The 118,017-nt window shown below is 37.9% G+C and overlaps 8 protein-coding genes across 18 annotated transcripts; 5 read left to right on the forward strand and 3 right to left on the reverse strand.

Annotated features, from left to right (window-relative positions):
* Positions 1–25: 25 nt before the first annotated feature.
* Positions 26–3,928, reverse strand: LOC114522223. Its single transcript, XM_028542860.1, has 5 exons — positions 3,911–3,928; positions 2,977–3,289; positions 2,173–2,359; positions 1,711–1,846; positions 26–918 (listed from the first exon to the last, which is right to left on the reverse strand). Exons 2-5 carry the CDS (start codon positions 3,284–3,286, stop codon positions 403–405), a joined length of 1,149 nt encoding a protein of 382 aa, XP_028398661.1. The 5' UTR covers positions 3,287–3,289; positions 3,911–3,928; the 3' UTR covers positions 26–402.
* Positions 3,929–7,833: 3,905 nt separating this feature from the next.
* Positions 7,834–17,211, forward strand: LOC114522123 (ras-related protein Rab-38-like). 9 transcript variants are annotated; one of them, XR_003686869.1, is made up of 13 exons: positions 7,834–7,904; positions 8,000–8,116; positions 9,041–9,045; positions 9,152–9,179; positions 9,500–9,596; positions 10,291–10,347; positions 11,326–11,358; positions 11,434–11,461; positions 11,664–11,738; positions 11,908–11,981; positions 12,075–12,109; positions 12,221–13,287; positions 13,588–13,701. XR_003686869.1 is itself a non-coding variant. In XM_028542754.1 (11 exons), exons 1-11 carry the CDS (start codon positions 13,227–13,229, stop codon positions 16,630–16,632), a joined length of 654 nt encoding a protein of 217 aa, XP_028398555.1. In that variant the 5' UTR covers positions 12,416–13,226; the 3' UTR covers positions 16,633–17,208. The 9 variants fall into 9 exon arrangements, 2 of the variants coding, with proteins under 2 accessions (XP_028398555.1, XP_028398556.1); XR_003686870.1 differs by adding an exon at positions 14,087–14,166 and having other exon boundaries at positions 7,847–8,116; positions 13,588–13,592; XR_003686872.1 differs by lacking the exon at positions 9,041–9,045 and having other exon boundaries at positions 13,588–13,702.
* A 536-nt stretch (positions 17,212–17,747) lies between these two features.
* On the reverse strand, positions 17,748–21,382 carry LOC114522121 (UV-stimulated scaffold protein A-like). Its single transcript, XM_028542751.1, has 4 exons — positions 19,607–21,382; positions 19,220–19,431; positions 18,764–19,083; positions 17,748–18,485 (listed from the first exon to the last, which is right to left on the reverse strand). The coding sequence occupies exons 1-4, from the start codon at positions 20,850–20,852 to the stop codon at positions 18,116–18,118; spliced, it is 2,148 nt and encodes a 715-aa protein (XP_028398552.1). The 5' UTR covers positions 20,853–21,382; the 3' UTR covers positions 17,748–18,115.
* On the forward strand, positions 18,399–70,147 carry LOC114522119 (protein TALPID3-like). Of its 2 annotated transcripts, XM_028542749.1 has the most exons (36): positions 18,399–18,493; positions 19,056–19,129; positions 19,848–19,921; positions 20,279–20,373; positions 21,369–21,781; positions 22,980–23,422; positions 23,518–23,587; positions 24,188–24,257; positions 24,441–24,603; positions 24,803–24,991; positions 25,471–25,762; positions 26,499–26,720; positions 27,162–27,249; positions 59,250–59,343; positions 59,443–59,499; positions 59,898–59,969; positions 60,070–60,139; positions 60,336–60,492; positions 60,597–60,669; positions 60,802–60,990; positions 61,231–61,433; positions 61,657–61,889; positions 62,317–62,486; positions 62,636–62,725; positions 62,823–62,924; positions 63,148–63,338; positions 63,607–63,734; positions 63,843–64,006; positions 64,342–64,586; positions 64,679–64,900; positions 65,057–65,258; positions 65,440–65,560; positions 65,763–65,902; positions 66,067–66,226; positions 66,467–66,663; positions 67,092–70,147. In XM_028542749.1, exons 5-36 carry the CDS (start codon positions 21,388–21,390, stop codon positions 67,515–67,517), a joined length of 5,637 nt encoding a protein of 1,878 aa, XP_028398550.1. In that variant the 5' UTR covers positions 18,399–18,493; positions 19,056–19,129; positions 19,848–19,921; positions 20,279–20,373; positions 21,369–21,387; the 3' UTR covers positions 67,518–70,147. The 2 variants fall into 2 exon arrangements, with proteins under 2 accessions (XP_028398550.1, XP_028398551.1); XM_028542750.1 differs by lacking the exons at positions 18,399–18,493; positions 19,056–19,129 and having other exon boundaries at positions 19,833–19,921.
* Positions 41,800–45,169, forward strand: LOC114522122 (interferon regulatory factor 2-binding protein-like B). The gene is made up of 2 exons (XM_028542752.1): positions 41,800–42,289; positions 42,368–45,169. The coding sequence occupies exon 2, from the start codon at positions 42,430–42,432 to the stop codon at positions 44,113–44,115; it is 1,686 nt and encodes a 561-aa protein (XP_028398553.1). The 5' UTR covers positions 41,800–42,289; positions 42,368–42,429; the 3' UTR covers positions 44,116–45,169.
* A 229-nt stretch (positions 70,148–70,376) lies between the features above and the next one.
* LOC114522124 (microtubule-associated proteins 1A/1B light chain 3A-like) lies at positions 70,377–78,102 on the forward strand. 2 transcript variants are annotated; one of them, XM_028542757.1, is made up of 4 exons: positions 70,377–71,752; positions 71,833–71,888; positions 72,253–72,359; positions 75,717–75,977. In XM_028542757.1, the coding sequence occupies exons 1-4, from the start codon at positions 71,635–71,637 to the stop codon at positions 75,745–75,747; spliced, it is 312 nt and encodes a 103-aa protein (XP_028398558.1). In that variant the 5' UTR covers positions 70,377–71,634; the 3' UTR covers positions 75,748–75,977. The 2 variants fall into 2 exon arrangements, with proteins under 2 accessions (XP_028398558.1, XP_028398557.1); XM_028542756.1 differs by lacking the exon at positions 75,717–75,977 and adding an exon at positions 77,260–78,102 and having other exon boundaries at positions 70,387–71,752.
* Positions 78,103–82,150: 4,048 nt separating this feature from the next.
* On the forward strand, positions 82,151–93,268 carry LOC114522337. Its single transcript, XM_028543005.1, has 8 exons — positions 82,151–82,490; positions 90,093–90,245; positions 90,574–90,630; positions 90,801–90,873; positions 91,539–91,588; positions 91,667–91,739; positions 91,999–92,048; positions 92,289–93,268. Exons 1-8 carry the CDS (start codon positions 82,337–82,339, stop codon positions 92,378–92,380), a joined length of 702 nt encoding a protein of 233 aa, XP_028398806.1. The 5' UTR covers positions 82,151–82,336; the 3' UTR covers positions 92,381–93,268.
* Positions 93,269–109,188: 15,920 nt separating this feature from the next.
* Positions 109,189–110,198, reverse strand: LOC114522375 (alpha-1A adrenergic receptor-like). The gene is made up of 2 exons (XM_028543046.1): positions 109,363–110,198; positions 109,189–109,217 (listed from the first exon to the last, which is right to left on the reverse strand). Exons 1-2 carry the CDS (start codon positions 110,186–110,188, stop codon positions 109,189–109,191), a joined length of 855 nt encoding a protein of 284 aa, XP_028398847.1. The 5' UTR covers positions 110,189–110,198.
* Positions 110,199–118,017: the final 7,819 nt, after the last annotated feature.

Genomic DNA, 118,017 nt, shown 5'->3' on the forward strand with positions numbered 1-118,017 from the left:
CATTTTTGACGAGGAAATATATACGTATTTATCATATAATAATAACATAGCTAGATTGATTCCAATGTAGAAGTTTCAATTACACCAAAGAAGATTGCAAATATGTATGTACATGCATTATTTGTTTTGTGGTAGTGAATGCTGATGTGCCCATGGTGTGAAACAACCAGCTCGTCTAAGATTATAACTTGACATAATTAGGAGGAAGAGTACAACATAGTGACATCTTCATTTCAATTCCAATTCCATGGATTATGTTTCATATCTTTTTCATTTCAAAATGCCGGTATTGGATTTTTCCTGTGAGCTTGAGTGAGAGCTAAACAGAAAAACCTACATGCACCCATTTGTCCGGAATTATAGATAGTATAATCATGGATACATTCATTGACACGACTTTGATCACCTAACCAAAATATATCCTGTCGTCTTTTTACTCGTGCCCCCATTCACGCAACGAGCATCGTAACCACACCTGTTATTCCCATCTTGTCCACAGCTTGTGCCTTTCCCGCCAAAACCGAGCCTAGAATTGTAATCCCCATCTACCCCACACGTTTTCGTTGCAATGATCCCTATACGAACACCGGTACCCCCACGCTGCGTGTTTATCCCCTGCATCCGACAGTTTGGCTGCAGGGCAGCACCAGAGGGTATCAGCTTCTTCCATTGGGTAACAGCCATGGTTGTCTGGTGATATGTATTACTTGATACAAGATCGAAGAGTGATGAGCTTGTCAAGCTGAGCGTCGTCCATCCTTTTTGGTTATTGTACTTCATACCAAGGCATATTTGAGTGAAAGGGGTGGTATGATAGGTTGATAGTTTGGTCTCTGAGTTGTCGTCTAACACGTTGCCTTTATCTGATTGATATTCTTGTTTGTTAGTCCAGTAACTCGCATCGTATGCAAAGGTTTGCTATATAAAGAGGCAAAATTAATAATTGTTAAACAAAATAATGTTATAAAACCGTCGATTTCAAGTCCAATCTGAATCTTGTAACATCCCCCCTTCCGCACAAATCGAATGAGAAGACTTGTTAGAAAACCTCACATCTCCAAATTATCTTGAGGTGCACAATCATGCGCTCTGCCTGCAGCAATACCCTTCGTCCGCATGTGATTTCAATCATCAGCCAGTAGATGTGTTCAATTTGTGATAAATTTATAGACCAAAAAAGGAAAAAACACTTCGAGTAAAATTTATATTTTAACAGAAAACCAAAACGTTTTGCGAACGAACACAAAGGAGCCCGCGATTAATATACAACAGTACTTTATGTTAATGCCAATATTAATAATGTTAATGTTACTATTGAGTGCTATTGTCCCGAACGACATACCCAACCCCCTCCGCCCTACCCTCGATGTTTTGAGGAAAATTGGTCTCATTGTTTGTGGGTTGCTACACCCACCCGTTCTTAGTGAAATCGATTGAAAAAGCTCCGGCAAGTTGCTAAACTAAAAAATACTGATTCTGAAAAAAAAAGTTTTGTATGATAATAAAACACTGTCAAATGAAATATTAATAATATTCTTGATAATATAATATTAATAATATTGCACTGATGAAGGCCGGGTTAACGGACCGAAAGCTTTGCAGCAATATATACTTACGCGGTGTACCTACAAGATTAATTACTTAAATTAAATATTGATAATTAAACAGGAAACCACAAAAAACGTAAACAGGTTTTCCGACAATAAGTACCTTCTGACCATCAATTCTCATCACCAAAGTCCACCCTCCGCCCCCACAACCCGTGAGTGCCCCTGTCATATCGCAAAAAACCTGAGCTTCTTTATTTGTTCCTGGAAATACTGTATGCTGGCCATCCGAAGATCCTCTGTAAGAAAAGTTGTAACCTCAGTTTTGCAATCAATTTGCATTGGTTGTTGGAATTGACGTTAAGGTCTAGGAGATAAAATTTGTTCGCAAAAATCGATATTCCAATCTATAGACGTCCATGCTTCCATTTGTTTCACGGCCCATACTGACATTATTTTCAAAACAAGCAGAAATATTTTGTCTGAAATATTTTGACGGGTGGGTCGGGACGGACGAAAGGGTTCAAATTGGACGGCCCAGAAACAAATATTCCGTGCTTGGATAGTGAATGTAACTTCTTTCTTAAAAGAGAGTATCTTTCATAATGAGGGGTAAACTACTCACGGATTGTCCTGGAAAATCTTCTTGCAGGCAACCGCTGGCGTAGTATGTGCTGTAGCGGAAGACGTCATTGGATAAGGTACGGTGGACGAAGCTTGAATTAACACAATGGACGACGGTATCAAGGTGAGTACATGCGCAGTTGGTGTTGGTGTTACTGTAACAACTTCGTGAGTTTTACTGGCCCCTTCTGGGAAAAAAAAATTATAATGCATTGGACTGATTATTTACTAGTATACGATGTACGACGCGTTTGAAAATTCAAAGTTTTCAAAAAGACTCCGGAATAGATGTCACTGAGGTGCCACTATGCGACAGAGATGGTCTTTTTAGAGTCTTTTACAGTTCCCCGTTTGTTAGACCATGTTACACGTGCAATTTTCCTTGCAACTTGCAATGCAATTCTATTTTAAAGAGATGTTAATTAGTGAAGAGTCTTTAAAATGTAAGTGTTAGAAGCGCCATGGAGCGTAATAAAGACAAAAGATTGCGGAAGTTGCCAAATTTACATTTCTCAAAAGGAGAATTGCATTGCAAGTTTCAAGAAAAATTGCACCGTGTAACATGGCCTTTAGTTTTTAGCTAAAAAATCTCCTCAGGTACTTGCGCATGATCGGTGATCTCAATAAACGAGTACGGTCCCTTTTTGTCTCGGCACCGCGCGGGATAATCACCCCCCCCTCCCTTATATGTTATAGCTACATACTGTTGACTGAGTTTGAAGCGAGCTAGAACCGCTTGGAACAAATTGAACTAGGATGTAAGGAGAGAAACTTATCTACCTTCAAGAAACAAAATAATATTTACCTTCGACTGCCAGTGAGAAGTAATATACTGCTGATTCGTCATTTATGATTTGCCCCGAACCAACTTTAGTTGCATTGAAAAGCTCGCAAATGAATTTGCCAGTGTCTGATATGAAGTTGGTCGCCTGACACCATTCAGTTTTCATGCATTTCATTGCACACATAATCGGACTCTCCACCTTGATACGTTCCACATATGAACTTTTAAGTCTGCGACCTCGGAGCAACGAAAAATACCTCGAACTGCATTTATGGCTTTCCGTCAGTCTCAGTGTGAACAAAACGCACCATGTAATAATAAAGATTTTCATAGTCTGAAATAGAAATATTTTTTTCGTGAATCATCAATTTTCCACGAAGATATATTTTTCGTATAGTGTCTGTCACGTTTATATACAAAGTACAACATACTGAACAAAATAGTTGCTAGTTTTCTTCAGTATATACAAAACATGCAGTCGGACCATATATGTTAAGTGAAAATTGTAAAAAGCCAGAGAGTTTGACTCTGTTAACCCTCCTGTATCCCCTTCAAAGGAAACTGCATTGCACCGGGCAATATGACTTGTCTAAGGCTTGATTTAACGTTTTACCAAGAGGCAAGCCAAGCTGTCAAACATTTATACCAGGAGACAAGCCAAACGTTAAAATGAAAAGATTGAGTAATCATTATATATAGCTAGCGCTAGAAATAGAATTTGTCAGTGCAACCCCTCTCGATCAATTGGGTATTTTGCAAAATATATTGACCCTTTAATCGCTTCGAAGCCAATGATATATAGAAACAGGCTATAAAATTACGTATATTGTTAATTTTTCGGACTTTTTCCTTATTTAAAGATGAAAACATTACTCCATGATTAAGTAAATACGATGTATATACAGATCAGGATAAACTCGTGAAGATTTGTTTTTATACCTCTGTACATGCTTACCTTTTCTATAAAATGAATTCAGTATATATATATATATATATATATATATATATATATATATATATATATATATATATATATATATATATATATATGTATATACTATATCAATCTCCTTAATGTAGTTCCTATTGCCCAGCAATGTAACATGTATAGGTTGTCTAGTATCTAAAATTAATCTGTGGACTTTTGAACAATTTCATTTATAAATATATAACGTCAGAGCTTTACCTGAAAATCAGTCTGACCCCACTCCGTTTGCAACCCAAATAAGTTCTGCATGCAGTTATACAGCAAAATATTATAATCTTCCACAGTGTTCCACTGATTAAAATCTCAACAAATTTATCAAATTTCTGTCGTAATTTTAATTAAAAATCAAAACATTGACGACTTTATTAAAAATTTTCATCAAATCTGCGACAGCTTCCAGAGAGGAGCACGTATATTAATATACAAGTATACGTCTATACATGATTGTTTCATATATTTATTTCGTGTGCAGGTGGTTTACAATATGTTATTTAATCATGATTTTTTAAGCAAAGTGTAATCCATACGCGAACTAGATGCCATTCCATGCAATAATGAGGTCGTGGATGAATTATATTAAAGCCAGAACAATTGACAGAGTGGGAATTTTTGGTTTAAACTGGCATCCATCTGCAAATGCATGTAGTCTGTAGTCCACTATAAACAAAGTCATGCCATGCATTTTCACTTCTATGAAGAATTTCCTGTTAATTATGGACGCCAAATTTATATTATTCATTTTATCATCGTTTTACCGACTGTAACTCTGTATTTAGTAGGATCAGACTGATATTGTAACGGGAATGGTGCCCCAAATAAACTGCAATAAGATTCTCAGTCAGGCAGGAGTAGAACCCCACTTCGGTGACCTTGCGGAGTTGCCTTCGTCAGGAATGTGCGAAAACATGGCTTGTGACACTAGGTGAAAATCACTTGTATAATGACGTGCCGATGGTGCGTATTTTCAACATTTACGAAACGTTAGACTAATTTTAGACCTCTCCCACGAAAAATAATCCTTGTATTTTCACCCTAAGGAAGAGCACAGCCCGCAAAGGCGTATAGCTATAGGTTCGATTCCGTCCTGTGACATTTTTATCTTAACGTTTATCTTTTTCAACATCACAACGTTTATCTTCTCACAATTGTTGTAGTCAGATTCTTCGTTCTCCTGACTGACAATATATGCGTATACATGCAGCTACGATGTAATTCATTTAAAAAACCATGGAAGTGCATGCAGAAACAAACAATTCATGCACTTATTGCTTCACAGCATGCATGATATTCGTGAAGCTTCTCTTCATTAAATCGTAAAGATTCTTGATCACATGGGACGTCGTTCAATATGAAAGGTAGTATTAAGTTCTGATTGAAATCTAATATATTTTGATTAATTGTTTCGAATTTTCCACTCGACATGAGCGCAATATATGAGGCCAAGGTTTGTGCTCGCACGAACGCAATAACAATAATGTACAAATCTCCAAGAGATCTGAATCAATCATTCATTCAACAATTAAACTAAAGTGTGTAGAATATTTACATGGTAAAACCTTCGTACAACCAGCCCCAGGCTGTTAGAGCTATACATTGGTCTCTGACCGACAAATTTTATCATCGCCATGCATATCTTGTCTAAGATGTGTTCTTTAATAAGCGAAGTAAAAATACATTTTATATAGACATACACGCGTAAAAACGCTCAGGTTGATGCAAGTTGATATAAACAGGATGGAGCAATGTTGTGCTGCCAACATTGTTCAGGGTTGTTATCAATATTCAAACAATATTGTTACACCCGATTCAGTTTCAACAATATTGTTCAATATTGATAACAACTCTGAACAATGTGGGCAGCACAACATTGCTCCATCCTGTTTATATCAACTTGCATCAACCTGAGCGTTTTTAGGCGTGTAGAGGGATTTGTAATTTTATCAGAAAAAACTGAATTAAAATTTTCAGATACCCATTTTCGAAAACCAATAATTTATGGCCGTATCTATAATTGAACTTATCTTCTGGCAATGAGAAATATTTTGTGCTCAGGTATATATATTAAGCTCTTTTAATCTCTTTGGTAAATTACATACATTTTGGCAGCAGGAAATGATTTAGCACTTCCCATGAGGCTCAAATTTGTGAAACAAGTAAACTGATTAGAAATATTGGATTCATGTCGGCAAATCTAATGACTTCATGGCAATAAAAATTTTGCATACAGGTAGATATTTTTCTAAAAACACCCGAACGATTGACCTACAGGCTTCAACGAAGAAACATTTGTTAAAAAGCTTCTTTTAGAAACCAAACTGACCATCGACCATCTGAATAACAGTGAAATAAATAATATGCTTATATTATATATAATTGAAATAGTCGAAAAATTGCTTTTTGTTCTATTACGACTGAATATATCGTTATAAGTATTTGTTTTTGAGAATCTTGCCCAGTGTTCATGTTATTTTTATATTTGAAAATATGCGATATGGTTTAATGGTTCGTTTTTTTTAAGAATATGAGAAAGAGAATACAGAAAACGTCTAAAATACGTCACGAGCATGCTCGGCGTATATTTCAAACTCATAACGGTTTTAGATTATGAATAATTTAACTGGGTTTATCACAAGCTGACCCACCTTCAGGACGGTAGTCTTGTTAAATCCCCAAGAACATTTTCACGGTTGCTTTTTCTGGAAATTACCAGAAGAGTTGCTGAGATTATCAGCTGTCATTACCTTTTTAAGTCCAGTTTGATGAAGGAATCAAACACTCGAAAAAGTAATTTATGGATTACTGATTATCTATACGTGGCCGAAAACGCAGCATGACCAGCACCAGCTCCACAATCGTTGACAAATTAAAGCGTTAAATAAATTCGTATTTGACTGACTACAATGGCATATTACACTTTCCAACAGAGCACCTGATACAATAGGTATAATTATCAGTGAGATATTTTTCGCTAGCGTTTCGTCGCGGTGAAAAAATTCTATCATCGACTAATTTGACTAAAGAATACGTTAGCTTATACGCTCCTTTATTTTTTTACCACTTGAATCAGTTAATCAAAGAAAGCAGTTTGTTGACGGACATGTGTGATACCGCGATCTTGTTTTGCGATGCCTGTGCGCGTTTCATTCCACTGGTCTTTGTAAAAGCCTGTAGTTTGGGCTTATTTCTAGTTACTATATATAGTGGTTGGTTATAATCGCTAAATCTGGTCCGCAATCAGCATGAAGCCGTAGAGTGATCAGGAAGTAAAGCTGCTTTCACGTGAGTGTCACGCGCGCATGCACGGTTTAAAGTTATATTCGTCGTCTCGATATACACTGATATGTAACAACTAATATACAACTATAGGATGAAATGATATTGCCCAGGTGGTGCTGACGGACAATGCGTTTGATCGGCAAGGGCAAATCATTACCATCGATCCGATGATCAGTAAATTTACGAGAAGTGTCACAGTGTGGAGTTTGTTTACTTGCGCATGCTCCGTACTGCGGGGGAGGATGATTTAGAGAAATGAATACCAAATTATTTATCCTCTATTGATCAGGTTAGGTTTAAGAAAATGGCCCGAATTATAATTGAGAGTATAAACACGCGACACACTATCCAGACGAATTATGTAGACGAATATGCCAAATGAAACAGAATCGTGCGTTTAGAAAGTGCACGGGAATTGGGATATTACTTATGTGCACAAAGGCAGATTTTATGATGAATTTTTGGGAGTTCGTCCCTTATACTAACAGACCAATGAGAGCACTGGACTCTTGGTGAGATAATTGGTGGGGTGGATATTCATATATTCATGTTGATATACCGTGCAAAGGAAACCAGTCTCGTGATCAATCTAGATGAATCTATGAAAATTTCAAGCCTCATACGAAATTATCACGATAGGTAATCCCTGTCGGAGTAATTAAGTCGGACTCTTTCGATTTCACCGGTATAGCATTAGCAACATTGTCATCATCAACATTCCAAGAAATCCGCATTGTAACGTGACATAAATCTAATAGATTTATTTTACAAAATACCTAGAAGTGTCGGTCTTGTGATGCGTTTGTTAAGTGTCATGTCAGCACAAAATGTCCCACGATTTTGACGATGTACAAGAGTACAACTTTAAAGTTTTGGTCGTCGGCGAAGTATCAGTGGGTGAGTGCTCATTTGGACATGTAGCATTGAATGTAATCAACTTACTTTAGTTGCATTGTGGGCTAGTTTTGTGTTGCTATTCCGATAAATGTGTCTTTGCACTCATTGATTTCCTGGTGAGCCACACTCAAGAAAATTAAGACACAGAATATAAACAGAAAGCAAATTTCCCGTACAAAATATGCGGTGGTCTTTCGTTGTGCCAAACAATTGTAATCAGTGCGAGTGGCCTCGAAAGAGCATCTCCTGCGTATGGTCTCATGGCCATAGAGTCAGAGCTGAATCAGCTGATTGCTTCCGATTTTAATCGAGATTATGATTTATTGTTTGATTATGACTTATTGTATGACAGCTATTAACAGTCAGAAAATCCAAAGTTTGTAAAATGTAGAATGTTTATGTTTGAAGTTGTGTTATGATGTTGACAGTTGTTCTCATTTTAATCAATATCTACTTGATTCGTTGACTATTCGATAATAAGAATGGATATTCTGGTGATAAATGGCTGATTATTGGCTAAATGAACGTCTTGCTGCGTTAGGACTAAGTTAAATCTAATGTAAATAAAATTATTCAAATCACGCAATGATTTAAGAACAATGAATTGGGTCTCAACCATTTTGGTCTATAAATCTTGTCCGTATTTCGAATTGTGTTGGGTCAAAAATCACTTTTTGTTAGTGTAAACAAACGCTTGTTTACATTTTTAACATCTATTTTTTTCCCCAAGTACAATGTACTGTAAGTGTCTGCATACCCATTGCTTTTCCGTGCTTCTAATCAGCTTCTCATATGAACTATTTATGTCCAAACTTTTTTGTAAATGAGTAACTTCCTGTAACATAATCTACTATACAAAAAATTCTGCAATCCTATCATCCTCAGTATGTATTAGATTTTTAATTTTACCTATTTTAATTTTAGGAAAGGTAAGCTAAATGATGGTTATGTAACTGTGGGATATGACAATGAATCCAACACACACTCTCATTGCAAACACTTAACAACATTATATTTTTGTTTTCAAACAAGTAGACGTCAATAATTCATCGATATACAGATGGTAGGTGGACATGCAGTTATATACAACATATGTTGGTCTTGCATTGACCATGCATGTATTAAATTGACTAATTTTGAAGTAAAATTATTTGGCATTTACTGGCAAATATATAGGTTTAATTATTATAACCAATTAAATACAACTAACAGCTTTCTTGATTAGTAGCTGTAGATATTTTTCTCTATTTGAAGTTTGTGGAATAATTTCATTAGGGAATAGTAAATACCATTTAAATTCAAATTGATTTATTTTATTGTGATAAGATTGAATTTTTTTATCTTTTCCTTTTTATTATTTTTACTCCTGCATTTTATTTTCAGGACAGTTTTTGACATCTTACAAGCCTACATTAGGGGCAGATTTTGCAGTAAAAATCGTCGATTGGGACTCGAAATCAAAAATACGCCTTCAACTGTGGTATGCAAGCTTCGTTTTAACCAAAATTAACTAATATTTTCAATAAAAACAGTGGTTTTATATAATCTTTGATCAAAATCCTATATAGATCTATATAATTATAAATAGCAGAATATATTCACCAATATTATATCAGCTTGCTGTTGATTATAGCCAGATGCAGCATAGTCTGTATTGATTAGTGTTTCACTCTGTGAATTATTGATTAATTGGGTAACAATACATATGACTGTTGTTATAACTATTAGTGATACAAGGCTAATTCTGCAATTACCATCTGCACTATTACCAGATGACTTTTGTTGAACTAGTGACTTAATTGTAGTGTGGGTTACCATATAGATCATTTAGTTAATTACCCTGCCCAGCGCTAGAAAAATTTAATAGTTCAGGAACATATTGATATATAGTTGTTCTCAGGGCTATAGCTGGACCACTTAATGGGGTGGGGGGGGGGGTGTATATTCATATATTAATGTTTATCGACCGTAGGAACAATAGCGTACATACAAAATAAATCAGTCGGGCATAAGATGAATTTATGTATATACACCCCCCCCCCAATTTAAGCTTCTAGCTATGGCTGTGGGTGTTCCCTTTACCAGTCACTGACTTGTTTGATGTGAGTTGTCATTGTCAGGAGGAAGTGATACAAAATAATTATTTTACAAAATCTACTTTGACCCATATCTAGGGATGTGGCTGGCAACGAACAGTATGGTCACATGACCAGAGTCTATTACAAATATGCGTTAGTATTTATTTGAATATATTAATTGTCCTTCTGTGTGTCTATTAGTTCATGATTCACAATGGAAGTAACACATTGTAGTACAAAATAGTACAAAGCAACCAACCATAATTCAAGTAGTTTATTTACTACATGTGATGTTTATTTAGAGATATGTTTGGCAATATTTTTTTGCGAACAAAACTGAAGAAGACAATCAAAATTTAATTTTTATATCTTTTGGTAGTATTAAGTAATTTATTTGATACGCTTATATAGAAAAGACATATTATTATTTTAACATATTAATATTTTTCTATGCTTTTTTGCCTATTTACATAATAGTTTTGAAAAGGTTCCTAATCCGTGTCCGTTACCCTATCGACAAATCATTAAATTGTATTACAATTACAAACAAAAAGAATTACACAATGTCAACGCTCACAAAGTCAACTCAAAGGATTTTAAATCCTTTGACTTTGTTTTTTTTGTAATTCTTTTTGTAAAAAAAGAATTACACAACGTTCAATTTGACTTTGTGAACGTTGTGTAATTCTTTTTGTTTGTATTGTTATGTAATAGTAATACAATTTAACGATTTGACCCCATAGCCATGCCCATAGGGTATAAACGCCTAACAGGCACGGATTAGGAACCTTTTGAAAACTAAAAGGCTTTTACGCGTATTTGTTTCTTTTCTGACATTCGTAATGCTTTGAATACAACTTTTGACAGTCGAAAATGTCGGAAAACGGTGGGAAATTAGTTCTTTTGGTTAGTTTTAACTTTTAAACTCACCATACTAAAATGACGTCGACGCCATCTTGAAAATAAATTGCCGCCAAAATGCCGAAGGAAAATTTCTGTGAAAAATCGTTTTTCCAATCGCAACTCGTGAACGATATTTTTTACTAGCGAAGGAGTCCTTCGTTCGGTCACATTGCAGAAGCTAGAATTACTTGAAAAGCAAAACTAAATGACTTCTTTTATTGCAAATAGGATGGCAGCGTTCATCGTCTATGATTTATCCAGGTAATTTTTCCGACTGCAAAAGGAGTTTTATATTTTGACAAGGGTTAGTAAGTGTTGTCTTTTTCACATTAACAGGCCAGAAACTTGGACTTCCGTGCTAAAGGTCTGTTATTTTTTTACTAAAGTGATTAATTCTTCAAATTCAAGTGTCTTCCCCTACGAATAGAGGATTTAGAGGTTTTAGTTACCACTATTCTTAAATAAAAGAATTAAGCATCTGTCCGATTTATCATCATCCCATCTCATTTGATCAGCTTTTCGTACCCGGCGTTCCATATGATATTACTAATTGTCTTTGCGTATAGTGGTACAATGATTTGACCAAGAATGTTGTCACAGAAGATGAAAAACCCATTCCTGTTATTCTCTTAGGCAACAAAGTAAGTTACTAAACGTCACTACAAGAGGCTATGTATTGTGAAGTTAGCAAGTTAGAATGTTTGGGCCTTCGGCAGGAGTGAGCCACATTGAGACTTAACATGTATGGTCGTGTGAGGAGTGGAGGCATGATTGGTCCAGTTGGTAACTTGTTTGCCTATTTTGTTCTAGTGCGATGTGAATGGAGTCGGTTATGATGAATCTTATTTGACCGAATTTTGCGACGAGCATGGCCTAGATGGATGGTACGTGACTGCAATTGCTGAATTCATATCGTACTTAACCAATAGCAAATATACTCTTTCTAAGCTAACTCTTTCATTTTATTTCTATTGAAGGTTTCCGGTTTCCGCCAAGACGAAAAAAAATTTAGGTAAGTGCGAAAGTTTTGGTTTCTTTTATAAACTTAAAAGTGAAAACCTGATTTAACTAGTGTATAGCATGTTCAGTCACTTTTTAAAATCTGATCTTTCTATTAATTCAGATGAAGCAGTGAACCTCATGATTTCATTGATCCTTTCGAAACGACCACAAAAGGATCACATACGTCCTGGAACTCCATGGTACAGAGCGCAGAGTCCAACCCCAGATGCCCCCCTGGCGGTTCTCCCAGATTCAGGCAAAGGAACTACAGATAGGCTAGGGAGTACCGTCAAACAAAAACATACCAAATGCTGTTGATGTGATGATGGCTTGGAATCGCTGTAATCGTAATATAATTAATGCAACTGACGAAGCCAGCGAGATTCAATGATTCACAAAAGTTTAAATTTCTTGACCCATCTATAAAATCCAGTCTATTCTGACATTATAATTGGTTTTAACCAGCGCAAAAATTAAGTCGTACTGTAGTCTTAACGCAATCCACGGGCAAATTTGAAAAAACTGATGTCAGATTTCATCTGAGACAATATTTATCTGACCCATTCAAATTTCCGGGAAGAATGATATAATAGTTAGTTTAAATCGTTGTATAAATGAAGTTCAAAGTTTTTATGGTTTACGTACAACCGTTGGGAAATATATATCTATATATGATATATAGGTATGCTGGGAAATTTTACTGGAAAAAATACTGGAAAGTTTTCAATTTCAATTTCAATTTGTAAGGGTCCAAAGACGGGTCCATAATTCAGCAATGTCAATAATATAAACTAAAAAAGTTTTCAGTATTTTCAGTCAAGCAATTAATTTAGAGTTTAAGGGTTTATGTAAGGAGCAAAAGCATTCCCAAAATGCTAAATACATATGTTTAACACTAAACTTAATGACATTGAGGCCTAGTTCATACGTCGCATTTTGGTCGCGTCGAAATTCGAATGCATTCAAACATAGATAATGAGATGGTAAAGAAGCTAAATGAGGTTTACCATCTCATTAATATCTATTGTTTGAATTGCATTCGACGCGACCAAAATGCGACGTAACTAGGCCTGACTGTTGTCATGCTTCTGTCTTGTGATTTGTATTGAATATCATGTCGCAACAATATGTTGGATGATGTAAAGGAATACAGCTTCAAAGTTTTGGTCGTCGGTGATGTATCAGTAGGTTTGTGTTTAATTGTAAATGTTGTTTAACATTTAAGTCCGTGCTTGAGGCTATATCCGCGGACTGTAATGTTTTGATTTTGTCCGCACAGACCGCACTGTGACATTTACATTTGTTTACATTATACAATGATCAACGCTCAATATTTGACACTGTCTGGAGTAATACCTGATACCCGTTTATTCCAATTTATATCACCAGACACTATTTTTATTAGAATGCAGAATAAAGATAGGACTATATACACATATAGATAAAGCAATATGCAGCGAGTTTCGTTAAATTGTATTTTTTTTACAGGAAAGGTAAGATCAAAACGAATCAATAGGGAATCATGTTGAAGAATTCAAGATTGGCTTTCAATTTGTTCAAAAATCACCCAGAATAAACTCAGCAACGTTATTTATTTTATTTCATGTCGCATACAGACTTCGATTATTCGTCGATATACGCAAGGTGGATATATACAAAGTTCATATTGACCCGTTTATGTATTACATGTTTGCATATCGATCAGCTTCCGGTTTTTAGTAATCGCTGAGCCCGTGAGCGGGTAGCCTACGTCATAGACTATACTCGTTCCTCGTAGAACGAGTATAGTCTATGACGTAGGCTAGTGAGCGGGTAGTTGAACTCGTATGCGATATTAATGAATTTCCAATAAAATTAAAACCCTGATTGATGTTAACTTGCATGCATGGAAAGAGCAAATAAATTTGCTTTATGGGGCAAAAGTAGTGTTTAACAGAATGACCTTAGAGCCTTATCGACAAAACTGATATATTCTTTCATTTTGTAGGCCGATTTATTTCAGGTTACCGACCGACCTTGGGGGCTGATTTTGCATTGAGAGTGATCGATTGGGATTCTAAATCAAAAATACATCTTCAACTTTGGTAGGGACCAATGTTTTGAGACACAACAAACTCTCATGAAAGCTAGAAGTCAGTTGTTTGAAAAGTGCATATCCATCTAAGGATGCACGATCCATTCACCTTTCGAACAACCAAGCCCGGCTGATTAGCCGATGTCCTGCGAATCGAAGAACAAGCCTTTCTAGCTCAGCGCACCAGTCTCAGTCTCAGATTGAATATTTGAGTATAATCATTTCTGGATTGCCGTTGCGGCAAAATGATTATGTCAAACTCAAGGGAAAAAAATGAAGTGTTATCCAAGCACTAACCCAGTAATTCTACACTGCCAGACGAAAATCTGAAATCATACTTGACGTGGAGCTCAGCAGGGGAAGGGGTTTTCCCCTCCAATAATTCTCCTATAATAAAAAATTCTGTAAGACATTTTCAACAGCAGCTGGTGAACTTGATTGCATTTTCGGGTTCAAATCTAAAGGTTCTGGAATCTTCTAGTCCAGGCTCTGTCGATCAATCCCCCCCCACCCGCTTACTTTCTTATATGTTCTACTTTTAAAATCTCATGTATATCTTGAAACTATTTGGATTCATATCTGCAGGGATGTCGCTGGTCACGAGAGGTATGGCCACATGACCAGAGTGTATTATAAATATGCGTAAGTATATCTGACTTCTGACAATCCGTCTTACTTAGTAAGATCAATTGCTATATCATATTGCTATTGCAAGCTTGCAAGTGTTGCATGAAAAATTGGACCTTGTAACAGGATCTTTAATTCTTCAATTTTGTTTTTTTCCCAGTATGGCAGCATTCATTGTTTACGACTTGTCCAGGTGAGACCCTGTCTGTTCGCTTCCAAGTTTATTTTATTCTTTCTGTTTTACATTTGTCGATTATAAAAATGCTTCATCGGAGAAAATAACTTGTTTTATGTTTGTTTTTGTGCGAAATAAAGGCCCGACACTTGGAGTGCTGTTCTAAAGGTAGTTCTGATTTTTTTTGTATTTCAAAGAGGATCCATTGAATGTATCTAATGCCTGTTTTCCACTTCATCCGTATTGCAGCGAATTGTATCGTATTTCTTCGTTTCAAAGTCGTTAGCTTTTATTTTTTACCTGCACGAGGACCAACTGAAAAATAAAAATGATATTTATCAGGGAGAATTTTCATGCGCGGTATAACGTTGTTTCGTTTTCCAGTGGCGCAATAATTTAATGGAGAACATTGTAACTGAAGATGAAGAACCAATACCGATAGTTTTGTTAGCAAATAAGGTATTACATATATTTTTACCACCTTAGACATTGCATGTCAAATTTTGTACGTTCACAGCAACAGGTATATGATCCATCGCCCTCTTATTTGCTGCTCTGGTTTAAAAAATGAAAGTAAGCAACACAAAGATTACATTCATGACCCAACGTTTCGACCCTCCACAGTGTAGTGTCTTCTTTAAGAATGATCTAATGTTGAAAGACAGCGACACTTTAAACACAATAGACTGTAGCCCCATTTACACTACACTCGATTTATTGGCACGGCACGGCTAAAATGGGTACCCGTGCCCAATTTTACTAGTGCTCAGGGTACCAAACCGCGCGACTATGGTTGAATATACCGAAATATGGTACACTCGACTATGGTCGAATGTACCGAAAAATGGTATACGCGACTATGGTCGAATATACCGAAATATGGTACACTCGACTATGGTCGAATGTACCGAAAAATGGTATACGCGACTATGGTTGAATATACCGAAATACGGTATACTCTACTACGAATATATACCGGAAAACGGTATACTCAAGCATGATCGAATATAGCGAAATATGGTATATTGAGTTCTTGCTTGTCATTCATCCTACAAAATTATTTTGGGACTTTTTTTTTCAGTGCGACATGAATGGTGTGGGTTATGATAAAAATGGTTTGAATTTATTTTGCAACGAGCACGGTTTTAAAGGATGGTAATAGATGTATATTATGCATAATATACGTAACAAAATTTTGAACTTTAAATTTTCCGTCGTGACTATTAAGACCAGAATTCCCAGCAGGCGTCACGGCTTGAACGAGATTATGCATAAGGTCTCTTCTACATTCACTATATGTGGTCTATTATAAGTTTATGGTACATTTTATTAATTAATTAATTTTTTTAACTTGTCCAATCAACTAAAGAATTGCTTTTATTTCAAGGTTACCAGTCTCAGCAAAAACGAACAAAAATATAGGTAAGGTGTTATTTGATGAACACGACATATTTCAAGTTGTAAGGGAGTACATATTGTTTAATTAATCATTTCAGATGCAGCAATAAATCTTTGTTTGTCGGCAATTCTTTCAAAACGACCTGATAGTGAAGCCATTAGGCCTGGAACACCATGGTACAGAGCTGAAAGTCCTGGAAACGTTTCACCTGTCCAAGTCGTCCCAGTCCATGAGGAGAGTCGTAATAAGTGCTGCTGAAAAGATCACAATAAGCATCGGGAATCATGGAAATTGTTTCTTAGATTTTCCTTGGAAGTATGTATAGGTAGCCCAGTGCCATTCGCTATTGTCTAACATTCAAATTTTCCAAATAACAAAAATTGAACTTTTAGCTTATCACAAATTCCATCATTGATGCAATATCACAAATTCATTTCATTCTTAGGGAATTATGTTTTTAAATTATGCAGGAAACATAACTCTCTCTAAAGCAAAAATACATCCTTTGAACATGGGACACCATCAGCCATCATCTTTGATTAGTGGTCTGAGAGCTGGCTGCTTTTGTGCAATTCTTGTGAATTTAATCTATTTTATCTATTTCAGATTAATATTTCAAGCAGATAATGTTATAAAATACTTAGAATTTCATACAATGTATTTATTTTTAAAATTTAGTTGTAAATAATTGGTTTCTCAACATGATAGGAATTTTTTCATAAATATCTTGAAATTAGAATACAGTCCACCAGGATATAATTTTTTCTAAATGTCTTTTAAATGAAAGGCTGGATGTCAGTTTTCAAGTTCTCTTCTCAATGAAATTGATCCAGGATGGACATTTGCTTAATAATAAAATAATATCATATCTTCTGGTGAAAATGGTGCCTTATTTTTGTCCTGGGGATAGAAGGCCTTCACTTTGAATTTGTTGTTGTTCCTGCAGTCGTAAGGTAAGCCTTTGAGTCATCTTGAGATATTTTTCAGCACAATTCATGACACAGCTGTTCTGAAATAATAGAAACCCACCCAGAATTGAAATAACTTTCCCAAACCTTACCCAACCCTAGCTTTTCATTATTTTTTAACCCTGTCATTCCCAAAGAATTCTCACTGTCTGTCACCAAACAGAAACCACAAACGTACCTCGTTAGTCGATATAGTCCTATTTGTGAAATCTTGTATACAATCCATAAAGCAAAGTTCTGATAATTTGTTATACGACTGTAGGAACGATTGTATCTGTAAATTAAGAGTGATATTGAGAAGCAATGCAACGCTCTGCACCAAATTTTACGGTTTTGATGGAGCAAGGAAGTTTTTAAATGGCCATTAAATACCTGTTTCATGTCCTGGTCCTGATTCTGGGCCATTTTTTGTACGCTATTAAAATTGTACCTCTACTGCGTGAAAAAACCAAACGAGTGTTTATCAGTTATTTAGCATCTACAATGTTTCAGTTCTTTTTAATAATATAGTAAAGAAAGTAAACTGATTTGTGTTTATTCACTAAAGTTGTAAAATTTTTAATTTCGCCGCCATATTGGTTTAGCAAACTAGACACCAGTACTTTAGCCGTGCGCGATGGTCAGTGAACTGTAATAAACTGACCATCACTTTTAACACAGTTATTTTCATTTCACTGGTAATGGTCCGTTTCTAAAACTGTATTGAAAAGAAGTTCTATTACTTCTATAGTTTTAAAATATATTTATTTCACAAAGAACTTTCGTTCCATAATTCAAGGCTTCAAAGCATAGTTCCAATTATTCCCAAATTTTTCATCAATCAGGCTTTTTTTTACTCTGTCCGACTCCTCAGCGGCGCGTTTAAGAGCTTCCTTATTAAGTACAATTTTCTCCAAGCGAGCTCGACTCGTGTTCGAATTCTTTTTCAAATCCGTTAGGCCTGTATGCTTCCGCTTTTTCCCTTTTTTATCCTTTTTACTTCCAAGATCCATTCCGGTCGCAAGTTCTATATCTCTCGTTACGTCATCGAGTTCACTGCTTCTCAACTGTACTGGATTGTCACTAACGCTGGCGTCACCTTCGCCTTCGGGCCGTCCCATCACATCACGAGGGATGATTTTACCATGGAATGGACATTTGAATCTGAAACAGTAAGTTTTGGGCAAATGACTTAAAGCCATTTAGGTTAGAGACTAGAGAGCTAGATAATGACATATAGAAATAACAGGCATGTCTACTATTTTTCTATGGGTAATTCTAGATATGTGTTTATGTTAAAGAGGTGCCCATGTTAAATATAGCCGACCTGAGGCCACCTAGTTTTTATGAGGCTTATCATCACATTATCTCTTCAGTGTTTTTAATGCATTTCAAGCGACCGAAATGCAACGTAACCTGGCTTACGTGAGATCGTTTCATACCTATCCTTTCTGGGGCAAAGTTTCCCGCTGGGTAACGGAGCCCGACAAGCCCACTTGATTTGCTGAAATTCGCCAGCAAAGGGGATACTTCGGGATTTCATAGATTCCTTTATATCCCCCGGGCAATGATCATCGTTGTCGTCGTTCGGACGAGTCCAATAACAGTGCAACGACTTTAGGTTGCTCACTGAGGGGGCCTCGTCTTCTTTTCTTTCCCAATTATACAAGTCCATCCCAAATGGAACAACCGGGGCCTTTTTTAGTAATTTTGTGCGTTTTTCGTTTGTGTCAGAATCCCTTTTCTGAGATGAAGGACTGCCCTAGCAAAACACATCACAAGGATGGCATAAAATTTTTTGAAAACAAGTGAGTATGAACCTAGTCCAGTAAAGGGTAGTGTGTATTTTGCCAATATTTGAATAGCAAATGGCAAAGAATTATCATAAATTGACTCACAACTTCACTAGTGACATTTTTATTTTCCATGCCATTTGGTCTAGTGATTGTTGAAGTGGAAATGCATTGTGTTGCCTTTCGTTTTCCACCAGTTTTTTTCTCATGTTTCTCTAAGAGAACTGCTATGGCAGTTGCTCTTGAACTGGGGTCTCCCAGGTTTGACTGGATTCCATGTGGATTCCATGTGATTGCATTGGTTGTATGAGCACCACCTAAAATTCAGGAAGTTTGAGGGCTAAAAGATTGTCTTCAGAGACAGCTGGTGAGAGGGCTGGGCAAAGGGGCACATTGCAATGATTTCAAATGTGCCTGATGGGGCCTATATGTATACGTAAGTTGAGGACATCAGGGTCAGCAATAGTTCACAGTGATGGATAAATTTTAGACCTTTGTTAGGTTTTGAAGCATAGGCAGGTTCTAATCCATATTCATTCCAACAGCTTTCTGGTACATGTTCCAGTCCTTCTTTCTCAGGGACATCAATGAAATCATCTTCTGCAGTTCCATCATTTTTACTTTCAACACATTTGTCAGTATTCCCCTGAGCACCCAAATCCTTCAAACTTTTATTTGATATAATTCTCAATTTGTCAAACTTATATTTCAGTTCTAATAATGAATTTTTCAGGTCAATTGCTTGAACAAGGTTCTCATGATGACCACTATGTTTGGTTAGGACTTCAAGCCATTTCTGTGTGAGAGGTAAATACTTGTCAACAACCTGTTTATTGAGTTCTTGTAATGTTCCAAGCACATCCATATTGTCTTCTGTTTTGATTATTTCAATTGATGTCTCAAGTGTAATATCAAGTTGGTATGACCTTGAAATTTGACCATGGTCATTCAAATTATCATAGCTCAGTGCACATTGTATTTTGTTCACTGAACTGTGAGTTATGCCTGAACTTGTGCTAGGGATATCACTATCGGATAGTTCAGAAGTTTGACCTCCAGAATTTGTGGTGTCACCGGTGTGTATATCAAATTCCTCTGGGCTTGGTAAAACAAGTCGAAAGCAGTTCCCCATTTCTGTGATGACATTTTCTATCTCATTGACAGAATCACTCATTTGGGTCAAGACATCATTTAGCTTTTGCTCAGCAAGGTTTGCTCTTCTGGTTTCAACATCTTGAGCTCTCAGCCTTTCCACTTCTGTAAGTGGCTGTGAGTCATCAAAATTAAACTTCTTAACACGCTTCAAATATTTGTAACCCAGGGCAAGTTTCACGTAGTGGGGGCCATATTTCTGGTGCCATTTCTCAATTGCTTGGAAAGCCTGCTTTTTCAATATAATTGCAACTGCTTTGGGTTCTGGCAAAGGTAATTTGCTGTTCACCCCTATTGCCAGACCCAAGAATTTTTGAAAATCATCAACAAGCAATACACGAAATGCATGAGACCTCAAAAATATTTCGTTGATGATTTGCAAAGCCGACAGTCGAATTTCGGAATGCCTCTTTTCCAATTGTGTCATAATCATTCGATATAAATGTTTCACATTTTCGTCTGAACTTTTGCAAATCGATTTGACTCTTTTGAAGAGTTTTTCGTCTAAATTTCTACTCCCAGAGGTGGTTAAGGTTTCGATCAAGTTAGATAACTCGCTTAAAACATCCTGATCGTTGTTGCTCATCCTGAAGAAATAGAAATTGCCAGCAAACTAAAGCAAAGCAACACAAATATGACATCAACATTTATTTTTGTCTACATATGCTTCCACTTAAGACTTCAGCTTCCATGCTCATTTTGGAAAGTAAAGTGCAAATCTAAAAAGAAAGTAAAACGATACGAAATATTATATTTAAATATTTAAGTTTGAAAATCAAAGAACACGCTGCTTGTAGTGTTACAGAGCATAATATCCCACTTATAATCAATCTATCATCTCGATTGCAGCCTTTGCAGGATTTATTTGTCGAATTATCAACGAAGCTGAAATTTTCAATGCGGAAGTTCGCTATTGATTTGTGGGGCGATACGCATGCGTGAAAAATAATTTAAAAAACAAAACATACAAAATGGCGCGGGATTTTGACTATTTTGTCAGGAAAGAAATCATACAAAATGTTACATTACTTTCTGTATGGTGCAGAGAATTTCGCCGAGAAAACGTTTAATGTGTTATTGAACATTTTTATGTTGTATTGAGTGAGATTTCCAAAGGTAAAATGGATGGAAATTGTCTCCCGGACGAAGGAACAGAGGAGTTGGAAGAGGATATTATCCAACTTTTGAACGCAAAAACGCAAAAGAACCGTCAGATTTTATCAATAACCAGCGCAGCTGCAGACGCAGTCACCTCTCTTGCACAGACACGCACAAAACAAGCATCTTTTGAGCCTTATTTAAATCAAAACTATGCAGAAAACAAAGAGAACCAAGATTCTTTTGTGTCATCTGCCTCAATGGATAGGTCGTTTAGCGGCCAGCATCGAGTGCGCATTCCTTCTCGGCTTTTGCGAGAGATAAAGTCACCAATGGACCGAATTAGCAGTGGAAATGTGTCTAGTAGTGACTCCAAGGGTACTATGAGTGAAAGCTTTTTTGGAAGCCAATTGAGTAGTAAGTATGCATGATGCACTGTCCATAATATGGGTTGGTTGATCATCCACAGTAGCTTATCACCTCATAGGTAGCCCAATATGCGCTGCATTACGTACGTCACTCGGGTCACGTATATAGTATATAATAATATAAGGTTGGCAAGAATATTTTATTTTCAATATACATCGTTTGAATATGATCAAAATATTAACATCTATTTTATAAAATACGCCAAAAAAATAACAGCCCCTAAGTGTAGGGTAGTTTTACTAAATTTGTACGTCGTTTTTTTGCAATGAAACGCGATTAAAAAATGAAAATATGCCAAAAGTTTGTTGAAATTTGCCGTGTCCCGATGCGGGATGCCTGTTGCCGTGCAAAAACATCAATTTGAAAACTCGTATACGCGATCCTATTGGTCATCACAAAACGGTCAAAGCTGCATGACCAATAGGATCGCGTATACGAGTTTTCAAATTGATGTTTTTGCACGGCAACAGGCATCCCGCATCGGGACACGGCAAATTTCAACAAACTTTTGGCATATTTTCATTTTTTAATCGCGTTTCATTGCAAAAAAACGACGTACAAATTTAGTAAAACTACCCTACACTTAGGGGCTGTTATTTTTTTGGCGTATTTTATAGAATAGATGTTAATATTTTGATCATATTTAAACGATGTATATTGAAAATAAAATATTCTTGCCAACCTTATATTATTATATACTATATACGTGACCCAAGTGACGTACGTAATGCAGCGCATTGGGCTACCTATGATCACCTGCATCTTTTTGGCTGACCACTTTCAAGACAATTGCTGTAAAAGTTTAAAAAGAGTATCAAGGATTAAGTTCTTAATATCTGGTATTTAGAAGTCTGAGGATTGAGGAATGTTTAATTAGCAATAATGATATAACTGATATTTCATGTATTGGGAGTTACATGAAATCCTACAGGATTGAAGCATGTCTTATGTTTTTGATAATAGCAACCCTCTAAAAGCTTAGATGCTTGCTATTAACTAGACACCTCACACCTATATTATGTGAGATAATATTTTCTGAAAGGAAAGCTGACATATACAAATCAACAGATCAGAATACATGATGTAGGATTTGTACTACCTGCATGTTGAACTCCTTTTGAGTGTATTACCTTCCTGGAATACGCACAGGTTGTAGTAGAATTATAATCATTTCCATCCTTGACAGGTGAGCATTCATCAATCCAGGCAATAGGACCAGTTCCAACTGTGATTAAATATTCTTCCCAGCCATCACAAAAGTCCGATCCTTTTGTTGTGGATGGCAACAAGAGCAGACTAAATGATACACCTGTTGTCATAAAATACCTACAAGAATATACATCACCTTCCTCTAAAGAGTCATCTGTGAACAACAGTAAATCAGAACAAACCCAAGCAGAAAGAAATTTGAAAGATTCCAAAACAGAAGATAGCAACAAGACCATTGGTGTTCCAGCAACTACATCTCAAAAATCTCCTGAAAAATCAGTTGAAATACACTCTAAAATTAAACCTGAAATAGCTGTGTCTGGAGGCAAAAACACTAGCACAGGGCAATCAAAAGGGTCACTTGTCTCAAAACAAACAGAAAGGGAAGTTGTGGGTCAGCTAGCAACAGAACCTGTTAAGGTAATTTTAATATTTGGTGTACAGTTGTGACATCATCTTGGCTCTTTGGGCTGGATTTTGTATAATGAATTTCTACTTTTTTAATCTGCCTGTAGATAAAGAGAGCTGGACTCTGCCAAGGCGCACCATCAAATAATATTTCATATGTCGCTGAATCTCAAAAAGGTATTCATCTGATGTATTTCAAATATATTGCTGGCCTTTGCTAACAAGAAAATGCATATCTTACAAATTTTACTCTATTCAATGTACCAGTAATTCACGAAGTACGCCTGTTCAAACACAACAAACCGAATACTTAATTTTACGTTACATTTTACTTTCGTTTTGACTTTTGTTTCGACGGTTTTTCCTGACCTTTTCAGCCTTTTTGTGCTTCTCACGCCGTGTCGTTGGCGTCAACGCTATAACTACACCAGCAGCATATTTTCGTTTACTTTTCTTTTAAATAGCGTCTTTAACAATCAATTTAGCGTTGTTTAAATCGAAAAATTTGTAGCATGGTCTCGAAGCCGCCATCGCTTCCAAAAGAAGCTAGTCCATTTCGCGCCAAAAATAAATGTCATGAGGCAAATAAATGAACTCTATAAAACTGGAACGATCAACTTAGGAATTATCTATGCCAACATCCACAGCACTGTCAGCGTTTTTTGCATGCATGCTTCGTCAATTAAAGAGTATTTCATTTTTGTCTGAAATTTTTCGCTCGTCGATTTCCAGTTGGGCTACTGTCAGTTGATGGGTGCATGCATGGTTGTATTTTAGGCGAGGTGAAGGCTGTTTCTTTCAGCGCATCTGACAAAGGAAAGGCTATGAAAGACATGCTTGGGAAAAGGTAAGATGTGGTCGAATAACTAAAGGTTGAACAGAATGGAAGACCTCCTGTTTGCATGTTTAGGTCCTTTGAGGATACAGTTATTTTTCCGAGTGGAAACCCGAGTCCAGAGTATATGTGGATCTGATTTCCACATACATATCCATATTTGACTCATTTCCTTCAACTTTCAAATGCTTTCAGACAAGAACATTGCCCTGCCGTACGGAGAGTTGTCCAACCAAAAATCATCCAAGAAAAGGCAGTGGGTGAAAACCAAGGAGTAGTACGCTCGGAAGAAAAAAAAAATCGAGATTTGGGTGTTGCAGCACAAGATAAAACTTCAAGTAACAACACCGCTGTTCAGGTACTTTTGCATTTCGTACTATGAAATTCATGCTTGAAACTCGGTTGAGTGTCTGATTAGAATACATTTCAATCAAGCCGCGAGAACTTCGAAGGTGCCTGGGTACGTGTCAACTAAGAACCCTATATAGCACCTTCCTCGTTCATGCAATGCCCGCTTCTGAATGAGCTCAAATATTAACTTTTATGTTTTTCTGAAGTTTTCGAGTGGTTTCGAAGACCAGATGAAGAATCTGATGAATACACTGGGTGCGATTGAAAACCAGTGCCACGAGAATCGAGCTTGGCAAGAAAAACAGCAACAAGAATTGGAACAAGGAATAAAACAACGGGACGAACGAAGATTACAACATCTCGAGGAGATGCAAAAACAGCTAGTGGAATATCAGGTATGATCGATTCATCCTACACCTGGCTGTGATGAGTTCTGATTATGAAGACCTTCACTGCGCCTTCTGTTGTAAATCCTAAGCAAGTCCCAAGTTTCCCCCCAAATCCGAAAAATGGAAAATATTACGACAACGTGACCTGGGTCTAAACTCTGCGATGTTACTTTTAATAATGGTGCACAAGTGAATAAGTTACGAATGGTGAAATAAAGGCCGTTATGCATTAGAGCATTCATGACTATATTGGCTCATTTGCATGGATAAAAGGGGGAAAATCGCAACTAAAATTGCAAATGTGAACAGACCTTAGTTCGATGAGATAGTCAGCCTCGGATGAACTATAAAAAATAGCGGAGCAAAAGGAGAATTGTTCACGTATTTGCGAGAACTATGTTCCAAATGCTCCGTTATTCTTTGCAGTTCGTCCTAGGCAAGGTGCATTTATTTTGTTTTTATATAAAATCCTGTTCCTTCTCTAGTTAAGGTATGAAAAACCTGCCAACATCCCTCCTCACCACACATATACATCGACTGCTGGCGCTACCACACAAGGCATGTCCACAACGCAAGTGTACCCAGTTATACCCCCACAACAAACTTTGCCACAGTCTAATCTCCAAACATCGTCTGTCGAAGTTCCAAGACAGCACGTTTCCCATAGCGTGGCGACCTCAAACCCTCACTACACTGCTGCAGTCGAGCACAAAACTCAACCGAGTTATAAAACCACCGTCTACGGTAAACTACGTGACGAAAATTCAAAATCGTCAGGTAATGCTAACGATGATTTGGTACTAACATCAAGTATCTCGCTAACATGGGCCGCCGAGCTTTCCATAGATCCAGGCAGGCTCTGAGTGGTCACTTTGCGACCAGAATCGACGCAATCGCAGCGATCGCATGATCGCGGTCTTAGCGATCTGGGGCCGGTTGTATCAAACCCGTTTAGCTTAAACGGTGGTTAAGTTCAAAATAGAAAGCAAGTCTATCGTTTTACTTAACAAGCAAACTAAATGTTTTTAACCTTAATACAAAGATACTGTTTACAACTACGTATTTAGTGCATAATATTCAAGTTCACTCATTCAAGACAGATGTAAGAGTGTTATTTAAATTTGACTTATCTACCGTTTAAGCTGAACAGGCTTGATACAACCGGCCCCAGGAGGGTTGTCGAAATAGAAATCCATTCTACAGTATTTCATCTATTATATCTTTTGTTATTCTTTATGAAACTAGTCGAAATTTTGTGATTATATTTAGTTATGAGAACCATAACTCCGACTTAAATTTGAAACCGAAATAAAGTTTATTTCTAGAAATATATATTTCTAGAATTGCTTCAACTGAGAAATGGATTTATGTTTGAGAACTAGCGCCAGTTCTCTTTCGCTATTTCAGAGTACCTGGTTTGTACGAGGAGAAGCGTTCAACAAAAATAGTCGCTCTAAAACACAGAAGGAAGTTTTCCAGAGATCTTATTCTATAAAAATCATTCGTTCTTTAGGCGTGAAGAGAAAACTCGTTCGAAATTCTCGTACTCAGACCTCCCCCCAGGTTTCAAGCTCAGTCTCGTCGTCGGACACTTCATCCCCACTCGACACGCCTCTTCCTCGTAAACGTCACCCGGTACCGATGACCCGGGATTGGAAGGCCGACCGGGGAAAGAAACACGTGCATTTTGACACTCCCGGGGATATAAAAGCTGAAGATTCTTTAAAGAAAAGAGGTAAGAGAGCAGTTTGAATGAATGAAGAACTCCTGCCACTATAAATCCCGGGTAGTGTCGCAGCTCCTCGCAAGAATGATTTTCATCGGCTGAACTTTACAACACATTTTTGTTCCAACCAATAGCATAGCTTCGTTCTTCAGAAAGCATAGAAAAGCATTATCCAATAGACCTTTTTCATAATGACGTCAAACGCGGAAAGTCTGATGTTACACGAAGTTTGATTGGCTCGATAGTTTTGTGCCGCCAATCAAATTTCGCGTAACATCAGACTTTCCGCGTTTGACGTCATTATAAGAAAGGTCCATTGGACGAAAGCTTCCGAGCACTGCGACATGTCCCCTCAAAATGGCGGACTACTTTACTCTGCTTATTTAGGCTGAAATGTGTTTCCAGTCTTACCTTCGTATTTCCTTAGTACAATATTTTGTATTTTTAAAGCTTACGCTTATCCCGCCGTCCGCAGCCACGAAAATGAAGATCAGAAAACCAACGGGTTACGAAACTTACCAAAGGCCTATCATGAAAGGTAGGGTTACTATATCATGTGCCATTATGAAACCATGTTACAGTCAGTGTGTGACCAGATCTGGTAATTTTTATTATCAGATTCGGTCAGACGCCCATAGACAGGCCCACCTGATTTTAATTTGTACTAGGCGGGGCCAGCAGTCTAACTAGATTTTATCAGCTATGGTTAACAAATTTACATACTGTATATGGTAAAGCTGGTTACAGTGCGTGTCAATGTTCACCTGTTCAGTAGAATAACTTGGTTTGTCTTATCTCCTGAAGATAAGATAATTGAAGTGGCCTGGGATTAGAGTTTTGTTTACATGCATGAGCTATGTAAACGTGCTCTCAGATGCGTTGCTCTTAATGATACCATCAGGGCTGTAGCTAGAAGCTTAAATGGGGGAAGGGGGTCGTATATTGATATCTTTGCCTTATGCCCGACTGATTTATTTTTGAAACCACCCTCCCAATTAAGAGGTCTAGCTATGGCCGTGGATAGGTTATGGAAACTAAGCTAACTTTGAGCATACATCATCTTTGAAATTTTGGGTTAAACGCGTACCTCATCTTTAAAACGTCCAGAAGGCGAGTGTATATATATAGTAGCATATAGTGGCAAGCAGAAAAAACGAATGAATTAGCATTAATTAGGAAAAATGAAGCGCTGTTTTGCCCAACGTTTTGTGCAAAGCATTTCTCTATTTTGAACGATCGATGTATCTATATATTAATTAATTATATTACTATTGCAATGGCAGTAGTCATATAATATTTATTTTCGGCTATTCTCTTTCCAACGAGTTTGTTTTTCGTCAACTTGACGAATTTTTTTTTCAAACTGGAATCGAAAGTTTTAAATTTCTTAAATTTTCGAATTTCAAATTTCATGTATGGGATGTCCGAAATTTTCGAGAAGGCTTTCCGGAAATTATTGCAAACACAGCTGCATGCAAATTCAATTACTGAGCTTTAACTTATGCACGCTTAGAGTTTGCTAGAAGACAACCATTTTGTAATATTGATAATAGAGTGTGATTGGCAAGAGAGTTGCGCACCCTTGGGGCGTGGGGGTGATTACATCAAGTTATATTTCAATGCTCAGAAGGACACATACAGTCATATATACAAAGCGAAGTATAATCATGGCAAATGCAAAAAATGGCATATTTCTGTTAGGACGCCCTGGTAATTTATTACCCATCTCCTTTTCTACATTTGCAACGTTTGAATAACTGTGCACAACCCCCCCCCCCCGGTCCCCACCATGAACCAACCCTTGCGTGCAAGAGTTGAACTTCCCCTTTCTCGGCGAAGTAGTAGAAGGGGACAATGTTTCTGGACGAAGTTGTTTAAATTTTGGCTTGGAGCTTCTTCTGTTGGAGACTAAATTTAATTATTTTGGTTGCGGCCCGTCAAGTGTTGTGATGGCTAACAGAAGTCATACTATATGGAAAGTGTTATGAATTATCTTCTCTATAATAGGTCTAATATAGTCTGGGGCAGCACAATAATATTACGTATAGGAAATACATTTACGACTAATTATTCTATTTTTGGCGACCTCTTCTTCAAGAACTCAGACATAATTGATCGAACTCTGCAAATGTGCCTTCGTAGCGAAAAGCGGTTGTTGCGTGACCTTCAGCAGTAAAAGCCAGCTTGGTTTTTTTTCTACGTACTCATAATGTTTTCAATATAGGGAAATATTTGCCAGGATTGTCCTGCAGGATATCCTGTGTGTAGGCGGCCTTTGATGGATGCTTTTTGATTTTAATCTTATCTGTACTTGTCAAAACAGGTCGCAACAAACTACAATAAGCACGACTTTCTTAAACGCTGATATGGGGTTGTTGTGATGATTGTAATGATGTCTGTCAAGTCGTATAATACGCTTGTTCAAATTTTAAAAGGAATCTCTCTTCATGCACGCTCATGTCCGTGAGATTGAGAGTTGAATTAGTCATCTGCATAAAACCCCTTCGGGATTTCGAAAATCTTTTGGGATTTGTGGCTATTTTGAGATTTTTACGGATTTAACGAAGATTCCTCCAAAAATTCTTAATGATCTTTCGGGATTTTTATATGGATCTTTAGTAGTTTCCAAGTCGAGGATTGGAATCGACTCAATCGAGGTTCGTGTACCTCGAGGATTCCTGTACCTTGAGGTGAATATCCCCTCAGGAAAATATAAATATAAAACAAAAATTGGGAAACAGAATCCAAGATTTATTTGGCTTACGCAAGACTGACGTGTACTTAAAGTGGTTGTATTTCGATCCTATATTTCATCAGAAATGATGATGATGATTATAATATAATGATTACTACGGTGGTGATGATGAAAAAGGATCGAAATATATCTATTTTAATCCTATGTCGTGTATTAACACATGTCTAGGATCAAAATATGCTTTATTGTTATTGGGCTTGATTTAAAACTTTTACGTGCGTATACATACGTCTACAGTTGAAAACAACCCTTACAGTGTGTATTTCGTAACAATTGTTTTCTTTCTATAAACAAAAATGAAACACAAGATGATCTTAATCGATAAACTTTAAGACTACACAGTTTTTTTTACATAAGTTCTGCGAAAGAAAAATATCATATCAATTCTCCTAATGTCACTCTGTGTGTTTATCCACACCACGTGTTATTAGACAATCAGATTTTGAACGTGCCAACATTTTTCCGCATTGATAAACTTGATAATTACACGCCGAATCTCGTTAATAAATCACGCGACTTGTTGCGTTGGTGTGAATGTGCTGGAATAGTTCCTGCTCTTAATTCTCCGTCGCTATTTTCGTATCACGAAATGACATTCGAAACTCGTTGCTAAAATATGTGTGCGTTAATCATCGTGATTTCCCATGCCTGCAAAAAAGATCATTATTTCTTCCCCCTTCACGGCGTAGGCGGTTTGCGGGGTTAATTTCAGTTGTACTCGAGAGATGGCACCGTACGTATAGACAAGGCTGTCCGGTGTTTCAGGTGCAGCCAGCAATGTGCTGGATTTCTATCCTGTTTGGAATTATAGGAGAGAAGAATTGTTCAGAAGGATGGTCGAATTGAGGGGTTACACGTCGCAGTTATAATAGGCTTTTCGAGAAAGAATTTGCCTGTCTTCAGGGATTTTTTAAGGAATTATTAGGGATTTCCCTGGCGAGGTGTGCGGATTTTTTGGGATTGGCACAACCCACGCTCTGAACTATGCTCCTCTATAAGTCCACCTTTAAACATGATGTGTCCATCTCTCCGACATCAATAAGGCGGCGCCAAATACCAGGAATAAAATTGCGCAACACCTGGGAGTATTCTGCGGTTTATTTTTTGACACAATCACGTGACAGGAATCTGGTGCTTTGCCAGCCAAATAAAATGAGGTCGCAAATTTGCGACGGTAGGTCAAATATTGAACGGCGACCAAAAAGGTAAACGTCATCGTTTACCGTCATCTTAAACCATTTAAACATAATCGCACACAATGTGCGACAGGATATTTCGAAATGATAAGATGAGCCTTGCGTGCTGACCGCCCATCGTGGTCGGCCAACAAAGAAACACCTCGCGGATGTGACGCTTTCTTCCGTCTTTCTGAGTGGAAATAGGGCTACATTGGATTGTTGTGTGATTGTGGTCACGTCGCTTTTATTAGCGTTCTTCATAGTGAGAAATCAGAAATCCAAATCGTTTTCCATATTAGAGAAGACTTAGAAGACACGGAAGCCGTGCTTAATCATAATCTTTTGTATATATTTCTATAATTACCCACTCTTTACACCGGGGCAAAGCAATATTTTCCATTAGGCAACATTTACCAAGTATCTGAATTCTTGCGGCGTGTGTTTAAATAAAGGGTAATTAAATTAAAGCAGAATATTGCGCAATTCGTTTAATGATTGCCCCCGTGACCTTCAACTTTCTTCCCAATAGTAATTCAAATAATGTTCGCCTCGCTTATCCGCGGTTATGAATGTTCGCGGGTCAGTTTCTACAAGTTGAACACATCTGAAAAAACTCAATCTTGGATGCTGGGTTTAACCAAATCAAGACTTGAATAATTTTGCCAATTATCCGTTGGAAATAAATAAACAATACACATGTACAACCTTATGTTGTACCTCGTGAGATTTAAGAAGCGTAAGGTAAATGAAAAATGCTTTTTTATCGTATGTGACTATAGACACACCTCAAAACATGGGCGATTCAACAAGCACTTTGTCATGCCCTGCCATAAGAAATATAAAAAAAAGATTGTAAAAAAATATCATAAAGACGTTCGTACAAGGAACATAATACCACATATAATTAGATTTTCCTATTAGGCGTGTTGTTTTTGATATCAAGAGGTCATAACAGCTGATATTTCAGCGACGATTTGTGAGTGCAAGTCGATGTCTGTCTCGGCATACAACCGCATTCCTTTGGGTTGTTTTGAAACAGATTCCATCACGCATTCGACTCAGTCATGTCGACACATTGTTCATCTCACCTCATATATGCGTCACATGAAAAACGTTCTGTTCACAACAATACCAACAAAGACGCATATGCTATCGCATACGAATATAGAAAAGATATAGAGAAAACCTTATCGTTCTAATAACAATGAGATATATATGTTTATATATATATGCATGGTAGGCATTTTATACTATCTCAGTTTCTTTTAGATGCATGTGACTGAATGTCATGTTTGTTGTACATAAGTACTAGGAACGGGAGTTATATATTAGTTCAGATTGTCTTTTACAAGCTAACAGATGTAATTGCAACGAATATTTTCATTCTCCACTCAGAGCACACTTGAAAATAAATGTGAAATTTCTTTGCATGGGACTTCCAAGTTATTTCTGGTATGGATCCTTCGTAATGATAGACGTGCATTGATTATCTATTGAGAAATCGTCACAGCCATTTCATTTACGTTGCTTTTTATGTTATTGGATTACAATGGCGTGACTCGAGAGTTAACAGGATTGTAAAGCTATGTATACATGCGTGATCTCCTCCCTGGATATCACCTGACTTTTAAAATGGGTGCGCGTGTTTCGAAATACACGATCCCAAGTGCATGTGTTGATCCTAATGTGGGCGTGTATACACCTTGAAGAATACGGTGTCATTCATGTCAGGTCATTGGCATTGCCTAACATGCAGCATCGACGATTTCCTTATTCTGTGGTATCGATATGATTCATGTTCAACATTGTTCAAGTTCCTGTTTTGTTCAGATCATCTCGAGTCCTCAGTCCTGTCTATTTTTAAAGCTCGTTGAACTTACACCTCCTTGCACTTTGTAAGCATTCCTCGCCTAAAAAATCTCCAATCGTCTTATGGCGTGGACTATAAATATTCACAATGTTATTATTATTATTATTATAAAGTGAACCTTTTTAAAGCAAATTCCGATTTTGACTTGCTGAACTATGTATAGTAACTGTTTGTGAATATAGTGGCAATCTTTATAACACCGTTCTGCCAACTATTGCGCAATAAGGACGTCTGTTAACTTTGCTGTATCCAACATAGTACAATCAATTTTATTCTGGGAGAAACGCATGCTGTTAAATCCCTACGAATCCCCCAAAAATCACCAAAGATCCATAAAAATCTCCAAGATATATCCACAAATCTCTAAAAAGTCTAAAGGAATATTTGGCAGCTTGCATGCATGGAGAACAATTAAGATACTTTAGCTAATGATTATAACCATTATTATATCTCTAAACTATCTGCATATTGAAGTCGCAACATATCTTTTATGCATGCAGTACATCAGTTTTTAATTAACAATTTCGATATTCAAAACTATTTATTATTTATGTAACCACTAGTTCAATGACCCTATATCTCTTCACATGTAAAAAAAATACCCATCTGTGGGATTGTTGACTGCATATTTGTTAGTCAATGAGTTCGTACATTCCAGCAATTTTTACGACAATTCTGTAGATGAGAGTACGTATAAAGTTACATTGCATCGAGTAACTAACATTGCATTACATCCATCGGTTTTTACACAGGGTGGTTCTATAAGCCAAGATCAATTAAATAATACTACAACTAATTAATACTACAATTTATCACTTTTCGATATTGCGAATTTCACTTGAATTCCAAGGGTGAATTTATATTCGACGTAGTAAAAGACCTTTAATTATCAAAGAGACCACCTTCTTTGATAATAATAAGTCTAAAGGGTGACGCTTATGTGACGTAGCATTTATAAAGATTGATCTAAAAACATCACATTTATTATCATCGTATCGTAGTTGCATATTTTTGATGCTCAGCCAGAAAAACAAACCAATTTCCGCAATATATTGCTCTCGACATTCGGATCGCAAAGGAACCCAACGCTTTCATATCCGGTCACCATAGCGTCCGATTGGAATTCAAAACACGATCGTGTCATCATCACCTTAGGGGTCCTTTGGCTCACGTCGCGCTCAATACGTGCGCAATATATCAAATTGAGGTAATCTTTGAAGTAGGCGAATTTTCCAGAGACGTCCACGAGACAAAACGATACACAAAGCGCTTTGTGCGTTCGTTATTAATAGCATCGCGCGCGCACTGTGTGACCGCATGTCGTGTGATTATAGAAGTGATTAGACGTAGACATATGGCCAGCTCAATTACATCGAGCAAATATTTGCATTGTTGATTCACTGTTGCATTCCCACGTCCTTTCCTGATGAGGGGTTGCCGAGTCATGATGGTAACGATGGAGATTTGACGTGCAACCATTTTGTAACAATATAAACCGCGTTAAGGCCGATATTCGTTTCCCGTGAGCATTATCGAGTTGAAAGGCTCGGCATACCTGTTGTAGCTCAGAGGAGATCATCCCCATATTATTGTTCCGTGTTGCTGTTATGGCCTAAACTAACCTTGTTTCTATCGAACAGTTGCTATCGGTGCGATAAAACCCCGTTAATTAATATGGAAAGCATTTCATAATGTGCAATGCCGCCACTAAAGCCTACGAATTGAACACAACTTTTCAGACGGTGCGTCTCTGAAAATAGGCCGTCATTTTTAGTCAAAGAAGTATTAAATCAAAACTGCACGTGCATATTGTATGCGGTTAACTGCATGGCCTAGCTAATATTCACACAAATAAAACTTTTGTAGCTAGCATCAATACTACATAATACACTTTACTTAGCAAAACCATAAGACGCACTTATCGGGACATAGGCGGTGTCATGCACAGCGTGGCACGCGGAAACGAGGCTTGTACATAAAATTCAATGCGTTAAATGGATCTCTGGTACAATATATGAGCTATTTATCTGCACGCGCATACGTCATAAAGCGAAGATTGCGCCAAGTCCTCGAGGCGAATGCGATGGCATCCTTCCAAAAATGTCTGGTCGAAATTCCTGTGGCCATAATCATCCACTTGGAACGCGTTGATGGAAGAAAGCCACTTACGATCCTAACGCATTCCGCGATGCACTTCTCCTCTCATGAAATAGCTGTAAGAACGCGTGTATTGCGTTGTAGAAACCGATAATTTTGTTTACGATTCGCGTCGGGGATTACATGTGGATCATTTTGGTTACCGCGATTGTTTTCAATATCAGATTCAAGCCAAATGTCAATACGTATGCTTCAAGGTTAAGGGCAATTAAGTCACAGTCTGTTTGAGATACAGTTGACACACACTGGAATGCAAAGGGCTATTCTAACAATCGAACGAACGTTGTAAGCCAATCAAATTACAAACGCCTTCCGTGGCTTACCACGTTCGTCTTTTTACGCACAACGAGCGACGCATACCGAGACCTCGAACTATCCAGCCTCAAAAAGGTAATTGGATAAAAATATATATTCATTATTCACCGGGTCAAAACATTTCGTTGGAGTAACTTTCACCTCCAATATCGAGGCATTTTCTCCCCCATCTGTCAACGTCTCGCTAGGCTATTAAATTAAGTTATGCGCATAATCAATGTTACGTCTCAAACAGTTATGATGAAGGGAAACTCGAGACTCGCCGCAGAGACAGCCACAAACTAAGGCCCATGCATATGCAGCGTTGAGATATTCAACCCTATTTGGGTAGTTTGTATGAGAGCGCATGGGAATGTGCAGTATTAGGGAAACATCGTTTATCGGGAAGAGGGGGGAAGGTGGAGGTTACCCCCGTCATAATCAGTATCACCCCACAACCCGACGGAAGCTTATTAAAAATAGCTATAATGGTCGATGCAAAACAGCTGAAATCCGGAATCAAAACATACATCAAGTTCCTTCAACAAAGGTATTTTATACGTAATTTCAAAGACAGGATATGTAGGTTTTTTGGTTTTTTTGTCAGGAAAAAAACGTGCCCACCGCAGGCTGTTCAATGTCGTGTTTTGCAGAGAATCTTTGATAAACTAGAGCTTCTTTCAGTGCTGAAGCACCTTAAGCCAAGGTGTGGACGGAAGCATAGAGTATCTTTTGATTATTGTGTCTCACTTCTCCTGTTTCAAAGACGTCATTACGCGAGAGCAGATGAAATAATTTATTTTTATCGATCGCCAGGAAATACCTTTCTCACTGACAGCGACATTTTCGTCAAGATTTTAGTTACCTAGCCTCGTTTTCACGTCACCGCGCACACACATTCTTTGGCACCACGTGTACATTTGACTAACGTCAAGTGCCAATATCGGCCAATAAATTCGTTATTCAGACAACTTTTGAAAAGAAATGACGAATATCTGATGTATATGACGCGTGTTTCAACTGTCGGCCGTTCACAAGGCTCTCGAATGCGTCTTCATGTAACGTACTTAAATATCCAAGGATATGACAGGTTTAAAATCTCTTAAATCGCAAGTGAGCACTCAGCCGTTTGAAACTTAGTAGACTAGAGTCGGTTGAAGATGCTGCAAGATTACTGTGAACATACTAAACGGGCGTAATGGAAATGCATTTAAAGCAGTTTGGACCTTTTACTCAGCTTTTACCACAGACTTGGCAGTTTTACAGCATCGCTTTGCCAAATTGCTACTGTTTCAACACATGAACAATATAACCCATGTGCCAACAATATTACCTGGTTGGTAGCCAGAGACCGTACCAAAGATCAAAACCCCAAACCGCTTTCGCTCTTATTAGGGTCATGAATATTTATTCCCATCGTATTTATTGCCAACCTCCCTCCCCCCCGGAACGATTTCAATCAAAAGCGTCCAGTTCAGAATCACACAAAAAGTCCAGATCGGTGCATTTCTCATGTGGCCTGTTTTGAAAACAAACCACTTCAATTAAAGGTGTTAGGTCTACGCGAATAGGAAACCCATATTTGGGCCAACATGAAGCGCGTGCCGCGTGATAGATTTTGCCCTATATGTAGTAACCTTCGCTCGGACTTGTCAAAAGCCTGCCACATTGAAGTTGAACAGAAGTCCGTTGGACACCAGAAAAACGCTACGCTTCTTGACTGGTGGACAGAATAAAACATCTTAAGTCCTCATTCCAACTGTCATACGGATGAGATGTATTATAATACGCAAACAGTCCGTCTATTTTTATCGTGCATCAAATGACCTAATTTCCATTACTGTTGACTGTTGACATGACGTAACAATGGGTCATTCTTCGAGGGGTCATGGTCAAGTTATATAGAATTGCAAAATTACTGAACAAGAGGGAAAACTCGTCATCCGGTATTTCCGCTGTTCATATGGCAAGAGCTCAAGCGAATATCGCATACAGGAAATGTTTCCATATCAATTGAACAGGGAACCTTTTTGATTTGATGTTGCTTAATTTAGATGATTATACACTTAAAGGTCTTTATTCAAAAGACGTGGGGATCTCTAAGCGACTTCGAGAATAGTCAGAAAACCATACAAATGATAATTTGATAAGTAGGAACAAACTCTTATAGTAACTGCAGGATTATTCTGGATAACCAGCAACGATTTGAGCAAGCCATGCTGTCGCGATTATCTACATAAAGATATCTACATGCGTATAAACGTTTCATAGAAAAACGTAGATTATTCTCATAGTTCTTTATCAATTCTTTCAAAGTTTATATCAATTCCGCTGTGTAAACGAAGGAACTTAAACTATATGAAAAACTACTCTGTTAGTTCTCCTAAAACTTGCATGCGCTAGCTTCTTATAAAAGGGTAAAAAGTGTAAATCCGTGTTCGAAAATTTCGAGTAAATCAACCCCATATTTAGTTACCGCATGAACCAGAGTCACAATCACTCCTCAACAATTCCAGCGGTTTTATTTTATCAAGAACTTGATTTTGACTGGCGTTTTAACCCCAAAATCGTATGAATTATGGTTTAAGGAAGGCTATTTATGTCACTGTAAATAAAGAATTTTAAGGTATCATTAAAATATTTGTGTTTATCGCCGTTTCACAAACATTGGAATGTTGTGTCTTTTTATACTTAAGGTCCATCATGCAGCGAATTCGCAAATTGGGCGTTTTCTAGACTACCCTGTCACTATCAGTTTGTTGCAAAGGAAACCGGGTTTCTGAAAGAAATTAAAAGGTGGTTTCTGAAAGGTGTTTCGACAAGATATTTCTTAAATCGTATCGCTAAACGACAAACTCGCCTTCATCGCGGCCTGAGCATTGCCATTGGGCCGACGCATTAATCCTACCAAGATATCACAAAGTGTAAACACAGTGATTATTCTTCAAAGACCTTTCGTCTTTGTTTTGACCTGGTTGCATGGGAATGAAGATCCTAACATTGACAAGAAAACCGTCGTCAAACAAAACAATAAATGATTTCGATTTTTAATTTCCTGCTATCCGTGATATATTTACCCTTTAATTTTGACGCAGTAGAAATTTGTCCCCGATAATCGACAGGGTGGGAAGACTTCTGTCATTGACATTGTTTACTATCTACGGACGCGAACAGCTCAAAAGCTTTGCCCTTTTCATGACATCGAGCATGTATTGCAAGCAAAGTATTCGAAAATGTTTATACTACAGACTAGAGTAGTAGAGAGCCATCACCCAAGTGTCAGGATCTATAGACTATATTTGGCTACTGTACGATTGTCCATATATGCTTTTTGATTATTGATCAAGCACATGTGGGCATGTACATATAGTTGAATTTTTGTAACTGATTTCTCAAGCATAGGATTGGGTCGGGGACGTCGATTTAGCGTTGAATTTCTATGTCCGGGCTTGAATATGCAGTCTGTAAAAACACCGAGGTCTTCTGATCAAATTGAATCGCTAGTGTTTAAAAGGACGATGATCGAAGGTTATTTGTAATAATTTCTTCCATTTCCGACAGACCATAGTTGTAAAGTTACTCTGTATTGTAAATTTAGAAGTACAAAACCGTTAATCAGAAAACGAGCAACGCATCTACATGCAGAGACTACACTGCTGTAGAAAAAATCATCGCCAGAGGGCAGATATTATATTCTTTATTCACCCATCAATTTACATTTCATGCCTGCTCAACCCTGGCAAAGGAACAAACGTTATTATAGGGATAAAAACCATAAAATTATCTTTAAATTATGTTATTCAAATAATTGGAGCGTATGAAATTATCCTTAGTGGGAAATTCCAGCTGTATGGATACAGTTATATCACCTTTTAAAATAGCAATTTGTAACACTGTCGATTTTGTTGACACCTTTACAGCATATTCTTCCACCGGTGGGCGAAATTTGAAAAGATAATCCAGGGCGTTAAGAAGCCGTTATTTTGAAAGGCGATACGGTGTCGTCGGAATTGCCTAATTCAGGAATCAGTTTCGTTTAATAATGCAATTGTGTTCTCGTGTAAGCACGACATGATCTTGTTAAATATGCATGCCGTGGTTTAGTGGTGGTTCTCTTTGGCCGACAACCGCAAAATCCCTGTAAAAAACTTTCTAAGAACAACGTCGAAAACAACATTAAGTTGTATATACGATAAACGTAAGAACATATTCCACCGGAAGTGTCAAGTTATGCACGTTTTTACATGCAGACTATGCTCGACTCAGATTTAGTCATTATGTCGCGATTGTCCAATTTTCTACGTCAATCCTGCATAAAAACTTTCTCACAACGACCTTATTACCGGAAAAGCAACGTCACTTAATTCTCATGGGACATTCTCACCTCAAGTACAACCACAAGGTTATGACGACAGACCTTCCAGCCGTAGTCGTAGATATTCAATCCATTTCATAACTAAAAAAGGTTACGTGCATACAACGCCAAGTGAGTCATTTCTGAGTTGATTTTATCTTCAAACAAAAGCAATTGGGCCATGTTCGGAGTTTTCTGCGTTTTGCGTGACCATAACATGCGTGAAGTAAATCATGTCGTTTATCATGTAAGACCGATAAATCATATGTGATATGAATAATATATTATCGACCTCATTCATGAATCTAATGTATTTCAAGGTTAGCCAAGACTTACCAGCTTTTTTTGGCAACCGGCCGCACGGAAGAAAGTATAAGGGTGCATGTTGGAAAATCAGGAAAAAGATAAGATGTTTACATAAGATATTTTTTATTATCCCACACTCTTTAAATGGAGGCGAAGCCTTATTTGTGTATCGATGTTAGTGAAGACAAAATTTTGACAATTTTTTTTTTACCAAAGTCTTCCTGTTTTTGTTCTATTGTGCAAGTTTCTCTGAATTGGACTTTGAACGGAATCGTGATATATATTGGATCAAATCGGGTCTTTGATATATGATACAATGAATTACAATAGGTTCTCGTGATAATCCGGAGAATATTCCAACCAACTTGTGTGCATGAAAATAGGGAATATTGTCGAAAATATTTTTTTTAAAATTGGGGCGATTTCGTGTTCACAGACAGGCGACACAGCGTAGAGCTTCAAGCAAGCGGCAAACGTATCAGTAACTTGAAGAAAAAGAAGACAGAAACCCGAGTATACCTGTCAGTGCATGTGAAATGTACACTTTACAGGCTTGAACAGTTGAAAGCTTTGCTGCTTTTTTACCTACCCTCTTATACAAGTGCCTGAAAATTAAGTATGACTGATTCATAACTGATTCATAACTGCTTCAGAATCTGTACGAAGTTTTTCAACTTTTGATGTACTACCAGTCTTGACAACGCTCGCTGCTCGAATGGCAGACCACGAGATTTCGTGGTTAAATAAGGAAACCATCGTAGTAATATATATCTGCTTTTACATGCCGATCTCATTACGTGTTGTTTTCTTGATAGTTTTTTTGTCTTCGTATCGTTTGTAATTCTCACCTGGGATCAGTCTTTCGACAATCACTACAAGTTTGAGACTCGCTAATCGACATTGCACTTTGAAATGCGACTGTGGGCATCCTAATTGGATATACACCAAGATGATTGTATTTCCTTACAATAGTTTCGAAACGTGTTTTTTTCCTTATCAAGGAATGCATCCTAATAATTCATGACACAGGCTTTGTTTTTTGCCGAGGACAATGACAATGAAAGGGGAAATATGTCAAACGAGAGACGCATCTTAAAATAAGCTTTTGTATTTTTTTCCCTTTTGAGTTTTGATTCGAGGGTTGACATTTATGCAAATTCCCAAAACTTCCCACATCCGAAGATTTTGAAAGCGATTGAGGTGTCAACATCAAAGAATTTTAATGAATAGCTAATAGCAACTATGTGTAATTATGGTCTGTCGACGTCGTTGCTTTGTAAGTGCAGATTTGAATTTCAATATGTGATTATTTTTACACCCAACTGCATGTTTCATAGTAACAATGAATTGTGCTCAAAATCATACTGCATAAGCCGTTAAGTAAAGTAAGACTAGAATTTCATCAACATTATCGTGATTTTACATTCATACAAAGTATTCGGTTACATAGTGTTTTATATAGTGGAATGTATCAATTTGTAAATTGTAACTTTGCCGTCTTTGTGGCTATAAGTAATTTCAAATCTGAATTCGAAATATCTTTATTCAAATCTTTCGGGTGGCAATACTATGAATTTAAAATGTATATAGATAATCGACTATTGTAGTGCTCAGTAGTGCAAAGTCCTAACTCCTAAGCGAGATCCTAAGCCTATAGTTAATGAATCATTCTCGAAATTGTGAATATAATATATAAGCCTGATAAGCTGTACTTAGACGCGAGGGTTTGCCTGCTGAGGCGGACATGGCATATGACAAATATAAGGCAACCTTATCAATAATTCTGCGATTCTCACGACTTCAAATCGTGCTCGAATCCCTAGTGGACTATTGTGAACACATCACAGTCACAGAGACATGTTTAAAAGGGGTTGCACGTTTTGACTGTATATTTGCGAAATGACTTCAGGATTGACATAGCGTAGTATAATACAGTAATTATCCTCGAAGCTTGTTTTGAGAGACGTTATGGTAATTCCGCGTATTTTTGACCGATGATAATTGCGGATGGCCTATTTAATTACGCACACGTGATCCAAACTCATCACTCATTTGCGATGTTACAAAGAATGTGGTCGACTTAATGACATCACAAACAACGCGGCTTTGATGTGCCTCCAATTTGAATATTCAATTTTTCATTTTTGTCGCGAGGCCTTAGATGTCACTCTGCCCCCCCACGCAATTTCGCAATCGCAATTTCTCACCGCGAAATGCGAATTGTTCCCTCGGTCGCGATTGGAATCCGAATATCAGACATATCGCAAGCCTGTCATGTCTCGCAATGACGACACGTAATATTCTGTCCTCGTCGCTTCGCTCCGATTTCAAAGGAAGCACCGCAAGCGAATAAAAAGTGCGAGCTATCGTGGGCGAGAATATTTGCCCGTTGTGACGTCACTGTATTAAGCTTCGCTTGTGAAGTATTTCTTAGCTGTTTCGACGATTGTGTGCTTCCGTTCACCTACAACGTCGCTATTACGTGGCCTCGAAGCACTGTCTTTACAGAGGCCTCGGTGAATTCTGCCGATGCCGAAATCGTTGGCTTTGCCAGCTGGCCCATTTCGCGTTATCGTGTAAACTCTGACGTAGTCGATCTACAAGAATTTTTGAATACCTCTGTGACGTAACGAATTGTAGTTTTTGGCGAGAAACGCCGTTGAGGTAAGAAGACTGTTGTTGTTGTATGTCGACCGGTTGGGGAAATATTTGTGTGTCGAGCCTGTGTGTGTTTTCTCGTAGATCTCGGGGATATTTCTCAATTGGCCGTGTGAGACAAGGCAGATTTGTAAAGTTGTAAACAGATGAGAAAAGAAAGCAGCGAGATGTCGTCTCGAGTTTACAGACAGCATTGCTACTTGTGCGATCTTCCTCACACACCGTGGGCTATGCTCACGGATTTCTCAGAGCCGATATGTCGCGGTTGTTGCAACTACGAGGGCGCCGAACGTATCGAATATGTCATCGAACATGCGAGGACGCTTCGGAAAAACTACGAACTCGAAAAGGCGAAGGCAGAGCAGGGCAATTACTCGAATACATCTCCCAGTCCGCCTTATGCCACGATGAACGGCCGAGCCACCGCAACGAGTCCAAACAGCGCGATTGCTGCCCAACGAAAATACTACGTGTCAAACACCGCGTACGCTTCCATGGGCCGCAGCGAACCGATCCCAAAAGGTATGTCTGCCGGTTTGTATCCACCGCGAGTAAGCACTACTGCCCAGCTACCGTTAGTAAAAATCGAGGGAAATCCAGCCGGTCGCGGATACGCTTTGCCTGCTGGCAGTATGAACGCTGTCATTTCGAGCGCTAGGCAGCAGCAAGGCGCTGAAGGAGACGAGGCAGCGAGGAAGGCCTTCTCTGGCGCTCTTGTCGCTGGCTTTCCTCACCCAGGCGTACATCACGAAGAGCAGCCAAGACTCGTACGAGAAACGCTCGCTACGTTGAACATGTCGACGCCGTTTGATTTACGTTTCAAGAAAGACCCGTCGCTTCGTGCCCGTGCGATGCATTTCGATGTGTTCAACAAATCACACGCGCCGGGAATTAGCGACTTCGAGATGAAGATATTCATCGAGTATCCCTATGGCTCGGGGAATTTTATTCAGAGCGCGTCCGGTGCGGCCAAACAGATGCAGAACGATAGCGTGAAAGACGTGGGAAAAAGCAGCGCTGCGTCGGGTTATAAAACCTTGGAGTACGAAAAAGTACATGGCAGTGGCGAGTGGATTACGCTGGGAGACCTCATTTCGGAGAGCGTGCGGTACTTCAAAGAGCCCGTGAATGCAGACCTTTTGCCAACGCCGTATCGCGAGAACGAGATGGTGAACCCTGCGTTTATCAATCGCGGCGTTCGAAACCAGCGCAAAAGACGGGTGACCCCCGAGCTGGACGGTAGCGATGATATGCTAGCGAAACAGGCAAAAGATGATCCGAAACGACTCGGGGATACTGGGAAAACCGTCATGTCATCTATGGGTCTGGCTTCCAGCAACACAAGCACTCCGATCCCTTCCGCCTCTGTTCAACCTATGCCGGTCTCAACTAGACCGGGGGGGCAGGCCAGCGTCGATGTGCGACGAGGCGTTCCTGAACATACTCGTCTCCACAATGGCATTGCCGATCCTATGAGCGGGGTAAAAATGGCGCCTACCTCAGCAGTCGAAAAGAATTCCCCTATGGGCGCAGTAAAGGACTCGCAAGGGAACTCAGTGACTCCCGGCGTCTTAACTTGCGTGCTTTGCAATGGACGCTTAGAAGACACGCATTTTGTTCAATGCCCTTCCGTGGCCCATCACAAATTCTGCTTTCCGTGTTCTCGTAAAAGCATAGTATCGCAAAAGTCCGAGTCAGCTGAAGTGTTTTGCCCGAGCGGTGAACGTTGCCCCTTACAAGGCAGTAATCTACCATGGGCGTTCATGCCAGAGGAAATAAAGACTATAGAAGGCTATGGTGTGACGCCTAATGGAAAAGACAAGGACAAGTAGAGTGATTTTCGCTCTAGAACATTCTTGTGTGCATGTGCCGTTGTAGTACAATATAGGAAAGCTTTCGCAAGGGTAAGGACGGTTATTAAATAAGGTTACATCTCACAATATTTTGGCTCGCTTTGCTAAACTTATATTCGGTTTTGAAATTTATCGTGAAATTCCATGCCTAAACGTTTTAATTACGAGTATTTGTCACATATTTGTTACATTTATTCGGCAAAGATGAAATCGCAACCCGTTTTCCCATAAAATCTCGTGGCTAAATTTCTGTATTGTTTCAAAACGCACATTGCACAGCTCGCTAGTTTTAATGGCTTTGAACTATGCAATGAATTTAATGTAAAATGTTAAATTAGACATTTTTACGATTTCTGAAATATTGTCTGGCTTTGAAATTTTGCCAAGTATTCTTGGGATTGGCATTAATAAAATGCTATATTCAAGCATGCAGTCGACAACCTTTCAAATTGCATCGATCCAATTCGCTTTTTTCCTTATTTTTTTTATTATGGCCACGTATTGCTTGTATGTATGTAAATTGAGGGAATTTAAATATTATACTCCCTCGTTTTGGCACACATCCCCATCTGGTAAATCTCCCTTCCAATTTTGCCTTTTTTCGCTCAAATTTGAAAACAGTAGAATCGATAAATGGAGAAAATTTTGATTACTAAATTGCAACGAATCACAGACGTAATCTCATGTGGCAAATTTGTTCACTTAATTTGCATATTGAATGTCCAAACCATTTTGTATATTTACCTAACTGTAAATGATTTAAATGGATATATAACGTTTCACTCATTTTTTGTGCCACACAGCCGGCGAAGTTTCAATCTAATTTCGTGATTTATAAATTTAGATCTTGCGCAAGCTTTCCCGAAGTAGCCACAAGCCACATCTTGTTTTTCTTGTACATATTTGATTTAGTAATTAGCCTAGCATGTCGTAATTGTCTCTGGAACGTCTATAACGCGTTTCCGTGTAAATTCCCACCTGTAAATAATTTTAGTTCACTTATTTTTGTCAAAAGAATTGCGCTTAAATCTTATCAGCTTTCGAAGTCTTATCTGTCTGTCCAAAAACCTACGCCACACTCACGGAACTAAATGCCTTATCTATTGTGAGATTGCACGTTGGAATACATATGTACTTTTATGCAAATTTGTCTAAAACAGAATGTATAGATTGAGAGTCAGACATATTAGCATAAGCGGCATGCATGTAGAAAACAACAATTTTAATGCCGGCTTTTCCCACATCACAATTAACGGTGGTAAATGCAATGTGCAAAGGGAAGGGCGATTCTTATTCATATTTAAAAATGTATGAAAGCTTAAAACAGTTCGCGTCGGATTGACAAAGCATGCTTCCTAAGCAAACTTGCCTCTTTTCTCAACAATCTCTGGAGGTTTATTAAGTCTGAAACTAATCTCATTTCTGAATTGCCTGAGAAAGAAAGTACACATTGTACATTTTTCTTCTTTCTCGGCGAGAAGGTGCAACGATAAATGAGGCTGTCCCTCTCTATGTAGATGTGAACGATATAGATTCAATAAACTGGCAGCACACAAGATACTCTCAGTACGCCTGACTGCGTATGACTAGGCAAAATTAAAGAGCCCAAACAAACTGGGTTGTTTACATACACCTTTTTGACAAAGTTACCAAGCGTTTGAGTAGATATTACGACTGTATGAGCTGACATGAATTGTAGGCATGTGCTTTGGAAAGCCCCCCGCCCCATGTAAGGTTAAATAGAATTTGAAAAACATCTTCACAACTATAATTGGTGCATATAGTAGCTCGCGAAGAGAGATGAAAAATCTATGAATATCGCTCAAGCTCTGAAGCTCAATATCGCACGATGACACTTTCCTATTAATGATATCGTGCCCTCTTTAAATCGATAGAAAAGTTTTAGGGAAAATGCCGAACATCAGACTCTCAGGTGAGAGCGGAAATGCCATTAGCATCGACAATGCAGGCGTATATTGATTGCTTGCTGTGTCGATTTGATGATGCTGAAAAAAAACACCCAAATAGCTCATTTTTCCCTTGTGGCTTTAAATTGTGACATGCTTGCAATCTTGTTTATATCTTCGCTCATCCGTCGCGGAGCGAAATCGTGATTGAAAATTATTTTCATGCATGCCCGAAGAACAAATTAATGGAAATCTCATCTCAAAATCTGAGATACATTGTTGTCATGGTAGACAGTCTTATCTATTCCGTGCACATATTTTGCAATGTTTAGATCAGACAGCCACAACTGTATTTGATGCTATCGTCGACCCTACCGAGCCTCTGTTATCAGTCTCCTAGCTGCAAATGATATCAATAAAGCTTTCGTGAAATTATAAATGCACTAACAAATATTATGACGTCATTGTGACATCATGCGAACTGGCATTGAGATGGGAATTCTATTTTTTGTTTTTGTCTGTTAAACGCGTGCATTTTAAGGCGACGATACGAATAGAAGTCAGATCCAGTGATTGCCTTGAAGTAGCAGCGATGAGTTCGTTTTTCTATGTAAACCCAATAATTATAGCTCTGCGTTTCCTACTCTGCAGTAATTATACAATTGGAGACAGCGACTATCATCAATGTCTGGCCAAGTATATTGAAGGTTATTTTCACTGTATATTGGGGTGTATATGATAGATACGACTTTCTAGAAAAGAAACACCACTCGAACGCCTGCCAACGTGTAGAATTTTCGAAACGCGCAAAGGCCAACTCAATGGCAAAATAGCATGGATAAAATTGTTACATAATCCCTAAGAGGATTTAGAGTTTTTATAACTCGCACCAAAAATGTACGATATCCAAAAAAAAGTTACTTATCCTTGTAGCTTTTCACCAATTAAACAGCTCGTAATCTTTATCTATATAGATTGGCATCCACTGCACCTTAATTGGTGCTTATACCAATCTTTTTTAAGATACTACTAACAAGAGTCAAGTTTAAACTGTCTCGGTTTTTATCTCGTTGCGTTAAAATGCACGCAAAACCCCTCTCATTGATTCTATTGGATTACTCCCATGGTTTCTGTTGTGTCGATGAAAGTTCTTTAAGGCAAAGTGGAGCCAAAGTGGGCCCTGCAGACAAATCGACTGGCGTCTAAATTAAGTGACTTCTTTATTGTTTCAATCGATCTTTTAAACTATTTTCGTGACCCCAGTTCGTGCTACAGAAATTGTCAAAGTGTGTAAAGTAAAACAGATCCCAAGAATCTGGACTATTTTATTACTGTCAAACAGATCCTAAGAATCTGGACTATATTATTACTCTATTACCGTCATGGGGGGGGGGGAACCTGTCCGAGGTATCCAACATACAAAATACAGAGGCAAAATGATATTGCCTTCCTTTCAGACACATATAAACGCTAGAATGGGAAACTTTAGAAATGAGGAAGCGAACCTTGACTGCCCAACATTTTGGGAGAAAAAAAAACATTCTTATTTATCCGTTTCCCAACAAGCCCCTTCATGCTATTAATCGATGAAAAATGACGTCTTTCTAATAAGCACATTTGACATACTTTCTCGAGTCTCAAAATTAGTTGGAACGCTTGCACATTGTCTGTCAAATGACCATTGTTGCATTCTCGGGGATAAAATCGCAAAGATTGCCCGATGGCGAGATTGTGCTAATGCATGGCAAGGCGTTTACATACACATGTGCATTGGAACTACATAATGGATTGGAATTTGAACCCGTGATAACTTATACGCGCCTAATTCACTTTTCCTGAAAAAGGCCTTCGGTAACAACACAGATTGATGAGTTGAAACACATCAACACCTCTGAACTGGTATTCGAGATCTCGTTCGAGATGAAAACAACTTTACTGAGAATATCGCAGTAAAACGCTTAAACATGGGTTATTTTTACCGCGTGTGGTAAAGAGAGATAAAAAAATTGATGCTCTACAAGCTGAGCCGTTGGATTTAATTTATCTTACCTAGATCAAAATTTACTCGATATAGATATTGCTGGAAGCACCAAATAAGCCTTGCTATATAAAGATTGCATGGGAGCGTTTGCAGTAGTGCCGACTATGACTACGAAATTCGTCATTTTAGCGTCAAACTCGACTATAAGTACGAAATGCGATCGTCATTTTCGCGCCAAGCTCGGCGCTGTTTGCTTACGCCATCTGACGAAGCACGTATAATCATTGGTCTCTTAGGGTACGAAATTGGTCAATAAGCTCGTACTCATAACTTAAAAACTCGACCACACTCAAAGTTTAATTCGTCAGATGGAGTAGGCAAACATGCAACAAAGGAGAGGGACGAATATCGTCCTGCAAAAGCTCTATAATCACGCTGCATTGATGATGTAACTATGTCGTGAGGATTGTGTTATGTAAATTGAGTTAATTAAATCCCTTGGGGCTATTTTTGATCGCATCGTGATTTAAGCTGTTGGTGCAACAAACCTCATTGACCTCTTGGCGTAATTACGTTTATCGCAAAGGAACGAAATTCGATTATAAAAAGGCGGCATTCATTACATACGTCTGTGGTCTGTGAACTGTTTCGTTGGGGTTAACATTTGCATGGCGGTGAATGCAATTCACCCGAGTCATATATCACTTGATATTGTTAAAATACTGAGAAGAAACGGCGCGGAATTTTCTAGAAAAAAAAAGGTGCCAATTATTGAAAATGGCTATTGAGTTCCGGAATAGACGCCTAGATATTTCGCACTCGACGTATAGCCAGCCTTACCTGCATAGCAATTTATAATGCAGCGTAAAAAATAGCTGCTGATGTTTGACAGGGGAAATGATGGCATAGTTTTGATAGTGTTTTATCGCTGACGAAAAATCTTTAAGACTTTTGAAGTAGTGAGAATGCACGCATCTGGGAATAATGCCAAACAATTAACATGCTACATGATATATATATACAGGCAAAACAAAGGAAAAATGAAGAACCAGCATAAAATCGTGGTTGTAACCGCAGATGAGGCGAGATTTTAGTCGCATCTTTGTTACAGATGGGTTAAGGTTTTAAAGCTAGTTTTTTTACTGTCCATTTCTATATATACATATTTGAGTATATATTTGGTTTCATTGTCATTAAGCGCTGTATAGTCGTGCTGGGGCCCACGTGCATGTGTCATGATAACTTAATCTTCATGTGTTTGTGACTGTTTAATTTCGTTTCCGGAAAGGGAATATAGTCTCTGTTGCCAAAATCGAGGTAAACACCATTGGAAAATGTAGGTTTTTAGCTTAGAGTTTTTTCTGACTGTCGAATAAACAGAGGTCCCAAAAATGAGGAAGTGTTTCAACAGAAGGTTTTTAAGCTATAATTGAAAAACAACTTCCTATCTGACTAGGGCTGGTGCCTGCATGCAATTTGGTAGCCCAAATTTATATGTTTACGACGATCTATCAGTTCCAACATTGCGTTCACGGGTCCTCCATTTTACCATTAAACCTTTCAATCTTCTGGTAATATACTCACGTACTATACTTGTACATTTTATGCAAACCTGGATATATTCTATCTTCCTGTTAACTTGTGAAAAATTTCTTTGATATATATGGTAAAAAGAAACCTATCTATCTATCTCAATAGACTAATATAGCTACACCATGAAGCACCAAAAAGAATGCCTCGAAGATGTAATATATACTTAAACAAGTCTATAGTCTAAGGTTCACTATTATCAATTGTATGAAAGAGTAACATATTAGAGAGCCTTAGCAGTGACTACGAGTACAAGGTTCGTCATTCTCGCGTGTTGTTTGCTTACGCCACCAGCCAAAACTCGTAGTCGTTGGGCTTTCTAGTACGAAATTTATCAAAAAAACTTGTACTCAAAAACCTGGCGACTACGAGTTTTGGCTGATGGCGTGAGCAAACAACGCGCGAGAATGAGGAATCTCGTACTCGTAGTCGCTGCTAAAGCTCTCTAGGCTAATATGTTATTCTTTCATATACAATTGATAATAGTGAACCTTAGACTATGTACACATCATATACACGCTGTCATTTTGGTCACGTTTTCACTTGTGGCTCTGCTGAAAAGTTTTTTGATTGTGCTTTCAGTGTTGCACCATAAAATGCTTGATAAGGCGTCAGTCAAGGCAGACGTTGTATTTGACGTGGCATCGAATTTATACGAAAGGCTAATTATTACCGCAAAGCTAATATAATTATATATTGTTGTTCGGCAATCGCCATGCCAAATTACAAGAATACTATTATACAGAAAGTCTGTAGAAGTTTCTTCTCAAACCCTATAAAGCTATCTGATAGATTATCTAACTGTAATTAGGGAGAATCGAAAACCAGCATTATTTTGCTTCGTGACAATCATGTCCAGTTGTCCGCGACGCTCTTTTGTCTCTGAAAAACAATCTTCTAATTCCCGCCCTAGCTCTAGCAAATTCGCTAATCCATTGCCCGCGAACGCCACTGATCACAAATCGTTCGTAATTATAAAGTCTACCGATGTGATCATAGACATAGTCTAGATGTTCCGTTTCGTTTGCTTGCAGATGAATTCATCAAAAGCACGTTCTGTTTACATGAACTCGGAACTACACGTACGTGCGACCTCTTATGGCACTATACTATATTGACATACTTCTGCATACAATATACATAAAAGTCTCGGAGACAAAGAGATAATATACGTGCAAAGTGCTTTTAGATAAGCTTTTTTTATCCACCCACGAAACGCACTCTGAGGTGCTTTCCATTTTAATATGGTATCGCCTAATAACGAGTTTTATTAGATGACCGTAATCTGGTTCATATTTCACATTCCCTGAATATACTTTGAAGATCTATCCCTCGTTACTAAGCACCCTGTTGTCGTGACCAAAATAAGTCGGGTCATCCCCCCGTTCTTTACTTTATCGCTGCCCACGTAAGATAACACGACCTTGCCACACAATGTGTCACAAAAATGTCCGCTTTTAAAATTTATTCATCTTTTGTTAATTAAACGCGCGTTGTAATATACAATTGCGAATTCAAATAAACAGTAACGCAGAATTAAATATCATACCTTTATAACTAATCCGAGTAAAGAAATAGAACAATGTTAAATATAAGCTATCTGCTATTTGCTTATAGCGTGTGTTTTGGTGTCTTTTTGAGTATAACTAACAGTCGATTTGTACAACGCTGCGTTGTATAATTTGCATTCATGATGTTGACCTTAAGATTTGAAGTTATTATGGGTAACCTCGTCACAGTTTGACTTCGATTAGAGAAACTTCGAGAGTTTGCGGTGCCCGTTTGAATTCGAACGAACACATCAAAGTGTTTCCGGAATTTCCTTGTCAGGCCAAGCAGGAATAGACGCATCCTTGCGTCAATATTGTGTCGCGCAAACGTCAGATCTGCCACGATCTGGCGCAAACCAGCGCAATAACTTCCTCATTGATCACGATTACATTTTGCGTAGAGGAGCATTTAATACGTAAATCGAATTTGCCGCAAATTTGCATAGAAAGTGCATCTGTTGGCTCGAATCGAACATCGTATAATACGTGCAAGACATATATGGAATTTCTGCCGCGCACCTAAAATTTCACTCCAGAGCCTCTCTACATGAGTTGATCAAGTTGAAAGCTTTTGATCTGACGTTGACCACAGTTGACAAAGGCGATGTTTTGCATGGTTCTCGATATATTTTGCTTCCATCAAGAAAAATAAGAGTTTAAATATTTCACAACCTCTTTGCCAACGCTACTTTTCGCAGTTGCTCTTGGGGACGGTTGCTCCCCTCTCCCACCTCCTTTACCAACGCCCCTCCCTCCCCCCACTTCCCTTTACTACGGCTCTTCTTTACCTGGAATTACAGATGAACTGTAAATCCCGTTGACGTCAGTTAGACGACGAACTGCCAGCCAAGCATCTTTCATCAGGCCGGCATCGCACAAAGCATACCACCTATGTGAGGATTAAGACGAAGCAGTTATTAATGTTCCAAAAAAAGCAACCATTGTGTACATTTAATGAGTTGTTAAAATAATTCCTGATATTGTCTCTGGGTAGGGGCGTCCTTGAAGCTGATGACGGGAAGCCAGACGCCTCCGTTTTGCTCATATGGGAATGAGAACTATTCCAATTATAAACAAAAGCGCGGCTGGCGGTTAGTTCTAAAATGGGGGCAAATATGCTCACCGCCGTTTTAATATAAATACAAAGTCGGATGTCATGTTGGGAATGTGAATGTAAATGAACGTACAAAACATGCATCTACAAAGAAATTGAATTGATGCCTCTTACGGGGGTTCACTTCAAGAAAGTAGTTGGTTCGAAATTATGGTTGTAATTGAATTAGGTGGTTCGAAAGTGAGTTCACATTGTCAAGGTTAATAAATACATGGTTTTGGTGCTCTTCAAATAACGACCATGTTGGTCTCTGATCTGTCGAATCAGGCACACCTTAATAAGACAACCACTTCTTATCATAAAGAATGTTTAACATGCTAGTTTGCATGCACGCATGCTGTGTCTCTTGAGTATAGCAAACTCGTCATAGTCACACGCTCTTGCTGTTTTTAGACTTCCTGTGGGAGTAAACAAAGGATGATCGTTTATATTTCGTAAACCACTCAAAGCCTGTGCACTCTTTAAGGTCCTGTTCAGAATGCTGCAATTATATACGCAACTCGAAACTATAGCAACCGCTGGAAGCTGATGTGACATTGTATATGAATGAATGAAGCATTAACATATACATGTTTTTTATAATTGAATCTAAAAATCTGCAAAGTTAAATGAATTTCCGTTTGTGTCATTTGATTTTAATCTGAATTATCTATGGCAACTAATAAAAAACGTTTGAACAATTTAAGACTATTAGCATTCGTAAGTTGTCACGAGGTATATGGAATTTTGCCCACTTGCCATGCAACTGCCTGTTATAAAACAAATAATATTATAGATGATGTACGTCAGTAAGTGAGAGACAACTTCATCATAACAATGGTAACTTCATATATTTTTCTCGATAATTTTAACTGTGTTTTGAACTTTCGTAATGACAGTACTTGTAGACCATATGTGCCAACATTGCTTATAGTCTCTACGTATCCCGTTTGTATGTCCAAATGAATTGCAATTCTGTTCTCAATTGCTATTCTATTGATGCGATGACTTATAACATTAGTATATTAGCTGTGATTTTGATTGTATTTGTACCTAAAAGATCAATATTTTACCCCGAATATCCCTCCTCCCGTTCTCCGTTGGCAGTAATAACAATATCGATGACAAGAATGCATTCCCTGACATGCACACATAGGGCTCGGTTGGAAGTGCAAGGGCGTCTATTCTTTAATTTAGCTGTGTTGAAATTCGCATCCGGTCGTCAGCTGCATGTTGACTGGGGTATATTTTCTGATGAAACAATGAGACAATTGCGGGAATTTCAAGTCGAAATATCGGTTGTGGATGTAGTGTATACCATATACTATATCATATATGCGATACTGTGGTCTGTGTAAACAAGCGAATAGTCCACTCCAGGTGATATATGCAGGTCACCTCATCGCGATTGATTGAAATCCTACATTCTTCAGATAGCTTTCCATCAAAATGAAATGTCCACTCGTCGTTCTTGTTAGGGATTGGAAGGTATCCGCGCATGCACGTACCAAATATTTCAAGGCAAAATATTCCATATGATAACAAATGTCAGTTCTAATCATTTCTTTCTAAGGCCCCATTTACACGAGCCCGGGCTGATTTTCAACCCGGGTTGGTGCGCCACAGGTGGTTATATTTTTATCGTGTTTACACGGACCCGGGTTGAAGACCATTCTCGCCAACCCGGGTCAGCAATTCCCAACCCGGGCTGGCTAGGGAATATTTCCGAGTGATAGCCTGGAGCAGAGTGTAAATTGGCGGACAATGACAACAACACTGGCGATAAACGAAGGAAAGTTATTGTTTCTACCTCTGCAGTTTTGCTTCTGTTTTTAGCAGCCATTCAAATGCACGGTGTGATGCTGTTGTTCATTATCTACAACAACATCGAAGTCGAAGTCGAGTTGAAGTCGACGTTTTTGTAGTTCATCTTCGACTTATAATGTTTTAAACACAATATCAAATGTTCGAGCATTTTGGGTGACCACCGAAACTGAGCTGTTGCGGGTTTTTTGAGACATTTTTGTCCGGTTTTACTTTTGCTTGCCATACTAGCGGAGAGAAGTTACGCGCGCTCAATGCAATATGATATGCGCGTGTGACAGGATAATTGCTTCCAAAGTCCATATGTCGCAGTTTATACGAGCCCGGGTCAAGCCAACCCGTGTTTACATGAGGAATTTAGCACAATTTTCACACCTTTACACCTAGCCAACCCGGGTCAACCCGGGTCTCGAGAAGGGTTACCCGGGTTGGCGAGGTGTGAAGTCCCAACCCGGCTATCGTGTAAACGCAACTAGTAATTTATTCGCAGACGGGTTGACCCGGGTTGGTGAGCCAACCCGGGTTGGCAGCCAGCCCGGGCTCGTGTAAAGGGGGCCTAAGTAAGGCTTAATTAAAGCTCCATGTATATCACCTTATCCAATTAGTGGATTACTGGCGGAGTGCATGGTAAACTAATAATTATATATTTTATCCAACAAGTTATACAACAAATGTACGAAAATGACTAGCTTTATTAATCGGTACATTAGTATTACGTTACATAATACAGATGAAACCCAAAACAGTGATAATTTATCATAAACGAATTTCCTCACTAATTTCGTATCTAATCTCTAGCATGCATCCACGTAAATAAAGTACTTCAAAACAGATGTTGTTTCTGAGTTCGATGAGATTTGCGTTTGTACACTCTAAAGAGGAAATTGAGAGGTTTATTTCTGCATGGAATACTTATACGAGATTTTCGATCAAAATATTCAAAATATGCATGGGGTTATACATGGGGGTGATTTTCTCAGCGTTCGGTGAAGATTTTGAAGATTTCTATACCTAAAGATTTCCGCCCATTTTTTTATTGTTCGGAATTTCTCCAATCATATACCGAGACAGCGCGGTTTCAAAGGCTGTATATATATATATATATATATATATATATATATATATATATATATATATATATATATATATATATAATGATCCCATTAAAAGGACAATTAACCTGTTATGTTTAGCTGTGGTACATATAGTCGTTCATATAAACTGCTTACGTTCTGCTTACGATATAAACTGTTTACTCCAATGCATGAGAATATGATAAAGGTTTTACAAAGCACATGCACAACAGAATTATGTTGCGGCGGTTTTGCACAAAGCGATTTTTTTTCGATGGAACAGAAAAAAAAGGGCTTGCTTGATGACGTCTGTGGTATATATGAACCATATTGTACGTGGCATTACTAACCTCTGTAACCACGCACATGCAGGAATTCGTACTAATTGATAAGCCACATTTAAGCCATTAATTAGTCTTCACCACCGCATGATCGCGATAGGTTAAAATAAGATTACTATCCGTGAAGCGAATGTCAGACAAGGTCTCTCGCGCAATAGCAGAGTTGTTGAGTTCTTCAGAAGAGGCAGGCTTTCGAATCTTATTCTAATTAAATCATGGTTTGAAGTGAAGACAGCGTCTATTCGATTAAAATAATTAACCTTGTGCACGCATACAAACATACGAAAAATGACAGCTTTCTTGATGAATAATTCAAAAGTTGCCGAGATTGTAGAAAATGACCAATACCAAAGCATTAACTCCCTTGAATAATGTTTCAACACTCAAGTTCCCCCACCGTCCCACCCCCTCTCATTCCATTAGAATGTAATAACAAGCAAGACATAGCATTGGATAGCATTGGATAGGGGGGTGGGAGCTAGACGTATTTTCAGCGTTTTGCCGGAGAGATCGATCTGTCCTAACACTTCCAAAAAATATTATACAGCTTGTTTTAGAGGAAACTCCGTGTTATAAATGCAATCAAGCTTAGTTTTACTGGGCTAGGAAATCTGAGGCAGCTGTAAGGTGTGTCATAATCCCTGGTCTATTACGAAAAGGGCTTTTTTAATTTTTGAATTCGGCTGTTTATCTATTGTCAACGTTTTGTGCGCTAGTTGGGTAAAATTCAGCTCCATTGTATATTCACACACGCCTTAGTTATCGCACCAGGGACATCTCAAAAGGTTAGCATCCTTGAGACACCCAGTGGGCCAAAGACTCGAATGACATTTCACACCACGAAAATCGCAGCTCTTAGTTCAAACACAAGTTTTGCTTCCGTAGTATTTTAGGTAAATAACCTTGCTATCGATCGTTGTAATAGAATTCACTGGGTATGGGGAATTTTTGTCTTCACAATCAGAAACAATGCATGTTGCAATTCATTTCTCACGTCTGATTTTGAACGTTAGGCTCTGTTGAAAGACGTGTTCAACATTCATCTTATTAAGAAGCCGCGCAGAATTGAACCCTGAACGGATTTCCCATTCGTATTTCGGCACTTCATTTCAAACACCCCTGTGCGAAACGTTTCTTGGTAATCCTGTCAAAATACCAAGGAAACATCTGCCAAATAAATCCTCGATCTTCGTTTTAATGCTTCCTCTTTAGGGAGGAGCAACGTGCGTTATGTCATTTTGTATGTATATTATTTCATTTTACGAAAACAGATCATTCTTTTCGTGGCATCCGTGGGACAGATGGATTTCAGTTGTTAACACTGATCTGAAATTATAAGCACAACTGGATAGAACTTCCTATATTGAATTTAGTATGGCACACGCTTGACAGATAGCGTAAGGATCGATGCCTGTATTACGACAAGGTTAAGCCCCATTTGCTTGGGGTCACGTCGGCTGATCATTGAAGACTAGTACACTTCATTCAGTTCCATTGTAGATTTTTAGCCCTGTTTTTTAACACCCTGCTATTGAGGTAAAACCAAATGCAAATTTTGAGTTAATATGATTTACTTCGTACGTAAGAAAAATTGCTTTAAAATTCTTCAAACATATTCTATTCTTACCAATTAATGCATGCTTTTTGAAGTAGTATTAGTCTAATGGCCATAAGATGCTTGCAGGTGCTCAAATTAGGAGTGGTGTGGATATTGCTTATGAAAGAAAAGAAGCTGCATTTTCATACGTATGCATATACTACCGTATGCATAGTAAATAATTCTTATGAATTAGAAGATATTTCAGGATTTGTTAACACGATCCAGGGTTCACTCGTCAACGGTTGGAGCAAATGTGATGGATTTAGTAAATTTATTCTAGTCTCGGGCATTCTAAATCTTTACTGCCTTTTATAACCTACAGTATTTGACCTGTTAGGATAGCAATTCCCTCTCAATTTTACTGTCCTGCCAATCTCCTCGAGGACGTTGGCTCCTGGTGACAAATAGTCAGTCCACCTTCCTGAAAGAAATTGCATTTGCCTCTTGCTTGCGCGTGCGCCGTCGGTGCGCGTTTGTAACAGACAATTCTCTACCGTTTAATTTCATTTCACCCATGATTCTACTCTACTTATTTTACCAAATGCGCTGGCGGGCGGACTTCCTCCTCGCGAAGAATTATAGCTTAGTGTACAGATTAGCAATCACCAGCACACAAAATATTGCAATAACAGGATGCTGTCGTAGTCAACTGATGATCTCATCACTTGTAGAAGCGGAAAACGTTGGAAATAATTTTCTATTCTCGACCACACCCGGTTACTGTTTTGTGAGATGGCTCTCGATAAAGAGAACAATATCAAGATCCTCTTTCAAAGGCTTATGGTCGATAAAGTTTTTTTTCTTTTCCATGAACCGATATCCGGAAGCTCCTTATCCATACGAGTCATACTGACTATTCATATTGTAAATGTCTATAAATGTCATACTGCATGACTATTCATATTGTAAATGTCTTTAAATGTCATACTGACTATTCATATTGTAAATGTCTATAAATGTCATACTGCATGACTATTCATATTGTAAATGTCTATAAATGTCATACTGATGATTTATATTGTAAATGCATGCCTATAAATGTAATACTGATTATTCATATTGTAAATGTCTATAAATGTAATACTGACTATTCATATTGTAAATGTCTTTAAATGTCATACTGACTATTCATATTGTAAATGTCTATAAATGTCATACTGCATGACTATTCATATTGTAAATGTCTATAAATGTCATACTGATGATTTATATTGTAAATGCATGTCTATAAATGTAATATACTGATTATTCATATTGTAAATGTCTATAAATGTAATACTGACTAGTCATATTGTAAATGTCTATAAATGTCATATTGACTATTCATATTGTAAATGTCTATAAATGTCATACTGACTATTCATAAATGTCACCTGACGATTCATACTGTAAATGTCTTGTAAATATACTAACAAATCTCTTGAAATGGGAGCACTTGTTAGAATGCCAAGCACAACGTACAATATTTATCAAGGCTTTTTTTCATAAAAGTATCACACTAGTTTAAACTTCACAATTGTTGAAAAAAAGCATTCCCATAATATTGAACGATTACGATCGATTGTATTCGTCTTACTCTTTCGATATGAAACCTAGGAAGTTGTTCGAGGGTAATTTGGTTATTTGTATGCGCAGCGGTGCTTAAATATTTGCTCGTATGTTTGAAACTCACCTCAACCAATACATGCTTCCAGCTTTAAATTAATGTTTGTCTGGGAATATATGAACGCCCGGAAATCCACACCTCAGCTATAGAAAGAAAATCTTAGGATTCTAAGGGCGTTTTCCTTTAAGGCGGCAAAAATGGTCAAACCGGTCATATTTTGAATTGAAATGCGGTGAAACTGCATTCTCCGTGCTAGACAGATGTAAAAAAACGATACACTTGAATGCAGAGATTTTGAAACACTCTAAAATACCAGTCATCTGTCTGTACTGAAATACAACAGGACCGATCTGGCCGTACTTTTTCCACCTAAATAAAGTATTTTTTAAAGCACTAAATACTTTGCCTCAGAACATTAAACAAATTTGAAACATTTCGAAAGAAATGAGATTTAACATGATTTGTTTCTTCAGCGGTCGATCAATTAAATGGAAGCCTTTTATGTTATTATCCATTCTTTAATTGCCACTTTATCCCATCCTTTGCAGACAGAGGCCGTTGCCAGTAACTAGATCACCAGAGAGCGATCACATTGTGAATGACATCAGCCGATTACGTCAAGAACTCAGAGATGCTCTCAACGTACATTCTGTTCATTCTTCTCTTTTTTTTTACCCTGTTCATTTTGGACCTGTCGAAAGAAAGGTCTTTACCATGCCCCCCTTGCTTAATATTTTCTAGGAGACTGAACAGACAAAACAGAGTTTGAAAAATTTAGACGACCGAATTCATTCACAGGTAAAAAAAATACTGCATTTGCATTTGTATGAACCACGTCAACAAGCGACGAATTCCTGACAGAACCACCACTTTCCTCTGCTAAAAAAATTCACATTAAATGAGGTATCACAACTGCCAAAAATAAAAAGAACACTTCTCGACGTTTCGACCCTAAGGCCTTCATCAGGTGGTTAGTATCGGAGCTACTCTCATGGCGAAACCAGATGAAAGAAAGTCGAAACTGCTTCCTGGTTATATAAAAATTGAAATATTAGTCCTGTACCTTGCAAGTACTTAGTATGCCACTCATCTATCAACTGCAAACTCCCCAATAGCCAAATTTCAAAATACCAATTTTGTACGTATTCACATCAGTATAAAATCGAACTTAATGCTCTTTACCTCGCTATAACTAGATATCTTCTGATGAAAGTGTTAGCGTTACCCTACCAGATCACACTAGACCTTACCCACTTGATGCATATTTGGTAAGTGCATGGTAGCTTTTATTTTGATCACCATTCAAGCACCTCGCTCATTTTTACCATTCACGAACTTCCATGTGGATTTATTCTGTTTTCTTTGTAGCGTGCGACTCGAGATGTCCCTGAAGAACTTTCAACTCCAAAAGTGGAAGGAGATGTTCAAACTAAACCAAGTTCGTCCAACAATTTTATTCATCTTTGCATCGACAGCTAGGCTATAGAGAAAAATACAAAATGATGGGAATAATTGTACACACAAATTATAGGTTGCTTCTTTGTAGGTTCTCATTAGAAAACGCGCACTGGAAAACCTGCGTTCTGTTTTTGCAAACCTAATTTTTTCACCTAAATCGCCATCGTTTATTTTAGAGCGAGAAACAGCCGTGCAAGAGCAAGGCCTTTGTGCGCATGCTCATTCCGTCCTACGAGATGTTCAAAAGCAGAGGGAGAATTTGGAGTGGAACCTGATGGCGTTGTCAAGGCGACATGACGAACAGTATCTTTACAATTTGGTGGAAGACGATGGGTAAGTGCTTTTCAACCTGATATTGTTCTTGTGGGAAGCGACATTTTGTATCTTAGAATTCAATCCATAAATTGAAACGCAATTTTCATTTGTGACTTCCATAGAACAAACGGCGATGCTTTGAGAATTCGCAACGATGTAGCAAAGAGAATCGAAGAAATTGATGCAGCAGTCCAGGTATGCTGCCCTGTAGCTGATTGGCTAAAATATGATATGAGTACAACAAGTTGTACAAGACCACCTGCAATTTGGAAAGATGTTTTAGGCAGCGATCGAACATCATTATTTCAACCATACTTTAAACTTTAGGCTGAACTATTGCTGGAAGAACAACAGCGTGCTTTGGAAAACCAGGTTTCACAAGACAAATCAAAGATTCCCAAGCAAGGCCCACGGTCAACCCGCGGCGTTCCTGTGAGCACAGAGAAACGAGCCAAGTTACGAAATGTTGGCAAAGAAAATGCACCAAGTCGGGGTAGAACCGCTGCAAAACCAAAGGTATTTTTCGCAACATTTTTGTTGTAGTATTCACCATAATGAAACCATATGCATATGATGATGGCTGCCACAATAGTTTGTTCTGCGACTTTATAACTAAAGATCAAAGTTTTTTTATAAACCTTTTTGGAATTGAACATCTTTTTTGTGATCATATTCACATAATTTTCGCCAGAGTGGACAGCACAGTAATCCCAGTTGCTGGCATTCACGCTCAAAGACATTAATGTTTTTCGCTAGATCTCCAAACCTACCGCTAAACAACCGGCAGTAAAGCGTCCTTTCGAAGATGTCACGTATGCGTCACGTGTTCACGGTCGTCCTGATCACGTGACAGGTAGAACAACGACTCAAACAGATCGGGCTCGCTACAAGTCCAGCGAAGCGGTGAAACTGAGACGGAGCGCTGCACCTATGAAGCACAAGATCCGCAGTCCGCCAAGGTTATTATCCGAATCTATCCTAGTTCAGTCTATCTGTGTACAAAAATCCGCAGGCTCAAACAGACCACCTCCTATCTTTAAGAACCATGCTAGGTCCACCAATGCCCTGGGCGTAATAAAGCTGAAATATATTAAAACTGATTACCTGACTGATTACCTACCAAAGCCTACCAACTGCACTGATATTTCTGTTGAATAAGTATTTCGTATTTTTGCTGCACAGATTAGACGAATCAAGCTCATCCACCTTGTCCGAAGATTATCGCCCTCCGACCAGCCGCGCGGCAAAACCTAGGTACTACTTTCAACCGAATGCAGGTGCTGACCAGTCGGTGATCGAGGCTCACTTCAGGGAGAACCAAGGACCCTTACCTGGACAACTTCTTCCCATAGCTATCCCACTTGGTAAACCAAGAATGGATCCAGCTCTACGGCTGCCCCTGTGCACCAACGAAGGTAGGCATTTGACGTTGGATGAATTTCCATACAAGGGCATGTTATCTAGTTGATATCCTGTTGTTGTGCAAATTGCGTCAAGACTTCTGTTTTCTAAACTATAGCAACAATTCGTTTATAAATTTCTTGTAACTTCGCATTTGGAGTGATTGGTCCACTTCCCACATGGATTTTCTTCACTTAATTAATGAGTTCGGAGGCCTGGTTTGGCTTAGCTTTTTATTCAAACCCTGATTTTCATGTTATTCATGTCCTGGTTCATTTGAAAAACATGTATTTTATGAGCTGTATTAATACGAAACTTCAATAGGTATTAAAATTCCTATTAAGCAACCACCTTTCTCACATGAAGACAGGTGTTATCGAGTATTCTGCGTTTCAAGGGTCTGTAAAATTCTTTATTCGTTTCCGTTTAACATCTTGATAGAGGTGTCGAGGTTACCACAGACTGTGACAGTCAGCACCAATGTGAAACGACCTAACGTCGCAGTCATAACGTTGAAAGACGACGAGTTTCTTCAGACTCCGGATTCCGGTGTCAAAAGACAGAAAGAATCCATTCCAAAGAAACGAGAGCGACTTACTTTGGAGAAACAGGTAATGCTGAATCTTAAAACCACTGTCAGCCGGTAATTTAGGAAAACACAATGTGAAAATTACTCAAGATTTCTAGGAATTTAATCCCTCATTTGTTGATCCATGCTTTGTGTATGCTGGTTTCTGGTAAAGTTGCTTTATTTCTCTAGATATTACCAAATGTTGACATAGATACATCAGGCGTATCTGAAATTAGCAGCAATGCAAGTTCCAAGGAAGTTAGCCAGCCAACAATACTGGTATAATCATCCGCACAATTCTCAATAAGAAGTGAACTCTTTTAAGTCTTTTCACTTCTAACCACAAGATGTTAATTGTTTGTTTGTTCTGATGTAGCCAATTCCACATCCACTGCCAAGACCAGACGCATCTGAATACGAAGAGTTTAAAGATTATGAACATGTTGGTACTATTGATGATGATCAAGGAAGCGAGAAGGTATATATTGTGGACAGTAGCGTAGCCAGCCTGACGATTTTGTCCCGCTATGTAAATTTCGAGTTAATATAATTATTCATGCCTTTAGAAATCTATTGTTTTCACAGTCGGTTAACCCAAAAATATTAGCATGGCGGGACAAATCGACAGGCGCTATTGATTGTGGATAAATAACGGTATCGTAGGATAAATTACTTTAACGCATTCTTCGCATGTCTTATAGTCGAGTGTTCCTGGTGGAGGAAGCCTTATATCGCTGCACGGTAAAAATCGAACGGACAAACCGAAGTATCAGGGACCAGCATTTCCCCCGCGAAATGTCCCAGTTGATGTCCTTGACCATGATGGATTTCAGGGGACCTCAGATGATTTGAGGGCACCAAGTGAAACGGTGGAAAATAAAGCCAGAGAACTGTATGTACCTCGTTCTACTTCATCATGTCTCATTTGATTCATGATAAACCAGTTTATTACCAAGGTTTTGGCGAATTCGAAAACTAGCCGTCCCATTTTCACATCGTTTTTTATTCTATGCACTACCAGAATTTTTTATTACTAATAATAATACTAATACAATATTCTACACTAGTTTTGGGGTGGGTTAAAGATTCCCTTGGTCAAGATTTCAATTAAAACGAAAAGTGGAAACCTAAACTAGAATTAAATTCGTTGCTTCGCTTAGGATTGAACAGGAATTGCTGGCTCGAGTTGTGAGTGACATGACTCCTCCACTATCTGACCCTACAGCACGCATGCGTAGGAGCGAATCATCTCAATCTCTTGCTGACAGTAGCGACACTGAACCAGCAGGTAATGTACTGTTGTTATGTTGATTATCAAAGAAACCATTATCAACCCCACAATTAAAGTTGACAATTTTCTCACCACTGATACCCCACCTCCTCCCAATCTCTTCAGCCGCCATAGGACTTCGTGGCTTACAGTTATTCGTCGACGCTGGCATTCCAGTGGACACAGAACTGGTACGAAATCTCATCATGGAAGTTTTACAAGAGAAAGTTGCCAGTATGCTTGGATACCCCAAACCCCAAGAGCATGTTCCAGCAGCCGACACACAAGAGGTACTAAAACTGCCAGTTCATTGTGACCGTCAATATTTCCTAACTTTCATATTTCTATTGAACAATTCGATTCTAATCCCGTGGTAAACGTACATCCATTCACCCACACCAACTTAATAAGTTTTCGAGTTGTTAAAACACTTACAGTTTTTTGATATGGTACAAAACACACATAACTTTCTTTTACCTTCTAAATCAATATTGGTTTCCCACTTAAAATATAATTCCAAATTAAATATGTAATGTTTTGGGGCAACTTTAATGTTCCTGAGACAATTGAAAATGTTGCTAGGTCAAATTTTGAAAACTATTGATGAAACACCACCTTTTTGTAGCCCGACGATGACTATACTGAACCAGAGTCGGGCTCTGAAGATTATTCTAGGGTTCAGACCCCTGTGCGTACACCGAGTGTGGCCAGCCAACCAGAATCGCATCCCGTCACGCATGTCTCCACACCGGAGCAAACTCAAAGTCCAGAATCTATGTCGTCTTCGACGCCTGATGAAGCCATTGGCAAGAACGACGTAACGTCCGGTCACATGGTCATGAATAAGCTCAGTGACGAGATCGAAGAAGGGTGAGATTTCTACCTTGGGAATTTGTTTCGGCCTTCGGGATTTGAATATGACAAATTTGTACTTGAACAGCCAACTATGTCATATTTTTTAGACTACTTGAGGATTCTGTTCACAAAAGTCCCATAGCAACCCCAGTTGTTACGCCAAGTCCACCTCAGTCTGTTGCGTCTCTGGTTACCCCTGACGAATCCGAACGAGAGAAGGCCGTAAGCGAGGAGAAATCGCCTGTGGAAACACCGGAGATTACAGTATCCATACGAGATAAAACCTCGGAGGAAAGCCCTAAAGAACTCGATGAAGAAGATCTAAAAGAGTAAGGGTTTATAACTTCCATGGCTTCAATTTACCATGCGCCCTAGTTGTCTCGTTGAATAACCGGCCCTATGTTGAAAGAACGGTGCTACCATTGAGTAACCTTTTTGTTGTTCACTCAATTGATCCAACTATATTGCCACCTTTTTTTATCAAGACAAACGTTGATGGAAGACGACGAGGAAGATCAAAAGACTGATGCCGACATTCCCGCCATAAAGTTCGAGCTGGAGCCTGAACCGAGTGAAACCAAAATAACTAACAGTCCATCAAGCGCCACGACGACTACTTACTCCACGCAAAGCACCATGGGAACGGTCGCAACTGATGATGAAATATCTGAAGGAGAACAATTACAGGTCTGTGAAACAAGTGGAAAGAATTATGTTAAGGTGGCGCTATGCGGATTTTGAAAGTTGTTATTGTTTATGATTTTTGAATAAACACAGGTTTATACTGAACCAAAGTCCTCAAGTTGGAAACGAAACATTAGACAGGTATCTGACCATTCATTTTGATCAGTATTTTATTATGTTTCAGCCATACGTACACGTCGGTCAGTACAGCGAAGGAGAGTTTGTTGCGCCTTCAGGCACTGCAGGAAATATGACAACTTTACATGAAATACCAGATGACGTCTTCGACACTTTCAATGCTTCAAGTAAGGCTCACTATAGTGGTGCACTTTTTTTCCCACCTCTCTTTTTGGATTGCATTAAATGTTTTCTTTAATTTGTGGTTAGTTTTTGGTTTCTTAACTGCTCTGTCAGTACGATTTCTGCCTAGTATGGTAGTACATGCATATTTGTCCTCGTTCCGGGAAATATGACTGTGCCATAGTTACCATTGGTTATTGATCACAGATAAAAGGAAAGATCCCGTGAAGCAAGCAGTGCATGACTTGTTGAAATTGGACGATGTTTCGGATGAAAGCACCAGCCGTGGGTCCGAATATTCCCACTCCATTAGCGAAGGACAGCATAGAATGGGCTTCTTTGCTGAGGTACGATAATTTGAGTAAACGAAAGATATTTGCTCTGCATATAATGCATGATATTGCACGTGTTGACCTTCTGGCTGTATGAAAAAGGATTCGTATGGCAATTTCAGTCTTATATAATACGGCTGTTTAGTTACTTGTATATTATTTCATTGAAATGTACTTAGAATATTGTGCAAAATGAGCAAAGTGAAGGAGAAGTTGTAGGTGATGTTGTATCGACCCTGCTGAACAGAATAAGGCAGTCAGTACAGCGAACGAGACCACGTGTTGTTGGTGATACCGCAAGTGTTGGTGAACTTGAAGAGGCATCTCCACCACACTCATGTAAGAGCGAGGTTTATTTGAAAGTAATTATATTGGTCTAAAGATAATTGAGCAAAGATTTGCCAAGATACGACTTCACTTATATTTCACTGCAAGGAAATCAGCCGGATCGCTGTGTTTGTGTCCTCTGCTGTGTTATCAGCTACTGTCCAAGTGGGAGGCCATGACACGGTGATGTACCTGCCATACTCTATGTCCTGTGATGTTCCACATTCCTAAATAGAAAGTTCCTTTTTCTAGTTTCGCAAAGATTTCCAAGACAAGTTCGAGGTGAAGATGAGATGTCCCCGGGGGAGTTCAACTCCTCCGATCAGGGTGTGGCAACGAATATTGAACCAATTCCGATGCGGGCGTTGGACCGTCCTTCAGTCTTGGACTCTGACGAGAATAACAACGCCAGCGAACAAAGCAGCTCTATTAGCGAGATTCAAAATCAGGTACGTTTAGACCCATTATGAAACTACCAGTTTGTGAACATTCCGTAAAATGAGTGTGTTCCGTACTAACCAGTGAAGTCATTAAAGTGCGCAACAGTATAACTGTTTATAGAAGCGCTATGATTGGGCAAGGCCAGAATGGCGACAATTTGTGTATGAAGGCCTTAAAGGTCATGATCAGTATATATTCCACATTTCCGGAGTAACCTTAGTTGAATTATCAGTTTGCAAAATCATTTTAATTTACTAGTTTTGCATTTTGTAAGCAATCCAGTGCAACTTCAGTAAGCATTCCTTTGCGACTCTATAATCGCCTGATTTTTGAAGGTTTCGGAAAATGATGTATCCGTATTTGATCTATTCCAAGTCAACAATTACAATCAACACAGCAGTGAACTTAATTTGATCACATGTCTTTTTGCATGTAGACATGGGATACAAACATTATCATGGTAACTCCAAAAAAGGCGACGGTTCCCCACTCGCCACCGGCTGATCGCGAAGTGCCCACGACCGCGTTCCCGCGTGTTGTCCACGTGGAAGAAGCACGTCACGTGAGTACGCCAACAGGATTCTTTTCGAGCCCTGAACCAGGGTCCGAATCCAAGGATCAAATAACTATGGAAACGTTATCTGAGATCGACATAGGATCACGGACTGATCCCGTGATCGATCACGTGGCTGATGTTTCTAATGACGTAACTCCTAAACAAATGCTAGATGAGCGAGCCCGCATTCAGCTAACGCTACCCTCTGTCGAACCGAGCGCGAGTGTTAGTCTGATCAGCGAAGGCATTCTGAGAAGTGATGATTCTGCCGAAGACATTTCGTCCATCTCCGGCGGTGAGATTTAATCCACTCAGGATTTGATACGCGTGAGATTGCATGCTCTTTTTGGGATTGTATGTAAACACAACCGTCCATGGCAACTAAATGAGGTTGTTGTGAAAATACTGGTTGCGAGGTCGTCTTCCATGCGCGTTTTCAAAGATAGAATGAAGATTTAAAATAGTCTTAGGACCATTCGTATTTCAGGACACAGTTACCTGACAACAGGCACTTGGTAGAGCATAACCGATTGTTATTCAATCATGCAGTTCTGAGTTCCTTAACATACGTTCATATTCGAAGTTACTAACATGTTTGCGGACATTGGGACATGTGCGGAGTCGTCCCACTATTCTATACATTCTCTACATTACCACGTCTTAACATTGTCAAAATATGCATCGCATTAAACTCTGCAGCAAATCGCGTTTAACTAATGTCTAATGCCTGTGACAAGCTTTCGTGTTTGCTCTTCGCTTCCGTCTGCCGTCGGTGTGGCGATTTGTCATTTGTGAACAAACTGATTCACTTAATCTCAAAAAAGAAAAGCCGATGTTTTTCAGGCAAAATATGTTTTGTTCTTGCAAGTGGCTGTCAACTGGTAAAAAACCCAGCTGTTCGATAAGCAATGAGATATGTTTTCGCACTTTAGGTGCTTGAAGTTCTACTGCAAAAATCCAGGGCATATTGACGTCATTTGACGTCACTTGACGACGCTTTTCATCACCCCTGGTACAATGACGTGTATGTTGTGATAACTCAGCAACTAAACTGAGCTAAACCTATGAAAAATACAATCCAGCAGTATTCAGAAGTATAATAAACGGTCATAAAAGAGTCATTCGTTGTATGCACCGATTCCAGTGCTTCTTTTTAATTCGGCATACTCACAACAATTTCAGCCAGCTTATGAAACCTCGCTCTTACACGTGAACAACCAACTTCCGGTATTTTGCAAGGAGATAATAGCTCACTCATTCTGGGAAAACTACATGCATGACAGTATTTTTACCTGCAACTATGCCACTATTGTTTAACAAACCTCAACAGTCAGGTTACAGAATACAAAGACGCATCGTGTATTTTTCATATCACGCGTTCCCAGGTAAAAATCATACCTTAACTAACTATAATTGTCGTTTCATTAATTTGCGCAATGCCACACGTTGAGACAGAGATAGACAGAGACTTTACCAGGATTTCCCAGTTGCTTGATTTTCTTTTTATAATATCGAAATATGACTTTTCTATTCATCAAATATGTTAGATTAATATTATAGTATGTATGTGACATTTATGCATGCAAAAGAAATCAGATAATACTGGGCTACGTATAGTGTGTGCACAGTCTACCTACGACCTCGTCTACGACTATGTTCTTGTGCAGTCCATTTAAGCGGATGTTGTTTTGCCTTGTCATGCAAAGGTCATACCCTAACCGCAAAACATTTACCATCAAGTGACGTCAAAGCGGTGCTTTATTAACACAGTGGTGAGTGGGCGTCAGCTTGTCTTTGGGTCTTCTGCAAATATGCATGCTTGCTTGCTTGCTCTCATAGTTAACAATTAGCATTATTTCCGCTATCCTAATACTTATGTTTGATTCCAACCAGTCCTTAGACTTTGTTGACTCGTTGTTAATACTTTATTTACATCTTCTCAGGTTAGCTTTTCACCACAGTATATGGTATCAAAAGTATGCTCTATAATCTTCATTTTGCAATATGCTTTTAGTGTTATTTTCATCAAATATACCATAAGCTGTGCCATTTTACAAAAGGTTTACATATTTTAATGATGGGAATATCTCGTGAGGATGCTTGAGCGAAGGATATTATGAAATCACTCACTGTAGTTCGATTGAATATAATGCACTTACAATGTTGTTCAAGAATTTGCCTATGCAACTTTATCATGTGTTCGTATCACTATATCATAACATGACCTTAAATTTCCCGTGCAATGTTGCATATGCAAATAAGTCATATTTCGCCTTTTTCCGATGCGTGTGACTTTAATCACGTAACACGAAACGACAAACACTAAAATTACAACAACTGGGTTGCACCTTAAACTTAAAGTTTGTTTGCTTCATGTATTTGACAGGAATTTGAGTTTTGATCGGAAAACAGGAAAATGTTCTAGTTCATCCATGCACTTCTATTGTTGACATAGCATTTATACTCGCTCGTTAATCATATTTCAAACCGGAGCTTCGGATTTTATTTTTTTTAAATCATGAAAATTACGTGCACGTACAGAATTCGTGCAGTGAAACAGCTGTAGTAATAACATTAAAGCGCGTCTTTAGATTAAAATGCAAGCTTACAAGCACAGACCGCACCTTGAGGAAGCTTTGAGAGCAGGTGCAGCGGTGGAAAATATAGGCGTGTTTATTAGCACGTTTATTTCATGGGCTTTGTCGATGAAATGTGATATGTCACAAACTCTTGGCAAACATTCGATGAGAATATCCTGCGATCAAAGTTCAATGTTTTTATTCCGTGGCCAAAATGATCATTTCCCATTTGATCTAGGCCAAAGAGTGAAATCTTAGACAATCCATGCAGAATACGTCTTGCCTTCTAGGGCCAGTTGTATAAAAGTCTTTAACTACATTTTGCATAGTTAAATCCTAGTTAACTCAGAAATACACAACTCTGATTGGCCAACTCTGTCCTTAACTACAGTTAAAAGTTAAATAGTCTTTTATATACAACTGGCCCCTAGTTATCTATATATAGGATTGATGTACCGAAAGAAAGCGTTTTAGTATTAGTTCATATTGCAAAAACAATTTTTTATTATTTTTTTCCACGCTTATCGTTTAAGTTGTTCCGCTTTAAATTAATATAATTGAGTGCATAAGAAAAAAATGCTGTGTTGAGTCCCGACCGCACATTTGATTATTGTCAACAATAATGCCAATGTTATGATAACTGTGTGGAGTGCTCCACAAAATGTTCAATCCTTTTCGTTGAAAGGAATTAATGTCGAAGTTAACTGACAACTTGTGCGTTTCTAACAAACATCGCATAGGAAACATCTTGTTCATCTTGAGTCATCTTGCTGAGTGGAGAAAACATAATGAGCCTATGGCCTAATCAGCCTATGCAAGACTTAGTCACCAAGGCGACAAAACTGGTGGCAACATGGCATCGATTTGAGCACTCGGAAAAGGCGTATTGCTGACTAAACACGGAACAGCGTAGACACCAGAGGCCGGTTGTATAACAATCCAGACTATAGATTTTGTGTAGCTACACCAAAATACACGATTTTTATTGGTCAAATACGTGCCCTAACTATAGCTAAAGGGAACTACTTCTCTACAATCGATCCCAATTTATAGAAACGTGTGAGATATTGCTCTGTAATTTTGCACGCTAATATTAGGGCTCACTTTAACTAAACTAACAAAGAAAATGGCCAATAAAAATACAAAGCACTAACCGCCCGAGACCGCAACCCTTTGAGTGTCTTGTTGACAACCCAACCCACATCCTGACCGAGCCAAAACAAGTTCGACTCTGCAGTGAAAGCGATTTCAATTTGAAGCTGATACAAGCCTTAAAAAAATGGACAGCGAGTCCTACGCTTTAGTCGTTACAGAAGAAACTGTTATTCTTTTCATGTTTTCCAGGTGTCACTTTTCAATGCTGCAATAATTATTTGTTTTCAAACCGCAAGTCATTAGACATCATTAAAAATCATTAGCAATCCCCTGAACAATACTAAACAATGCTGGCACACGAATGTAGCCCACCGCAGGGAACAGCCGCACGACAGCTTGCAAAATAGACGCTATAGCCAGTGAAATTTCATGCAGCAATTTGCCTGATTTTTGCGCATTTCCCCCGTCATTTCGATTGCGCGCATTCTGTCGAATGTGGACAGAAATTCAGAGGCATCATCAATAAACAACCACAACTACGGATATACGAAAATCACCTAATATTTTGCGGTTTCGCAATTGAACAATCGCATTATAATGATTAAATATGACATCATTTCCGTTCATTGAACTCGGAACTCTTGCAACAACTTGTCGTACCATTGTCGAGTCATATGTCGTGAAGACTTTACTGTGTTTGGACTTGAATTTGTAAAAACCGATAGTTTATCTTGTAAGCTTCACATTGCATGGAAGAAATGGGACGAGCGGTCAAAACGAGCCAAACCATCGATGTCGACAAAGTCAACTTGCTTAGCGAACGAGAATCGAGAATGCACAAGCCATTTAAATCGCGGAAGACCTTCGGTAAGCGATCTAACGTTTTGTGCTTCTTTGACTTGCCAAAATACGTCATGAGCTTGTTCAACATACTTTTTGCTTTCAAGGCGAAAGACAAAGCGAAGCTCAAGGGATTCGTGTGAAATTTCCAGCGAAAATACCAGTAAGTTGCAGTCTCTACAAGAGTACAACTTGCATGTTTACTGCAACGGGAAATTGTCTGGCTATGTTAATGTCAAAGTGCAAATAGTGTCCGGGTTGTCTAAGTATAATGCAGTTTAACACGATAGCTGGAAGCCATCCAAATTGCATCGTATTGACTAGAGATGGGTTCTTAAAATGAAAAGAAAGCGTAAATATACCTTCTTTCATATTATATAAAGTTTGTCGAGTCATGAATCGAATGGTTATCGTCTACCTGTCTCGCCCAGCCCTGATGTTGGACGTGACAAATCATGACAACAAAGCAAGCTTTATGGCCGAAGTTTAGCTCATCTTAATTCCTAACTGAGTCTTCTCTTCTAAAGGTTATTGTGGAGAGGTATCAAAAAGAGAAAAATCTACCACAACTCGATAAAACGAAATTCCTGGTCCCAGAGGAATTGACAATCAGTCAATTTGTAACAATTATCAGGTATAAACTGCTACGTTATTGAAGTTATATGTCGCAATTTTCGCGCGTTGCGAGTGATTTATCAAATGCGTAAGTTCTAAGAAGTGATATAGAACTGGCTTTGTTGCTGAATATTTATTCTTGTCATGTTTTGCAATACTAGTAAGACAATACTCGCTTAGCTTACGTGATTTGTGTTGAATTATGCAATAGACCTTTCCGTATTACGTTAGCAGTTTGCAAACATGCTGTTTGAGTTAACGAACTATTTTTGGGTTCCTAAAACGTTCAGTCAAAATGTTACTGGAAATTTTTCCTATGAGCTAATTCATTTGACGGTATAAATCGAAACATTACCAATATTGTAGCATTAATTTACTTTTTTCGATAAAAATAGTTTCCTTATAAACAAATTTATTGCACTCTAAACAAAATTTTTGCTGACAAATGAAAGGAGAGCATGTGATATTTTTTCCAATAATGTTTTTATGCTGTGCAATTATGCATGCTGTGCTTTTTGTAAAGAACTTCCCAACCCTAGAATTAATGACTGTATATAACAATAGTTGGAATGTTGTTGATTTGAAGGAAGGAAGTGTTTTAACCAACAATTTTTGATCTTGCAAATTATACTTTGAGTGGAATAAGTGCAATCTAGAAGGCCCTTCCTCAATATATTACCATGTACTGTAGCAGCAGCAGTGATAAATACAGTATGTTCTACTGCACAAACCAGCAAAAGCATGTATAAAAATATTATTGCTGCGCAAAACATAGCACACACCAATTCAAAATATAGTTTGGCAGGCAGGGTCGTAAATGTTCATCATCCAATTTGTGACATAAATTTGGTTGCTACACATGTGCAGAAACTGAAATATTTGCAAATTAAACAACTAAGTGAAAATATCAAATCTCAGTTTCAGACTATGACAACCATGCCAGTGGCGTGGGAACCAGGGGCATGTGCCCCCCCCTAAAATTGGCCCTTCAGCTGCCCTTTTTATTAGCCAAAAGTGCATGCCCCTGTAAGCTGGTGCGCCCCCAATCTCTGGATGCTCCTATGCCCCTGAACCATGCAAATATTCAGTTTGATTGTCTATATATGTATGTTATTATTAGCTAACATGTTGAAACAGCATACTCGGCAAAAAAAACCTGCTGACTATTTGAACAATAATGGCACACATATATCAGTAATAGCTAAATGCTCATTAACAATGCTTTAAATTAGCATTGATGACATACAAGGGCGAGCAGTCGGTTGTGTAATACTTGACACAATTCAAAATTCTGGCAACTTTAAAATTAGGTGTATTATTGTTCGTAATGAAATAAAGCCAATGTTTTAAATACGAGATGGGTAGGTCTATGCCAATCCCAGTGTTGTAGGCAGTAAACAATGGAAATATCTGGACATCAATCAGCATTAGAAACAGGCAATGCATATCTCATTTAATGAGTAAATATTCATGACAGCTTGGTTACTTCTTAATAAAAAGACAAAACTTATTTGGTTATCAGTTCAGGAAAGTTGCCCATTTCGATTAAACAAGGTGTATAAGAAAAATGGCAGCAATCACCTGGGCGAATTTTTCAAAATGGCGGTTGTTTATATCAAAGCTTAAGTGACAGATGAAGAAATACGTTATTTTAAAGAAAATACTGTACCTAAATAATGCCCAAGAAGCGAAAATATTTATAGGTCTAAAATTATTTCGAGGTTACAAACTACGTTGTAGAACGCTTTACTTAAATGTTTTATTTGAATTGGCATAAAATCACCTTAATATGCTCGGTGAATATCGCTAAATAAAAACATTGTCTTCGTCTCGGTTTTTATTCAGCGATATTCACCTCACCTTCGGCGAACCACACAAAATTGAGCCATTTGATTGGTTCCTGCGCGGTCGGTAACTTGCAGCACGCCCCCTCAGTTTTTGGCGGGAAAATTGTTGTGTTAAATTTTTGCAAGTTGTTGCACATTCAGAGTCTCAGATTCTGAGTGATTCAGTTGTTCGATACGTCTGTTTTGTACAAATTTACCCCAAAGTGTAACTGAAATTTATAAGAGTGAAAAGATGACAAAAGTTTGGGCCAACATAGTTTAAAATTGAACGAACAAACGCAGAACTACCGAGTTCTAGAACAGCAATTTTAATAGATTTATTCTTCGCCTTTGGCTTTTGTTTTGCCTTTTCGGCTGAATTTGTTCTGTCCGTACAACAGGTTACTGCAGATCTCTTTTTTCAGTTGTTTACCCTGCCTGCGTAGGTGCAGTCCATCAACACAAGCGTCAAGCGAAAAGAACATTGTTTTGTTGACAAGCTCATAGACATAAGCTGATGAGTGAGAAGAATCGAACTACATGACGTACTAGCTAGCCTACTAGGTACATTTATGTGCGCGGGCAAAGAATATACAATTATTAGATTTGGCTCTCGCATGATATCAAGAATTGTTATATAGGTGCTGTGTATTTTAAATGTAGTTGGTCATTGGTTCATTCGTAGTCACATGACTTTAAATAAATGCAATGGTGGCCGGAAACAAGTGAAAAATTGTTGCCCGCAATTTTTGTGCAACATGTATGTTTTGTTCCTTTTATAACAAAGCACTTAATGGGCACTCCCTCGGGAAATAGTGAGTTTTGTTCTCCCTCAAGTCTCAATGTTTCAAACATTCAGACTCTTGGGAAAACAAAACTCACTGTTTCCCTCGGGAGCATACATTAAGTGTATATTGTTCAAACCGAGGTCCAAGTTATCTGCCGAAGCGAAGCTGATCGAACTTCGATCCAAAAAAATCAATATCCCTTAGTATGACGTCACACCCGGTGAAAATATGAAATTTAACCGAATATTGAGATTTATTTAGAGGGTTTCGACCAATCAGAAACGAGAGTGGCCATTCATATGGCCGCCAGTGAATTTTTTACTATTTCTACCGTTTTTGTAGTAATTTCTTCGCTTTTAATTGATATAAATTAATAAATTTATGTTTAAATTAATTTTTATCTCTGCAAATGCAAAAAGAAATAGTAAAATTGGACAGGTCACACGGCAGAGAGCATAAAAACAATGACGTAATGACAAATATCACGCATTATTATATACCTTACTTGTATTAAAATTCGCGCGGTACTCATTTTCGCTCAGCTTTAAATTCGCGCGATTTAATTTCGCGCACCTTGATGAGACTTATTCGCGCAGCTTTAAATTCGCGCAAGTAATTTTCCGTCTTCGTTCTTGTTGCTTTGTTTAATAGAACTATATTAACAATTAACGCATTTATAATGAGCACTTTTCATCAACAAATATCTCAATGGGAAAGAAAAGTATGCATCTAACTGCATTTATGCACTTGATTCACTTCAAGAAACCTACGATTCAGAAACAGACGACTCTGATTCAGTGAAACAGAGCACCAAGGAGACATCGTTTTCCCTGGCTTGCGCATCACGAGGTTTTCATGAATACAGAAAAATTACGGCTCCAAGGATCAACCAGCAGTTAACAGTAAAGCCAGAATCAAGGAACCTATTCGACCCATATGCTATTGGTCTTTTCACCAAAATCAGAGGCAAGAGCCCCGTTTACACGATACTCAATTTATTGGCACGGCACGGCTAAAATGGGTACCCGTGCCCATTTTATTTGTGCTCGGCCTTTGTTTTGGTAGCCTGAACACTAATAAAATTGGGTAAGGGAACCAATTTTATCCGTGCCGTGCCAATAAATTGAGTGCAGTGTAAACGGGGCTAAAATTGAGCCATTATCACTGGTTGGACATTTGCCTCGAGAGATCTCCCGATTTTGCAAGTTCTTCATTGAATATGGGGGCAATATAGAAGCAAATGTGTGTGACATTAAATTCCGTCGATCTCCATTACCACAGGGAGGCTTGGAGATTCCCATTACCGTTACAGTCCTGAAAAACCATGCAAGTCAGAGGATCTACAGCAAAATGCAGGCATTCATGAAGGAATACTACGTGGAACCTGACAATATCCCGACTGAAATTGTCCAGGATGAAGATGAAGATATTTTTGACTTTTAATGTTACCAGGACAACTTAAAACATAAGTGAAATGTGTTTATGCGTTAATAAATGAACCGATTTGCATTATTGACAATGAGTGTCTCATATTACACCATAATTACCTTTTCGCGCGGATTATATTTCGCGCAGTACTAAAAATCGCGCACTCAGCGCTGCGCGAATTCTAGTACTGCGCGAATTTTAATACAAGTAAGGTACACAAGCGCCAGATATGAGGTATGCTGCAATTTCATTGGTTGGCTACTAGACAGATATTAGCTCATATCTGTCTAGTAGAGAAAGTAAACAAAATGGCCGAAAGATTTGGGGAGTTTGAGTGAAATAGAAATCCAAGCTTTAGATGATAATAGCACACCAAAATGCACCGAAAGGGCGACAAAGTTTGTGTATACAATAAAACAGTTATTCTGCTCACTCTCGGTGCCTCGTCGGCTATCAGCTCATATACGACTCGAGTTCGCAGAATAACTGTTAAATATCACGCAATAAACACTTGCCAGCAAGATGGGACATTTTGCGGGACATTTTTACCACCAAGATGAACACCTGGCTTTCTTTTATCTATAGCGTGGGCGCTAAGTCTAACCTTTGGCCACTGTTTTTGGCGCCATTTAGCCTTAAGCATGCGAAAATTGATAACAACTCCCTTGAGTCCTGCGACGGCTGTGCTTGTAACTGTGGAAGTGTTGCTGGGAAACATACTTAGCGTAGTCATAGTGTATTTGTTTAGTTATTCTTCATTTACCGTTACAATCTTAAGTTCTCGATTGAATCTTTTAATGCAGCAAGTTTTAGCCATAGGAAAAGTAACGTGCTATCTTATTAATCACTTACTAACCAACGAATTACATTTCATCAGAAATCGAATGAAACTAAAATCAAGTCAAGCATTTTACCTCATCGTAAACAACAAAAGTTTTGCAAGTTTATCAACAGCGATGTTAGATCTTTATCGTGAAGAGAAGGACGAGGATGGCTTCCTCTACATGGTCTATGCTTCACAAGAAATGTTTGGCTGAAATTTGATCAACACATATACTGATTATTTATTAAGTGGGCCATCATTATTCGGGTTAATATCGACACGGGTGTCGCCATCTTGGATTTAGTCGTAATTACACCATCACCACAAAAATACGGATATGTTTTCATAAATACCGTGATAGAAATATAGAGATACTCGACTAAACTATAGTGGGTTTAAATTATATGCTACGGAAAGATACGGTTTCCATAACCGAGGTCAATTTTATAAAAACAAATGTTTTCAACCTTTTAGTTAGATTACCGTTTTACCAGTTTACTGTGATTTTCCACTGTAACGTATGTTGCAAGTGGATAACACTAAGTGAAGTGCATTTTCGAAAATTCAACAATGCCTTTCTATAAATTTGAATAGTTGTTCATGATCCTCTTCAAAATTATTTGTTTTTATAAATGGCCTTAAATATAGTTTTAAAGATTGAGCTTTTCTACAATGTTGGGCACCAAGTATTGTTATGCTAAGAGCTTAGAATGAGCCGTAAACATTGTTAGATTGTTTACATGACAGTAATGATAGTAAATTATTATATCTATTAAGTTAAAGAATAGAAAGTAAAAATGTAGCACAAACATTCATAAAAAAGTATACACACATCGTTGTATGTTGTTGGAAAACACTTTTCAAACGAGTTGATATGCAGTTTTTCATGTCTGTTCATTGTTTGCGTTTTTTCATTTTGCATGCTCTGTACCATAGTACTGTACTTGAATTAGATTATGGTCAATTCACCCGGGCAGCACATGCAGTGTAGTATTCCAATGTATGTATTTCACTCTCTGAATCAATAGTAAGTCAATTTATTTCAAACAGCAAAATTCGAATTTCGAATGAAGTGATCATCTGAAAAGTTTGATGCAGTTATGCTGCTTTCACTCGCTTTGAAATATAACTATAGGTTATTTTAAATCAAAAGAGCTGATAAAATCTTGTATCCCTGTTAGGGCATTCTATAAAGGAAATGCATAATAAGCCATAGGCGGCGAATCCCGGAGGGGTAGGGGGCTAGGGGTGATATAGCCCTCCAGAAAAAATTGCGAGGGGGCATTATATTCGTAATTTTGGTTTGCATTGTTAACAATTCAAAATAATCAGAAATATTAATGTATCTTTTTGGCTTTAAAGCTACTACTACCGTGGGGATCCGCCTCATTTATTTTGCAGTAATTCTAAGTATTGAATCCACGAATATAATCCTAACTAGCTTACCCAAGCTAAAAGAATAGCTTCAATTTAGTTAGCAGAATAGCTTCAATTTGCGCTGTCTTGGCCTCCACTTTCTGATAACAATTTTTTGAGACGTTAGCTTATAGTCACTGAACTGTAAACAAACTGGAACGAAACTGGAACAGGGGGAGGAAATTGAAGCCAGTGCTTTTTACTTTTTCTGAGTTTTGAGCTGAAATACTTGACGCCAAATGTCGAGCCGTATATGAAGTTAAAGGTATTAAAAAGTTATATGTCGTGTAGAAATTTCGAGGTGTCAGCTTAAAGTGGAAGTCAAGTCCGTTCTGCGCATAGGTTCTGCTCATAACAAGTGAGGGCCGTCAGCCCTCTGATGTGAAAATTGCCTAAATTTCGCATGTTTCTTATTTTTTCTTAACATAAACTCTAGTTCATATTAATTTAGAAGCGTAACGAACACATCAGCAGGTCGTATTTTAAAAAATAGTGAAGTTCAAAATGGAAACAAACGGTTTGTTTGACTTGACTCCCACTTTTTGTCGGTTGTTCTACACCAAATATAACTTTTCAATAGCTTTAATTTGACACACAACCGAACGTCTGACATCAAGTATTTCGTCTTAAAACTCAGAAAAAAAACTTGGTTAAAAAACTATATTCATTGTTCCAGAATAGAGCACATTACAGGCGCTTCCTAGTTCCTCCAGTTGCATTCAGTCAGTGCTAGTTTTGCAATATCTGTTTATCCCATCACCCTCTGCACGCTCTCGTTTTTGATAGCATGTGAATGATCTCAGATTTGCGGTCACTCCATATCGTTTTAGGCAAATTAAACTCTACCAACCACAGCTGCCCCATCGCAACTATATTAAGGGATTTAGGCATAATGGCAGAACGAGTTGCTCCTTCGCGAATCAGAAAACTGTCATTACAAATCGTGTCAAAAATGCGTGATTTTCAGATCAAAGATTCGGGCGAGTCTCTTCTGCTCCGTCGCAGGAGTTTGGGCACTGCATGCTATAATCACAGTCCCCCAACCACAGTGAAACATGTTTTTTATGCACCAGATCCAATTTTGTCTTGAATCGTATTTGCAATATTGTGGCAATATAAACACAGCTTAGGCTGTCAAAACTGCCCAAACTCGTGTCTGTTGATTTATTATTTTCCCGTCTGTCAACATTTGTGAATAATGATTTCTAATTTTGCTTGTTTCTTCCTTCGCTGGGAATAATATTTGGCCAAAAGAGCCTTTGCCGTGTAGACATTATGCGAACAGTGTTTCGATGAAAGAGGTTCACCTTACGCTGAGCGGCATTGATTAGTAGCCGAGTGTAAATGAGGCATCTAAGATTATTTGTAATGTCTGTAATGCAAATTATAACTTGTGAAAAAATTTCCACAGGCGAAGTCGGGGCACCAAGGAATATGATTACCTATAACTTTTGGACTTCAAAAAGACTTCACCAAAAGAAAATTGCGGCGGTCGTTCAGAACCGCTACTGACCGAGCTTCTCAGACTGAGAAACTTGGTGACCAACGCGCATGTCAAAGTCGCTAAGCAAATTGCAATTAATGCATACAGCAATTGATCGCTTATCGAGTGAAAAAAATGTTCATTTATGGCAAAGTTTAATAACTCAATAACCTTCAATATCGAAGTTAAAGTGTTTTCAAGAACGAAGAGGTATTCTTTACTCGTGAAAAGAAAAATTACAAAGGCAATTAATGGCACATTACAGGATATGTCATTGGATTGCTCTGGGCAAATGAAAAGAAATATAAAAAGTCAATATAATAAACATGGTATTGAGACAGCCAATCTATTCTCGAAGCAATTAGAACGGTGTTATAAGAGTGGATATTATTCTGATTTATTCATTTCTACTGTCCACATTGATTTTGTACCGATCATGGTAATACACGCAAAATTATATACAAACGCATTAGTGCAAAGTTTCTAGGGTGCTTTCACTTACTTGTTATTATATGAATTTATTCTCAAAGACCACTCAAACTATACGTTTACGCGGTGCCTTTTGCCGTGCAAACGACGAGGGCCTTCGAATTCGTCTTGCACGAATAAAAACCGGGTCTTAACACCGCAAAAATTTAACTAGGGAAAGTTAGGAAATAAAGAAGCAAGCGATGTGGTAGTACTTAAAAGTTCACATCCTCCCTGATTTGGTTCGTGAATGTTGCGACCGATTACATCGCAAGCCAAGGTCTAAAAAGGCCTCGTTAGTTAGCCCACAGTTAGGAGTAATGTAATAGCGAATAAAATGTGAAGGGCTGACCCATACGCCATTTTTCTGACCATTATTTCAACTACAGGACGTTCGGAAGCACTTGCACGTTTAAACGGTTTGTTTATATGAGAGTCGAAGCTGGATTTTTGCCCGCAGAACGGGCTGTTTCACTTTCGTGGTGATTCTCCTAGAACGAGACGTTTGCCGCGAAACGTTTATAGAGCCAAAAAAAGGACGGCATTTCACAAAATTGACCATCTGTCCTATCAAATTAATCAGTTCCTATGCCGGGGAAAAAAAACGAAATCTGTTCAAGATAAACTGTTCAAAACAAAAAGCTTAGCTCTAGTTTCACTCGCCGATATTTTCGTTTTCAATCATCACTTGGTGTTATTAACGTACTCGATACTTCAGTTTGACCGAGCTGTGCAAATTAAAAAGCGAATCAGCAGCAATACAATTTTTCCGTTTCCATTTTTCTGCCAATTTCCTTCGCACATTTACGTGGCACTTAAATAAAATAGCGTTCCAATTTGCATGAAAAGTTGCCACGTGTTAAATCTCCTTTTATTCATTAAAGTCGTGCAAAAGCAAAAGATGCAATATATTTAATTAGTCTCTCAAAGATGCTTGTTCATGTCAATCATATTCCATATTACAGTACACATCTGCGCAAAAGTACAAATACACTTTTGAGCCTTTTTTGAAAAACAATACATTGCTACACTTTAGAAAATTCTTAAAGTAATTGCTACAATAGGCAGACAATTGAACACATTTATGCAATCCAGAAAAACTAAACGAAAACGAATTCACACGGTTGTCTCAATTAAATGTTCCGCAAACTAATCTATCCATCTCGCCAATACGCGATAAGAAAAATTGCTCATTTATCGTAGGATCGATGACTAAAAGCTGGTCTTATGTTCCAATCATTCACAGGGGAACACATTTTAGAATCTGTTGTATATCTGATCAAATTCGTGTATATCTGGTTTCATGTTCCTAAATGCACAGCCTATTGTATGCTGTTGAAATACGTTTCATGACGTTTGTAATTATTTCTATAGTATGCATTCAGATTTATATGAAAAGCTTTAGGCTCCGAGCCCCCCTCCCCTTCCGTTTTGACTAATTTTTAATCGGAATTCGTGTTTATAGTTGAAATAAGAATTACAAATAAACTTTCTGCGTTGTAATTGTAACATTTTCGAGACGCTAAACTGTTGTACATCTTGAAATACGAAGGCCCCTTTGACATCTGCCATGACCCCATCAACCGTCGCACTTAATTAATTATTTCGAAAGCTTGAAACGCATTAGTCAGTCAAGCACATTATAAGCAGTGTTTATGCTGGAGAGTGCCTGACATGTCAGGCACTTGACATTCGGCGAATAGCAGACCGCGGTCGAACGAAGTGGGAGCTTTGGATTAAGGCTCAGCCCTGACGAAAGAAATCATGAATAGGGCAACAGTTATTCTATTTCATGGAGTACTTTTGGTATTCATTCACGTACTAGTGCTGGCGATTGCCTCTCAGCAAGTCGACGAAGGAAACTACATCGTGCCACGAACTACGTTGCAGTTATCATCAAACAGAAATAGGTCTGCCGGTAAGAATACAGTTACTTTTACCCTTACAAAACGCTTCCAAGTTACTCTTGATTCGTCTCAGTCATAGGTTTGCCTTTTGAAAACGTACAGCTCAATATTAAAGCGACATTGCCTAAACCTTATGGGGCCACATTAGCCCACATTAGATTGGATTAACTGTCGATTCTCTATGGTTGTATGACTTGTATCAGGAAATATCCCAGGGGAAATGTTCGCCACATGCATTACCGGTTGTTTCATTTATCTCACATCCAATGTCATTTATTTTGGCCGTACGTAGCTCTTCCACGAGTGCCTCGAACACATATCGTATGTATGCACTAAATGTCGAGACACAAAATACAATATATAATAAATCGTTGCAACGTTTTGCTGTGGTGCAAGTAAGGTTTCTAGCAGAACATTTAGGACATTCCCTTTGCGATTGGGACTAATTTGCCACTTATTTCAAAGTATTAAAGTGTCAGTGTTGTGTTTCAGCCTTGTATTATGGGGTTGTACAGAACCGCTCGTGTTGCCTTGTTGACATTATTCATCATGAGTAGCCGTTTGGCGTGTTGGTGTTAATTGTTTTGGCCTTTATCGGCCAGAAATTTTCATTTATACCGCTTGGAATGCACTCCGGACTCCAGTACGCGTTTTCACCCTAACTGTATTTCGCGATCGCAACTTCGTAAAGTCGCAGGATTACAGCGTTTTTTTATGAGAGACAGAGAGCGGCTTTTTCAATCTGTGAAGGCGCGATGACGAGTTCAGAAGATCACGGCTCGCAACTCTACATTCGCTTTGTTCATATATATATATTTGGAGTAAGGTTATTGTCACACTTTGACACATTCAATCGTGTTATACAACCTTTTTACCGATAATTTTTAGGTTATGTATATCCATTTAGTCCCTCTAAAGACTAATATAGCTTCACGATACAATTTAATGGGCGAGTGTATAGATTCGCTGTCAATAATGTGCATTTAAATTGAACGAATTCGCCACACACTGTTCCCGTTAATTTGCAAAACATTTTGCACAGGGGCGCTAAAACCAACGACCTTGAGATACGAACGCAAAGTTTGCGACTTTCTGGATGGGAGAGAGCAGCCCTTGTGTGCTTGAAGTTATATTTCGTGTGAAAAATTCGCAAACGGGCGACATGTGTGTTTTTTTGGGAATGCGAGCATCAGCTGTCGAGTGATATTTACATAATAATATTCACCTCAAAGGACCCGACCCTGCGGTGTCTTTTGTGCTCACGATAAAAGGACTTTTATGTATGTAAATAAAGCCATTATCAGTTGCTTTGGGAAACTTACGGCAGAACAACAACGTTAAATTGTTCGAACTGGGTTTCGAACAAAGCCTGTGTAAATAGCAATCGACTTTATACCCCATTTCCATAAAGATACCTTATCAGGTTGAGAATGTTGGGCGGAATTCATGATCGCATAAGCGGCACTGTGGCGCACGATAGGCCACTTAGGCTCTAAATATTTGTGTATATAAAACAGCAAGTGTTCTCTTGAAGTTTTTTTAAACATGGAAAAATCTCGCAATTGATCTTTCTCGAATGCGCAAGATTCCGCGAAAATATGTTTCAATTTCGAAATCGTTCTTGTTTTGAGAACATTATCCAATAATCACTCTGGAAATTAGGAAATTAAGAACTTTTAAGTGAATATTTTAGTGTGTTTTTTTCTTAAATGTGACCCAATCAAACAGGAAAAGCACTCCGGGTTTTCCCTCAAGGGTTTCAAGGATATCTGCTTGAAATATTCCGTCACATATTTGACAAAGATACGTTATTTGTCCTACGAGTTTCTTCAAATTTCATTGAAATTTTACAGTAGTGTTTAAACACAGGGCTCTTAAACGCCTTTAATTCTAAAAAAGTTTTAAAGTTCTAAAAATTTTCGCCCAGAAGTCACAGGTTATATAACTACAATGAGCACTAGCGCATGCGCAAAATGGTAGGACGTATATGTGTTGGATATTTTAGACGTGATACGCAGTGATTACTTATTAAATAAGAGGAGCTTAGGACGACGAGGCTCATTCGCATCATTTTACACGTATTTTTTTAGGTCTACGTTTTTTTTATCATTGCTCAAATTTCATATAATATTTCATCTCATAGATCCAATATTGTTGATTCCTATATATGGATCTTTCGGCCTTTATTGATCAAAGAATATCACGCAATACGTTGCAAATTTAACCCTCCGGGTGTATTGTATTGCAATGTCTTGTACAAAATCGTGTGAAAAATGCATTAGCAACATTTCAAGCCTGGTCTTAACAACAAAACACTTCAGTAAAATATGAAATTTGTAGTCGTTGGTGCAGAGCTACAGCGCTTTCCCTCTCGTTTAAATTCTCACACCTGTCAATAGCTGAAAGTAACACGTATCATGTCAAGCACAAGACGTGGTTTCGATAACAAATAAGTTTATTAAATAAGTGTTCAAAACATATTTTCCAAATACCGCCTTCTCGCCAGTCAATCATCGCCCCGTGCGTATATCCCTAATATATACTTGCGAGTATAACTTTGTGTTTTTGGCCCCAGTTAAAAAGAACCGTTTTTACTTTTACGTTTCCGTGTCATATACCGCAAGTCTTAAATGCAACACGATCTGCTTGCTAAATAGCTTAGTTTTAACATACCGTGGCACACGACACTGTTTTCACGATTTTTTCTTTTTTATGTCGCGTCGCGTTTACTAAACCTCCCCATTAGTGTTACAGACAAATAAGTTGAATATTACTGGGACAAATTGCAAATTTAAATGGAGTGTTCCCCGTACATCACATGGGCAAAAAACGTCCCAGCGGGCGATAGTCTAGTGTGACTAGGAGACAGAAATGAAGGCAATAGATTAGAAACGTGCAACTTCAATTAAGATTTTCTTTTTGTGATTAAATGTTACTTCTATAGTAGCTAAAATCTCGAAATTATCCAACCATTTACCCCCCTATAAGCATAGACAAAGGACAATATTAATGAATGCCAACGTTGCTGTCTTCATCCAACGTCCCCGTTCAGATCTATACGAATGACCATGTAACTATATGTATCCTAAGGTTAAGCCGTGTAATGAATGCAGGGTGCTCTCTGGTTTGCAACCGTCTGCAAGTTGCAACAACTTATAGTGCTATGTGCTATAGTCAATATCACGATTGATTTGTTGGGGTTCCAGACAGTGGGGGTCACGCGAGAGGCCTGAAGATTCAAATCAAGCGTTTGCAACATCTGTGTGCACTAAAACTCCGCAAACTCTCATTCTTTTCGCCAAACGCGAATAGTTGTTGCAAACGTATCGGCTCTTTAAACCAGGCGGTCGAAACTACTTATTATGAAAAAGCTAACAGCGACAAGCGCAATTTATCGGAATGAAGCTATAGCTCATGCAAGACCGATGTTCCAGGTTAAGGCACGAATGTCAACTGTCGCCGTTGTAATGAAGTAATATGATAATTTTCACATAAATGTTTCGCACGTGAAAGCCATTAATGCGTTTATTTCTAATGTTTGCATTTCCATAATCGTCTGGCGAAAATGGACCCCCAGCTACGCCTAAACATTGCTATATTTGATTGTCTTTAAACCATTAACCACACATGCAAAAGAGAATTCTAAATATGTATTGTTGGCCGAAATAATTGCTCATTTTTGGGTCGTAGCCATTAGGATTATTTAATGACAAAAATGTTCTGCTGCTTGAAACCATTTTAACTCGTATCTCCACTAATCGTTCATTTCTCATTCGTTGCCTTTGTGTTTACAATTATATCATTCTTGTCTTTGTCATTTAGAACTTTTATTTTGTCAGTAATATAACCGCTTATATTTCAACTGCACAAGTGAATAGGCTTTTTTTTCTCGCGTATATGAAGGGTATGATCGAATTACCATTAATTCATTAACAGTCTTTTTGCTTAGTTTTAAAGTTGAACTCTTTCACTAGCTTGAAATATCAATAGCTCTATAGTGTTTTGCAACATGAATGTTGCCTACTAAGGAGCGTAAAGTGAAGTGTTTGTACATGTTTTGAATTGTATATAATTGAATTTGTGGTACAGTGTTGTTGTTTTTGTAAATTTTAGGTTATATATAGGCCCGAGTTTACCACAGAAACACAATGAATTGATATAGGACAGTCTGCGAAACCCCTGCATTCATGCACCATCTCACTTCTTAAGTCTCAAGGACCGACCATGCATGCCAAACAAAACGTTTGTTCTTTGAAATATATCTTAACACAAATGATCAAACTTTCGCTATACCGTCCATGCATGCATTTAGCTGAAATTGCATCTCAGTACACGGGTGAAAGATGCATGCCTGCCCAAAATTAATCATCTCCTTATTACGCACGCTATTTATTTGCGTAAAGTTTTAATATTGGCGTATTTCATTAGGGGTCCCCACCTTGCAGTGTTTATTTTAATTGTTGTCATATTTGTTCGAATTGATCTATCGCTTTATCTGTGCACATATGGTCGCAATTAAATCGACCTTCAACCAATATTAATATCCTGTTGAGCTTTATAAGTTTACATAACATGATGTCGAGACCATTTTCAAATTTTTTAGTGCGTGGTGATTATGATGGTGTGCATAAAATAGCTGACACTGTTTGGTCGCATAGACTTTGAACTGTTGCCAATATCTAGTGCACACACACAAAAAGATGTCGGTTTATCTCTGTCCATGAACATGAAAGATTCATTTTTAATAACAGCTATCGCTGTTATAATTTGTTGTTATAATTTGTTTGAAACCAGGAGCTTGTTATAATTAGAGATTGCTCTCGTGTTGTTTTTTTATGTATACGGACATGTACGCACAGAAGTGAAGCCTTAAGGGTTGATTTTTATCTGTTCGGAAAAATGGGGACGATGGCTTTGTTTACTAATCATGGCAGGGATATTTACATTTTGGGTGCTCTAAAAATATGTACAGGCACATTGCCATTCAGGTGATGGAATTATTAGCTAAAAGGTTTTATTGAACAAACGTTACTAGAGCGCGTCAAAGAACATTCGATTGCATACTTCGGTAATTTCATTAAGACATCAAATTGATGTAAATTACACGTTATTATTCTTATATTATATACTTCAGAGGGCGGTTGTTCGAGAGGTGTTTATCTTGTGAATTAATGACTGAACATGCATCTTGTGCACTTTTTAAATATGCACGTACTTCCATTGAAAATTAAACTATTTACATTGGAACATTTCAGCATTTTGAAATTATCCACCGTTTAAGCTAAATGCCTTTGGAACAACCGACCCCAGATATTTATTACATTATTATGTAAGTTTACATTATTAGCTATATAGCTAAGTTTTCTTATACACAGTCTGATAAATTAGTCCGAGAATAGTCTTATTTGTAACTAACTTTAATCATCAAAAACATTTCATATTGTGATTGATAGCAATTTCAATTTGTGATCGGGTTTTTATAGGTTTAGTTCAATTATGACAAATGTCCTGGTAAATCTAAAATTGGCGGGAAAGTCACTTTCATATTTAGAGCTATCGTAAGAGAATTTTGAAGAAATGAGAAAATCAGTTTTAGGAAAGTTATTTTTCATCACTGAAAAAAAGGCATTGATGTCAAGATTTTCAAATGCACTTCGATAAAGTCTTGTACTTCTTGTTTCGAATAATTACTTTGATAATATCTTATTTAGTTCAAATCAGAATCATCTATTGTTAGATAACATGAAAATCCCTTGTATCTGCATGACGTGCATGCATGGTATTACTTGCAGCTGCCTAAAATAGACCAAAAAAACTTCTCGGCGTTTCTAAATATAAGGGCCTTTGTCAGAAGAGTTTATATATTAAATGAAATAGACAGCATTTTGTGTAGTTTAGGTAGTTGTCATTCACCATTACGATAAGAATTCGAAGTTATTTGAGATGCTGTTGCGCTGGCGTCTGCCTCTGGTTGTTTTGAAAAAGCCTTAACGCCTGCATAGCCTATACGCGATCCTGACAAACACGATTGTGTCTTCAAACTTAATAACAATGTTAGATAATACATTTCACTCAATATTTTGATGTTATCAAGATATAGGAGCTTCGAAAATGCACAGCCTCTGCAAAAATGCCCGGTTTCAAACGGCGCCGCTGGGTAAACAAAGTCGCCGAGTGCGCGCGCCATTAGTTCTACACGACATACTGTCTGCCGCTCTCAACCGATTGCACTTACATGGCTTTGGTATTAACCCCTGGTAGTGAGGATAATAGCATAAGTGGAAAGCCGCTGTAAGTCCTGCAAATGTACAACAAAGTTTGGACACTTATTCAGCTTGGAAAGCTAAGATAACATCTAAAACTAAAAGGATAGACGCCTGAAGATGACTAAAGCCGGTCAGGCGGTCACGGTGGCATAAAACTCTTTATAACTCCTATTTAATACTTCGATTGGATTTAACTCTAAAACTCTCCGGATCAGTTATCTCAATGTATACAAACATGCAGTCCATAGCAAAATACAATAGTTTTTACTTCACAGATAAAATTTTAGTGTCATTAGTGATGTTTTCGGGCAGATCACAACCGATGATAAAACATCAAACGAAATATTTCATCCACACAAATCCTTATACGGAGAACGTCTATTAATGTATCGTCGGGGGGCGGAGAAGTTCTTAAAATATGGCTCATTTCGAGAACTTTTGTTTTCTTCAATGGTTTGAACTATCCAGCCATGTTTATCACAGCCTTAGGTGTTCCTATACGAAAGAGCTTTCTTGTTAATCGTCCATTACAAAAGAAAGTAGCATATGGAACTTTTTCCGGAATTTAACCAGTCGGAAATTGTTTTCAAAAATTTGATAAGCTTCGAGAGACAGACAAAAAGCAGAAGGGTTCGTCCTTGTGTAAAGATATCATGTCATTACAAGCTTTTATCTTGTCTTTTTTTATATAAAACGTACATCCGCCATCTTCGCGTGATTGTGAATGAGATTTTATTGTCATGACACTGGCTTTGTCCCTTTGTAATTGCTACAAACGCTGTACACAATCGTTTCCTAGATAAACTTGGAGACATTCATTACTGCGGGAACAATTTTCATTTGCGATGTTTTCTATTTGCCCACAAGTAAAATGCTCCGAATCTGAAAAGAAAACTTGCCTCCAGGGCAAAAAAAAAAAGAAAGAAACAACTCGTGTTTCTTAAGTGCAATTTATTATCACTGTTTGTTTCTGACGCTGACTATTTTTGGTTCCAATAGAATACTCTTTCACTAAAAGCATTCAGTAAACACAAGCAAAAATCACCTCGAGCGCTTTAAATTGCTTCTCACTTAGTTTCTATTAGCCTTTCTCACGATGACGTTTTTGGGGCACTTTCAATTTTCTCAAATAGGTTTAAAAAATTATAACAACATGACTCAAATTGGTTTAAAAAATTATAACAACATGACTCAAATTGGTTTAAAAAATTATAACAACATGAAGAGCAGCATTTTTTTAGAATCATCAGACCGTTTGACGAATAAATCCAGCCTAAAATTAAAGACAGTCGCCGTTTCAAGGTCTTGCGCTCACGGTTTTGAAAAAAGTACCTTTTCTTCTTCTAGATGGCCATAAAAAAATTTGCACGAGCAACCTCGACTGTGAGATGTTCAGGAACAATCATTGCTGCCTGACACTTTCAGGGTATTCAAAATGTCGCAAACGATGTAACAAACCCAGAAGGAGGGTGGGAAAATATCGTTCAGGCAAGAAAGGAAGTAAGTTGATGAAATTAATTTTGTTCGATCCAGGAAGAACTCTCACAAAATATACTATGGTCTATATGGTTTGTTTTATGTTCGACGCTATTTTTTGTCCTCTAATTTATCTGTGCTTTATTCAGATTCAATCGCGTAGATTATAGTAATTAGAGTAATTATTAGTTTATTTTACTATAATTGGTCAATTTATTCTCGCAATCTGTATACTGTTTACTTTAGGCTATTCAGAAATTAGCAAAACAATCTTGCTTTCTGATTAGATCTCTTCCGTTTTACATCAAGATTATGAGATAGTAATCTCACCTGTTTTTCTTTATTTTTTGAGGATCAAAAAATAACAGCAAACACAAGGCGAAGAACACTCTTTTACCGATGACCCTGGGTAAGAAAAGTTTTGGGATCACTATTTTTAGTTTTTATGAAAACGGTCATGGTGTGATGGATGAGGTGTGCCCTCAAGTCTGTGAAATTCCGTATAGTCACATTCCTCCAAGTTATTTTTTTGTAAACTCCTATCTTTAAAGTTTTAAACGATAACATTTCCATCTCAAGGTTGTATAGTCGGTCCCAATAAAGTATACAAAGAAGGTATGAAGGATCGGGCGGGAGATGGCTGCAACGAGTGGTAAGCCTGATTTCCTGTGTTTTCTGCATGAACTTGTGTTATTTCTGATGAGACAATATTTTCGCCAGGATCATTTTGACATGCATTAAATATAAATCTTAAAATGTTACCGGAGAAAGCCGAAAGGTGTGCGATGTCATGCCGAGACTATTAGACTTACTGGTCATCATGGGGAGTAATATTAAACGACTAGCGCACTTGAGAATTTATATTCTTTCGATTGTGTATATCTTGTAAATTTACACCAATTTCGCGAAATCATTGACCTTTCGCATAAAAAATAATTCCGTTAAACGGGGTCATATGAAATAGATCATAGTTTGAACCTTGTTTCCAAATTAGTCTCATTCTGGGTTGATCTATAAGCCTATTTACACTTGAACAAACTTAGATTAAAAAATCGCGAACGGGTCGAGCTCGAGTTTGCGCTGTTTAAAAATAGATAAAAATTCGCGCGGGTGTGAAAAAACGTACATAGATTAATTGCGACATTCCCATTATTTGTTATCACCTGACATCGAATACCCTGTCTGGTAGACTATATCTCTCTACGACAAGAACAATTCACTGTTGCTAAAATGCTAGTATCTATGCGTCTTTTATCATGAAAATTGATTCAACGAAAAGGAGGTTGAATCTAATCTATTTTCTTTCGCTTTTTCTAGCAAATGTGTGAAGGGGGACTGGATTTGTACGAACAGACAATGCCCCCCCGGTAAGACGTTGATGTATGAAATTTATGTTATGAAAAGGGAAATGGATTACAACTAAACTCTGACTCTTCCTCATTTAGGACAATGTCGTTATAGAGACAAGCTTTATGACGATGGATATGTGTTAGTTTTACTTAATGGATGCAAACGATGGTAAGTCATATTCAATTTGAATTTGTTTTCGCTCTGTGATGTAAAGGAGCGGAGAGTCGAAACACACTTACACTTACACTTACACAGCACAGGTAGTGAGACAACATCTCCGAGTGAAAGAGGTCATTAAATGTACACATGTGTTTTTTACAACAAAACTCCGTAGTCTACCTGGAGAGTGACTCCGATCATGAAATATTTTTTACATTAGGAAATGCTCTCATACTTGATTAATTGTTATGGATTATTTATTCCACAGCATATGTGAGTACAGATCTTGGAATTGCTCGAGTATTCCTTGTCAACCAGGTAAAAGCAACTCCATCCTTTGCAAACTTCTGTCCGCCATGTTATGGTATATGTAAATTGTAACTGAATACGGTCTTCAAAGTTCAGGCCACTAGTTCGGAACGAGTCAACTAGAGTAATAAGAGTATACTCTTGAGCGTGCTCGGCTGTTCATAATGAGACAACCGTGTGCATGACCACGAGTGAGGCTGGTTATGAAGGATTGTTTTTAACACTGGCCTCAATTTTAATTTTGTTTAGTCGTCGAACAACAGAATTCCGCGGTATCTATTCCCCATTCCGCTGTTTTAGCTCTGATGTGTTCAGTTATACATTTTATGCTACTTACATGACGTTCGGGGGAGCGAAAATAATTTTGTACAGAATAAATTCAATGTAACAAAGTTGCGCGGACAGCCAGGAGGAACGGCTCGCTCCCAGATCCTCTGAACGCCACGTGGCAGCAAGCTAATCCCAGGCCTCTTCAACACCTCCCCGATCGCCTTTTGAAATCGCAGAAGAGAGAACGCTAACCAGAAGTTCAACTTCAGCAAAGAAAAATCCGTTCCGTATTTTTCCTAAGTGGAAGTTCAAAGAAGTTGGCGCCATCTGACGCCACGCATAGCTGACGTCATCGTGTCACCCACACTTGGCATCAAAAACGTCGCTTGTGTTTGTCAGGACTGCATAGATTGGTCTTTGCAAGTTAACAACAAAGTTAATATTTTTGTGGGCAAAAAATCACAAGTACCGACTCAAGATACACTTATGGTGGTATAATCTCACCTGTGCGGCTCCGTAGCACAATGGCAATTTCAAGATCATCCGACAGCCGACCCTGTTTGAAATATGTGATATTGTGACGTCTTGACCTCCTCTTTTTAATAATGAGAATAGAATATCAACATGACATATCCCAAAAGGACAAGTTGGATTAGCGACGCTTGGACAGCCACGTAATTTCCACCGATCCTCGGGGATCCAGAGTATCAAATGGAGCGAGTATGTAATATGTAAAACAGGACAGAAAGAGATTGATAAATATTATTTTGTAAATAGTTTAATTCTTTTGTAACATACGAACTGTACTAATTGCCCTGCCCGATTTAGGGTGATTTGTAAAATGTAAATTATAGTAAAATACCAAATAAATTAAGGTAGTTCAGTTCAGTCGTCGTTTGTTAAACACGGAGAAATTTCGTTTTAGATAAATATCGCCATATTTGTTTACATTTTTTAGGCAACGCCAATCAGAATGCTTAGATTTTAAAATGGTACATATTGTACTTTTTATTAAAATTTATGCATTCTGATTGGGTTTTAACTGTAAACAAACTTGCTGATTGGTCTAAAGCGAAATTCCCTCTTGGTCGTTTGTTATGGGTCAGTGTCGCTGAAGGGCGCAAAAACATTAGGGACACATGGCCAAAAGGTAATCCATAGAATCACTCTATCAGATCCCCAGTGCAACTTAATTATAAAGAAGGGGCCTAAATATTCTTAGTTTATTATTATCTCCCGCGTTTTCTTTGATCTACCGCAGTTGTTATCCAGCTTAGATTAACTACGCGCCCCGCCGGTGATTAAATCACTTGTTTCCCTCGGTCTCGGTAACTTACTTACAAAACTCATTAATCGTTGACATTTTAAATTTATTTCTAAACGTCTCAGAATGTATATGTTATAAATTAATAACTCATTATATATTTATGCCTTATCTCTTGGCGAAATAAGGGATCGTTTTTAAATTATCTAGCTTAAAACAATTAATAAAACGTTTTTTAACATTTAACGCCCTCTTGCCTCTGGCTATAAATATACTTTCTATTTTTTTACTTTTGTGTAGTCAGCCTAATCGCGAGCCTCACGATTTAGGTTATGTGCACAACGAGCGTCATTTTTAAGCGTTTTCAAAATCACTTTTGTCTATTTTATTGTTCAGACGCCCTTCCACACGATTCAAGGGAAAATGTGCCTAATATGTTTAAATTACCTTCAACGTCTATTGTAAATTGACGGTGTTTGAAACCGTTTTAGCATGAAAACGAATGTGAAAACGCTCGAAAACGTTACCGATATACCTTAGGCTTAGTTCCGCTATGCAGATTTCTTCAAACTGACGTTATAAATTTTCATTTCTTTAAAAATCGATTGTTTTCACAGTCAATGAACACCAAAGTTTAGACTGTTTTGAGTTTCGATGATTTTCAGTGGGCTTCCTCTTATAGCGAGGGTTATCTGAAACATTTTTTACACGTGGCAGTCAAGTAGAATAATTTATAACGGTGAAGGTTAAAGGGGTTTTGCACACGTTTTTGAACGATAACTTACAGGAAGCTTATTCTTTAGGTTAAAAGAAGCTTAGCGTAGCGTTTTAAAGTAAAGTAAATCAATATTTAAAGTCATGACGCACTACTCTAATCCATCCATGAGGTGCCAAGCGTGAAACAAGTAATCAATAAGTATTGCAAAAAGCCGGAAAATTTACTAAATTTAATTATTTCATCGTCCAAGTAAAGTGATGTATGCTGTGGGAAATATTTTTGGGCACCTCAGCATTTCGTAATAAATTGCATTCTCCAGAAGATGACTGTTGTAATGCACGACAGACCTCTATTGTTTCGCTTTTTATTTATCATGACAATGATACAGAAAACAGTTTAATTTTTGCCATACATAATTATATGTTCGAATATAGCGTGATGTCATATCGTTCCATGAAAATTCAAAATAGCGTAAATAACGAAAAATCTTTGGACAATATTCTTTATCTGTGATACATTAATTGCTCACGTTTGCATATATTGACATTCCATGTTAAATTAGCATAATTCTTGGCACAACCGAATTATATCATTACAATTATAAATAGTTGCTGCTATGACCAAACGTTTTCGCCATAGAGACGGTTTTGAAAACGCTATTGTTTTGAACGAAGCAAAATGAATACGTCAAGTTCAAACAGTCCAGTTCCACAGCGTGCAATCCATCTCTCGATATTAGTGGTACTTAATATCCTCCTCTTACTAACTGGAGTGTTAGCAAACACTGCAGTTATCATTTACAACATATTTCTGAACCACGACAAGACTATTAGCAGCTGGCTCTTGGCAAATCTTGGATTGGCCGATCTGTTTGTATGTATAACAATCTATTCGAAAAAGATAGCTCGGTTTTTTCTATATGAAAAGGAACACAACGAACTATTTTGCAAAACGGGTCGTTCCACAGTTCATGTTTCCATCTTCATTTCGCTAACAATGTTACTTCTGGTCACCGTGGATAGATATGTCTTCATTGCGAAGCCCTTGAAGTACGCAACGATTGTCACTTCGCGACGAATCAAGACGGTTCTCTGTTTCATTTGGTTGACAGCGGGTGCTCAATTTCCAATTGTGTATATTTATACTGAGCAAAAAGAAAAACGGGGTAAAAATGCGATCAGATGCCAGTATATAAAACAGCTCGAGTGGTTGAATATCATATTGCTGGCAATTCCCGTCGTTGTCATAGCAATTCTCAACTACAAAATGTTCAAGATTATTCAAGAACATAGACAACGGATGACTTCAGGAACCATGTTACATTCTAAACAAGTTCAGTCCGAACAAGGACAGTCTGAACAACTAGAGCTTGAACATGTACAACGTCGAAACACACTACAAGAGCAAGTACAGCCTGAACAAGAGCAGCCTGAACAAGATCAGCCTGAACAAGATCAGCCTGAACAAGAACAGCCTGAAAGAGAAGAGCCTGAACAAGAAGAGAAACAAGTACAAGCAAAAGTAAAATTGGAAATTGTCAAGCCTAAACAAATTCATTCAAAACAAAGCATATCTCGGCTACGACTTTTCAAAAGAGAATCAAAAATAATAAAGACTTTCGCTATTCTCTTTGTCGGGTTGACGTGTTGTGTCGTTCCATATCTCATCATAAGAACATTGAATTTAATCAAAAACACCAATTCAGTGGGAATCGGGCGTCGTATTGTTCTGGAATTGATTGGCATAAACGCAATTGCCAATGCTTTCGTCTACGCCTTGAGACATGGAAAGTACAGAAAAGCTTACAGAAAATTATTTCGCTTCTACTTTATGCGCAAGACTAACTGATAAACTAATCATGAAACTATGTATACTGTAGCTGTATTACCTAAATTACAACTCAGGAGAGACGTATTAAATTAAGCTTAGATCGGATTGTTATCTATAAGTGATATAGTTCCTCCTACTCATTGAAAATTCAGTTGAAGAACCAGTTATATATAGATACACGTACAGAAAATAAAAATTGCGCAGAATGTGCATGAGTGAGCGACTACTTAGGTGACGAGTCGGATTTTTCAAATGAAGAAGGGTTGAAGAATAACATGCAGCTGATGCAGTTTGTGAACATGTATAGCTAGGTGTATAAAAAAGGCAATCTATAACTACAATATACGAATTCCGTAAAAATAGAAAACTGCAACGTCTTGTCTTTTCTTGTTGTCATAACAATGATACAGAAAACACGGACTTAAATTTCTGCCACTAGTATTATTATTCATTATTCATGGTTTATTGAACACATTGCAATAGCGTGATACAGCTAAATTATTATGTGTTTACATCGTTGTAAAATTTCATACATTTAAAGTCCATCTAAGAATAAAATTACAGTGTATAATAGGGTTCATGCACTAAGAATATTAAAACTATTATAAGAATATATGTATTTATATATAGATCTAAAAATTATCTATATACAGTTATTGCAATACTTAATTATTTATATATATACGGTTATTGCAATATACTTATACATAGTATAAGTATATGTTCAACTCGCTCAACTCAACAGTTCAAGTGACATGCGAACATTATAACGTTACTCTGATGTCACGCTGTTCCATGATTCGGCAATATAGCATAAAATTAATATAGAAATGAATAATATCACGGTTGGAAAGTAGTGTTTTGTCGTAGTTATAGAGGCTTAAAGCGCTTCCGTGTGTTAACTCATCAATCTTTGCCGAAATCAAATATTCTATAAAGGTAAAATATTCTTCATCAGTGATAGATTTATTGATCCACGTTTGCATATATTGACATTTCATGTGCAATGAAAAACCATTTAACATAACTCATGACAAAGCTGATATATCATAGCTTTTTTTGGCCAATAGAAATATAATTTCATTGAATTATAATATATGTACTTTATCTATTACAGCTGCTGCGATGCATGATCGTATGCATTTTCATTCGCTTCTAAGATACGCGGTTTTGAAAACGCTATTGTTTTGAACGAAGCAAAATGAATACGTCGAGTTCAAACAGTCCAGTTCCACAGCGTGCAATCCATCTCTCGATATTAGTGATACTTAATATCCTCCTCTTACTAACTGGAGTGTTAGCAAACACTGCAGTCATCATTTACAACGTATTTCTGAACCACGAAAAGACTATCAGCAGCTGGCTCTTGGCAAATCTTGGATTGGCCGATCTCTTTGTATGTATAACACTCTATTCAAAAAAGATTTCTCGGTTCTTCCTCTATAAAAAGGAACACAACGAACTGTTTTGCAAAACGGGACGTTCCACCGTTCATGTTTCAATGTTCATTTCGCTAACAATGTTACTTCTGGTCACCGTGGATAGATATGTCTTCATTGCGAAGCCCTTGAAGTACGCAACAATTGTCACTTCGCGACGAATCAAAGCGGTTCTATGTTTTAATTGGTTGACAGCGGGTGCTCAATTTCCAATTGTGTATATTTATACCTATGAAACTAAAAAGGGAAAAGGAAAAGTTGAGTGTGAATACGTAAGGCAACTGAAGTGGTTGAACATCGTATTGCTGGCAATTCCCACTGTTGTCATAGCAATTCTCAACTGCAAAATCTTCAAGATTATTCGAGAGCAAAGTCAAAGACAAGGGATGATTTCAAGAATCATGTTACATACTGAACAAGTACAGTTAAATCAACTACAAAAGAAAGGACAGCCGAGAAAAGTACAGCGTAACCAAATACGGCCTAAACAAGAACAGCCTGAGCCAGAACAGCCTGAACAAAAACAGCCTGGACAAGAACAGCTTAAACAAGAACAGCCTAAACAAGAACAGCCTGAACAAGAACAGCCTGAACAAGAACAGACTGGACAAGAACAGACTGGACAAGAACAGCCTAAACAAGAACAGCTTAAACAAGAACAGCCTAAACAAGAACAGCCTGAACAAGAACCGCCTGAACGAGAACAGCCTGAACAAGAACCGCCTGAACGAGAACAGCCTGAACGAGAACAGTCTCAACAAGAACAGCCTAAACAAGAACAGCCTGAACAAGATCAGAATAAACAAGAACAGCCTGAACGAGAACAGCTTAAACAAGAACAGCCTGAACAAGAACAGCCTGAACGAAAAGAGCCGGAACAAGAACAGCTTCAACAAGAACAGCTTCAACAAGAACAGCTTCAACAAGAACAGCCTGAACAAGACATATCTCAGTTACGAATCCTCAAAAAAGAATGGAAAGTAATAAAGACTTTGGCTATTCTCTTTGCAGGGTTGACATGTTGTGTCGTTCCACTCCTCGTCATAAGAACTTTGAATTTAATCACAAACACCAATTTAGTGGGAATCGGGCGTCCTATTGTTCTGGAATTGATTGGCATAAACGCAATTGCCAATTCTTTCGTCTACGCCTTGAGACATGGAAAGTATAGAAAAGCTTATAGAAAATTATTTCGCTTCTACTTTATGCGCAAGACTAACTGATAAACTAATCATGAAACTATGTATACTGTAGCTGTATTACCTAAATTACAACTCAGAAGAGACGTATTAAATTAAGCTTGAATCGGATTGCTATTTATAAGAGATATAGTTCCTCCTAATCATTGAAGATTGAATTGAAGAACTATACATATATATAGTTATGCGTAGATACATATACTGATGTACAAAGGAATGATCGAAGTTGCGCAGCAAAGTGAGAGTCTACACTTGACGAGTCATTTCTGCCATGACTGACATGCGAGCATTATAACTTTACTTTGATGTCATATTGTCCCATAATGATTCGGCAATATAGCATAAATATAGAATAATCTTGTAAAGCAAATCAGTGACAATTAGGAGGTGTAAACAGCTTGAGACAATTTGACTAATATCAAGGCGAGAAGGAAAGTAATACGTTGCCGTAATTTGTTTTATTACTAGGTAGTTTAATTTTTCACTGTGGTTGCTACCCATTTCTCTTATGATTCTTTCAGCTGTAGTGGTATCTACCATGATCATTACATGTTTGCCACTTAGAGCATGTAGAAAATATTTAAGTGACAGAAAAACTGCTAGTGTTTCTAAGTCATTTATGTGTTTGTAAAACTCAGTTTGGCTCCAGAGACTACCAGTTGTTTTATTCCCCAAAGCACAGTCCCATCCTAATTTTAAGGCATCTGTCTGTATGGTTATATTAGGTTTCCCTCTAAGCGTTGGGTTAGATAGAGTATCAATGTTGTATATGAGTACATCCACCAGACCACCACTTCAGCTGAGGTTGCATAGAGGCATCAAACTCCTCTTTGTTTTATTTTTAGTGCTGCAATTTTGTCAGCTTCAGAAAATCTGTAGTATACTCTAAAGGGTAAAATTTCCAGATGTTCCAGCAAAAGACTACAGACTTGTCTTCGCGGGAAAACTCGCAAACTACGTATTTACGGGGCTCTTTCAGGTCTAGACACGTGAAAATGATGAATTTGGTTTTGCGCATTGTATCAGTACTGTTCAGAAAGGGATGAAAAATATTTATCGACTTGTCACAAAGTCAATATCTTACCGCCCGACTAGTTGTCTCAAAACTCGAGCAACATGCAATTACGGTGGAATTTCGTTTTGAACTAATCGACATATTTGTTTACATTTCTTAAGCACAGCCAATCAGAATACCTAAATTTTTAATACTTCATGTAAAATGGTAAATAATGAACCTTCTAATGGTCAAAATTTCTGCATTGTGATTGGGTTACTGAAAGCGTAACAAACTTGCTGATTGGTCTAAAATGAAATTCACTCTTGTCAACTTGACCACACTATTAGCTTTACTTCCTCATTTCACCTGACCATCAACTGAAGTCCAAAATCGGAAGCATTGGATCCCATCATATAACATTTCACAGAACTGCTTTGCGACGCTAGCACGCATCTAGTGTGCATGGAAATTGTATTCTTAAAAACTAAAACTTGTAGTGACTTATTCCGACTTCTATTTGCATAACCATGCATAATGAATGCCAAAACCACGCTGAAATGACAGTCATATGCCACTCCATTTAAAAGCAAACGGGTCGATTCAAGTGGGCCAGATGTCTTGAAGTCACGCTGCAACCTAGTGAAAACGAAATAAAGAAAATAATAACTGAAGAATGAATTCAACTGGGAATCAAGATGGTGGTTGTATTAAATCTGTGCCCATGATCGTCATGATACTAAGTTGTATTTTTCTTTTTCTTGGAGTGGTTGGAAACACAGCGGTCATTATTTATAACATTTATCTCAATCATGACCGAACTATCAGCAGCTGGTTGGTAACGAATCTTGCTATAGCTGATCTCTTGGTCTGCCTCACAGTGTATCCGAAAGGGATTTCTCTGTACTTTCTATGTAAACAGAAACAGGTCGACGTATTGAACCAAATAGGCCTTGCTACCATTCATGTATCCCTGTTCCTTTCTGTAATGATGTTGCTCTCCATCACCGTTGATAAATACCTTTTCATAGCAAAGCCTCTGCGATATCCGATCATTGTAACATCGCGAAGAATGAAGCTGATTCTTTGTGTCATTTGGCTAACTGCCGCCGCAGAGCTTGTCTTTGTCTATATTAAAAGGGAAATAAGACAGCCCCAACGGCAACAGGAAAGACGGAGATTCGATCATCGACCTCGGTTAAATTCAGTGAAACCATTTATATTGTCGACTACAATTCTATTGTTAATTCCAATTGTTGTCATAACAATTCTCAACTACAAAATTTTGAAAATCGTTCAGAGACAAAGGAAACGGGTGGCTTCAGAAACCGTGGCGAATCCTGAACTAGAAAGATCAAAACAAATACGGCCTGTACAAGCAAAACTTGAGCAAGTACAGCCTGGACAAACAGGACCTGAACAAACACAGCAAAAACATAACATAGTTTGGTTACGTCAGCTTCTGAAGCAAGTTAAAATCATAAAAACATTCGCTATTATATTTGGAGTACTGATATTTTGTTTCGTTCCATATTTTATTATAATAACAGTTACGTCAACCGGTTGTAGCTCGTGTTTGTACAGTTTCAAACCAATTCGAATTTTACGGATTAGAATTGCTCAGGAAGTGGTTGGCATAAACTCGATTTTTAATGCCTTTATCTATGCGTTAAGGCATAAAGAGTACATCAGAGCTTATAAAAAACTATTTCTTAGCCTTAGGAAACTTTATGGGAATAGCCAATGAAGTAATTTTCAATACTGAAGTAATTTTCAATGCCTAGGAACAATTATAGTAGCAATTTCTTATCAGAAATTTCAGCAAACTGAACAGATCACTTGATATACTTCCTCCTAATTGAGATTCGGCGCATAAACCGAAGCCGTTTTAAAATACTCTCATAAATCTTGTGATTGCCTGAACCTGCATCTTAATAATAATATGTACTTTATTGACAATTAGACTATTTACATCGAAATATTCCAGCTCAGTTGTTCAATAAATACATAATTTTGTTTTCCATTTTGAACTTATCCACAGTTTAAGCCTTAAACCCAAACGCCCTTTCGATCAACTGGCTCCAGATTAAAAATTAAATGGTGTCAGCCAAGCGGTGTGTGTGTGTGTGTGTTAATTGTAGGGGTCATTTGAGACTATTTTGCATGAATCTATTTTATTCTTGACATCGTCAATCTTTATTTAAACTTATCTTAAAATAAGCAAAAATATCAAGGACTTGTTCGAGCGCGAACCCTCGCAAACTATTTCTCGGCGGGTCGCCTTGAGGTCCAGACACACGAAATTGATTATGCTTATTTTATTGATCAGCAATGTTCAGAAAAAATAAACTCATCATTTACCGATTTGTTGCCAAGTCAATATTTTACCGCCCAACTAATGGACTCAAAACGTGACCACAAAATACAATGTTTGGATTGTTAGCTTTCCTCTATAACATAAGTGGAAGGTATAACTTGCGTAATGAACGGAAATGCAAAATTAAAAAGCTGCGATATTTGCAATAAAAACAAACGTGATGATTCAAGTGGCCAGATGTCTCAACTGAGTGCAATTCATGACGCCATATACCAACTGCCGATTTTAAAAAAGAAATAAAAAAATGAATTTAACTCGAAAACAAGATCGTGACTACCTGGAATCGATGAAATTAATCTTTATGATACTTAGTTTTCTTTTTCTTTTTATTGGAGTGGTTGGAAATATGGCGGTCATAATTTGTAACATATATCTGAACCACGGGCGAACTATCAGCAGCTGGTTGGTTACGAATCTTGCTGTGGCCGATCTTTCGGTCTGCTTCACAATCTATCTGAAAGTTATTCTACGGTACTTCCGGCTACGTGGAGGGGAATATCACGAAGTATTAGAAAAGTTAGGCTATGCTACCATTCACGTATCGCTGTTCCTTTCAATGATGATGTTGCTCGCCATCACTGTTGACAAATACCTCTTCATAGCAAAGCCTCTGCGATATCCAATCATTGTAACATCGCGAAGAATGAAGCTGATTCTGTGTGTCATTTGGCTAACTGCCGCCATACAGCTTCTCTCTGTCTATATCAAAGACGAAATAAGACAGCCCCAACGGCAACAGGGGAGACGGAAGTTCGATAATGGTTTTCGGCTAAAATCGATGAAACCACTTACGCTGTCGTTCACAATATTACTCTTAATTCCTGTTGTTGTCATAACAATTCTCAACTACAAAATTTTGAAAATCGTTCAGAAGCAAAGGAAACGGATAGCTTCAGAAACTGTGTTAAATCCTGAACTAGGTCTAGAAAGATTAGATCAAATTCAGCCTTCACAACGAACGGAGCCTGTAGAACAAGCAGAATCTGTACGAACACAGCAGGAACATAACATAGCCTGGTTACGTCAGCTCCTGAAGCAAGTTAAAGCCATAAAAACGTTCGCTATTATATTTGGAGTACTGATATTTTGTTTTGTTCCCTATTTTATTGTCATGGCGCTAAAGCTAAGCGGCTGCAGTTCGTGCCTCAGTGATGACAGATCAGCACATCGTTTACAGCTTCGCGTCGTAACGGAGGTGGTTGGCATAAACTCAATTGCTAATTCCTTTATCTATGCATTGAGACATAGAAAGTACATCAGAGCTTATAAGAAACTCTTTTCCACTCTGTGGGAACGCCTAAAGAAGTAATTTCCCATAAAGAATACTTAGTTTTGAAAACAACTATAACCACAATTTGTTAGTTAGCATTAAATGACTGAAGGCCCGTTCAGATGTCGAACTTTTCATGTGCTGAATTGAATGCAAATGAACTTAAACAATCAATAACACAGAAAGAATTAGCTGTGTATTCAGCTAATTAGCCATTTCCCAATCGAGCAGGATACTGGGTCTATTCGCGAACCGCAAAGCATTTATGTACTGTTTGGAGGGACAGGAAATATAAGTTTGAAATGATTTGTCCATAGATGCTTTGCGGTTTGAGACTAGACCCAGCACGCTGCTCGGGTTAACGGACGAAAGCTTTGCGGTAGTAAATACTCACGTGGTGTACCTAAAAAGGCTAAAAGCTAAATTACTTATGATGTCACCATGCAAACATACAAGAATATTTTAATTAACGAAGACTTTAGATCATAACATGCAGCCGCGGCAGTAGAAGCGTTCGGAAAAATATCAAGCAACTCATTTGCTCAAATTTAGCCGTTGGCTTACGGAGTTCATCAAATATTTAAAAACTCGTAACTTCCGGTTTCCAATGGACCAATCATATGCGTCTATTTATTCTATTATCCAATAGAATTAGAGATTGGTCTATTCGAAACCGGAAGTTATGAGTTTTTCAAGGAGTTTTTCAAATATTTGATGAACTGATAAATTTGAGCAAATGAATTACTCGATAGTTTTCGGAACGCTTCTATTGCCGCGACTGTGGCATTTGGTTCGGCACATGAAAAGTTCGACCTCTGAAACATGCATGAGGCTGCCACGATAGTACCAGTTCGTAAATCTGATCAAATATTATGATCAGACGCCGCTTATGTAAACTGCTAGTATGAAATAATAATACCTCGCCTTAAGTCGAAACATCAAGAAGCGTTTTTGTCTATTTTAGACAGTCGTTATACCATCTAAGACATCGTTTGCAGCATTCCAAAAGACTTATTAATACACAGAGGTGACATAGTATAGTAGATACAGTCATACATAAAGAAATGACTTTTAATCATTGGCATCAACGTATTTATTTAATATTCAGTTAAAACATATTTAACATATATTACATGGGTAGGTGACAAAATACCTCTCGTAATGCAAATCGTTCACAGAGGCGGTTCTACTCTAAGCTAGTGTTTTTATACGTGGGAAACTTTACGTCGGAAATTTTTTTTTTAATTTTTGCATAATTATTGGATAACAAATACCGCGTAGCACAAAGTAGAGACTATACAGAATATAAATTCGGTCGTCGGCACCTATGATGTTCTGCGTGCCCCACTCAGTTCACGCTGTACTACTCGTGGTTTATTTATTTTCAGTCTCGTTATAACAACTTGAAGTCTATACTTTATAAACCGTCTTTACACGGAGCCTACTGATGTATTGCTAAGTTTGAAAATGTTAACAAATAAACGATGAACAGAAAAAATATGAACAACGAAATTTCACGCACTATGTAAAATGTTTGAAACTAAACATTCCTAGAAGCTGCTGAAACGGTAACTAAGAACTAATAGACTTTCACAAAGTCCTTATCAACTGACGTCATTTTTTCATTTCGCGCGGTATCACTCTTAAGTTTCGGTAGTGTCGCAGCTCCTCGCAAGAATGATTTTCATTGGCTGAACTTTACAATACATTTCTGTTTCAACCAATAGCATAGCTTCGTTTTTTAGAAAGCATAGACTGAAAACATTGTGCAATTCAGCGAAAGCTTCCGAGAGCTGTGACATGTCCCTTAAGATTAAAATACTTTGATCGTGAGGCTGGACGTGGGGCAAGTCTATTAAGAACTAAAAGACGATGTCGGTGATTAACCATCAATAGCGATATCATGTGATAATTCCATGTGCGGTAATAAGATCAATATACATATTTAATCATTCACATTAGATTAAGGTTCGGATTAGGTTTAAAGTTGATTAGGGTTAGCCCTAATCCTAAATCTGTCTAGAACATGGATCTTTATCTAACCTCAAGCATTTAATTCGTGCATTTAGGAAATTCTTGAAAATTATTGTCGGGGTATCCTCAATGTAAACTCGTTCCCAGGACTTCTAAGCTAAACACGAAGGAAAGATCCATGGTCTAGTATATAAGGTATATGAATATGTACTTATTATTGGTCTGTGCAATGATTGCCTTGCAGGCGTTTACAAAGTTAGTTACAGGCGTGCCCGAAAGGTAGAAAAGAACTTCAGAAAAGCCTTCCTGTATCTTCTATGTCTTAATGCATATACGAAGGCATTTGCAATTGAGTTTATACCAATCAGGTGTAACACAATATGTATTGCAAGTTTAGGACCGTCGTCGGAGAGACACGTTTGGCTGCAAAATAATTGAAGCAGCGTAATGATAATATATGGAACAAAGCAACATGTCAAAATAGCGAAAATAATGGCAAATGTTATTACTGCTTTCAATTCTTTTACGATGTGATGTAACCAGGCTATGTATTGCTCGCTCGATCGTTCCGTATGTTCGGAGTTTGATTTCTTTTCGCGTTCTTGTGCTGGTCTTTGTTGTTCATCACTACTCTGTAGTGGTCCGGCCGGCTGAATGTCTTCCAACTTTACTTGCTCAGACTGTAGTCCAGTTTCTGAAGCCATTCGTTGTCGCTGTTCTCGAACGATCTTCAACATCTTGTAGTTCAGAATTGCAATGATAGCAATGGGCGTTGGCAATAGAAATGTGTGAAACGGCATCAATTTATAATATAGAGATTTTCCGCCCACCATGTAGACAGAAAAGAGAACTAAAAGCAACGATGCTGCAACCAGCCAAATACAAAGGACAGCTACCTTCATTCGTCTCGATGTTACGATGAATGGGTATTTCAAAGGCTTTGCAATGAACACGTATCTATCAACGGTAATGAACAGCAGAAACATCATGGAAAGAAAAGACAAAACACGAGGTGCCGATAAACCTTTCTTCCAAATTAGATCTTCATCCAGAAAGAATGCAATAATTTTCATTGGATAAAGTGTTAGACAGACCAAAAGATCAGCAATTGCAAGGTTCGTAACCAACCAGCTGCTTGAAGTTTTGTCTTGGTTCAGATATATGTTATAAATGATGACCGCCATATTTCCCAATATTCCAATAATTACGAAGCGGAAATTAAGTGCCAGAAGGAACCAGGAGAATTCTTCGTCATCTTCATTTTCATGAGTTAAATTGCACATTTTGCTTCTTGCTCGGTTTTTGTTGTCGACCGTATAGAGCTAGCCTACGTGCAGACAAAAGTGCCCAAAAACATCTGGTAACACTTGAAACGTCGGCGACCTTTGTAGACAAAACTTGAGTGATCTTGAAAGAGAAGACTGCACCATAGCGCAATTGAAATGAAAAGAATTATAATGACGAAGGTCGCCAGGTAAAAATCTACTTTTTTAAAATTAAAACGTCCAAACAGCAACATTTTGTTCAGCCTCAAAGTTTATAAACATAACGGCTCTAATTTATTTAAAAATATTTAATTTATTCAACGGCTCGATATGGATTGTGGGATACGTTGTCAAAAATGCCGTCTACATCGAACGAAATGGAGTGAGGTATTTACAATTTTCGTCCGAGAACTTAACGAATTCTTGACGAAAACGAAACCTGTGATTACCTAATGTTTCTTTACATAATTTATTCCTGCGTTAAGGTGACTAAATGATATAAAATGCCGGTATTAAGAATGAATAATTCGTATGAATGGCGCAATAAACTGTAATAAAACTTGGAACGATATTTACGCCGCCTTCTTTGGTGCCTAAATTGAAGGTGGTTTTTCTGAGTTTTTGAGAACGTTTGAGACTGACTTAAAACCTCACTATCTGCAGTATCTGGGAATGTTTTGAATTAGTAAAATAAGTTGATTTGCTAATTTTTAGAAAGAGTGAACAGGAAACAGAGTAAGAAACTCAGTGTTTTGCTTCGTGTTTTGGGATTGACGAAGTATAGTGCTGAATGACAGATCAGCACATTTGCAGCTTTGCGTCGTAACGGAGGTGGTTGGCATAAACTCAATCGCTAATTCCTTTATCTATGCATTGAGACATAGAAAGTACATCAGAGCTTATAAGAAACTCTTTTCTACTCTGTGGGAACGCCTAAAGACTATAACCACAATTTGTTAGTTAGCATTGAATGACTGAAGGCACGTTCAGATGTCGAACTTTTCATGTGCTGAATTGAATGCAAATGAACTTAAACAATCAATAACAAAGAAAGAATTAGCTGTGTATTCGAGTAATTGCGCTGATGAACGCGCGCGGGTTAACGGACGAAAGCTTTGCGGTAGTAAATACTCACGTGGTGTACCTACAACCTAAATTACTTATGATGCCACCATGCAAACATACAAGATTATTTTAATTAACGAAGACTTTAGCTCATTACAGTCGCGGCAATAGAAGCGTCCCGAAAAATATCAAGCGACTCATTTGCTCAAATTTAGCAGTTGGCTTACGGAGTTCATCAATTATTTAAAACTCCTAACTTCCGGTTTCGAATGGACCAATCATATGCGTCTATTTATTTTGTTATCCAATAGAATTAGAGATTGGTCTATTCAAAACCGGAAGTTATGAGTTTTTTAAGGAGTTTCTCAAATATTTGATGAACTCCGTAAGCAAACTGATAAATTTGAGCAAATGAATTACTCGATATTTTTCGGAACGCTTCTATCGATTGTGACATTTGCGGTTCGGCACGTAAAAAGTTCGACGTCTGAAACAGGCCCGAGGCTGCCGCGATAGTACCAGTTGGTAAACTGATCAGATGGACGCCGCTTAGGTAAACTGGTTTGGCGGTCTAAGATTGAATCGTGAATGAATCATACTGCTAGTATGAAATAATAATACCTCGCCTTAAGTCGAAACGTCAAGAAGCGTTTTTGTCTATTTTAGACAGTCGTTATACCATATAAGACATCGTTTGCAGCATTCCAAAAGACTTATTAATACACAGAGATGACATAGTATAGTAGATACAGTCATACGTAAATAAATAACTTTTAATCATTGGCATTAACGTATTAATTTAAAATTCAGTTAAAACATATTTAACATATATTACATGAGCAGGTGAATTTAGTAAAGCGACGTCCAATATACATGACAAAATAATTCTCGTAATGGAAATCGTCCACAGAGGCAGTTCTACTTTAAGGTAGTATTTTTTTACTCGTGGGAAACTTTACACCAGAAAACTTAAATTTTTTCTAAATTTTTCATTATTATTGGATACCAAATACCGCGTAGCCCAGAGTGGAGACTATACAGAATATAATTTCGGTCGTCAGCACCTATGATGTTCTGCGTGCCCCACTCAGTTTACTCTGTACTACTCGTGGTTTATTTGTTTTAAGTCTCGTTATATCAAAACTTACTACTGATGTATTGCTAAGTTTGAAAATGTTCACAAATAAACGGTGAACAGAAAAATATGAATAACGAAATTTCACACACTTTGTAAAATGTTTTATTAGGGTTAGCCCTAATTCTAAATCCGTCTAGAAAATGGATCTTTATCTAACGTCAAGCATTAAATTCATGCATTTAGGAATTACTCGAAGTGTAACCTCGTTCCCAGGACTACTAGAAGTGGCCGAAGGAAAGATCTTTGGTGTAGAATATAAAGTATACGAATATGTATTTATTATTCGTCTGTGCAATGTTTACGGAACCAGTCAGTTACCGCCGTGCCCGAAAGGTAGAAAAGAACTTCAGAAAAGCCTTCCTGTATCTTCTATGTCTTAATGCATATACGAAGGCATTAGCAATTGAGTTTATACCAATCAGCTGTAAAACAATATGTTTTGCGAGTAACGCGTGGCCCGAGAAACACGTTTGGCAGCAAAATGATTCAAGCAAAATAATGATAATAAATGGAACAAAACAACATGTCAGAATAGCGAAGATAATGGCAAATGTCTTTACTGCTTTCAATTCTTTTACGATGTGATGTAACCAGCCTATGTATTGATCGCTCGATCGCTCCGTATGTTCGGAGTTTGATTTTTCTTCGCGTTCTTGTGCTGGTCTTTGTTGTTCATCACTACTCTGTGTTGGTCCGGCCGGCTGAATGTCTTCCAACTTTACTTCCTCAGACTGTAGTCCAGTTTCTGAAGCCATTCGTTGTCGCTGTTCTCGAACGATCTTCAATATCTTGCAGTTTAGAAATGCAATGATAGCAATGGGAGTTGGCAATAGAAATGTGTGAAGCAACTTGGGTAATTTTTGTTCAGATTTCTCGACCGTCACGTATACAGAAACAAAAACTAAAAGCAAGAACGCTGCAACCAGCCAAATACAGCGGATAGCTACCTTAATTCGTCCTGATGTTACGATCAATGGGTATCTCAGAGGCTTTGCAATGAACACGTATCTATCAACGGTAATGAACAGCAGAAACATTGTGGAGAGAAGAAGCGAAACATATGTTGTTGAATTACCTATCTTCAAATTTTTGATAGCGTCGTCTTTATCAAGCAGAAAGAACTCGGCGATTTTTCTTGGATAAAGTGATAAACAGACCAAAAGATCAGCAATTGCAAGGTTCGTAACCAACCAGCTGCTTGAAGTTTTGTCTTGGTTCAGATATATGTTATAAATAATGACCGCCATATTTCCCAATATTCCAATGATTAAGAAGAGGATGTTAAGTACCAGAAAGATCGGCAAGAATTCTTCGTCATCTCCAGCATCATCAGTTGAATTGCACATTTTGCTTCTTGCTCGGTTTTCGTTGTCGACCGTATAGAGCTAGCCTACGTGCAGCTAAAAGTGCCCAAAAACATCTGGTAACACTTGAAACGTCGGCGATCTTTGCAGGCAAAACTTCTTGAGTGATCTTGAAAGAGAAGACTGCTCTATAGCGCAAAGCGCAAACTGGAGTTCAGCAAATTCAGCCATTCAAATTTGGCGCCAGGAAATTTCGGTGAATTGAAATAAAAAAATTATAATGACGACGGTCCTCAAGTGAAAATCCACTTCTTTAAAATTAAAACTTCCGAACAAAGACATTTTTTTTAGCTTCAAAGTTTATAAATATAACAGCTTTAATTATGCATTTAGAAAATATTCAATTTATTCAACGGTTCGATAGGGATGAGTGAAGTATTGACAATTTTCATCCGAAAACGTAACGAATTCTTGACGAAAATCAAACCTGTGATTACGTAATGTTTTTTTACATAATTTATTCCTGCGTTAAGGTGGCTAAATGATATAAAATGCCGGTATTAAGAATAAATAATTCGCATGAATGGTGCAATAAACTGTAATAAAACCTGGAACGATAACTACGCCGCCATCTTTGATGCCTAAATTGAAGGTGGTTTTTCTGAGTTTTTGAACGTTTGAGACTGACTTAAAACCTCACTATCTGCAGTATCTGGGAATGTTTTGAATTAGTAAAATAGGTTGATTTGCTAATTTTTAGAAAGAGTGAACAGGAAACAGAGTAAGAAACTCAGTGTTTTGCTTCGTGTTTTGGGATTCACGAAGTATAGTGCTGAATGACAGATCAGCACACTTGCAGCTTCGCGTCGTAACGGAGGTGGTTGGCATAAACTCAATCGCTAATTCCTTTATCTATGCATTGAGACATAGAAAGTACATCAGAGCTTATAAGAAACTCTTTTCTACTCTGTGGGAACGCCTAAAGAAGTAATTTTCCATAAAGAATACTTAGTTTTGAAAACAACTATAACCACAATTTGTTAGTTAGCATTGAATGAATGAAGGCCCGTTAAGATGTCGAACTTTTCATGTGCTGAATTGAATGCAAATGAACTTAAACAATCAATAACAAAGAAAGAATTAGCTGTGTATTCAAGTAATTGCACTGATGAACGCGCGCGGGTTAACGGACCGAAAGCTTTGCGGTAGTAAATACTCACGTGGTGTACCTACAAGCTAAATTACTTATGATGTCACCATGCAAACATACAAGAATATTTTAATTAACGAAGACTTTAGCTCATTACAGTCGCGGCAATAGAAGCGTTCCAAAAAATATCAAGCGACTCATTTGCTTAAATTCAGCAGTTGGCTTACGGAGTTCATCAATTATTTAAAACTCCTAACTTCCGGTTTCGAATGGACCAATCATATGCGTCTATTTATTTTAATATCCAATAGAATTAGAGATTGGTCAATTCGAAACCGGAAGTTATGAGTTTTCAAGGAGTTTTTCAAATATTTGATGAACTCCGCAAGCCAACCGATAAATTTGAGCAAATGAATTTCTCCATAGTTTTTGGAACGCTTCTATTGCCCGCGACTATGGCATTATGTTTGGTACATGAAAAGTTCGACGTCTGAAACAGGCCTGGGGCTGCCGTGATAGCACCAGTTCGGAAATCTGATCAGATGTGAAGATCAGACGCCGCTTAGGTAAACTGGTTTGGCGGTCTAAGTTTGAATCATGAATCGCACTGCTAGTATAAAATAATATACCTCGCCTTTGGTCGAAACGTCAAGAAGCGTTTGTGTCTATTTTAGACAGTCGTTATACCATATAGGACATCGTTCCAAAAATTTCTGCAATCACAAAATTTGCGGCATTCCAAAAGACTTATTAATACATGGAGGTGACATAGTATAGTAGATACAGTCATACATAAAGAAATGAATTTTAATCATTAGCATTAACGTTAAACATATTTAACATTTATCAGTACATGAGCAGGTGAATTTAGTAAAGCGAAGTCAAACATACAAGACAAAATACCTCTCGTAATGCAAATCGTTCACAAAGGCGGTTCTACTCTAAGCTAGTGTTTTTTATACGTGGGAAACTTTACACCGGGAAACTTCGATTTTTTCTAAATTTTGCATAATTATTGGATAACAAATACCGCGTAGCACAGAGTAGAGACTATACAAAATATAATTTCGGTCGTCGGCACCTATGATGTTCTGCGTGCCCCACTCAGTTCACGCTGTACTACTCGTGGTTTATTTGTTTTTAGTCTCGTTGCATCAACTTGAAGTCTATACTTTATATTCGTCTTTATACGGGGCCTACTGATGTATTCTGCTATACAAGTTTAAAAATGTTCACAAATAAACGATGAACCAAAAAATATGAATAACGAAATTTCATGCACTGTGTAAAATAGCGATATCATGTTATAATTTCATGTGCGGTAGTGTGACGAATTTTAATCCGTCTGTGTGGGTGTCGGCAAATATATCTTCATAGACAGAATTTCAGTATATATATTTTTATATTTTTCCTACAAAGAACTAAGACTAAAACTATTAAAGTATAATTGCTATTAAAGTTTCTCAAGCTACGGTATACTTGCTTTCTTCGGCGAATTGTTCCTTTCCTGTGGTTTCTGCAACTAGCTGCGATAATCCCGATATCAGAGCTCTCCCGAATAACTTCGCTTACACGTTTACAACGTAGTGTCTTGCTCAAGTCACTGAAGACTATAACAGAGCATTTGATCATTGAAGATCTACCATTTGATCATTGAAGATCCATATAATGTAAAGTGCGACGCTTCACGTAATTCGTACGCTTTAGTTTATCGAGTATATTTCAGTTTGTAGACCACTCCTTAATCGGTTCTACTTCAACATAAGTTCTGCTTCGTTCTGCCTCAGTGTTCACTGATGATCGCCTTTTATTCCCTCGTAGCTTGATTATAAATTCTATACGTATAATCTCGTAGCTTGATTATATATTCTATATGTACAATAATTTATTATTCTACTGGCTCCCTGGGCTACACCTTCCCACCAAAGATCATATTACGTATGTAATAGATCCCAGATAAATTATTTACATTACTTTTTTTTTTTTTTTTTTAATTTATTAAAAATACAAACAGTTAGCAAGAATAGTTCAGAATGGAAACGTACCCGAGGGGGAGATACAAACGAAATTTCCCTTGGGACTGAACGATCGACCTGTTGCACGTTGAAATCTTATGGTATTCTACTGAGCGCATCCACATTCACATGCTTCTCTCCACACTTATGTTCAACTTCAATATCATATTCCTGAAGGGTTAAACTCCATCGCAATAACTTTCTATTCTTGTTTTTAACCTGGTTTAACCAAACCAAAGGGTTATGATCCGTTTGAAGTATAAATTTTCTCCCAAACAAATAATACCTAAATGTCTCAACTGCCCAAACTATTGCTAGACACTCTTTCTCAGTGGTAGACAACTTCATTTCTCGAGGTTGTAGCTTCCTACTAGCAAACACAACAGGATGATCCTGACCTTCACTGTCTAATTGACAAAGTATTGCTCCTACACCATGATCTGACGCATCTACTTGCAATATAAACAATTCATCCCAATGTGGGGGTCTTAGGATTGGGGGTGATTTCAAAAAAGATTTTAATTCTTTAAATGCCCTTTCACACGCATCGGTCCATCGTACACGTGTAGGCTCAATTTTTCTCGTCAGATTAGTCAAAGGGATTGCAATATCTGCATAGTTTTTTATAAACCTACGGTAATACCCAGTGAGTCCCAAAAATGAGCGGACTTGTTTTTTGGTTTCAGGTCTAGGAAACTTTTCTATGGTATGTACTAACGCATCTCGAGGTTTTATGGTGTCCCTACCAACCAGGTGACCAACAAAATCTACAACAGACTTGGCAATCTTACATTTGGAAGGTCTTGCGCACAATTTAGCTTTACGTAACCTTTCGAGAACTTTTCTAAGATGTAATATATGTTCTTCAAACGTTGAATATGTATCTATCTCAACATCATCAATATAAGCATCGGCAAAGGCTTCCAAACCTTGTAACACTTTATCTCGCATCATTCGTTGAAAAGTGGCGGGTGCTGTTTTCATGCCAAACGGCATAACGATAAATTCAAATAGACCTCGAGGGGTAATAAATGCTGATTTTGGGATGGTTTCCTCGTCTAAAGGAATTTGCCAATACCCCTTAGTTAGATCAATAGTAGAAATAAACTTAGCCTTAGCAATCTTTTCGAGCATTTGATCTGTGCGTGGCATAGGATATGCATCCATTTTAGTTACGCGATTTAATTTACGATAATCGACACAAAATCGAATATTTCCATCTGGTTTTGGAACTATAACTACAGGCGATGCCCAAGGACTAATTGAGGGTCGAACTATCCCCATTTCTAACATCTGATCCAATTCTTTATTTACCGCATTCACTAAACTTTGTGGAATCCGATATGGACTAGAATGAATTGGACTTGCCTGACCTGTGTCAATAGTATGCACAGCTACATTTGTTCGACTCGGAATGTTTGAAAAAACATCCGAATATTCCTTAAGTAATTCTCGAACCTCTACGGTTTGTGTCTCACTTAATTCCGATGAAATTTCGACATCTTCCCACGTCTCATCCTTTTCAACAGAGGGAAAACTATGCTCATGTGATAAATGCTCAGAAAGTGGTCCTGAGGGAGCAAAACTACTTATTTCCTCTCGAGTTTTCCAAAGCCTTAATAAGTTGATATGATAAGTCCGTTTTTGTTTTCGCCCCTTTTCTCGATCTAATTCATAATTCAAACCGTTCGACCCAACTTTAATGACAGTGTAAGGACCCTGCCATTTGCTTTCGAGTTTACTCCCAGGCGTTGGTAATAATACCAATACTTTATCGCCAATCTGAAATTTCCTATGTGAACTTTTCCGATCATAGTACTCTTTTTGCTTAGCTTGACTTTTTTTTGTAATTTCATGAACAATATTTTGCATTTGACTCAGTCGTCGTCGTGCATCTAATACGTAACTTATCGCATCTTTAGGTAAAGATTCTTTGCGAACCCAAGTTTCTTTAATTAAGGAGAAGGGCCCCCGTACACTCCTGCCATATAATAATTCAAACGGTGAGTACCCGGTCGACTGACACGGAACTTCACGATACGCAAACAATACGTAAGGTAAATACTTGTCCCAGTTATCAATTTGATTCATTACAAATTTCTTAAGCATATGTTTTAATGTACCGTTAAATCTTTCAACCAAACCATTAGCCTCGGGGTGATAAACAGACGTTTTAATATGCGAAATGCCTAATAATTCGTACAACTGTCTCATCAATTGTCCAATTAAATTAGACCCTTGGTCAGAGACTATTTCATTTGGTAAACCCACACGGGAAAATACACTAATTAGTGCTTCAGCAATAACGCGAGAATGAGTTGTTTTTAACGGAATTGCTTCCGGATATCGAGTAGCGTAATCAATTAAGGTCAAAACATATTTATATCCTGTTTTTGTTTTTGGTAATTCCCCTATCAAATCAATTGCAATCTTCTTAAATGGATCAGATACCGTAGGGACTGGATTTAGTGGAGCTCTACTTACAACTACTTTGCGGGCCACTAATTGACATTGTGGACACGTTGCGCAATAATTTTTTACATCTGTATATAAGTATGGCCATGCAAAATGTCGATTTATTCTTTCGTACGTTTTATCTTGTCCCATATGCCCAGCAAGTGGAATAGAGTGACCTATTCTCAATATTTCTGGCCTATATGCTTCTGGAGCCACAACCCTGTCAATAAAGGGTAATCCATCATGCGGATATTTTGTGAATTTTCTATGCATAATAATACCATTTAGATAAAAATAACCATCTGTGTCTTCCGGTGGTACATTTAAAACAGTTAAATTATCTAAAGTAACATCTTTCTTCTGATCATTAATCAATTGCGAATGACTACGATCTAAAATATTTGTTTTCAATTCACAGCTATTTTCGGAGGAATCTGCAACTGGTTCTTTTACGCCTACTTTGTCGAGATCAGATTCCGCTATAACATTGTTATCTTCACCAAATAATTTAGTTAATTCAAGTGTCCCGGATAATTCATCTTTTTCAGATTCCTTAGGAGTTAAAGTCTTAATAGCGAGTTCATTTTGTTTATCTGTCAACTTATCCAGTCTAGTTTGTGCTTTCATAAGCGCTGCTTGTCTTCGAGTAACAGCTAACGCGGACTTATCCTTATCATACCCCACCGTTGGTTCTACATTTAAGTCGACAGCTTGCTCCCAATGATCAAGCAAATTTTTCTTGGCTAAGGACTTACCATAAGACGAACGCCCAAGTAAGCAATCTACAGGGAGATTTCTCATAACCCCCACTAATTCCCGATATACCCCTTGCTCACTATGTATGGTTACCCATGCTAAAGGGACTTCAACTCTATCACCATTTGCAGTGACAACTGTAATATTTTCACCCGTAAAATTATTTTTACTAACTAGCTTTTCATGCACCAAAGTCCTTGAACAACCCGAATCAATTATCATTTGGACTCTGTTCCCATTCAAATTCCCTATTATATAGCTTCCAAGGGTATTATACCCCTTAGTCATTCCTAACAATGCGCCGGCATTTTGATTTTTTGTTCTTTTTCTGCACTCATGCGCATAATGCCCTTTCTCTTGGCAATTAAAGCATTTAATTTTTGACTTATCCAATTTATCTCGAAATTTCCCAAACTCTGGCTTGAGTTTGACTCCGTCTAAATTTCCCTTATTATATTCATGAACTTTTTCTCCCATTTTGCCAAAATTATCACTCCTAAATTTATTATCATTTCTTTTTGCACTAACATATTTACCATCAATTAAAGGTCCCTTTCTACTTTGTACATAATCATTTGCTAAATTTGCTAATTCGTCTGCGGTATTAGGTTTTTTTTCTTTCAACCACACTCGTAATTCAGGGCCAACCCCATCTAACAATCGTTCTATGACTATTTGTTCTAGTATTTTTTCCCGGTCATCTATGGCCTCTGCCACAGTCATCCAACGGTTTAAATATCTACGGGTTCTATGAGCCCATTGGCCAAAATCTTCGCCAGCCTCTTTCGCTGAATGGCGAAATCGATATCTATAATGGTCAACATTGAGTTGGTATGCTCTTAATATAATGGCCTTACTTTTATTATAATCCTGAGCGTCTGGACCAACAATTTCTAAATATATAGATTTCGCTCTTTCACTTAAACGGGGAATTAAACTACCTAGCCACTCTTCCTGCGAAATTAACTGAGCCTTAGCAGTCATCTCGAAAATTCGGAAATAATCATCTATATCCTCATTCTCTCTCATTTCTCGTACCTTAATAGGTTTTGGTAATCTCTGCGTAGCTACAAAAATCTGATGTTTCTCTCGTTCTAATTCTAACTCAAACGCTTTATCTTCCCTTTCGGCCCTTCTTCTACGCTCTTCCCGTCTCATTTCAAACTCCGCGCGCTCTATTTCCATATTTCTTTCAAACTGCAAAAGCCGCAATCGTTCATCAAAACTTAAGGACCCCAGGGGTTCGCGAGGAAATTCATCACTTTTGGGACCCGAGGGAATTTTGCCCTTATTGTCATAGTCATGACCAATACTGAAATTACCCGGGTCTTCTACAGATTTATTTTTTTGTGGTTTTAAAGGGGGCTCAAACACCCCTCTGTCGGTTTCCAATCCTACAGTCTCGTCCTCCGCTTGTACTTGCTCTACATTTTTATCACTTGATCTTAACCTTGCAGCAAGCGTTTTAACGCCATCTTTTGAGTTGATTACAA

The sequence above is a fragment of the Dendronephthya gigantea genome, unplaced genomic scaffold (assembly GCF_004324835.1).
Source record: "Dendronephthya gigantea isolate DGI-Jeju-01 unplaced genomic scaffold, DenGig_1.0 000022F, whole genome shotgun sequence".
NCBI classification, from domain to species: domain Eukaryota; kingdom Metazoa; phylum Cnidaria; class Anthozoa; order Malacalcyonacea; family Nephtheidae; genus Dendronephthya; species Dendronephthya gigantea.

Bases quoted from the DNA above. Each gene is read 5' to 3' on its own strand.
- LOC114522223 (XM_028542860.1), bottom strand. From the start codon at position 3,286: ATGAAAATCTTTATTATTACATGGTGCGTTTTGTTCACACTGAGACTG. The intron at 1,847-2,172 runs GTGAGTAGTTTA...CTTTTCTTACAG, and splicing joins AAGATTTTCCAGGACAATCC to AGGATCTTCGGATGGCCAGC. The intron at 919-1,710 runs GTACTTATTGTC...CTCTTTATATAG, and splicing joins TGAGAATTGATGGTCAGAAG to CAAACCTTTGCATACGATGC.
- LOC114522124 (XM_028542756.1), top strand. From the start codon at position 71,635: ATGGAAGAAATGGGACGAGCGGTCAAAACGAGCCAAACCATCGATGTC. The intron at 71,753-71,832 runs GTAAGCGATCTA...TTTGCTTTCAAG, and splicing joins TAAATCGCGGAAGACCTTCG to GCGAAAGACAAAGCGAAGCT. The intron at 72,360-77,259 runs GTATAAACTGCT...ACATTTCATCAG, and splicing joins CAATTTGTAACAATTATCAG to AAATCGAATGAAACTAAAAT.
- LOC114522122 (XM_028542752.1), top strand. From the start codon at position 42,430: ATGAGAAAAGAAAGCAGCGAGATGTCGTCTCGAGTTTACAGACAGCAT.
- LOC114522119 (XM_028542749.1), top strand. From the start codon at position 21,388: ATGGATGGAAATTGTCTCCCGGACGAAGGAACAGAGGAGTTGGAAGAG. The intron at 59,500-59,897 runs GTAAAAAAAATA...CGCTATAACTAG, and splicing joins ACGACCGAATTCATTCACAG to ATATCTTCTGATGAAAGTGT. The intron at 63,339-63,606 runs GTATGTACCTCG...TGCTTCGCTTAG, and splicing joins GAAAATAAAGCCAGAGAACT to GATTGAACAGGAATTGCTGG.
- LOC114522337 (XM_028543005.1), top strand. From the start codon at position 82,337: ATGAATAGGGCAACAGTTATTCTATTTCATGGAGTACTTTTGGTATTC. The intron at 82,491-90,092 runs GTAAGAATACAG...TTCTTCTTCTAG, and splicing joins AAACAGAAATAGGTCTGCCG to ATGGCCATAAAAAAATTTGC. The intron at 90,631-90,800 runs GTAAGAAAAGTT...TTCCATCTCAAG, and splicing joins TCTTTTACCGATGACCCTGG to GTTGTATAGTCGGTCCCAAT.
- LOC114522375 (XM_028543046.1), bottom strand. From the start codon at position 110,188: ATGTGCAATTCAACTGATGATGCTGGAGATGACGAAGAATTCTTGCCG. The intron at 109,218-109,362 runs GTTTTGTTCCAT...ATATGCATTAAG, and splicing joins CTTCGCTATTCTGACATGTT to ACATAGAAGATACAGGAAGG.
- LOC114522121 (XM_028542751.1), bottom strand. From the start codon at position 20,852: ATGAGCAACAACGATCAGGATGTTTTAAGCGAGTTATCTAACTTGATC. The intron at 19,432-19,606 runs GTCTAAAATTTA...CCTGAATTTTAG, and splicing joins TGCTTCAAAACCTAACAAAG to GTGGTGCTCATACAACCAAT. The intron at 19,084-19,219 runs GTGAGTCAATTT...GTGTTTTGCTAG, and splicing joins AAAATGTCACTAGTGAAGTT to GGCAGTCCTTCATCTCAGAA.
- LOC114522123 (XM_028542754.1), top strand. From the start codon at position 13,227: ATGTTGGATGATGTAAAGGAATACAGCTTCAAAGTTTTGGTCGTCGGT. The intron at 13,744-14,086 runs GTGGATATATAC...TTCATTTTGTAG, and splicing joins TATTCGTCGATATACGCAAG to GCCGATTTATTTCAGGTTAC. The intron at 15,435-16,056 runs GTATTACATATA...TTTTTTTTTCAG, and splicing joins TAGTTTTGTTAGCAAATAAG to TGCGACATGAATGGTGTGGG.